The sequence below is a fragment of the Pectinophora gossypiella genome, chromosome 5 (genome assembly GCF_024362695.1).
Source record: "Pectinophora gossypiella chromosome 5, ilPecGoss1.1, whole genome shotgun sequence".
NCBI classification, from domain to species: Eukaryota; Metazoa; Arthropoda; class Insecta; order Lepidoptera; family Gelechiidae; genus Pectinophora; species Pectinophora gossypiella.
In genome coordinates, this window is record NC_065408.1 from 14,005,591 (window position 1) to 14,141,431 (window position 135,841).

General features: G+C 39.0%; 6 protein-coding genes across 6 annotated transcripts; 3 read left to right on the forward strand and 3 right to left on the reverse strand.

Annotated features, from left to right (window-relative positions):
* The first annotated feature begins 386 nt into the window (after positions 1-386).
* LOC126367023 (midnolin homolog) lies at positions 387-6,065 on the forward strand. The gene is made up of 5 exons (XM_050010385.1): positions 387-751; positions 874-961; positions 1,094-2,589; positions 2,846-2,933; positions 3,137-6,065. Exons 1-5 carry the CDS (start codon positions 549-551, stop codon positions 3,503-3,505), a joined length of 2,244 nt encoding a protein of 747 aa, XP_049866342.1. The 5' UTR covers positions 387-548; the 3' UTR covers positions 3,506-6,065.
* Positions 6,066-6,196: 131 nt separating this feature from the next.
* LOC126367048 (protein transport protein Sec61 subunit alpha) lies at positions 6,197-22,193 on the reverse strand. The gene is made up of 10 exons (XM_050010436.1): positions 22,034-22,193; positions 21,826-21,893; positions 21,510-21,575; positions 20,081-20,291; positions 16,802-16,963; positions 16,093-16,188; positions 15,546-15,712; positions 14,575-14,715; positions 7,322-7,570; positions 6,197-6,964 (listed from the first exon to the last, which is right to left on the reverse strand). The coding sequence occupies exons 1-10, from the start codon at positions 22,038-22,040 to the stop codon at positions 6,701-6,703; spliced, it is 1,431 nt and encodes a 476-aa protein (XP_049866393.1). The 5' UTR covers positions 22,041-22,193; the 3' UTR covers positions 6,197-6,700.
* Positions 22,194-24,312: 2,119 nt separating this feature from the next.
* LOC126367020 (pre-rRNA-processing protein TSR1 homolog) lies at positions 24,313-32,893 on the forward strand. Its single transcript, XM_050010380.1, has 12 exons — positions 24,313-24,607; positions 24,909-25,179; positions 25,339-26,077; positions 26,491-26,598; positions 27,598-27,722; positions 28,236-28,391; positions 29,107-29,230; positions 30,162-30,428; positions 30,678-30,767; positions 31,404-31,511; positions 31,974-32,094; positions 32,682-32,893. The coding sequence occupies exons 1-12, from the start codon at positions 24,511-24,513 to the stop codon at positions 32,831-32,833; spliced, it is 2,358 nt and encodes a 785-aa protein (XP_049866337.1). The 5' UTR covers positions 24,313-24,510; the 3' UTR covers positions 32,834-32,893.
* Positions 32,894-33,357: 464 nt separating this feature from the next.
* Positions 33,358-49,943, reverse strand: LOC126367016 (uncharacterized). The gene is made up of 9 exons (XM_050010376.1): positions 48,230-49,943; positions 45,858-46,024; positions 45,278-45,395; positions 44,121-44,274; positions 43,531-43,655; positions 40,659-40,761; positions 39,883-39,984; positions 38,786-38,892; positions 33,358-37,308 (listed from the first exon to the last, which is right to left on the reverse strand). Exons 1-9 carry the CDS (start codon positions 49,771-49,773, stop codon positions 37,179-37,181), a joined length of 2,550 nt encoding a protein of 849 aa, XP_049866333.1. The 5' UTR covers positions 49,774-49,943; the 3' UTR covers positions 33,358-37,178.
* Positions 49,944-52,418: 2,475 nt separating this feature from the next.
* LOC126366975 (catalase-like) lies at positions 52,419-56,616 on the forward strand. The gene is made up of 2 exons (XM_050010319.1): positions 52,419-52,520; positions 55,151-56,616. The coding sequence occupies exons 1-2, from the start codon at positions 52,419-52,421 to the stop codon at positions 56,612-56,614; spliced, it is 1,566 nt and encodes a 521-aa protein (XP_049866276.1). The 3' UTR covers positions 56,615-56,616.
* A 3,247-nt stretch (positions 56,617-59,863) lies between these two features.
* On the reverse strand, positions 59,864-61,890 carry LOC126366977 (catalase-like). Its single transcript, XM_050010320.1, has 2 exons — positions 61,789-61,890; positions 59,864-61,309 (listed from the first exon to the last, which is right to left on the reverse strand). Exons 1-2 carry the CDS (start codon positions 61,888-61,890, stop codon positions 59,864-59,866), a joined length of 1,548 nt encoding a protein of 515 aa, XP_049866277.1.
* Between the last annotated feature and the right edge of the window lie 73,951 nt (positions 61,891-135,841).

A 135,841-nucleotide genomic window follows, 5' to 3' on the forward strand; every position in this document is an offset into this window, starting at 1 on the left:
TAAACAAAACTATTTTAAGGAAGTAGCTCAGCGGACTTTCCCATATGCATCATACTTCGAATTTCCCGCATAAAGCCAAATGGGCGTCGTGTGACGTCATTATGACGTAACGCATAAATTGACATTAATTTTCCTCTACACGCATCATGTATTTCAACAGCGCATAGTTATTAATACTTTTTAATGTTTTATTTAAGCAAATACTAGTAAAGTTACAACTGACGTTAAGTAACTGTAAATTAGTAAAAAAAAATCGTAAATATCCAGTGGGTCACTATTTTGCCGAGTAAAATGAATATGGAACGCAACTCAAACATTGATCGGAACGTATAAGATCATCGCTTCGCATCAGCTGTTGTAGAAAAAAAATAACGGGATATCGCAAAAGAGACTGGTCACACCGTCCGACGGCCACATCAAAATCTGGGGGTCTGGCGTGTGACCCTGTTATTTCTATCCTGCAATAAAATAGCTGTGTAATCTAAAGATAAGTGGTGCGCAGTGAAACAGTGTTATCCGTAAATTCTAGTGTAATTCATGTGGAAAATATGGAGCGTGCGACTGGAACAGAGGTGTACGACGGGTGTGGCTCGCCCCAGAGCACAGACATAACGCTGAATATACAAACGACAACGGGTGGGAATTTCTCCATCAGCCTGAACGGTAAAAATACCGTAGAGCACCTCAAGAAACTAGTTTCTAAGAAGCTAAAGGTCTCCAAAGATCGAATATGCTTGCTGCATCGAGAAAGGTGAGTAGACGCCAAGCCTCTATTGTCAAACAGCGTACGGAAATGTTGCGTCGATACGATGACGCATCCGCGTCGTCGAGTAGCGTACTAGTGCGTGATGTTGTGCTTGTTGCGTGTTGCAGGCAGCTGCGCGACGGCACGCTCGACGACAACGGGCTGCTAGACGGCGCGCGCGTCATCCTGCTGCCCAGCGTCGAGACGGGCCTGCTGGTACGTACCTCCGCGGTCACTCGTCACGTGTTTCACAACAACGTGAAACCCGTCGATACATACATTTATCTCAATTCTAATGCTTTGTTAGCTAATTACATTTCATTAACCTCACAATGATATTGTCCACAGAGCCAAAGGCCTGAAAACTCTGTTATGCAAGCACTGGAAAGTCTCAATGACACCCAGGTCAATGATTTCTTGAGTGGGAAGTCTCCTTTGAACCTCACCATGCGTTTAGGTGACCACATGATGCTGATTCAATTGCAGCTGTCTACCCTCAATTCTAGTTCGTCTGGCAGTTCACGTTCCCTACGGACTTCTACTCCGACTAAGAGCTCCACATCATCAATACGCACCAAAAGTGATACCAGGGACTCGCCTACCCCTCAGACCACTCCACAGAAACCCTCAAACAGTAATGAAACATGTATAGATAGTGATAAACCTAAACAAGAGACACAGTCACCTGTTTTACAAAAAAAAGATATTGAAATGTTACAAAATGCCTTTGACTTGTATCGTTCCATGGCTGAAGAAAAATATGCAGATAAACCAGAGACTTCTGGGGATAAAGACGAATCCATGGACACAACCAACTGTACTCTGTCAGATATGTCGCATACCTCAACAGAAAATGACCAGTCCCCTATCAAATCTTTGTCTAATTTGGTGTCTAGTCCTATAGATGTGTCAGCCTCTGAGAGTAAGGAGTCTGCAGTTTCAAACACCACTAAAAGTAATTTGATTGAGTTATTATCAAATAATAAAGTAAGCAGTGATGTAATTCCTTCCACAAGTGCCATCAGTGATAAGCAGAGTCCGTCAACTTCCTCGTTGACGCCCGACAGTTCCCTCAGTGACGACAGCGACAACTTCACTGACCAAAGTTCATTCCTCGCAGAGAGTACCATAGATGAATATCCAATGGAAAACCTCTTTAATAGTGCTGTAGATAAAGGCTTATTTGAAAATCAAGATGAATCTATGATGGACAGAGAAATATCTAACTTGGCTACAACTAGCCACGGTCAAGAGTCCACCAGTGGACCACTGCCATCTTTCCAAAGTATAAATGAGCCTCTGAAAAATAAGCGCTTCCAATATCTTCTGCATAAAACGTCTAAATTCAAACATCCCATTGGGCAAAGTAAGCAGAAAGCTTTCATGCAGTCTGTTGTTAATAAACATAAAAAAAGAATGCAGCTACGGCAAGAAAGTAATCTAGCACAGCCTTCCACATCCAAGTCAGATCCTTGTAAGACGAGTACTGTTAGGAAAATTCAGAATCCAAAAAGTGTAGGAACCTCAACAGACGACTTGGCTACTCCGTCTACATCTAAGCAGGTTCAGTTCAAAGCACCTGATGCACCGAAAAAACCTCAGAGGGTGACAATTACGCCTGCTGTAGATACAAAAGCACTTATAGAAGCATCCAAAAATTTAACACAGAAGCTTAAAAAGCTTTCTAAGGAAGTGTTAACAAATAAAATTGATCTCAGAACTGCAGAGGAGACGGTGCGCTCGAAGATAGGTCCAGGGGCTGTGATAGAATCCATGAAGCACCATGGCAAAGGAATATATTCAGGGACCTTCTCCGGCACATTGAACCCAGCTCTGCAAGACAGGTAATACTTTTTCTAATACTAGTGTGAATGTACTCTATTTGATATTTGAAATTCAATTGGGCTTTGATCTTGAATCTGCCTTTTAAATTTTTAGAAACAAACATTTGTATCTGTTAAATAGTAGGAAATGGAGATTGCATAAATAAACACTTTGTTTGGATGTTTTATCAGTAACTTGAATAGGTAATTTTCTCGAGAATTTGAGATAATATCAGTTTGATGTTTTACGATGTGACTCACGCCACGTTTATTTCAGATATGGCCGACCAAAGAGAGACATTTCTACAATCATTCACATACTGAATGACTTATTGTGTGCGGCGCCTCCCATCACCTTGGCACAGGTAACATTCGTTTCTTTACATATATTTTTAAACGTATTCTATCGTATATATAATTTCGGTTGTAAAGTATTTATCTCGTTATCGTAAGTACACAAATATTTCATGTTGAAAGTTAATATTTTCACCCTCCGTAACGTACTATAACACGTACAGAAATTGGGTAACACAGGATTTGTTAAAGGGTATACTGTTTGGCATTTCAGAAGGAGACCGCGAAGCACTCGTGTTCGACGAGCACGGGCTCGGGCGAGGAGGCGCGCGCATGCGCAGCGGCGGGGCGGCGGGCGGGCGCGGCGTGCGCCGCGTGTGCCGCGTGCGCCGCCAGCGCGGCCAGTGCGGCCAGCGCCGCCAGCGCCGACATGTGCAGCAAGTGCGACACGGCCAAGACGCTCGCGCTCGACAACTCCAAGACCAAGTGCAAGCTGGAGCAACTCCGCCTCGTCATGCAGCAGAAGAAGCAGCGGCGCGAGGCTCGCAAGCTCAAGACCCTGCCCTACTCGTCCCCGCCGAAGACGCTCGCCTCCCCGGAGCAGGCGCCGCCCATGCAGGAGGAGATCGAGACGGTTGCCTAACACGTAGCCGCGGTCTAACTGCCCTCCAGACCCGCGCTGATCCGCGACGCCGCCGTATAGTCCAAATTAGCGGAGAGTGGTATTTTGACGAGTCGAAAGTTAGAGTATTCGAGTTCGAACTTTCCAGATATCCCCGACCTATTGTAATTATTTTTTTGCAAGTTTGAATGAGATGTCGACTTTCTACATAATTCCAGTAAATTTATGATGTATTGAATATTCTTTTCGCTGGACGCGTGACGTGAGGACGATGTGGCCACGCCGCGTGCGCTTACACGGGTGTTTCCCGAAAGGACTGCGATTGTCGTAATTTGAATAGTTTCGATCTAGTTTCGGTGCCCGGTTGGGAAACGTACATGCGTATCTAAAGTCGTTACGTCACGGCAGTTGCATGGAACCGGTGAAAATAAACGATGCCTTTGAAAATATGCAAAATGCGAATTTATGCAAACGTAACTTTTGTCCTTCGACTTCAAAGCGTGACGGAAGGCCTCAGGCTTTCTATTTTTCACTCACGAATCATCTGAAAGGTGATACTCGGGTGTTGGGTAACGCGTTGTGAGACTGCTAGCCTTTGCTATATGTGTAGTGTGAGACGAAAGAACGAACGCCGGGCGCGGCCCACTAATATTCTAAATTACCATTTTGACTAAGTTTGGATCGTAATATCTATAAGTGCTATTATACGCATGTACAAAGTAAAGATTGAATTAGCAAAATCACTAGTTTATAGATAAAGTAACCAGTTAGGTCCTCCGATGTAGTTGCCTGGTGCGACTCTAAATTGAATTTTTGTTGTTATTTTTTAGATTATATTTTTATTATTTTATTGGTTCATAATACTTTTGAACTCTGTGTCTAGTAACTAATTTAATTTTTGGATTAGCTGTTGATAGATTTTGGAAATTATCTCTTGGTTTGTGAGTGGACGGCATCTGCCCACCCTGGTGGACGCCGCAGGCGTGACTGCCATGGGGCTCCCGTGTACCACAAGTGACATTTTGTTTCTTCATTATTTTAGAACGAGCAACTTTATTCCACTTTTATTAGACATAATTGGCACTGTTATTCTTATAGTTATTTTTATTTGTTTTCTTTTTTCTCCTTTCACGGATATGTTGTTTAAAAGTAATAAATGTTTTCTTCATTACACATATTTCGTTTAGTTTATTTTACTGCACCAGTATGCACGAAGTAAGAACACCAAATTGTTAATGTATTAATAAACAACACGTGCGGTCCTATGAAATATTAACTCTACACTAGGATGAGCTTTGTACATAGTTCATACGCGAAATTTGCTAGCCGTAAAATGCTTGATTTGGATTTTATATAACAAAAAGTATTATGCGTTGAATTGCTTAAGAATTATTTAGACATTTATGGAATACTGTGAATAAATAATAGAACACTTATCTTACGACTAAAACAATTCGAAAGCACTTGCAAACAGGATAGTAAGAATAGCTGTTGGAGTTTATCTAATGAAATGTGTCTTCTCCGTATAATGTTATTGTTTATGTTAGTTGTATGGAACCAATACAGTTGAGTTGAAAAGTTTCCTTTACGTAACCATGTCTTCCGTTTTCCGAGTCATATTTTAGTTGCGTAGCGGCGATGTACCGCTCCGACGTGTCTACACGGCATGTTAATCTGAATAACGGGAACGCCAACCCGTTGTCAGCATGCATTGGAGCGACAAATATTTGAAAGACTTGTCCGACTCATTGCCAACGGAATGCGCTAAATATTTTTATACTACTTCAGCATATAACATCATTCCGATGATCAAACAATAATCCGAGAAAATGTCCAATAATCACATTGCGCCATACATAAGGAACTGTTTTATTCTACACAGCAATAACATTCGCTAAGTAGTTTAGCCAAAATGCTTAGCCACTTAGTCAATAACGGCATAGGAACTAGAATGCGGCCATTCCGTTTCGTTCGTGATATTTAGGGTGATGAATAACTCCTAATTTGTTGTGCAACTTACCCCGGTTGGTAAGGGGCCAACGCAGCCTTACCGTTACTGCCAAACAAGCAATATCGACCGAAATCAGACAAGTGCCTGTTGATGTGTTAGTGTCGTGTTCGATGTAACCCCTCTAGATCTCGGTTCAGCCATTCTCGGTTCATAAGATCTCAATAAGCTTTACGTGAAATAAAGTTTGGTTTGAAAAATATAACTAGTTTCAGTTTAGACTACGTGGTGCGAAGGAAGTCCCGCCGATTTCAATGAAAGTAACAACTAAGCATAGAATGATTATGCAGACAGTCCGTCGCCAACACCCGCGGGACTTCTTTCGTAGACCAGTTCCAACATTTCGATGTACAAATTGCTATGTTCCGTTTGCCCCGCTGATCCCCACTCATGTAACAGGCCTGTATTAAGTTTTCAAATAATCCAGTGTTTTGTACATAATAAACTTGTTACCATTCTTATACATATTTTAGTCGTGAATTTTGTTAAGATTTTGAAGGGAAATCGTGTTGTTTTTGTCTCTGTATTTTGCATGTTTAGTGAGGAGAATAAAGTTATAATATGACAAATTTATGTGAAGTTACATTATTCAAATCCCCGAACTCCTACTGTACCTAGTATATCATTCTATGAATAGCTATATTACTATTGCTATTATAAGGTATTGAAATAAAATAATGCATCGATAAAAATAATAGAAAGTGTTAATTTATAAATTTATTTACTGATTCTGTCATGTGGAAGAGAACTAATCTACACATATAGCACTCTGGAGAGCAGAACAGAATGTATGTGCATGATATGCAAACAACAATATTCACAACACAAAATATACACTATTTTATTACAATGTTACAAATCCAACACGAACTTAAAAGATAAATTAAGTTTTGTAAGGTAGGCTTAACAAAGTTGGATCGTTAACTTATCACTAGAAACAACAATATAAAAAGGAAACACTGTTTCTATACTGGAAGGATTTCAAAAATATACAGATTTAAATGCCGACGACGCGACTATCGATATTAAGTCGACTCTAGGATTCGATAATCGATAAAAACAACGTGTGTACTTGTCGTAAATTATTTTATTATAAAGTTTATCTCATATAAATAGCACATAACCCACACGCCACGCACACATGCATTCGGACACAACTTTATATCACTCGACATAGAGTTGTGTTCGTAAGCGTCTCTAAATTAAGTTTAGAAGAGAAGCGTGCTCATGCCGCCCATTTCGGCTTGTTCTTTGACGAAGATCTCGAAGTACTGGTAGATGATGGTGACGGCGAGGAGGATACCGGTCCCGGAGCCGATGGCGCCGAGGAAGTCTGCTAGCACGGACAGGGCGCCGATGCAGAGGCCGCCGAACGCCGCCGCCGTGGGGATGTAGCGGTTCAGCTCGTGGATCATGGAGTTGTCGCGGTGGCCGCGCATCACCATCTGCTGCTCCTTCAGCTGTTTCGCCACCTGAGGGGAATTCATGTTAGATAAAGACCCAGAGGCGTTGAGGTCGGCGCCCGATACGAATTGCTATGGCGCGGAGAGCTACCGGGCACAGAATAAAAATACTACGAATATAAATCTAATCTCTACTACGTATATAAACATAGTAAAAAAATTCATTATTACAAGTTCGTGTTTATTAAAACTACACATGTAAATTACGTTAAAAGTGTCAATATTTATTTCACAAGTAGGTATATTTTACAAACCCTCTACTTTTTTGATAAACTTAATTCACAAGTACTTGTAAGTTGTAGCTTGTGAACGTGTAGACTTGGAAGTTTTGATAAACAAACCACCCATAAACAAAATACAACTTACATCCTTAGCCGAGGAGCCTGATACATCGATCCAGGTCTTGGAGAAGAACGCACAGGAGCCCAGCATGAAGATGATGTAGAGCACGGCGTGCACGGGGTCGTGTGCGATGTGCGCCAGCGACTCCGGCGGGCTGAAGTAGTAGCACAGGCCGCCCACCGGGTAGGCGCGGGCCGGCCCGCCGCCGCCCACGTCCGCCCACACGCCCAGCAGGTTCACCAGGAAGTTGCCGCTGAACTTCACCGCCAACATCTGTACAGGGGGATTTGTTTGACCACACACTTTATAGAGCCGCGGGGACATAGCCAGTGCGACCGAAATATGCACAAAACGAAATCTTCAATTGAGACATAAAATTTAATATATTGCACCTCTTTCAGTTACTCTAATACTACCTCTGAGTTGGCTGAAAGAGATCTCTCTTAGAGATAAGTCCACCCTTGTAAACGTCCATTTCTTGTTTGTGATGTAACTAGTTGTTAAGTGCAATAAAGTATATTATTATAAAACATGACATAAACAGCCTATACACGTCCCACTGCTGGGCACAGGCCTCCCCTCAATCAACCGGAGAGGGTATGGATGACTGAGACACAAACATAAATTCACGTCTATATCCCAATTCGGTTAGTCAGAGGTACATCCATCGGAAGATGAACTAATCACCTACACCTCACCGAGCTTTCTGTTAGACCAATGTGAGTGGTGCTGAGAATTATCGCCATCTATGTGACTTTAATAAGAGTGAAGGAAGCGAAGCCAAGATTGTAGTACCTAAGTGGAATTCCGTGAAAAAGCTTAATATGCCATTTAATGCTGGAATTCTTTAATAATACATGAATCTTTAGTCTCCCAAGTAGCAAACAAGAATTGTGATTAAGTCATATATGTCTAAACTTTAGCTAAAGTGAGATTTATCCAAATCAAATAGGACTTAATAGGACTTCATTAAGGTGATTCGTTTTCCATACAAAAGTTGATGCAGTGCTACAGGAAAACGGTTAGAGGAATATTGTTATAAAACCGATAAATAGTAATATTTTGGTGTATTATTTTCGCAAACTAACAAAAATTTAAGGTCCGAATACGAGAAGTACCATATTTCAGACCCTCAATTTTGATCAATTCTACATTTGTAGTGGTGCAGATTACAGTGTATTTGCTGAGCGTGTAGAGGTGTCAATGTTAGTTTGTGTGCGTGATAGTTTTTTTTTTCTCTAAAGGCTTTGACTACTTGACAAGTGTAATAGAATGTCAGTGACAATTTATAAAGAGATTTTGTATGAAGAGAATAAATATAAATAAAAAACTAAAAATACTACAATCTGAGAAAAGGAATATTGGAAAAATATTTTTGTAATAACACATATTATTTAAACATTTTTAAATAATGGGTAAGTACCGTGTTTTAAAAGAGGACATATATTATAATAAAAAATCAATACATAAAATGAAATGGCTGTATGGGCATAGTTCCCTTTGCCTTACCCTTCGGGGAAAACCAAATCAAAAAAGAAGTTGTTGCATTTGCCGGCCTAAACATTTATAATTAATTGTTTTTCCATCCAACATACAGATTTATTTATATTCTCTTTGCCGCGGACTTTTTGGTGGGACCGGGAACGGGAAGGTTGCTTTCTTCATTGAATAATCTAAATAATCAATACGAAGTAGTGTTTTGTGGTTAATGATCACATTCAGTTAGTCGGAAAACATTCCCGATAGTATTATTAAATCGGAATATTCAATAAACAAAGTGTACCTATCTATTTTCGCTTTGCGCCAACAAGCCGCTTACTTCGTTTGGGGTTCGGAGTAGGAGTCTGCTCCGAGGGTGGGGGCTTAGGTTTCATCATTTCATTAATCATCATCAAGAAAAAAAAACACAAGACATGGCTGTATGGGCATAGTTCCCTTTGCCTTGCCCTTTGGGAAAATAAAATAAGATAAATTTTGAAATTCTTATGTATGATAAACAAACATCACAGACATCATGACAGATCTAAAACTAACGAAAATCTTTTTTCTATTTGACTTATTTATGAATTTTAATCAAGAAAACGTGATAATAAGTTCGACAGCAACCAGTTCAGGTCCCCGAAACAGCCCATTTCAGGCCGCGTATATATGGAAATACTACTTCAATACGTCCCAGCCTCGTCTTTTTTTAACGTCCTCGTTAAAAAAAGACGTCCTAACCTGAACTAACTAACCTAACAATGAACACCACGCGTAAATATATGTCCAGAAATGCGCTGCAAGTCGTCTGGACTGGGCGCGAAAACAACATAGAATTCGATTAGCTGCTAAGTGTCCCGCATGCTATCACCAGCTGTCACTGACATACGTATGAAGTCCCGCGGATTTTATTGGAACTAAATGACAAGTCATAATAATTATATGCGGATACTGCGACATCAGCGCCGTGCTTGCGGGACGTCCTGAAGCGCTATTACATCTTTCAAACGCGGTGCGACAAAGTTTGAACCGACGCAATTTAGGAAAAATCTACCTTATTATTACTGTACTGTGATCGTTATTTGTAAAATCATACAATACATATACACAATTCTTTATACACAATATAATTATTATGACATATTGTGGACTTTTCGGTAGACCTACAAAAAAGGAACAATTCAACCATACGTTGTTTTGTTATATCTCAATGGGATCAGGCAGCGTTTTCGCCGAAAGCTCCAAGTCGGCTATATTTGTAACGATAATTATGTTTGACATTCATCATCATTTTTGAACCATTTTATACAAAAAAAAATACTTGTATAAATTATATACCCTAAAGCACGCCCATGAATCACTACTCATTGGTGAAAACCGTATGAAAATCCGTTCAGTAGTTTTTTAGTTAGCCGCATGTTCACTGATGCGATTAATGCCTGTTAGAATTTTACAAAATAAAAAATACGGAAATTACGGAAGGTACTTAAGTGCAAAGTACATTATTGTATAATTATAATATTATTGGTAAAAGTGATACTTTTTGAAAATTCCGTAACAAATAGACGGGTTCGCCAAATTCAATTGTAAAAAAAAATACAAAAAGTATAAACAATTAAAACATGCACTTGGGTTTGAACCGTGAACCTTAAGAATGGCGGCGACTGCTTTACCAAATGCGCCATTTAGAAGTTAGAAGTAGACTTCAAATTATGCATCTCTTTTAATAGCTAACCTAGTTTGCATGTGTGTGTGACAGCTTCGTGTTTGTACACAAATTGAAATGACACCAACTTTTGATGCAATGTTTCAATATGATATCTTCAGTAAATACTTCAAAATTGTAGCTTAACTTAAAGATAATGTATATAAGATTTCGCCACCTAACATTTCACTGGGTCAGAACTCAACACTAAACGAATAAATGGAAAAAAATACGAAAACTGCAGAAGTAACGCCATCTACTGACGCAGCGTTACCTAGCTGACTGAAAGGCATCACCTTAAATCATTTCTTTCTTTAATACTATATAGTTTTCAAAAAATCCTACTTTAGATAATATAGAATACACAAAACCAAGTTAAGTATTCTCAAAACTGTTTAGTCTTAAGTCAGCCTTAGTCTTAAGTCTAAAAGTGTTTTTTTACTATACTCAGATTATTTGAAGGCTCACTTAACACTAAATTGATTTACTGAAGTATGAGTTTAGTCTTGTATAGTAAAAATTGATTCCCAAGATATACTTAAGGCAATTTTAATACTAAGCTTTGATTACTCTAGCTTTGGTTGCTCTTGAACAAGACTGTTTTATTCGTTTTTGACTAAAATAAGTAAAACATAAGAAAAGTCTATTAACTGGACGATAAAATCGAAATAGAAGCAAGCAGAAAATGGACAAACTCCAAAAAATAAAAAGATCCGGTGGTTTTCGAAGGCGTCTATCCAAATACCAAAAATTAACCTGTGTCAATGCACATTCTACTGCTTTTGTTAGCGATGCGATATCTTTTTCGATGCCATCAACATCAATATCAACAGGAAGTATCGTTCTAGAGGAAAAAGAAGAAGAAGAAAATTTGGAAATCAAATCGATGTACAGTGATTCCGACTCTAATGAATCGATACCTGAAAATGATTTTAATTTTAAAGACCAATTAAGAAATTGGTCTATTGATAACAATATACCCCACTCTGCAATCAATAGCCTTTTAGAGATAATAAATAAACACGATCCAGGTTTAGTGCCAAAAGACGCAAGAACACTCCTCAAAACACCAAAATCTATAGATATTAAGTCTTGTGGAAGTGGCGAGTACTGGAATCATGGATTTAAGACATATATTGTGGAATATTTCGGGAATTTGAGTAACGATATCAATTTACACATAAATGTAAATATCGATGGGCTACCCACATTCAAAAGTTCTAAAGTAGAGTTTTGGCCAATTCTATGCAACATCCATGAAATGACCGCGGTTCCCGTAATAATCGTTGGCATTTACTGTGGAGTTGGAAAACCACAATGTAATGAATTTTTAAGACCTTTTGTAACAGAAATGAAGGAAATTTTGCAGAACGGTATCAAAATTAACGACTATTTAATAACTATAAAATTGCGATCATTCATATGTGATTCACCAGCAAGAGCTTTCATAAAACGTAAGTACTTACTATTTTTTCTCTATTTCTTATTAAAGGTACATTTTCTATATACAGGGTGTTAGCGACATCGTAACGAACGCTTTGAGGGATGATTCAGACCATGATTTTGAGTTGTTATAAAGTGGAATTTTTGGTTGCAAAAATATGGAACTGATTAAAAGGTCTAAAATTTTCTCGACTTTTCAGACGGAAAATTCTACTTGATATTAACTCAGAATCATGAGCTGAATTATCCCCCTCAGTATTAGTTACGGTGTCTCTAACACGAATCATCCTCCTCGGTATTAATTACGATTTCACTAACACCCTGAATATTGAATGGGTCTGACTGCATTGAGTAGCGAGAAGCTGCAGTAGTTTTAAGCGGATGAGACATTCGTTATGTAAATATTTACGATTCAAAGTGTAACTATGTTACCTACTGAATAAAGATACTGAAGAAAGTGGAAGTCTTTGTGCCTGCCCATGGGACTGGAACTTCCTATCTACTTAAAACACATAATACCGGGTTCTAGTTTCTATCTATTTATTTGCCTTTTATCAGGCATGACCTCAACCCTGACTCTACGGTTGCTGGAGTTGGTCATTCACCTTAAAACCGTTAACTGTACGTAAAAGTACAACTTCCTTAATAATTAATCCTTTTTATTTTATTATTTCAGATATAGCTAATTTCAACAGTCAAAATGGATGTCCGAAGTGCACAGCTGTTGGAGAATACTCTTATGAATCTCATTGCAATATATATCCTAGGCGTGAGTTTCCTGAAAGAACAGATGAAGGATTTCGTAACAAAATATACGAGGATCATCACAAAGGTGATACTATTTTAACGGAGTTGCCGATATTTTTGGTGGGATTAGAAACCATGCACACGCACGACGTTAATAAATTGCAAAGGTTCCTTGTATATACAATATTCAACAGATACTTGTTAATTTTTACAAATAAAATAACATTATTTTCGTTGGCAGTTAGAAACGCGGTGATCGTACCTAATTTGCGTCAGCGAACCATGTGCTACCTATGAGAATGTAAGCGCGGTGGCTCGTTAGCAAATTGAGTTTATGTTTGTTAGTTCCATTTGTGATAAATATTAAACAAGTAAATCACATTCCTATCCAAGTAAGAACTCAGCATAACAATATTTTTTATCTTCCACGAGTCGAAAAAATTACCTCTTAACAAACGTACTTTCCATAGTTTTTAAAAGCATGTTCGATTTTAATTGTTACTTGTTACATAAATGATTCTGGCACAAAATAAACAAACATGATTTTACGACATTACTTCACTAAATCAAAATAGAGGATCACTTTAGATATAAGAGTTTTAAGTAGGAATTCACTAAATACTTTTTGTCTTAAGTTGGTATACTCCTAGACAATTGAAGTAAACTTTATCTTAACTAGTACTTGATGAAGTGCAACTTGACTTTACTTTTCTAAACTGATTCTTACTAAATCATTTGTTTCTAAAGTCTTACTTCATTTAGAAAAATATTACTTAACGCCATTTTGCACATACAGGAAGAAAACATGTAATTTTTTTTGACAATATTATCTTCAAAAACTGAAGTAAATTAATATATATTTCTATTGTAGTAACAATTACTGCGTTCAGCTGTCACATATTAATATAAAATGAATTTCTCTGTACCATATGTGACCATTTTTTTTATTTGCTGAATAATCAATCCAAATTTTATTATTATTTTTCTGATATAATCAAGGCCCTTCTGTTTTTTACCACTTTCTATCGATTTTACACGAGAAACAATCATGCGTTTATAATTTCCTGTATGTGAAACGGCGGAATAACCTTTTGTAAAAATAACTTAACAAGTATTTTAGTCGCCATTTTCTTACAGACCGTCATTTCTTGTGTTAATGTAAATGTTCGCCATTATATTCTAAAATAAAGACGCGTGAAGTAAAAATCGTTTTAAGTATGACCTGAAGTTTTACTTCGTTAAGTTACAATTGACTCAGTGCAATTCAATCCTATAGTCTTAACTAAGTATTGTAGATATCTTCAAGTGTACATTTTTGGTATTAAGTGATACTACAAGAATTCTAAGTTTAGAATACGCAAGAACATTGTCTAAAGTAGGGTTTAAGTCTGACTTAGCGTTGTCTTAAGTCTGTCTTGTATAAGAGTTAAAGTATGTGCCCACTTTTACTAAACTGTGTCTTCAAGATATCTTGAGGGATATCTTGGAGACATATAAGACTTATCCAAGACAAGGGCTTGATTTAGTCTATTTGCCTTCAAGATATCTACAATTCTCTTTTAAGACAATCGGTTGCTACTTGGGCTGGGTTTAATTTTGGTCGTTAAAAACGTTGTCTGAAAAACTGATGTCTAAGTAATACCATTACTAAAATAATAATAATAATAGTAATTTTCTTTGTATTCTAAAGCAATAAAGAGTATACAAACAAACAAACCATTACTAGAATATATCTATCTGAGGGCACGGTAGTGCCGCCGCCAAGACGAGCAAAGCGAAACGCAAGGGCAGGACACTACCTACCTTTTCTCGAAACGTTTCGTCGATTTTCTCATAACTCTGAGATTATTACTAATTTACCTTACTTCATATAGAATTAAACCGTATATTGCCAAGAACTCACCTGAGAAATGACGTAGAGATTAGAGACGAGAGCGGACTGCAGAATGATGGGGATGTTGGAGGTGTAGAACAGCTTGATGGGGTATGAGGAATACTGGCCGCGGTAGCGCGCCGACTTGATGGGGAGGTCCACGCGGAAGCCCTGGCGATTTAATATATTAGTATTTAATATTTGCCATCATCTCCCTAGCATTACCCCGTTTTCCACAGGGTCCGCTTACCTAACCTAAAGATTTGACAGGTCCGGTTTTTTACAGAAGCGACTGCCTGTCTGACCTTCCAACCCGCGAAGGAAAAACCACCCAATACAGGTCACATACCTCCGAAAATTCATTTCTCGGGAATGAGGGCTTCCTCACGATGTTTTCCTTCACCGCTGAGCACGTGATAATCATTTATGATCCACACATGAATTCGAAAACAAATTCGACGATTATTGGTTTAGGCCTGTACTGGATTCGAACCTGCGACTTCAAAGTAAGAGGTAAGCGTTCTAAACGTTCTCCCGGGTACTTAATATTTGCCGTGTAGCGCGCTATAATAAATGTATGTGTTGGAAAAAAATAATTACGTCCTGAAAATGTACTTAGTAAAACATATGCACATACAAATTCAATCTTTCCTTTTCGGTGGATAATAAAATGACAGAATTAATTTAAAATAAACTTATTTAAACTTGTACGTAAAATAAGTTAAGTTCTGTGCAATAAAGCATATTTGATTTGATTTAGCTCAAATAATTTAGAACTATTTTTATCATTTTTGAAACTGATGTATACTCATTTGCACCTTTAAGTTTGTTAATTTAAGTAAAATTTCGGATCAATAGTTAACGCTAAAGCGACATCCTGTTATTGCCTAAGATTCATTATGTAATTTAGATACCTAAACTTTACCTGTAAAACTGCTGTAGGATATTTTATAGAAATTAAATATTGGTCAAAATTGGAATTGATATGGTGACGTACGAACCTGGAAGTATATGACGATAGCAAAGACGAGGACTGTGGCGAGAAGGTTCATCAGGTTGGGCAGGTTCTGGCGGTAGAAGGCCTCGCGCAGCGCGCGCACCTTGTCTGGTCGCGTGGCCAGCAGGTGGAACAGCGCTATGACGGCGCCCTCGAACTCTGTGCCGCGACCTGCGAGGAGCGGGGGGTAAGTTTACTATATTTTTTTTTAGGGCTCCGAAGCTCAAGAGGAAAAACGGAACCCTTATAGAATCACTTTCCTGTCCGTCCGTCTGTCCCAGCCCAATATATATGACCAAACCTGAGTCACATACCTCAGAAAAGGCATTCCTCGTGAATGTAGGTTTTTTCACGATTTGAAATCCTCATTCCCGAAAACATTCGACAACAAATTCGACAATCATTAGTTTAGGAGTGTGCTGGATTCGAACCTGCGACCTCAAAGGGAGAGGCAAGCGTACTACCAACTGGGTCGCACGGGTCTATCTACAATAAACGATAAAATAGTGCATGGATACATATGATAAATAAATTACAGTAGTGTAGCTTACCAGTGTTGACGGTTGCTGGGGAGAATGCCTTCCAGACGATGGTCTCGCAGATGTTGGTGGCGATGAACAGAGAGATACCAGAGCCCAGACCGTAACCTGCGCAAAATATTTTATTCAGTAGGTAACATAGTTACACTTTAAATCGTCATTTTTTACATAAAGAACGTCTCATACGCCTAAAACTACTGCAGCTTCTCACAACCTGTATAGCCGGCGAAAAGCTGCAAGAAAAACCTCGGCACAGGGCCCTAGGCGTTCTTTTTTTTAAATAATACTGTTATACAATTTACTATTTTGGCTGCCTAACATCAGTTCCCAGACAGCTAATCCAATGCATTCATGTCTTCTTGATAATCACTAATCTTATAATAACGTTTTTTTACAAAGTTTTTGTTTAATTAATGTCTGAAAACTGTTCAAAGGTAAAATCTGAGAGGTAGATTCTGTTTTTTAATTAAACAACAAAAAAAAATGGATTTTATTTTTTTTCATTTTTTTTTAGTTACACTTTACCTTGATGTGTTGGGAGAATCATCGTTTCTGAACGATGCAGCTATCAAGTGGAATTTTCAGTCTCAAAATGCACATTTTTTTTAATTATTTTCAATTCCACACTTTTGCGATCCCATCTTATTTGGTCTCTTATTCGGTATGGTGTCCCTAACACCCTGTATGGTCCAACCATTGAAAATAAACACTATAAACTGACCTTTCTGCAGAAGTTCATCAAGCAGCAACACAATCAGACCAGCAACGAAGAGCTGGATGATGATGAGCAGGCACACACCGGCACCAATCTCACTGGGTTCTCCGTACATTCCGGTCATTACGTACACGATCGCTTGACCCACTGTGATGACCATACCAAACACTGCAAGAGAAGGGGATTGGATTAGGTTAGTAATAAAAAAAAATGTTTATAAAAAAATATTTTTTATAAAAAACGTTTTTTTAATCATCTATCATGATTTTCTTCTATTTGGGTTGTGAGGTGGATTACCAACCCCATCAACCCTGGTGTCAGGGTTACTACTGAGCCGCCAAAGGCCCCTGACATGGCTCATGAAACGACTACTTACTTACGGTCACGAGCATTAATATGTATACACTTTGGTACCATGTCACATTAACTTTTTTGACAAATTGAACTGTAACTCTCACTAAATGTCAAATATGTTAGTTAGTGCGACAGAGTACTAAAGTGGGTACATTATATTGCTCATGACTGTACACCAGTAAGTAGTAACCGGGACTAACAGCTTAACGTGCCTTCTGAAGCACGGATCATCTTACTTTCGGACAATCAGGATGGACAAGGAATAGAAAAGAAATAATTTATTTTAGATATAAATAAGTATTGGGACACAGTAGGAGTGAATATAATAATTAAACCTTGTCTCTAAAAAGGGACATCAGCTGAGTAAGGGCGATTGGCTGATCCCTCGTCACCATAAGGTGCATCAGATCCATCTTAGGACTTCGTATCAACAGTATTGCAAGTTGTATTCTGCTTACTTGTGGTTCTGCCCACTCCGTTACGGATTACGGGCGAGAATTTGTGTATGTATGTTGAATTTTAATAATATTTCTTTAAAGTATCTTCATGTTATTTTATCTCCAGAAGGATTTGATTGTAAGATTTATGAATGAGGTATTTTAGCACTCCATTTTTTGTTATCTTACGAAAGTAAACTCAATTTTTTTTTCAAGCTTTTTAACGAGACTTTGAACACCTTTGATCGTGCCAGCGTAATAGTTGCTTTCGCGTAACCTGGTTACGTGACTTGTAGATTTGCAGCAGATGGCATTAACTATTTGGCCGGACAAATGTGGAGCGCTAAGGGCTGTCATCCGGAACAAAAAAGACAACACGCCTGAGGGTGTTCAGTTGGATTTCGCGGAACCCTTAGGCAAGGGACTGTCAACTCCAACATTTTAAAACATGTTTGAATGTTGCACAAAGGAACAATGAGTTATTTCTAACACAAGGTCAGAGGGTCAAACCTGTACCATATAGGTATAGCGCATATTATCATAACAGCATAATTCAATATTAAACAAGATAACGGCCTCTGTGGTCCAGTGGTTGAGCGTTGGGCTCACGATCCGGAGGTCCCGGGTTCGAATCCCAGTGGGGACATATCTAAAAAATCACTTTGTGATCCCTAGTTTGGTTAGGACTTTACAGGCTGATCACCTGATTGTCCAAAAAGTAAGATGATCCGTGCTTCGGAAGGCATCGTCGTCTCGGTTACTACTTACTGATGTAAGTAAGTAGTTGTTACATGAGCCATGTCAGGGACGTTTGGCGGTTCAATGATATGCATAATAGTAGACGAGACGAGCATAATTCAAATCCAAAAATACCTTAATTCATCAGGGAAGGAAAAATACCTTAATCGGATCGGAAATAATAATCAATAGAAGAATAAAACAAAAATATTTTCTACCATAATATGAAAGAATAAATCTACCTTCGTAGGTATATGATAATTATTTATTAAGAGATTCCAATGAGAAGTTATTGGCCCCAAAATTCCTGCAGACACATCTTAATTTTATTTTAAGTTCTACGTGTCATTTTCTTATTCACCGAAAATGAAAGGGACGGATAATTGACAACTGTTATCTCTAATCTATTTTGGATTTTATTAAATTCTACTATTAATTTATTTTGTGGAACTCATTGTTTCTGATTACCCCAGTGGGAAATGGCGTGAGTTTTTGTATTGTATGTAAATTCTCCAACAACATACAATACAACTTTAAGACAGATGATCTTGTTATTATAATAATGAATGCTCTGGAGTCAATTACTAGTTTACTTTCACTTTTACTAAAGGTTAATTAATTTTCTCATTCTCAACTCCAATTTAAATACGCCAATGCAATGACCTAGTCGAACAAAGGACAGTCTCATAAAGCGATTTTGACAACATCCTCATTGGGACTCAAACCTGGACCTGCAGATTGTGAGCCTAATGCTCTAACCTACTAGACCATGGAGGCTGTTTATAGCATTAAGCTCATTAAAAACAATTTCAGAATTGAGAAGCTCATACATATATTGTAGTGTTTTTAGCATTATAGTGAATGGTGTAGTGTTTAGAAAGTCCTTAACTTCCAAATATAATATATGTTTGGCAGAATGCCTCTTTGCATGTGCTAAGAAAAACCTTGGCAGCTTGCCTCAATATCCATACTTTTGTATTTAATTCAAATAATAAATTATTTTATTACACCATTCTGAAACAGTTTAATGTTTACAAAACAAAAAGTGAACTGAAATCTTTCATAGCTGTTTGAATATTCTGTATAATCGACTTTAAAAAACGGAGGTCATAATGCCATTATAAATAAAATTAAGTTTATTTCTATGCATAGTATTTAGGTTACAAACTGCTGGTACAGTCATGAACAACATCATGTACCCACTTTAGATCCCTCTCGCACTATCATATTTGACATTTAATGAGACTTATGGTTTAATTTGTCAAAAAAGTTAATATGACATGGTTTCAAAGTGTGTACATATTAGTACTCATGACCGTACATAATTGAGTAACATGAAATACTACCTATGCAGACATACACATTTTTTTTTTAAACAAAGACTAATGAAGGCACGAATTCTACAGTCATGCAATAGCCTACATAATTGTATCAATCCTATTATTTATAATTTAAATATTAATTTACTTTAGCATCTTCATGCAAACCAAAGTTTAACCATTATGCAAAACTTATTAAATTAACAATTCTTTAGAATTATTAACAAGTCTTTAAAATTAATTTGAATGTGAATTATGAATTATAATCCTTTATAATTTGACTTGAATTTTGGTGAATGGATTCAACCTGTATTGAATCTTTTTGAAAATAGCCTATAGTGAGACATTATTAACAAATTGAACTTGATGATGATAAAACATTTTTTTTCTTTAAATAATTTTTATAGGAAATATTATAAACTTTAAAATAAACTTACATTTCTGTGCACCGTTGAACAAAGCCCTGTCTTTGGGAGTGTCACCAACTTCAATGATCTTGGCCCCGGCGAGGAGTTGCATGATGAGGCCGGATGTGACGATGGGAGAGATACCGAGTTCCATGAGCGTTCCTCTGTTCGAAGCCAGGATCACTCGGATCCAGTAGAAGGGGTCCGCACTGTCTGACGACATTATGCCGAATAGGGGAATCTAGAAATAAATGCGTCATTTTTAAGGTCATTTGATAATACTGTTTCTATTTTGTTCAGGGGTTGATGTTTACATGAATAAAGTACATAAACACATGGATATTTTGTGTTTGTCATTTAGAAAGAAATTATTCCACCAAAATCTACATGGAGGAGAGATTGGTTGCTTCTTGACAGATCCAGTATTCATAACAGCGAAACTTGTATATACATACTGTCTTAGGAATTACAATCCCTGAATGACATGGTGTAATGCTGTAATATTGATCTTTTGTAAGTGATGATTTGATTATCGTTAAACACTAGAAATTATGAAATTCAAAATTCAAAAATATTTATTTTTCAAAATTGGCTTACAAAGTTAGCGCTTTTTGAACGTCAAACATAATTAAATTACATATTATGTAACTAGCTGTAAAACTACTACCACATCGGAATCTGTAACGCTGAGGGAAAGACGTGGCCAGAAAACCTCCCAGCACAAGGCCCTAGTCCTACTGTAAATGAGGCTGGCATGACCACCAAGAGTCGCTCAAACTTGAATAAAAAATCCTATGTATAGAAAAGGCTTGTAATATAATAAATACAAAAGGTATTTTGAAGCCACTTTTGATGCTAGAGTATATGTAAATTCATTTAAATTATCTACTATATTTTCCAGCTGTATGCTATGTTATACCTACTTAGTGTTTTTTAAAAATACTGTTTAGTTTAATATGTATGGAAGTACCTATATCTATGTTTGTAATCACAGACATTATTGGCCTTTATTTCCATGACTAATTCGCCATGATGTATTTGGCAGTATGTTACACAAACAAAACTTTAATTTAATAGTCATATGGCTGAAACCGTATAAAACTCGAAAAATAGATTGAGTTTTAAATTAGATAGTAATTAGATGAAAATAATACCTACTTTAGAATGCCAACACATCATCTAATATATTTCCTATTGGTTATGGATTGCAATAATTATCCTAAAATGTTACGCGAATTTTATCATTGTCATAAATGTTATAATTATCAATTAGAGGGGGTTCATTGAATCACCCATTATGAAAGTACTTTCACCATATTATTACTATTAAAATAAATATATGGCTTACTTAGAGGCTAATTAGACAATGCTCCATATGGTTTATGAATTTTCTTTAGACTACCAAAATAATTATCAGATAAAGGTGATAATAGAAAGAAGGTATAAAATGAACACTTACCTGACAGCATACTAAGAAAATAAATAATGTAATCGCTGTCCATAGTACTTTCTCCCTGAATTGGATCTGGAAAAGAATACATTCAGTCAGAAATTTGCTAAAATTTGTCCCCAAAAGTGCCCTGTTGGAGGTTTACAGTTATCCAATCTAAATCTAAATGTGAGGTTAGGAATGTACTTTCACTTCATTTTTAACAAATATATCGGCTCTTTTAGGTTCTATTTAATTGGGAATCACTTTATAAACATTCTGAGGTGATTAAATACAAAATTGTAAGAGAATATGCTGAGAAATATGATGATATAGATGCACTTACCTTCCTTTCTGGTTTTGCTATTTCTGGCAATATGCTGCAAAACGGCTTTATAACTTCGAGGAATTTGACTGCAAACGCAATAAAACAACGTTAGACTCAACATTTAACACATAAATACATGATTTGAACACACGGTCTTATTAAAAAATTTCAATACGTGTACACTTATATTTCGGGATATATTTACAAAAATAACAAGGATACTCACTTCCCATTTTGATTTATTGAGATTTCACTATCCTAACTATAATATTAACTGATCAATTCGACCAAAACCATTCAACTTTTGTTCATTAGTAACACTCCACTAGGACTTTTTACGAAAATGAGCCTGCGCAACGCCGCCAACGAGCTGTCTGCGAATGACACGTCCACAACGTCATGTCACGTGACCCGTGATGTTGGCGTGTATAATGTTGCCTTTTTTAGAAACATTTTTTTATAATTTGGAACAGGATTATTATCTTTTAGTAATTTAGGCAAGAAGATAAATAATTGTTTTGTAATAATAAAACATAAATATAAATTAGGAAATTGTTTAATAGAACAATTTGGTTCTTTTCGACTTATTTGAAGAGAAGGCAGAAAAGGAGCACGTAGAAACTTGTACGATAAAGAACCTCAAAGTTACCTTAGTGTTACCTACATTAATAAACTTCCCAAAAGAACGGGTTCCCTAAAAAAGAAAATAATATAATAATGATGGTATAGATTTTTTATTTAATTTGTAGTACGACAACTAACGTAATAAATGTTATTATTAAGTAGCGTATACGATCACCCGGGAGTTGTGATCCAAAATAGTATATTTAGTTAGCTCCGCAGCTTTACAAGCTGACAGAAGCTGACGAGCAGTTTTGTAGTAGGTAGGTATAGTAATTTTAGTTCTTGCATTAAGAAGAGATGGCGCTGAAATCACTTTTACTTTTTATGCACATTATGGCATCGGAAATGTTACTTAAAAGTTGATTGTAGAAGTTGGGCAAGCGACTAAGGTCCGTGTCCGTAATCGTTCATTTTTTATTTTTCATTTTTATGACCATTCGAGTCCTTTCTCACATACAACACAATCGAGTACTTTCTCAGTTAATCGAACTGAGTAAGTACCACAGAGTTCAATGACAATACAACGATGCGAAGTAGCAATCCCCGACTCGAAGTACAACGTAGCAATGAAAAGACCAGCCTTTTTCACAAAAGCGAAGTAAACGAACGACAAGTTGTTTGTGTACGTCTTGGAGGAAGATACCCACAGACCAAGTAGAGATGCTATGCATAAGATACCCTTTCTCACTTCACTTCTTGTCTTTTATGATTGTATCGTCTGCCAATGTCAAAGTTATGAAGAAAAAACTTAAATTATCGGTTTTATGCTCACATAAATCATTTATTATCATTTATCTCAATAAATACGTAGTGGTGCTAATTCCTGTAAATACCATCTAATTTTATTTTAAGTTATATCTGTCCTTTTCTTATCCGCCGAAAAGGAAAGGGACGGGTAATCGACAAGCATATTTATGGAACACACGTCAATTTTAAGCACAAATCTAAACCAACCGTCTAAAAATTTTACGTCAGTCAATAACCCGACACATTAATTTACTCATTCTTCCTAAAATTAAGAGCTGTGAATCATCCGTCCCTTTCCTTTTCGACGGATACGAAAATGACGGATATAACCTAAAATAAAATTAGGCGGTGTCTGCAGGAATCGGGGCCATTATCTTCTTATTAGTCTGTTTGTTAATCTGTCTTGTGTCAATGTCAAAATCAAACCCATGGGTTTCCTTCGGGTAATGCCCCCCTGGTGTGGCAGCTTTCGCCGTCCGCAAATACGGGCGGGGCGCGGGGGCGGGCTACGGCGAGCGAAGATCGCCCCTCCGTATGCCCTGTGAGCCCCATGGGTTTCGTTAGTGGGGTTCCTTTTTATAGTTTGTATTTTTAATTTTTATGATATTACCAGTGTTGCCATAGAAAGATTTTAATTTACCCATTTATTCAAGCAAATAATGAAAGCAAGGACCACAAAAGGACCAAGTATTAGATTGAAAACGAAAGGAAATAATCCCATTTATTTGCATTATTCAAATTATTCGATATAATTTAAGATATTTATTAATGATGAGAAAAATATGCTACTTATATATAAATTAGTTGTTTAAAATTGTTACTATATTATCCGATAACTTTCTTTGAACGTTACAGGAACATTAAAATATATCATGGCAAATATACAAATAAAAAGTTTTCTCCTAAGGTTTCCTAAGTGGAAATGAAACAATTTTCTAAAGTGATGTGAACGCCCTCTCTGTATAATCCATGTAAGAGCAACATTTGACTCCACGGCTCTTTTTGGCCTAGCTTCAAAGTTTTTATGCCATGTCTTCATTCGATAATAAAGAAGTTTTTTTTTTATTATCATAATAACATTTTGTAATATTTCTTCAAAGTCATTCGATGTTTTTATTTTTGATGTATATATTGTTAGAAAAAGTCTTCCTTCGTTTCAATGGTTTCACAAGTATAAGTTAAATTTCTTATACTTGGTCCTTGGCCTTAGCTTCAGGTCTAAAAAAGAAAAATGCCTAATGTCATTTTGTGTAAATGCGGATTGCGGTGTCCATGCGGTGTTATTTTGATTATTTTAAGTTTCTAGCTTTCTCTAAATGAATTGAGAAGAAAATGCAGCAAGTTCATCGTGCAGGAACCTTGAAGCAGAGCAACAAGGCTCATAAGTCTCGTCATCGATCGAAGCGAGGCGTATCAGCTGCTGTAAAAGGTTAGGAACCAATAATATTTTATTTAATATCAATAACTATTATAGATATAATTCGTGTTATTGTGATAAATCATGTTATATACATTATTCTTAAAAAGCTTTCATAAAATACATTAATAATTTCATAAATTAAACAAAGAAATCAAAGTTTAAAAACAATTTATTCTTTTCTATTTTTATTACGTTCATAAGTATTTATAATTTTCATTTGATCTTATTCCCTTAATAACGCTTTTAAACTTCAGAACAATTAAAAAGAAAAAAATATGTTAAAATTGTTATATATCAATCTTAATTTTAGGGAAGGTAAATGTAAAAGAGTTTGTGCGTCGTAACCGTCATGTTCTGAAGAAGGAGGAACGTCGGCACCAAGCACTGCAACTCCGGAAGAACAAGAGAGAGGAGGTACTGTCCAAGAAACGTGCCCTCGGTGGTACGAGGAACCCTCCATTCCTAGTATGTGTGGTACCGTTGAATAGACAACTTGATGTACAATCAGCTCTGGCCATATTGAAGACTTGCTCTGAAGGTGCTGTTGTCAGTCAATCTGACTATGGAATTCTGCATATCAGGTGTGTAAATAAAATTTAAACATAAAAACATAGCATCACTCCTGTGTGAAAGGGGTAGGCAAATGTTTAAAGTATCAATAAAAATAAAATAAATTAAAAACCTTTTGTTGATTGAAAATGGTAAATAAATTGTGTTTCATAAAACATTTTAATTTTCAGTTTGCCCAACTTCAAGCAGCGATTCTCCTTCATATGCCCCGAAGTAGACAATGAATTCAGTCTCTTGGATGCTCTCAAGATCGCTGATACAGCACTTTTCATAAGCTCAGCATTGGATGAACCGGTTGACGAATGGGGGGAGAAAGTCCTTGCCTTAGCCATGGCCCAGGGTATGCCTACGCCGGTCGTAGTTGCCATGGACATCGAAGGAGTCCACCCTAAGAAACGGACAAGCGAAAAGCAAAATGTACAAAAGCTGATCTCAAAATGGCTGCCAGAAGAAAGAGTCATGCAGCTAGACAAAAGTTCTGATGGCTTGAACTTGCTACGTAGAATTGGTAATCAGAAACGTAATATAATTCATCATAGAGAAAAAAGACCGCATATGTTAGCTGAGGAAGTAGAATACATACCGGATGCAGAAGGCGATAGTGGTACTTTAAAAGTCAGTGGGTATTTACGTGGTATGCCGCTTAATGTAAACGGTTTAGTACATATAACTGGCCTTGGCGACTTCCAAATGTCTCAAATTGACGCTTTAGACGATCCCCATCCATTGAACTTGGGTAAAGAGAATGAGAAATCAGATGCGATGGACGCAGAAGTGATAAAAAGGACAGTGTTGCAAGTAGCCGACCCTGCCAAGCAAGAGAGCCTGCAGTCAGAGAACATACCGGATCCTATGGATGCTGAGCAGACTTGGCCTACCGAAGAGGAGATTGAACAGGCTAACTTAGAAGTAAGTAACACTTTGGTACAATACCACTAACTGATGATAAGTCAATGAAACATGGTGTTTATATTGAGCCATGTAAAAAATACTGTGAGACGTTCACAACATACTTACCTGTTTCTAAATAGTTCAACAATATGACAACATAATTATTTTTAACCAACTTCAAAAAAAGGAGGAGGTTCTCAATTTGTTGGTATCTTTTTTTTATGTATGTTTAAATACTAGACACTAGACATTTAAAAATTTATTTTAAGTCACTTAATTTGTACACAAAAATACAAAAGGATCACAGTTATAAATTTGGACACCTCTTCCATTTCATTAGTTTGAGGCATTTGTAAATTGGATTTAATCTTTCATCTGTTAAAATGCTAGATACAACAGATGTCCACACGTAAATATAAATTTGTTTACAGACACAAAAGAAAAAGGTGAAAAAGGTACCGAAGGGCTGGTCTGATTACCAGGCTGCGTGGATTGTGGAGTCTGATGCTGAAGGTGAAGGTTCTGAAGATGGCAGTGAGGTATATATACCTTTTTTGTTTGTTTCTCAATTGTCTTCAAAAGCAAAGTTTAAGCACCTCCTTGTAAAGACGCGACTGTTAGTCGACACCTGCGACAAAGATTCTGTACTTCAAATAAAGATTTAAAAAAATACTTCGTGTCAACCTCCCCTAACTTTCTACACTCCTGCCTTGAGCTTGATGAAGCATTTTTTTATATCTTACTAGCGACCCGCCCTGGCTTCGCTCGGGTGCAATGCTGAGGAAAAAAATAAATTATTTACGACATCACATTAAAGAGCTCAAAAATAGTAGTACTTCTGTACTATTTAATGGATGTTATTATACATATAAACCTTCCTCTTGGATCACTCTATCTATTAAAAAAAACCGCATCAAAATCCGTTGCGTAGTTTTAAAGATTTAAGCGTACATAGGGATATAGGGACAGAAAAGCGACTTTGTTTTATACTATTTTTTTATCTAGGCTTGAGCTTAGTTATGCTTTGTAGGGCCAGATATTTCAGTAATATCGTCATTCCAACGTTTATAAGAACATTGGCTCCGATTCCTGCTGACTCCTCCTAATTTTATTTTAAGTTATACCTGTCATTTTCTTATCCGCCAAAAAGGAAAGGGACGGATGTTTGACAACTATTAATTTTTAAACGAATGAATAACTCGGGCGAATAAAATAGGCATCTCGCTGATATACAACCCGTTTGACGCGGCTGTCAACTTAAATTGTCGTCTGTGCGTTGTCATTTATAAAGTTAGAATCATGACATGATAGCGTGCAATATAAAATGAAGGGTGGGTATTTTGAATTTCTGCCTATAATTGACGTGTGTTCCATAAATTTTACGTCTGTCGATTACCCATCCCTTTTCGGCGGATAAGAAAATGACAGGTATAACTAAAAATAAAATTAGATGATGTGTACAGGAATCAGCACCATTTTTATTATAATTTAATGTGGGCACATTATTTTCACATTAAGATCATATGAATTGTTCTCAGGACGATGATGATGACGAGAATGAAGAATTTATGTCGTGCGAAGACTCAGATTCCGAGCAAGAGAAAGAGGAAGACAACGACTTTGAGTCCGTCACTGAATCTGAAGCTGGGCCCACCGATGACAAGTAAGTGTAACCTAGAATCGCATAACGGCGCCTAGTAAGCGGTTATTATACGTATACTACCCAATCCACCCAGACTGATGCAAGGCTTAGAATAAAGAATAATACTACGTATAGAACAGCAACTCTGCTCCCCACCAGCGGCTGAGCTAGGTTTACCTCACCCCCTTCAGTCTTTTTAGTCTTCAATCATATGGGCGTCAGACGTCACACACACAGATGCGCGTGTACGGTAACGTCAATGTGTACTGTCTGAGGTGTATGAAGTATCCGGGGTGTGGTCAAGGTCACATTGAGATCGGGAAAATCGACGCTATTAGACTAGTTCGAGATCGTCGTTACCATGGTTACGCCACCAATTTTCTATCAGACCACACGATCCTGACCGCCGCGCCCGCTGTGACCTTGACTATTTATGCTTGTGCTATTTATTCTATGTGTCCCAATTGAACCATGTCACTTAACAACTTTTCACAGGATACAATATAAAAACCTTTCGTTTTGTATTCTCAACAGATACGACGCAACGATAGACGCGCATGAAGAACACGAGATGCTCCAGAAACTAGCAGCGGCCCGGGAAGACAGGCAGTTTCCGGACGAGGTGGACACTCCCCAGGATGTGCCGGCCAGGGAGCGCTTCATGCGGTACCGGGGACTCGAGTCTTTTAGGTAAGATTTTATTTACATACTGTCCGCCCGCGAACTCATCCGCGTCATGATTCTAACTTTAAAAATGACAAACTTTCAACCCGTTTTTTAGTCCCTTGGGGGTTACATTTCGTCAAAAGTCCAATGAGCATTTACATCCTAAAAGGAACCCCATGCAAAATTTGAGACGCCTAGCATTTGTAGTTCATGAATTTTCCGACAGGAAATTCCACTTGATATCAACTCAGAATAATGAGCTGTATCATCCCCCCGGGTATCAAAAGATCACATCATGTGTAGGCGTAATATCGAGGCCTAATATCGGCATATGTGAACCAATGGAAGTGGTTTATTTATTGAACATCGTCGCTTCCAGAAAAGCGCGTTTTTGAAAAATCACGTTCTGGAAAATACCACTTGATATTAACTCAGAAACATGAGTTCTGGCTGAATCATCCCCCTCAGTATTTGGTACGGTGTCACACCAGTACCCTGTATTATCATTATTATCATCACCATAAAAAAAGTAAGATGATTCGTGTTTCGGAAGGCACGTTAAGCCGTTGGTCCCGGTTACTACTTACTGACGTAAGTACGTTGTCGTTACATAATTCATGTCGGGGGGCCTTTCGCGGCTCAACAATCTTACACCAGGGTTGATGGGGTTGGTAATCCACCTCAAAGCCCACACGATAGAAGATCACCATAAATAGTGTTCTGTTCACCTTGTGCACAGGACATCACCCTGGGACCCCAAAGAGAACCTGCCAGCAGACTACGCTCGCATCTTCCAGTTCGAGAACTACGAGCGCACGCGCCGACGGGTGTTTAAGGAGAACGAGGACAGTCTTGTGAACATGGTAAGGAGTTGGGGAGGGGGGATATGTCACTTTAAAAAACATATGTATACTTTTTTTTGAACCATATTGCATTAACTTCTTTGAAAAATTGACACAGGTACCGATTCCAGTAGGTACACACTGGTGCTAATTCCTGTAAATAACATCTAATTTTATTTTAAGTTATATCTGTCATTTTCTTATCCGCCGAAAAGGAAAGGGACGGGTAATCGACAAGCATAAAATTTATGGAACACACGTCAATTTTAAGCACAAATCTAAACCAACCGTCTAAAAATTTTACATCCGTCAATAACCCGACACAGTTAAGTAGACAGCACGTCAAACGGATTGCATACCAGCGACGTACCTTTTGATTCGCCCGGGTTATTCATTAATTTACTCATTCTTCCTAAAATTAAGAGCTGTGAATCATCCGTCCCTTTCCTTTTCGACGGATATGAAAATGACGGATATAACTTAAAATAAAATTAGGCGGTGTCTGGAGGAATCGGGGCCACTGTCTAATTTTCAAGTTATGCCTGTCACACACCTGAGATAACTGTGACACCTCATTTGTTAAATTCCGACAAGTAGTGTGGAAGTTAGGTGTAACAGACGTGCATATACGTATACAGGGTGTTAGTGACATCGTAACGAAAACTTTGAGTGATGATTCAGACCATGATCCTGAGTTAATATCAAGTGGAATTTTCTATCGCAAAAGTATAAAATTGAAAATAATAAAAAAAAAATAAAAAAAAAAACATTAAAAAAAAAATTATCTTTGTGACGGAAAATTCAACTTGATATTAACTCAGAATCATGGTCTGAATCATCCCCCTCAGTATTCGTTACGATGTCACTAAGACCCTGTATACATAGCGGTCAAACACATTACCCTCCTTTTGCTACGTCGCAGTTGGGTATAAATAATCATATGTCCTTCCAGTACGGATTCTACATCACGATCCATGTGAAAGGCGTTCGCCAGGATCTGTGGAAGGCGTATCGTGCCGCCAACCCAACAGCTCCTCTGTCTGTATTCGGGTTACTGCCCCACGAGCACAAGATGTCCGTCATGAACGTGGTGCTGAAGCGCACCGGAGCGAGCGACGAGCCCATCAAGAGCAAGGAAAGGCTCATCCTCCAAGTCGGCTACCGGAGGATCATTGTCAACCCTGTCTTCAGTCACCACACCAACGGGACCAAGCACAAGGTGCGACGCTTTTTCTTTTTTCTTTTCATTTGTCCAGCTAAGTAACTAGCGAAGTAACTGCCATCCATGGTCCAGTGGTTGAGCGCTGGGCTCACGATCCGGAGGTCCCGGGTTCACAGAAATTACTTCGTGTTTAAATTTGTCGTGACGTGTCTAAAGTTTAAATTTATTTACGTCATAAACAGTTACTTTTCATAAAGAAATAGAGTAATCAAACATTACATACATTATATACATTTTGTTTTCCAGTACGAGCGGTTCTTCCAGCCAAGCTCCACTTGCGTCGCCACTTTCTACGCGCCCATTCAGTTTAGTCCGTCAACAGTGCTCTGTTTTAAGGTAAAATATGGTGCTGATTCCGGTATACACCATCTAAGAGTATTTTAAATTACACCTGTCGTTTTCTTATCCGCCGAAAAGGAAACGGACGGGTAATCGACAACATAATTTTTATAGAACACACGTCAATTTTAGGCACATATTTAAAAAAAACTCTTCCAGAATTTTATATTGGCCAATACCCGACCTAATTAAGTTGACAGCACACGTCAAACGGATTGCATATGAGCGAGATGTCTATTTTCCAAATTAATAGGAATCATCATCCGTCCCTTTCCTTCTCAGCAAATAAGAAAATGACGGGTATAACTTAAAATAAAATTAGGAGGTGTCTGCAGGAATCGGGGCTAATATTGGCGCTGACACCTCCTAATTTTATTTTAAGTTATACTTGTAATTTTTTTATCTATCGAATAGCAACATCATTCGTTGCTGTTAATGTATAATGAATGAGAGAATGAAACTAACCCGGACGAATCAAATAGGCATTTCGCTGGTACGCAACCCGTTTGACGTGTGCTGTCAACTGAATTCTGTCGGGTTAAAACGTTCTGAAACGGAAAATTTTCATATTAAAATTCATATTTTTTTAGATGAATGCCTCCGAAATAAAGATTTTACTTGTTTTTTTTACAGGAAAAAAAGAACACTAAACTCCAGTTTATCGCATCGGGCGTGCTGTTGTCTTGCAACCCGGACAGATTGATCGTAAAGCGAATTGTGCTATCTGGACATCCTTACAAGGTAACTTAGTAGTATATTAGTCACTCCATGATTTTACTGCTGGGCCTTCCCTATGGATGGATAGGGAGATCGGGCCTTAAACCATCACGCGGGCCCAGTGCGGATTGGTGGTTATTAACGACTGCTAATGCAGCCGGGACCATAATTGGATGATTGATGCTATTAACAACTTGGCTGGACAAACGGGGAGCGCCGAAGGCTCTCACACGGTATAAAATTTAAAACAACAGGCCTGAGGGCGCACAGCGTAGAATCTTGTCCTTAACAAGTCGACAATTTTTAATGCTATACTGAAAATCTATATTGAACCCGCAGCGGTGCAGCGTGGTGGAGTATGCTCCATACCCCCTCCGGTTGATTGAGGGGGGGGGGGGGCTGTGTCCAGCAGTGGGACGTATATAGGGATGTTTATGTTATGTTATACTGAAAATAAACGATTTTAATAATGTTTTTCTCTCGCAGGTGAACAAGAGGTCAGCGGTGATACGGTTTATGTTCTTCAATAGAGAGGACATCTTGTATTTCAAGCCATGCAAGCTCAGAACTAAATACGGACGCACGGGCCACATCAAGGAACCTTTAGGTAAATAGAAATGTTACCTACAACAGTAACAATCTTCTTCTTCTAATCCTTTTATCTTCTGTTGGGATATAGGGCTCGATTAACAGATTTCCACTCCTCGCGATCTTTTGCAGACTCTGTAGCCTCCTCCTATGACATTTTGAGAGTCAACAGTAACATTTTACAAAAAATATTATTATATTATTATGATCTGTATCAACGTCACCAGCCCATTAACGTCCCCACTGCTGGGGCACGGGCCTTCCCTATGGATAGGGAGATCGGGCCTTAAACCACCACGCGGGCCCAGTGCGGATTGATGGTTATTAAAGACTGCTAATGCAGCCGGGACCAACGGCTTAACGTGCCTTCCGAAACACGGAGAAGCTCGAGATGAAAACTTTTTTTGTGGTCACCCATCCTATGACCGGCCTATGCGAAAGTTGCTTAACTTCAACAATCGCAGACCGAGCGTGGTTACCGCTGCGCCACCGAGCTCCTCCGAGATCTGTATCACCCCTCAAAGTTTTCGTTACTATGTCACTAACATCCTGTATAAGCTGTTGGTGTACCTTTTATATATAAATAAGCAAGTGTTATGTTTGTAGGTACTCACGGGCACATGAAGTGCGTGTTCGACGGTCAACTCAGGTCTCAGGACACGGTGCTGCTCACCCTGTATAAGCGCATGTTCCCGAAGTGGACCTACGAGAACTGCATCGTCACAGACCACAGTACAGACGAGAAGATGGATTCTTGAATCATGTACTAGTTTTATACTGTATATAGATAGTACTTTAATAAATGTTAAGGAAAATGATTGTGTATCTTATTTTTATTATCCTGTTAGGTACAACTGTCACTACAGCCGTAAATAATAATGCTATGTGTAGAGCGGTAACTTTCCCCCCACCCCAATCCGTACCGGGCGCCAAACTCACCCCCTCTGGGTCTTACTTTAGTTTTAGTCTTAAATGGCCGCAAGCCGCTAAGGAGTAAAGGAGACAGCGCACGGACTGTCTCTCGCACTTACGGTTACGCGGCATAACATTACATAAGTAATAAGAAGTTTATGTGAATCTGTCATTTTGCGTTTTTGTCATTATGCGCCTAAACCCTCCCTAGGCTATGTTCACTGCTATTAGGGAACCCGGGCATAGGCTTAAAGCACGGTGCGACAAATACCGAGATTATCGACCAAGGCATATTATGACGTTTAACACCGCGATATATGTCCCGTCAGGTTTGACATACTGCTAATAATGGGTATATTAAAACAAGTAGTAACTTTTCCACATATTTATTGACACATGAAGCGCGCGACGGCGTGGCGGCCGAGACGGCGTCACCACCCAACACTAATATAATCTCCCAGGCAGTGAGACGAGTCTCGCATTATTGCGTCGTAAGTGCTGTAAGTTGACCCTCAAATTGATGAAGCCCTCGTCACATTTTTGGCGCGACTGGGCGCGCGTCACACTGCGCGCGTTTGCCCATATAACAATTACTTCGTGTTTACGCCCCGTCACGCCAAAAATGTGGCAAGAGTTTAATAGTGTAAATGTAAAAATATTGTTGACTATGGAGACTAGAATCATATTGTGAACATTCACCTATTCCTACATTCCATACGTATAATATTAATCAGCGTTATTTAATAATATAACGTTACTATTTATTCAGGTGTCCTATGACTATTATATCAGTAAAACTTCATGTCGCCTTACAGCACTTAGTTTACATTGGCGACCGTGTACAAAGAATTAAGATTATATTACTATCAGGATCATATATGTTATTGTGTTACATTCACATTTATTGAGAAAAATAATTATTTATAGAACGTAAAACATAAGTGACTTTTCTTATTGTTATAGAATACAAGTTCGTCACATCCTCTGTAACGCGCCAATGTCACACACAAACAAATCGATGTTTCATAACCATAATGAATGCAAACAAATTGTACTATTCGGTGTGGGAGTGGAGAAAGGATTATTACAAAAAACTAAAAAATAGTAAAAGAGTATTCATTCGCAATAATTAGCAGCCCGCTGCTCAATTGAAAGTAACAGATTGCTTTATTCGTTTCTTCCCCACAACTAGAAACAGTTTTAATAGCCAATAAGTTTTGTACTACATACGATAGTCACGAAGGCAAGCACACTATGTTATGCGAAAATTTTAAAAATCTACTGGATCTAAGAAGATACAAAACACAGTCTTACAAGACGTTCTGTCCAGCAGATCAATTTTAATGTTATTGAAAATTAGAAACAAACTTTAAAATTAAGCGTTAAGTCACGCACAGATTACAAATTATTTTAAAGACAAGACCTAGGTCTTGTGTCAAGTTTTAGTACTAGAGTGTCAAGTATAAGTTGGCCGTTTAATCTATCATACATTAATTTAAACTGTCAAGAAATATTTTCCAACTATTCATGGTAAATGTGCTAATTTCCACATGAAAGAAAGTTCTATTTTATACCAATAATTTTAAAGACCAACTCACATTTGTCAAACTATAAAGACTAACCTAATAGGTACGTCAGCGAAATTTCAATACACGTAACTCTAACTCTTAAACATTATTTCAATTCAAGTGTCATCTATTTAACCAGATATATTAGTTCTATAGCCTGTCTATTGTATAACATATTTATCTTTTTTTTATAATAAATAGTATCTTTTATCTTCTGCAAGGCATGATTTCACAGATATTTGTAGAGCGGATGACTGGCAAAGAAAAAAAATTTTTTTTTAAATAAACACGTTTGTCGACGCAACTCCTACACGTCTGTCGACAACATGTCGCCAGAGGAACTAGTGTTGACGCGCGTCACGTCACCACCCGACAACAATTGATGCTCAACTAGCGATGCTCTCTAAACAAACAACAATACGCGCGACATGTTGCGGTCCAGCTGGCAACGTCGCGCGCTGTTGTGCAACGTTGCCGTCCATGTTGATTTTTTTTTTGGTTTTCCCCGAAGGGTAAGGCAAAGGGAACTATGCCCATACAGCCATGTCTGACGTATTTTTTTTTCTTGATGATTAATGAAATGATGAAAGGTGATGATGATGAAACCTAAGCCCCCACCCTCGGAGTAGACTCCTACTCCGAACCCCAAACGAATTAACTCAAAAGTCCGCATAAACTTTTGAGTTATGAAGCGGCTTCCCGGCACGAAGCGAAAATAGGCAGATACACTTTGTTTATTGAATACTCCAATATAATAACACTCGCGAATGTCTTCCGACTAACTTAATGCAATCATTAACCACAAAACACCACTTCGTATTAATTATTTAGATTACTCAATGAAGAAAGCAACTGTCCCGTTCCCGTTTCCCGCCGAAAAGCCCCGTCCATGTTGAGCGTCACTTGTTGCGCGGTAATTGTTGTCTAGTGGATACGAGGCTTTACTGTATGCCATCTGAATGAATAAAAAAATCCAGACGATAAAAAAAATGTTGTCTTTGATTACTACACCCTATTAGGGATTACGGGCGTGAGTTTATGTACGTATAATACTGTCAAGCAGCGCCACATAAAACTATGTGCATAGTGGACAGAAGTTACTGGTTGCAGACCGCGAACTAAGCTAAGTTAGTTTAATCTTAGCTCGCATAGCTGTCATTCACGTTCCGTATTTGTGTGCGAGTGAGCTAAAGTAACTTAGCTTAACTCTTGGCCTGCAATCGACATTACCTAATATGTGTAAGGTCGTATGTAATAGGTGTAAGGCTTCGGTTTGCAAGTATGAATTGGGAACATTTTTTTTTTAAACTTATTGAAAAAGCAATAATTTGAAATGGGAACGCAATTTTTTTGAATTAAAACATTTTGAAAATAGAATAATTTACATTTAAAATCATTTGGAACATGTAATTTGTTTTCCTTGCCAGCCATTATGTTAGCATGGGGACATTTTACCTGACGAAATGCAATATTGAACATTAGACTATTATAACAGCTGGTGGTATCAGTAATACGGTATGAGATCTATCGAACTGCCTGCTTTAACTTTTCATCGTCTGTAGGTCGGCAAGGATCTTGGGGGTCAAAAAGGCTACATTGTGGATAAAAACTAGAAGTTCATATGTAGGCGGAAGCACTGTTGAGAGTTCCTAAATTTTGACAGTTCTCCATAATGCCTATTCTATTCGCGATAAATTGCTATAAAATGTAAAGCAACGTGTATCCCGTCTGAAGGATGAGTTACGAAAAAGAAAAGCCATCAGTTGGAATAAGGCAGTTTTGGTTGAAAATAAGCTTTTCTATGTTTTCTTCTTTCCGATCTTTAGGTAATAAATATAACACTATGATTTTGCAGTTAAACGCTGCACAAAGGGTCATAGTGTAAAAATATAACCAAAACAGTATGTTTGTTTACTCAAATAGTATGGGGAACTGTCAAAATGTAAGAACACTCAACAGTAGCGACACCTGATGGGAGAAATAGACAGTTTTTATCCTCATTCATATGAAAGCAATATTTCAGATGAATTGCTTCAATGTGGAATTTTTAGACCCCATTTTGGCACATAGATGTCATTGACATTAGGACGCTATCTCCATACATACTCCATTTAAAACAATTATCAAAAAATATGTTTTCATAGGATATAAGATGCGGTTAGTTAGTTCGGATCAAAGATAAACTTTAAAACGCCAATCTAGAAATAGAAGCCAGTTTAAAAATCAATATTTTTTTCTCTTTGACTCATTTTCGAATTTGAATTAAGAATTACAGGTGATTAAAAATCAATCTCATTTTCGTTTTTGGTTGGTTTTAAAATTTGTATTAAGAATTACATAACAAAGAGTTCGACGAGTGACCACGTTTACTGATGACGTCACACGTGTTTCGATACAAATTCCATAGAAATGTATCGTTTTGACGTTTCGTAAAAACTATTTCATTTGACTAGGTGGTCCTCTTGGCTGTTATGATCACGTACCGAAAGATCCTTGTCGCGACGTTTATCTATCTTAATACATGTCTCCTTTTTTTTTAAGAACTCAAATATGACAAATAAAAGATTACTTCTAGTATCGCGTTTCGTCAGGTGAACGTCGGCCAGGGTTTGAGGGCATGTGTTCAAGCTTTAGTCTTCTTGGCACGGCGCTTCTTCCCGTCGTCGGGGGCGGGCGGGCCGGCGGCGGCGGGCGGCGCGGCGCCCGACTTGCTGTACAGGTTGTTCAGGAACTCCTCCAGGTTCGGGTCGTGGCTGGAAGGGGGAGGTAAGTTACATTTTTACAATAAAATACCAGATAATATTTTAAATTTGTCAGAAATAAATTTAAAGCTTATTATAAGATTAATGACTACCTAAATGATAAAAATGTCTGGTATTGAGTGTGTTCCTCTAGTTATTAAATAACATGTAATGTATATCCTCATTGGTTTTTAAAAGATGTGTTGCTGTTGCAGTTTCTTGTCATTTCTTCTCCTCAGCCATAACACCTTGCGAAATGACGAAAATTCGAAATGGCGAATTCAAAAATGTTACATTGACCTTCAACAAGTTTATCCATGATAATTACGTTGAATAAATGATTCTGATTCTGTTACATTCACGCCAACTGGCATTCAGAATTCGCCTTTCAACTGTTTTAAGACAGTAGTTAAACAAAAACTTTACAAAAAAGGTTATTATGAAGTTAGTGATTATTTAGAAGATATGAATGCATGGGATTAACTGTCTGAGAACTGATATTAGGCAGCTAAATTACTCAATTGTATAACAATATTTTTTTTTTTTTTAAAGAACGTCTAGGGCCCTGTGCCGAGGTTTTTCTTGCAGCTTCTTTTCCCTCAGCTTCAATTAGGCGGATGAGACGTTCGTTATGTGAAAATTGACGATTCAAAGTGTAACTATGTTACCTACTGAATAAAGATATTTTTGAATTTTGCCTGGTTGAAATGTAGAGCGGATTCAAAAGCTACTTTATTTGAAAATTTATCAACGTTCTCGATGAATTGCCCGAAGGCATTGACGAGCCCCAAGATGGAGCTCGCCCAGAAGGTGCCTGTTTACTCTGACCTTGAAAGCACCCGTGTTATATGCATTCGGAAATACAGAAGACGGCAGAGAATTCCACTCCCTAGTAGTGCGCATAATGAAGGACGACGCGAAGCGCTTTGTGCGAATAGTTGGGATATCGAAATAGGGATGGAACCCGGCCGTACGTCTGGAAGTCCGAAGATAAAAGGGGGATGGTGGAATGAGCTCGTGTAGCGGGCACACTCCCCGAAGTGCAGTCTGTAGAATTGTTGATTTACCGCTAGAATTTACTACTTTTAAATGAAGGCCATTCAAGTTCACAAATATGGATGAAATCCACCAGTACTTCATCTCTACAGTACGAGAGGATATAACAGCGATGACCGTAACCTACAGGGACAGGATCGAACATCACCAAAACCAACTTGCCCAAGTGAGCCACTACAAACAAGACGTCTGAAGAGATCCTACACTTGATAACCTGTAGCAATCTACAGTAATCTACATACTGGCATCCCAACAATGGGCGGGCATGCCTTACACTCCAATACTGCTTAGCAAAAAACTGCTTATGGTTGGAAAACCGATCGCAAGTTAGAGAGGGGAAAAAAAATGAAGGCTATTGGAGCTCTGAGCAGGAGTCTTTTCCTCAGCTCAATACTTCCTACACGATAGAAGAAGAAGTGCTATGTTAGTTTACCCGGTGGAAGGTCTCGGCGGTGTGTCGGCGGCGGTGGCTTTATTGCCCAGCACGATGCGGTATTGCACCACGTGGCAGTCGGGCCGCAGCTGCTTCAGGTTTTTCTTCTGCAAATATTAAAAAATACATCACTAGTGGTTTTCTTAAGCAAAAGAAAGAATTCAATAATAGAAGACACCGCAGTTACAATACAAAATACAATAGGAAAAAACACTTACACGAAATATGTGATTTCTAAAAATAGTACATTGGCCAATAACCCGACAGAATCAAGTTGACAGTACACCGTCAAACGGTTTGTATACCAGCGTATACCAGCGAGATACCTGTTTGATTCCTTCATTTATTCCAATTAAAAAGCATAATAACGGGTTCCTACCGCGTTTAAAGTAGGGATATGAGACTCCCGATATTTCGACACTGTGTGTTTGTGTTCATTTATTCCTCCGGATAATTTTGTTCATTTTAAAATTAACAACTGTCAATCATCCCTCCCTTTCCTTTTCGGCGGATAAGAACATACATACATACATACATAAACTCACGCCCGTAATCCCTAATGGGGTGGACAGAGCCACAAGCAATCAAAGACAACTTGCAGCCACTGTTGATACGGTGTCGTAAGCTGGATATGATGAACCTTATGGTGATAAGGGATCAGCCTATCGCCCATAACATTAGTCCATCATGTTAGAGGACACAATCCCTCTGTCGGTTTTTACGACATGCCCGGGAAGACAAGCAGCTGAAGGTGTTCTATGTTTTTTCGGCGGATAAGAAAATGACAGATATAACTTAAAATTAGATGATTGTCCTCCCAGACGTATCCGTCGATGGCGATACCCTTAGCTAGTGTTAGCCTGGGCTCTTGCATAGACGCGGGCGTGACTAGCAAAACCAAATTTAGTTGTTAAAATTAGATGGTGTCTACAGGAATCGCAGTCAGTGTCCTTACTATGAGTTTTTCACTGGACCAATCAATATTTAGACAGTTCAAGATATGAAGCAATCGCTATTTTGACTGATTGCGTTTTAGACGACTTTTCAGTAACTAGGGCGATTGCGAATTTGACCATATGCGACGAAAGGCTATTCACCTGGCAGCTGGCCCACTGTGTGATCTGGTAGACGCCGCCGTCCATGCACGCGTAGTACATCACCAGGAGACCCATCATGCTGGACTCGGCCCAGATGTCGCCCTGCAAAGACATAGATAGATAAATAGATAAAATACTTTATTGAGCAAAATGGACACAAAATACAGAGATAATGACAACATATACAGAAAAGCACAATAGGCGGCCTTATTGCTCATGCAGCAATTTCTTCCAGGCAACCTTTGAGTACAGGAAAATTACCCTATAATTAATTAAAAGAACAACCTACATAAAATAAGTACATTTAACTACATATTTATATTATACATAAATATAATATAAAATGAATATATATATTATTATACAAAACATATATAACATATAAATTATGTTGTGTAAACATATATTCACGCCCGTATCCCCGAAAGGAGTACGAAGCGGTACCAAAGAATAAGGAATAACGTATAGTATATGTAGTAGTTTAAGTATTGATATTTATTTATTATAACAATTATTAGTGTATTATTATTATGTAGTTTATGTACTCGTAATTGTGTATTTATCTTTTATTTATTTTTATACATACAAGTATTCCCATGCTGTTAAAAATGGAAAAAAAAAACATCACATGGACACAACATCACATGGTAACAGTGTCGAAATATCGGGAGTCTCATATCCCCATTTAAACGCGGTAAGAACCCGTTATTATGTGCTTTAAACATCACATGATTAATGGACGGCCCCTAAGGAGCCTATGACGTAAGGTCCAGTACCTCTTTAGCGGAGTGTCGTATCTTGCACTGCACGCAGTACCTCGCCGCGTAGCAGGGCCGGTCCGTGAGCACGCGCTTGTGGCGTCGCCCGCAGTTGGTGCACCTGTACCACATAGACAATCGTTGTAAAACGTTAACTCATTGCCACACAACGACTGCCTGGAAGAAATCGCTGCACGGGCAATAAAATAATAATAATAATAATAATTCTTTATTAAAAGTCAATAGGACTCACACACATTACATAATACATAAATTGAATTAAAATGAACATACAATATAAATTAAAATAAAATAAAATACCTATTTCCTATTTGCGTCCCGGTGCAAAGACCACCAGTGTTTAAAAATAGGACTGGCGACCCCTTCGCACACTTTCTGCAAAATGATGTTGTTTGAAGCCCTAAGCCTGGTCCAAAATCCCGCCACACGTTTACGTACGACAGCAAAAAAGTCCGGCACACGCGCTTCGGCGAACATGCTCGACGCGCTGCACCAACGTGGCAAACGCATGAGGATACGAAACGCATCATTGTACTGTACCCTCATGTTGCTATAGGTCTTTTTTAAGTAGTTGGTCCATAGTTGACAGGTATAGAAACACTGACAGTACGCTTGGAAAAGCGTTAATTTGACAGCGCCACTACACCTGCCAAATCTGCGCGCGAGCATGTTGATCGACATGCCCTCCTCTCACGCTCGATATCTAAGTCGTCCTTTCTATTATCGGTCAGAATATGACCAAGGTATTTAAATTGCTTCACAACCTTAACCGCTGAACCTTTTAACAATACTTCAGGCACCCTCGCCGGACCTCTCCCAGCTGAAAACACCATCATCTCCGTTTTAGCCACGTTGTACTTCAGCCCGTGAGAGATTGCATATCCCTCACAGATCGCCAGCAGCTTTCTCAGTGCGCTGATAATGATGATGAATAATGTCATCATGCAGAAAGCAGCCATACTTAACACCTGTCGGATAGTACGCAAATTCCTATCCTCCGACATTGACATCATGACTGAACGCACAGATACATAATTATTATACCTTCCTTCCAGTGGCACTTGGTCTGTGACCCGTGTCTCTGGTAAATACCCTCCGAAAGAGGAGATAAACTATAGTTTAAAAAATAATAATAATGATAATGTCTAATGTGTATGATTATTAATAATAATGTCTGTTGTGAATTTTTTGCCCGGCCAAGTAGTAAATGCCATTTGCGACAAATCTACAAGTCACGTCAAAAAAAAAAATATGTGCATTTTTATGTTTTTTTCAATGGTATTGTTATTTGTATGATTGATTATTATTCGAAATAAATGAGGGCCGATCGTCGTGGAGATCCTTGGGGGAGGCCTATGCCCAGCAGTGGGCGTCGTGCGGCTGATAATGATGATGAAATAAATAAATTATTTTATTATGTTTTACTTGTTTTCTATACATTGTATTTTATGTACTAAAGGATTTTAGTTTTTATAGCACTCACTCCTGCTTAGGAAAACTCACAAAGAGAAAATTATATCGGAAAAATTCTGATTCGGACTGGAGTTGCAGAGCCGCAGCTCTCAAGCCGGGGCGAGCTTGTTAACCAACCAATTTCGTATGGACAGGAGGACCCGGTGGTGTAATGGTTAAAACGCGCGGCTTGACAAGAGTTGCGGGTTCAAGTCCCGTCCGGCTCGGAATTATTTCGATTTAATTTTCTCTTTGAAAGTGTATTGGTGCTAATTCCTGTAAACACCATCATTTTAAGTTATACCCGTCATTTTTTTATCCGCCGAAAAGGAAAGGGACGGATGATTGTCAACAAGTTAATTTTAAAACGAATGAATAACCCGGGCGAAGAAGTATGCAATCCGTTTGGCGTGCTGTCTACTTAATTCTGTCGGGTTATTGGCCGATGTAAATTTTTAGACGTTTGTTTTAGATTTCTGCTTAAAATTGACGTGTGTTCCACAAATTTTATGCCTGTCGATTACCCGTCCCTTTCTTTTTCAGTGGATAAGAAAATGACAGGTATAACTTAAAATAAAATTAGATGGTGTGTACAGGAATTAACACCATTATCTATATTATATTATAGATAGTTTATATCATAATTAAAGCACATATTAACGGGTTCTTACCGCGTTTAAATGGGGATATGAGACTCCCGATATTTCGACACTGTTGCAAGTGCCATGATCACGGGATGACTGATGAGATTGGAGTGGAGTAGGTAGATCCATAATTTTCTACGGGCAGACACCTAACCACTGGATCGAGTTTAACAATCCACAAATATTATCGACAGAACGTCATTACATCCCCAGACTCGTAAAAGAGGCTATTGAAATCAGAAAACATAAAAATTTCAACAGGGAAGACGGGTTCAAGTTGTCGAGTATGTGGAATCCAGTAGTAGGTGTTGTAAAAAGCTTGAAACGGCCTAATGTGGTGAAAAAACGTGAGGACACAGTGAGTGCGGTTTGTCGTAGTGAGTTTCGTGCGAGTTCAGATGGTTCCGAACATTCCGGTATCAAAAACATAAACAAGCGGCAGAGAAAGAGGGTAGAAAATTATGGATCTACCTACTCCACTCCAATCTCATCAGTCATCCCGTGATCATGGCACTTGCAACAGTGTCGAAATATCGGGAGTCTCATATCCCCATTTAAACGCGGTAAGAACCCGTTATTATGTGCTTTAATTATGATAATAACCGCGTAAACTTAAAACAATGTATAGTTTATATCAAGTGGAATTTTCCGTCGGAAAATTCATGTTTCGATTGTTTTTTAAATTATTTTCAGCTATACTTTTGCGAGGGAAAATTTTATCTACCTTGAGTATGCGATGCAATGTTACTAGCATCTTGTATAGATATACGTACCTGATGGTGTTGGCGGCGAACTCCATCTTATCGTGCAGTTGGGCCAGCAGCTGGCTGAGCTCGCTCCACGCCGCCTCCACGTGCCGCGACTCCAGCGCACGACGCTCGTACGCTTCGCGGCGCTCCTGTTACAACATACATACATAGCATCACGCCTACAGCCCCGAAAGGGTAGGTAGACGTGCATAGTATATAGGTTGGTTGACATCGTACTGAATACTGAGGATTCAGACAATGATTCTGAGTTGATATCAAGTGGACATCATAGAAAAAGGTGATAAAATGTCGGACTAATTATTACGTTTTTCTCGATTAAAATTCATAAATAAGTTAAAATAGAAAAAAGAAAATGTTTTCCGTTAGTTTTAGATCTGTCTTTATTTAGTAATTGGAAGTTCATAATTTATCTTGAACCTAGTATGGTCACGAGCATTAATAATCTACACTTTGGTACCATGTCACATTAACTTAAGTCTCACTAATGTCAAATATGTTAGTGCGACAGAGTCCTAAAGTGGGTATATTATATTGCTCATGACTGTACACGACTCAATTGGATTTTATGTGCGGATTTGTGATGGTATACGCACGGGCTCCCCGATGAGGTCGAACGCGTGCTGCAGTATCTTGAAGGCCTCCTCGGCGCCGGGCTGCTGGTTCTTGTCCGGGTGCACCAGGAACGCCTGCCGCCGGTAGTACCGCTTGATCTCCTCATCCGTGCAGGACACGCTCACGCCGAGTATGCTGACAATTCAAACACTCTGTTGTTACAAGTTGACGTACGTAGACAAAAGAGCGGATCTAGCCTGTTACGTAACCGGTACCTTCGCCCGCCTGCTCACACCCGTACGCCGTGACCAGCGTCGTTCCACGAGTTCAAGTCAGCATAATTAATGGAACAGCCAGCCTGCTGAGCCAGCGCCCGAACGCGATGCGCTGACGTCAATCACGCCACCAAATTGTGACCTCGATTTAGCCATAATGTAAAATAGTTAAGTAAAATTCAGTGTAGTCCTAACTTCGGACTCATTCGCACCTAGGTTAGTTAGGTTTAGCTGTAATTTCATTCTAAGTGATTCTAGTTTCTCTTCTTTACCCTCCGTCTGTCGCTCGCTTAATTAGCCTTTATGCCGGGGGGGTTAAAATTATCGCTCGATGCAACAGTTTGTTACAATCGATAAGTTTCATTTTTCCCTTACATGCGTGTCATGTGATTTTGTTCGTATTTTGAGAGAACGACATGACTTATTTGGGTTCACATATCGACAAAACGACATAACGAGGGATTTTCCAATCGACGTTCCCCAAACACACGATAGATGGCGTTGTTCAGTTTGAACGTAATAATTACTTATTTACCTCTACCTCATTGCTGGGGTAAGTCCGCCTATCTCCATAGACAATTAGATGAAATTGCAGTGGCCATCCATGACCCAACTTGTCATTTTGAGAACATACATACATAAACTCACGCCCGTAATCCCAAATGGGGTGGGCAAATCCACAAGTAATCAAAGACAACTTGCAGCCACTGTTGATACGAAGTCCTAAGATGTATATGATGAACCTTATGGTGATAAGGGATCAGCCTGTCGCCCATTTTGAGAAAAAGGGAAAAAAATATATACGACCGTTGGGACAAATCAAAAATCCTCAAATGTCTTTAAAACATCTGATTATTAAAAAATGCAGTTAAGTATCAACTGTCAACTCTGCGTCTTATAAATTAGGTACTTAAATAACCTACCTATAAGGATCCTTTCCTTTGCAAGCTAGTAGTCGCTTCATAGCTTCTTCGCCGGTCGCCGGCAAAGGTATGTTAGCGTTCAGTTTAGTTGAGTCATTGCCATTGTCTCCATCTGATTCTGGAAATAAAAAGGTTTTATTATTACCTACATTCATATCATTTATTTATTATGGTGCATCAACAGCAGTACGTATACAAATACGCATAGGAAAAGTTCCGGTATGCCTGCCAATTATAGACGCACACAACACTGTTAAAAGGTTAGGTTAGGATAGGTTAGTGATTATTTAGAAGATATGATTGCATGGGATTAACTGTCTGAGAACTGATATTAGGCAGCTAAATTACTCAATTGTGTAATAATATTTTATGTTTTTTTTTTAAAGAACATCTAGGGCCCTGTGCCGAGGTCTTGCAGCTTCTTTTCCCCGGCTTTACAGGTTGTGAGAAGCTGCAGTAGTTTTAGGCGGATGAGACGTTCGTTATGTAAAAATTGACGATTCAAAGTGTAACTATGTTACCTACTGAATAAAGATATTTTTGAATTTGAGTATAATACCTTGAGATTTGAGTATCTTACCTTTTTTAAACCATTTGAATTTCCTCCAGAATCCGAAGCGAGTGTGTCCGATCTTGCGGTCGATGTACTGTAGGAACCTGTTGTGGCCGACGCGAGCTATGTACTCCTTGCTGCTCCTCCACACTGCTTGCGAGCTCACGTATGTCTGTGTGAACATTGATGTACATCTGGAAACACCATCAATATTTATTTAATAGCTTAATAGTGTTTAATGAATTCAGTAAATAAACAAAGAAAGAAAAATATTTATTTCCCCACACAAAAACATTGTACATGACAATTTACTACTTTAAACTGACAGATTTTGTGAAAGGGCTGATGCCTAAACTAAGTTAAAAACTTGTAATATAGGTCATCAGGCCTTCCCCCGGAATAATACAGCAACATTGAACCTTATTCTATGTGCAGGCATGCAAACAAAAAGGTACTTATATAGTTTATATAATGTGAAAATTATTTATATAAAAATCTGACATTAAGGCTCTTTATCAACATGAACATAGCTCTTTATTAAGTTGGACAGAAAGGGTTACAAATGAGGAAGTGCTAGTAAGAGTAAAGGAAAAGAGACAAATACTGAGAATTATTGAGGACAGAAGAGGCAAGATGATTGGATACCTAATAAGACACGACGAATTTATTAAAAACATCATAGAAGGGAAGTTAGAAGGAAAGAGAGGAAAGGGAACACCAAGAAGAGCTTACATGGAACAGATTAAAGAAAAGGTTAACGTCGTGTTTTATAGGGAAGTCCAGGAATTGGCCTTTGATAGACTGGAATGGAAAATGCGACACCGACAAGAGCGTGGCTATTAAATTGATGATGATGATTAACATGAACATGAGAGACGTAACAAAAGTCGCAGATGTGACGAAAACAGTAAGGAGACTAAAATGGCGTTGGACAGGACACATGATAAAGTCTAGAATAAAAAAGTGGACTAAAGACATCACAGAAAGGTACCTCAGAGATTGCAAAGGGCGAAAAGGGAGACCAAACAAAAGGTGGGAAGATAATCTACCACAAGGTTGGAGAAAGTCAACAGGCGACAGACAGGTGTGTCTTAGATCTAGATATAGAGAATTAATTAACCCTTTCACTGACAGAGATCATGGGTTATTGATGGTTCATAATAGGTAATATGACACCTTGGGATCGGAACGTCATTAGACGTTCTGTCCTTGAACGTGTTAATAAAGTAAAACTATGTAATAATGTCCGTGAATAAAGGCTATTTTTATTTTATTTTTTAACATGAAAGTGTGGATGGATTGTGTAAAGGACTTGTGTCTGAAAGGTGTGAGTAGTAGATGATGACTGAGAGAAATGAATGGAAGAGGAATACAGGTTGTGCCGACCACACCTAGAGTGGGATAAGGGCAGGAGATGATGTCTGAAATTAAGGCTATTTACACATGAGAACTCAAATGCAATTTCTTAATAAGAAGAGATAAAAGGCACAAAGAAAGAGAGGAAGGGGCACACCAAGAAGAGCTTACATGGAACAGATTAAAGAAAAGGTAAACGTCGTGTTTTATAGGAAAGTCAAGGAATTGGCCTTTACACACAGGCCGGTACACAGGAGAACTCAATTACAATTTCTTAATAAGAAGAGATAAAAGGCACAAGTTATTTTTACCAGTTTCATTGCAATCATGTGATTTGATTTGATGATTTTATGTTTGAGAAGCAAAAGAAAGTGTGATGAGGTGCTGACAGATATGGTTCATTTAAATAGAGCCACCATTGGTGCAAACTGTAGGGATTATGAGTTAGTCACTAAAATGTAGAGCTCTGGCTAGAATACTCAGTAATAATATGTAATAGCCGCTAAGGAATTAGGGAGCGAGCACGGTCTGTCTTTCTCGTTCTGACTTACACATTAGGCAGCACATGGTAATATAGATTTTTATATGGATTATCAGGTATGTGGCTCTCATATGACTTCTCATGTTTTGATCTTGTATTTATAACCAAACTATTCTAATAGTATATGGTATTTGCATTACTTGAATCTGCTATTGAAACTATCTTTTTAACTTAAGATGAATATTTCAAATATTATTTACAGCATCATTAATGTTAATTTAGAAATTATAGTGGGCAAGTGTAGGAGTATGTAGCATACTCCAAAATCAGAATAAATAATAAATTAAATGAAAATATTTGAAAACAAAAATGTAATAAAAAATATTTAGCAAACAAAACATGGAATTTTAATATAAAAAATAATAATTTTGGTCAACCATTGATAAGACTGAGATTGCTCATGGGCCCTTTGGTTCAGTGCAGATTAATAGAACAATTTAAAAAAATGTTTTAGGAAAATGTTGTCTTATGAACAGCTGACCAAGTATCATCAAAAACTTACAGATCAAAGGACAGATGGGCGCTCATGCGACAGATATCAGAGAGCAGGTAGAGGAACCAAATGACAGCCTTCCAGGTCACCTCCACCCAGTGCTCCAAGTAATTCTGTGCCAGACCCAAGTAACCAGGTTTGTTCCGTCTCAGTTTAATCTGAGCGCCTTTCTTCTTATCCTGCGATGGCTTGGCCGCCTTATGGTAACTACGGTCCTTCTTTTTCCTAGACTTGGTCTCCGCCTGACCGTCCTGATACGCAAACTGATCACCGTCCTCGTCCAACTTGAAATCATCCTCAAATATAGAACCCTTGTCAAAATTCTTAGACTTATTATTATGATCAGATTTCTTCTCCTTTTTCAATGGCTTCTCTGATTGGTTTTCTATGAAGACAAACTGGCTCTCATTATCATTGTAGCCGGCGTCCTCTTCATTGGTTATGTCATCTAGAGAAGACCATTTGCGAGAAATGTTGCTCCGTTTGTTCTTTGACTTCTTATTTGGCTTGTGACGTTTGTCAATGTCATCAGTGGTAATATCACCGGACTCACTGCCAGAGGAAATTGTGCTTGTATGAGGTTTCTTTTCGTTCTTCTGTTTGTTATCATCATGCTTGGGGTTAGCAGGGGGCTTTTCAGGCTTGCTGGGTTTGTTTGCAGGCTTGCTCTCTATGTTTAGTGGCTTTGTTTTACGTGTAGCTTCTGTTTGAGCATTGTTTTTTGTATTTTTGGCAAGCACATCAGAGTATGTTGGACGCATGGGTTTCACTTCAGCTACAATGCGTTTCTTGTTGCTTGTGTCAGCTAGAGGACTATTCTCGTTCCTTTTAGGCGAGTTCTCTGGCTTTGCAGTTTGAGTGATTGGCTCCATCACTGGAGACTGATGCATGCTCAAAGTTGGTGCATCAGGGTGATTTAGAGGATAATTCTGACCAAATGGTGAATAGGTCCCTGATGAATTGGGCTCCCAGTTACCTAACACTTCTTTTAAGAAATTAGACGTCGGCACATTCTGGTTCTCTTGGGTAAATGTGTTGTTTTGTACAGTAGTAGGCTGCTGAACATGCACATTATTGTTCATGGAATATTCCTGGTTCAAAGTGAACATGTGAGGTGGCTGGGCCGTCTGTAGTGGCATTTCCCTAAGGCCTTGATTGGGATTAAAGAGTTCATACTGACCGTTCATTGGAAATATCAATTGTTGGTTATTCTCATCGTAAATCACTCTTACTAGCTGTCCATTGCCCAAGTTAAGCATGGCATTGCCGTAATTCTGCCGGTTCCCGCGGGGCATGTTGTTGAAGGCGACCTTTTCTTCATTGTTTGCAACCGCATCGCCCGCTTGCACGTTGAAGTGTTTGCTCAAGTAAACATCGTTAGGATAATTTGCGTTCGTGTAAACACTGTTATCATTCATCACACCGGCAGTAGATGAGATTGGGGGCTGTTTCCTCTCATTCAGGCCACCGGGTGCGCAGTTCTCGGCGGTCTCCGCACGGTAATTCCACTGCATGTCATTGTATATGGGATCATCCTTTGGCGACCTTGCCATGTTTGGTTACGTTTCTCCGGACACAACCGTTCGGTTAGCGACTACAAAAGAAGTACGTTCAACTCAGAGATTTAACATTTTACTGTTTAGTGAATTAAATACGAAAACAAGCTGATAATAACGTGGATTTTATCTTTATTGACGATTTGACGCTTTTCTTTTTCACTCATTTTTCGACCACAGACGAAAAATCTAGTTTATGTTTTCTGGCTTTGGATAAAGGGACGAATGAAACACAAAATTATTCCAAGTATTTAACAAACTGTGAAGTTTTAAAATAATTGTGAAAGTAACTTACCCAGTCTATAGTAGTTATTAACGACATAATAACAATTATTTAGTTTTGTCTTTAATTATCTGTAAATAGATAAATTATTGGTGAGCAAAGTTCTAGCAACCCCAGCCAAAAACTAACCGACAAAAGTTCATGCGGGTTGACAAAATGAGATCTAGTAACTAATGTATGGGTTTTGACATTAGAATAAAACGAAATGTTTGCTGCTAGCGCCACCATTTACTGCAAATTTAAGTTTGTCAACTTATATTTTTAACTTGTTCTTAACCTGCTTTATAAAAGAAAGAGGTTTTTTCATTTTATTTTTCATTTTTCATCCAGTACCCAATTCCAGTACCACGCTGTTGCTACCACAAACTTCAATACATATTTTTTTTAGGGATATAGACTGCGTGAAGTTGAATTTAGCATTTAATAGTTTTTACCCGACTGCCAAAGGAGAAGGGTAATGTATTTCAAGTGTATGTGTGTATGATATACCTATGTCTGTTTCTTTGTGGCTTCCTGTAACCACCAATCGGGGAACCCGGTTAATTGAGTATTGATGGAGCATACTCCACCACGCTGCTCAACATGGTGTTAATAAAAAAGTTTTAAGTGGTAGCTTAGGTAGGTAGCCACTTTTGATACTTAGGTAATGATGACAGTGCGGTAACAGCGCAACGTCCATACATTTTGTTGTTGGTTATGATTCTGACTGCGACGAACCTTCAAAAATCGAAGATCTACCCATCAGGTATTTGTATACTTATACAGACATCATAATGTTAGTAACATCGTAACGAATACTAAGGGGGATGATTTTCCGTAGCAAAAAACATGAGTTTTTTTTTTAATTCTATACTTTTGCGATGGAAAATTCCACTTCAACGGCCTCCATGGTCCAGTGGTTGAGCGTTGAGCTCACGATCCGGAGGTCCTGGGTTTGAATCCCGGTGGGGACATATCACAAAAATCGCTTTTTGATCCCTAGTTTGGTTAGGACATTACAGGCTGATCATATGATTGTCCGAAAGTAAGACGATCCTTGCTTCGGAAGGTACGTTAAGCCGTTGGTCCCGGTTACTACTCACAAATGTATGTACGTAGTCGTTACATGAGTCATGTCAGGGGCATGTCAGGGGCATTTGGCGGCTCAATAGTAACCCTGTCACCAGGGTTGTGAGGTAGCACAACCCACACGATAGAAGAAGACTAATATTAACTCAAAATAATGAGCTGAATCATCAGTGCAGCATTGTCCATACTACTTTTTAGAGAAAAATAGGGCAATGGTTTCCCTCTTGCCTTCCGCCCCGCAGTACTCTGTCTGACGCAAGTGGGATGGCGCCCAGAGTAGTAGTGGAACAAAGCCATACTAGGACTCCTGTCCTCCGCCTCCGCACTTACACACCGTATTTTAGTCTTTTTTAAAATTATTTTCAGATCAGAGAGTATACGGACACCGGTAGTCAATCTAATTACTTACATCAAATGATATTTGCCAAAAGACCTAATAAATAATAATTTTTATTTTCATTTATGTTATCTTATTTAATTTTAATTGTAATTTAAGTTATATTTTTTAGTTTATAATTTTTATATTAATAATTTATGTACCTACATATTTATTATTTTTCTATGGACCTTATTATGGTCCGAAAATAAAATTATTTGAATTTGATATTTTCATTTATATTTTTACGTTAACGGTAACGATATTGACTTCCGGTGCTCGAAGAACTAACTAGGTCTCTAGGTATCTACTATAATATAGAAAAAAATACTTCCTCTCAAGCAAATATAAAACAAAAGTAAGGAAAAAAGGAATGTCTACGAAGGTATTTCCTAAGTTGGGCGTGATTGCAGACAATTTTCCATTATAATGAGACCTTAATTGACATGATTAAGGCCTCTAATGATTAATTCAGATAATTTTAGAACAATGTTGTTGTTCTATTGTATTTATTCACTCCCCTTGATTGGATTACGTGATCACAATTAACTTGGTATTGCACCTTTCACTGTTACTTTAAATATACTGTCAACGGGTGGTTAATTTTATTTCAGTAGCGGCCTCTCTATCGGTCGCAGGTACTTCCTGGCAAAGACTGAAATACTTGATAAACTTTGTCACCACAATTTGTATGTCTGTAAAATTAGATAATAAGAAGGTTCAATAAAAAATTGACCATTATTGATCAATCTTTTTTGCGAGTGTAGAAATCCGTTGCGCCCCAAAGAACTGTCTGGGCCGCCGGATCAAGGTCACCGTCGTCAAATATTAAAATATAAAAGGTTGCGCGGGAAAATAGAACCGTTTGATCGGACGATGCAGTGAAGTGTGGTCACGGATTGGAATTGTGAAAAAATGGGTGTTCTGTGGTTTTTGGCGCTGGTAGCTGTTGTGGTCGCGAAAATTCAAAATGATCCAGCTGGACAACAGATCGTTGATTTTCAGAAAAGGACTGGGGTAAGTAAGTTTATTAAGTAAAAACTTTTTTACAATTGGCATCTGATTAGTTTAGAGAGGAAAGATACAATTTTATTTTATTAATAAAATTAATTGGGTCCTAAAAAAGTTGAAGCGTAAGATGTATGTGAGGATCCTAGTACTTGGAATTCCGTGGTCTTCTACCTGCCCCAAAGGGAACTGGGCGTGATTTTATGTATGTAGGTATGTTCCTACATTGCTACTTGCTTACTTATCAGAATTTGCATTTGAAATACTATAACCTGCCAATGTATTTACTAAGATGTAAGTAAGTACTTAATTCAAAAATATTCAGTAGGTAACATAATTACACTTTGAATCGTCGTTTTTTTACATAACGAACGCGTTATCCGCCTAAAACTACTGCAGCTTCTTATAACCTGTATAGCTGTATGTAAATATCGGTAGTAATTAATGTCTTGATAAAATTAATGACTAAGTTTTCCAGTAACGACAGAAAGTATTTTAATAAGTAGGTAGATTACTAAAATAAAAACTACTTTGTACAAATAGGTACTTACTTATAAGTACGTAAATTCCATTGTACCTCCTTGCACTTAACCAGTTGTTAAATGACCAAACTCGTGCCTATTATACTGATGATTTCAGCAAGGCATTTGATACGTTATGTCACGAATTGCCTATACAGAAGTAAAGATAGAATTAACGGGATTGAAGGAATTGCTCAGCCCGCTACGCTACCTATCGTACCTTTAGGATATGAATAACTTGCACACACACAGAAGATCACGTCTATGTCCCGCTGGGGTAGGCAGACCACGGAATCCCACTTATTACGCTTCTAACACACCACTTTCGCTTCCTCCGCACTCTTCAAATACTACATGCATACTATCTGGTTCAGATAATAACTACGTTAATAATTGCGGTGTCAACGACTTCCGTGGCCCAGTGGTTGAGCGTTGGGCTCAAGATCCGGAGGTCCTGGTTTTGAATCCTGGTGGGGCATATCACAGAAATCACTTTTTAGTTTGGTTAGGACATTGCAGGCGCATCACCCGATTAATCAAAAGTAAGATGATCCGTGCTTCGGAGGGAACGTTAAGCAGTCGGTCCTGGCTACTAATTACTTAAGTAAATACTTACATATGTAGTGGTTATTTGGACATGGGCATAAGTAATAACTCTGACTCCAAGGTTGATAATGTTAGTCATTGATCTCATAACCCTCACAAAAGAAGAAGACCAATGTATGCATCCTGCTAATGCTACCAATTACCGTGAATGTTTGCCGCTACAACAGGTTACAGAATAAAAATACCACGGGCTACTTTTTGATTAGGAATCATTGCGACTGGCTCATATAGACACTGTATTGCGCAAGAAATTGCGTGCTGTATTGGCAAAATTCTACATTATCTGGAACAAAATTCTTGCCGCAGCAAACCAAGCTACATGCATTGGAAAGTAATAGATTTAGCAACGTAGTAACTTCAATCGTACGTTTAAATCTTGTCCGGATATTCAGATTATACGCAATTAAGATACTTAGTAACGAATCGACCGTGTGCGAAACACTACACTGCGCTCCGGTATCACTGATGTAGGGAAAAAGTCCGCCAAACTGAAGTGGGACTGGGCCGGACACGTTTGTCGTATGCATCCGGAGCGATTTGCATGGGTCGTTACTCACTGGATACCTCAGGGCGGGCATAGAAGTCGAGGAAGACGGCGTAAAATATGGTGTGACGACCTCTCACTGAACATTAAGCTATGGAGAGCAAAAAAAGCACCTCCCACAGTATGTTTTTTAGTTTTTTCATGTTATTTATAGTCTTACTTTTCTTTTTGTTTCATTTTTCATTTATTGTTTATTTAGTATATTAGTGTTTACTTATATTGTTTTCTCGCCATACAGCGCATTGGTTAACACTGTAATGTTGTATGTACCTACCTTTAGAAATAAATAAATGTTGTAACTAAGTATCTAGCTAGCTAATATTAGGTAGGCACGTATTTTGTCACAATTGTACAGTGTCAGACTAATCACCTTCAAACAATAAGAGCAACAGAACTAAATCAAGGTGCATAACACAAGGTGTAATACCTATCTAATAAAAACTACGGTTCATCGAACCAACTGAATTTATCAAGTTAACTGACATCGTTTTTGGAGGCTGAACAAAGTGGTTATACAATTTAAGAAACAGGTATCGTTCCACTCTATTTTGCACTTTCTTAGTCTATACAGAGTTCTAGCATACAAAGCACTAGTATTTTTAGCAGGTTACATTACGTTATTACAACATTTTTAATGTCACGTTTCTTTATCATACTTACTCAAACTATAGTCAAGTTACATTACGAGACATTTACGTGAAAGTGTAAAAGAATATCTACAATGTTTTTGTGGCATTGACAACATCTGTGGCGTAACGGCTTTGACCATCAAACCAGAGGTCCAGGTTAAATGTCCGGTCGGGTCGGTTTCTTCACCAGCCTGTAGTGAAGCAGCGTGGTGAACAAATATTAGATGAACCTCAGGCCGGTCGTGGTATTTAAGCTGTACTTTCTGCTTTATGAAACGTAATGTAGAACCGACATTGGCATTGCCCAAAAAACTAAAACTCGTTATGTTTTTGTTTCAGGGTCCCATTGGAATCATGACGACCAGCGCTGGCGCTCCGATCGAATACAAAGACACAAACACTCTCAACAGTCGGCTTATTTTCAATGAGTTCTTCATGGACTCTATGACCCACTTAGTTCGGGAACGAATCCCTGAACGTTTAGTCCATGCTAAAGCAGGAGGAGCTTTTGGGTACTTCGAAGTGACCCACGACATATCACACCTCTGCAAAGCTAAAGTGTTCAGTCAAGTCGGTAAGAAGACCCCTGTAGCGGCCAGATTCTCCCCCGTAGTCGTTGAAAGAGGAGGTATCGATACTTCTAGAGACGCTAGAGGATATGCGGTAAAGTTTTACACTGAAGATGGCAATTTCGACATCGTAGGCTTCAACACACCCATGTACGTCTACAAAGACCCAATACTCTTCCCAACCTTCGTACGAGCACAGAAACGGAACCCAGCAACAAATCTCATCGACGGAAACATGCTGTGGGACTTTTTAACTCTACGTCCAGAAAGTCTTCACATGTTTTTACTAGTCTTCGGCGACCGTGGTGTTCCTGACGGCTATAGACACATGCCTGGATTCGGTATTCATACTTACGAAGTGTCTAATGCGCATGGTGATAAACATTTTGTCAGGTTCCACTTTTACCCTGATGCTGGAATCAAGAATCTGCGGTCAGAAGAGGCAAGACAGATAGCCGCAGTAGACCCTGATTACGCTACCAGAGATTTGTTCAACGCTATCGGCAAGGGAGATTTTCCATCATGGTCAGTCCAAATTCAAATACTAACCCTAGAAGACGTGAAAAATGCCGGATTTGATGTTTTCGATGTTACAAGAGTGTTGCCATTAGACAAGTATCCGCTGCATCCGTTGGGGAAAATGGTTTTAAACAAGAATCCTATCAATTACTTCGCTGAAATCGAACAGCTGGCGTATAGTCCTGCCAATTTGGTCCCTGGTATTCTAGGTGGGCCTGATAAAGTCTTTGAAGCGCGTCGTCTAGCTTACAGAGACGCTCAGTACTACAGGTTGGGAGCAAACTTCAATAAAATTCCTGTAAACTGTCCTTTGCAGACAAAGGTCTTAACTTACAATCGCGACGGAAGGCCACCACTGAAAGATAACGACAGAGACTCTCCCAATTTTTACCCTAACAGCTTTAATGGTCCAGTGCCTTACAAAGACGAGAAGAGAGCGGAGTTGATAGAGGTTTACCAGGACGATCCAAATAACTTTGCTCAAGCGAGAGAGTTGTACATTAATGAAATGACTCCAGAGGAAAGGAGTAGATTGGTGGAGAACATTCTTTATAGTATAGGGCCGGCGGCGAAGAAACTTCAAGAGAGAGCAGTGAAGGTCTTTAGTTTGATTCATCCGGACTTAGGAGGCAGAATAGAGCAAGGTCTGTTGGCAAATAGAACGAAGATTATGGACAGATATAGACCAGTTAGTTACGACGAGTATGATTACTAGGTGCTTATCAAGTGTTTCGTCTGACTGAGCATTAGGATCCGACATCCTTTTTTGTAATTAGTATTTGTAATAACCTATCTAAAATACAGATACCTATCTTTGTTGAAAACGATAAGAGAACATAATACGTGTTGTACCAATATGTAAACTTTGAAAGTAATATTGTCTTCATTATATTTCGAGCGAAGGTGGATACTGTTAATTATTTAATCTTTATTTACAAATGTACCTACGTACGTAAATATACCTATTTTTTATACCTACCAAGTTCTACATTTGTAAAAATAATACATTGGTGTTTGAAGACAAATGGATTTAAAAAAATAATTATATTTATATTTTTGTCTTTACGTAAGGCCACACAAAAAGGTTATTGACTTTGGTGTATTTGTCTAGATTGTCTAGGACCGACGAGTTAATTGGCCGTCGACAAAATAATTTCGAGTCTAATGAGGGACGGATGTTGGCATCTTAAGTGAAAAGTGGGAAATCCAGAACAAATTACGAGTTCTACAGGCCCGATGGGATGTCATAGATGAAGTTCATTGGCAAATAGACAACCTCCTCATCGGCTCTGATGTGGACTATGAACTTTTTTTTGACGTGACTTATTGTAGATTTGCCGCAGATGGCATTAACTACTTGGCCGGACAAATGGGAAGCGCTGAAGGCTCTCACCCGGTACAACGTTTAAGCCAACATGCCCAAGGGTGCCCAGTTGGGCGCGAACCTCGGCGTCGTCTGAGAGGAAAAGTATTTGAAAGAATTAATTGACCCTAGAGGGTCGATTAGTGATAAGCGCTGATTGAGGGAAATCGTCGACCACGCCGGCGGGGTCGGTATCGGGGTCCTGAAGTGTTTGGTGTCGCGAGCTGATTGGCATGGACTATGAACAAGAATTTACAAAATACAAGAAAGCCTTCGAATCTACTGAACGTCAGTTGAGCCACAAGTTAAATTCTACAATACACCAATTTCAAGCGGCCCCACTGTCTGATATTTTGGAGGTTTATGCCAAAATTTTATTGACCTATCCTGCTCCGTATTTATGCATAACCCAGCTGACAACTTCAATACCTACCTACATCAGCCTTCAGAAGCGGGTGAGAGCCCTCAGCGGGCCCCATTTACTACCTACCCCACCCTACTCTGCCAAGTAGTTATTTCGCCAAGTCTACAATAAGTCACGTCAAAACAAAAAGGTATCGGTGTACGTAGAAACAGAATGGCTAGAAATTAATTGTGAACTAAAACTAAGTTGCCTGACATTATTGACTAAGCAACATAGTTCTTATGTTTTTGCTAACGTATAACTTCAAGTGCTATACGGATAGCTGTATAGCATAGTCATAGGACTATGCATAAAGAAGCTAACACGCCACTTTTTTGACGTCACTTATTGTACATTTGCCGCAGACGGCCATAACTACTTGGCCGGACAAATGGGGAGCGCTGAGGGCTCTCAGCCGGTACAAAGTTTAAGACAACAGGCTTGAGGGTCATGTTGGGCGCGAACCTCGGCTCAGGGCGTCGTCTGAGAGGAAGAATACGAGTATTTGAAAGAATTAATCGACCCGCGAAGGGAAATCCAGTACAATACTCGTACATGTTATGTCATACAGCTGAAAGGTATTTCTCGGGAATGTGGATTTCCTGACGATCAGGTTTTCCTTCACCGCTGAGCACACAAATAGAAGAAATATTCCGAGATGCGAGTGAGAATTGAATTCACCACATCTCGTGTTAAAAGTTAAGGGCACCTACTGTGCTGTCATGGTTAATTGCAGTAAGCAATTTGAAATTCAAATGATAATTGTTGTAAAACCGGATGGTTTATAAATGTTATAATGATTGGGCCCATTAATTATACTAACTTTACGAAAATATTGATGCCTACCGTATTAAGCTGGTAATGAAGTTTAAACATTTTTAAACAATGCTAATTACATTATTCAAACATAATTGATGTTAATAGTTTCTGTTAACACGCTCCTATTTAGAATAAATCTTCTATCGTGTGGGCGGTGAGGTCGATGGCTGATCGCATCATCACTGATCATCGGGGATGCATTGAGTAACAGTGTTACTAATCGGTATTTTTGTACCAATGGGTAACAGTGTTACACAAAATGGTGTAACTCAACGGGATTAAAGGCCATCTCCCTTAGCATTATCCCGTTTTTGACAGGGTCCATATCTAACCTGAAGATTTGACAGGTCCGGTTTTTTACAGAAGCGACTGCCTGTCTGACCGTGCAACCCGCGAAGGGAAAACCTGACCAATACAGGTTAGGTCACATACCTCCGAAAAATGCATTTCTCGGCAATGTGTGTTTCCTCACGATGTTTTTATTCACCGCTGAGCACGTGATAATCGTTTATGATCCATAAATGAATTCGAAAACAAGTTCGACAATCATTGAATTAGGCCTGTGCTGGATTTGAACCTGCAACCTCAAAGTGAGATGTAAGCGTTTTACCAACTGGACTACTAAGGCTCCTCTCACCATCAATGATGTCAGGGTTATATTGTTATTGTGAGCCGGGAGAGGTTTAGGGTAGTTGTTACCCGGGACCGACCAAAAAAAAGTAATTTGTAACAAAAAAAAATATTATTTACATAAACGTCGTCTTATTGTAATAAACACGAAAGCGACTTGATGAAAAAACAATCACATTCTGATGTTATTTTCTGTTTCAAAACCTCCATTTCGATTCAATTAATTTATTGCGGGTAAAACATGAGAACACAATTTTTTACTTGAATATGAATACTATTGTGAGGTTTTGTGGACAAAAATCAAGTCCGATACGATAAAAGGTGCTTAAGTATTGAGTTGTTTTTTAAAACCTAGAGCAGGGACAGCAAAACCTGCACCCTATATGCACCTTATCCTTACACACATCAAAACAACCAATAAAAATATCTTAAAATCTTAAATATTTTTCGAATCAAAGCAGATACAATTTAAGTTATTTTTATAACAAGCGAGGTTAAAAAGGCCACATCGAAGCAATTTATCTAAACAAGCACTAACTATTGCTTTTTGACATTTGTTGGCATTGCGCACTTACTTTTATATGCGCAAATGTCAAATTGCAATATTGCTTCTTTAGGTGAATTGCTTCGATGTGACAATTTTAACCCCCATTTTTAAGTACGTTGATACGTAGGTTGACCTCTTCGCTAACCCACCTTGGAGCTGTGGATCGGATGCATAAATTGGTAGGTATTTATGCCATGTGGTACTACGGCTGGTTACACTCATAGTTGTCAGAAGGGTTGGTGTTATTTCGCAACAAATTCTCCTGGATTCTAGAACCAAGGTCTATATGGATGAGTTTGTACAACTTCACGGCGCGTTCTTGCAAAAAATGATCTGCTAATCTTAAGCTGGTCACAATATTGTCAACAAGTCGACATCTTTGTCCAACAGTCAATTCATTAACATAAAGATCTCTTGCATCATCAAAGTTGTTGGCTCTAGGATCGGTATACACGTTAATTCTTGGAGGATAATTCTTTTCCACGTAAGGTATGGGACCGTTGTACGAATTAGGAAAATAGTTCGGAGTTTCTCCATCATTATCGAGTACTGGCGGGAGACCATCTCGGACATACGTATGGGTAATAGTTGCAAGAGGACAGTTCACTTTGATGTTATTGAAATTCGCCCCTAAACGGTAGTTCTGGGCATCTCTATAAGCGAACACACGTGACTCAAAAAGAGTGTCCACTCCGCGAATACCAGGGACAAGGTTCCCAGGGTTAAACGCCGTTTGTTCCACATCAGCGAATTGATTCTCTGGATTCCTATTCAAAACCAATTTGCCAATAGGTCTAAGAGGAAACTTGCGAAGGGGCCATCGCCTTGTTATATCAAATATATCGAATTTGATTTTATCGACATCGCATTCTGGTATTACTTGTACATAGAGGGTCCAAACTGGGTAGTTGCCATTCTCAATGTTATTATATAAATCGCGTGTTGCATAATCAACATCGGTAATTCTCGCCGCTTGAGCAGTAGTTAAGTTTCTGACGCCAGCATCAGGCACCATTTGGAATCTGACAAAGGTTCTGTCTCCTGCATAGTTCAATAATTCGTAGGTATGGAGGGCAAATACTCGTATAAATCTGTAACCGTCCGGTATGCCAACATCTCCAAAGGTGTGCATGAATGCAGCTAGAGTTTCAGGCCGTAAAGTTAGGAAGTCCCAAATCATGTTATTGTCTATGACATTTGTCTTTGGATTTCTATGGAACACGTGGATGAAAGTAGGGAAAAAAACGGGATCTTTCATCAAGAACTGTTGTATAGTGAGTGCAAGGAGGTCAAAGTTGCCTTCGTCAGTGTAGAATTTGATGGCCATACCTCGAGCGTCCCTTGTGACGTCTGAAGATCCTCTTTCTTCATTTGTTGGTGAAAATCTAACGACTAATGGTGTAGTCTTTCCAACTGCGCTAAAGATCTTGGCTCTGCAAATATCAGACAGGTCGTGGGTCACCTTGAAATAGCCGAAAGCTCCAGTACCTTTAGTATGGACGAAGCGTTCAGGAATTCTTTCCCTGTTGAGTCGAGTCATGGTTTCCATGAAGAAGTCGTTGAGGATTATTCGAGGTTTGTTGATGACTTGTGTATCTTCAAGCAGTACAGGGAAGCCGGAAGTGGTCTTTATGACGCCAATAGGACCCTGAAATATAAAAAATCCTTAATATCGGTTAAATTCATATCTCACAAAAGCACACTGTTGGGTTACCTCGTCCATAAAAGCGAAATACCTTACTAATTTTAAAACGAAACATTGAACTTTGCTTGCTTCTACTTAAAGAGTTCACCGTAACGTCTGTCGAAAATCTAAGTTTTTGGACAGCCGATATAGGCTATATACGAACCATTCAAGTTATACAGTTGTACAACATAATATAGTATTACGCCTGCATCTACGCCAGTTCTCGCCAGTTATTTTTAAGTCCCGTATACAGAGGGCAAGCGTATTTCCCTTTACAGGGCAAAGATTCTGGAAACCACGTGATATAAAATATCTATGATACAAACATGAATTAAAACCTACAAAGTCCAAGACGGTTATTACGATGTAAGTTACGCGGTTTTGGAATAGGGCTATCACGCAATCAGGTTGTAGGTAATGATAATGTCAGGTACACGCACAGGCGTCTTCTTCTTGAACAGCATGAGTTGGTCAGCAGTGGTGACATTTCCAGGCACGGCAGTGACGACGGTGACAAACAAAGCAGCTACCACCACCAGCATGTTGGCCAAGTGGGGAGTCGCTCAGGGCTCTGACCCGGTACAAAATTTAAGGGCACTGGCCTGAGAGTACCCAGATTGGCACGAAACTCGCGGGCGTCGTCTGAGAGGATAAGACCGAGACAGCCCAGAGTGGGCTGATGAGCTGAAGGGGGAAAACGTCAACGCCGGCGGGGTCAGTGTCGGGTTTCTGAAGTGTTCGCTGCCGCGAGCTGATTGGCCGCGTCCAAGGTCAGAGCACGGCTCTTCAGGTTCCTATATTACGTCTGTCGGCCACTAGCACATCGTATGTAACTGGGACAGTGTATACGATATATTATTCACGATATTAAATCAGATTCGCGTGTTACACCTACGAAAGTTTACCTTGCTTTATACAATTGTGAGTAATTAGCTGTACAATCGATCAGAAAAGTGTTGAATTCTTTTTTGATTCAAAGAGTAGGCTAGCATTTTTTTATATTTGTTGTTGGTTTGTTGTCTTTAAAATCAACCGTTTGCCACGACCACACCGCGGACACTTCATACAAAACACCTCGCTTTACACAGACACTACACATGGACGTTATCGTACACGCGCCTCTGTGTGTCTGACTTCTGACGCCATACGATTGAAGACTAAAGTAAGACGGAGGGGGTGAGGTAAACCTAGCTCAGGAAGGGAGCGGAGAGTTGCCGTTCTATACGTAGTCATCATCATCTCCCTAGCATTATCCCGTTTTTCATAGGGTCCGCCTACCTAACCTGAAGATTTGACAGGTCCGGTTTTTTATAGAAGCGACTGCCTGTCTGACCTTCCAACCCGCGAAGGGAAAACCAGCCCAATACAGGTTAGGTCACATACTTCCGAAAATGCATATTTGCCGTTCTAGTATACGTAGTGTGGAGGTTAGCATCAGGGTTGCGAGGACCCGATCCTCAGATATGAGGGACCGACCCAAGAGAGAGATACGTAGTGTTATTTCTTATTCTATTGTGGCGTCTTCTAATACCTAATTCTTTCTTTTATTCCTTTTCTCTCTCTCTCTCTCCGTGGTCCAGTATTTGAGCGTTAGGCTCGTGGTGAGGAGGTCCGTAGTTTGGTTAAGACATTGCAGGCTGATTACCCGGTTGGCAAAATAAGACGGTCAGTTCTTCAGCAGGCACATTAAGCCATTGGTTCCGGTTATTACTTACTTACGTACGTAATCGTTACGTAAATCAGCGGTCTTTGGCAGCTCAATAATAACCCTGACACCAGGGTTGCTGAGGTTGGTAATCCACATCACAACCCACACGATAGAAGAAGCCTACATGTTCTACCGAGTGGGTTGTGAAGTGGCCCCTGATATGGCTCATGAAACGACTACGTAATTATATCAGTAAGAAACCGGGACCAACGATTTAACGTGCCTCCCGAAGCACGGATCAGCTTACTTTCGGACAATCAGGTGAGCAACCTGTAATGTCCTAACCATACTAGTGATCACAAGGTGATTTTTGTGATATGTCCCCACCAGGATTCGAACCGGGACCTTCGGTTCGTGAGCCCAACGATAACCACTGGACCACACAGGCCGTCGAACATAGAGGCCTACATATTTTATAATAGCAATGTATCTAGCGAGGTTATTTGCTCTTGTCGATTACTTGACTAGGGAAAATTGGGTCGTGTACTAGGTTCAAAATAAATTATGAAATTCTAATAAGTACTAAATAAAAACAGATCTAAAACTAACGAAAACCATTTACTTTTCTCTATTTAACTAATTTATGAATTTTAATCTGGAAAAACGTAAATAAGTCTTATATTTTATCATATTTTTTCTATGACGTCAGTGTGGTTTTTTAAACAAATTCCATAGTAATCTCGTGTTTTGACGTTTAGTAAAAAGTAACTGATTTGACTAATTGGAAACTAGCCTATTGGTATTACAACCACAATGTGACGTCTCACACCTTCCCGGCCCGCGAAAAGTGGCAGAAAATGTTGTGTTGGTAACTAACGCCATTACTACCCTCTGGTCCGCGGAGGTCCGTTTTGCTCTATGCTAGGTCTTCATACCCGAGATTGGACTTGTGGATGTAAGTTATTTTCAGATTGTTTGTGCTTCTGCCTACCTTATTAGGGATTACAGGAGTTTATGTATGTTGTATACAAAATATGTTAGGTAGCATAAAATTATGGCGCAATTGCGGTCTTTAGAACATGTTTACTTAGATAGAGAATGATTCATAAGTAGACGTCCTTACAAACAGTATCTTATGTCATGTCATGTACTTAATACGGTCACGAGTACTAATATGTATACACTTTGAAACCGTGTCACATTAACTTTTTTGACAAATTGAACCATAAGTCTCATTTAATGACAAATATGATAGTGCGAAAGGGTTCTAAAGTGGGTACATGATATTGCTCATGACTCTACATAAGGCACTTGGCGAACCTGGAGCGAGGAACCGATCAGTAGAGCTAACATGCCCAACGTGATAACAATTTGTCACGGTCATTTTATCGATTCCAACGACATAATTAGTAACGGCCTTCGTGGTCCAGTGGTTGAGGCTTGGGTTCGAATCCCGGTGGGGACATAATATCATAAAAATCACTTTGTGATCCCTATTTTGGTTAGGACATTACAGGCTGATCACCTGTTGTCCGAAAGTAAGATGATCCGTGCTTCGGAAGGCACGTTAAGCCGTTGGTCCCGGTTACTTACTTATTTGAGTAAGTAGTTACATGAGCCATGTCAGGGGCCTTTGGCGGCTCAATAGTAACCCTGACACCAGGGTTGATGAGGTTGGTAATTCACCTCACAACCCACCCGATAGAAGATTATATTTTGTCGATTGGTGCTAATATCTGAACCCAAATAAGTCGTGTCGTTCCGTCAATATACGAACAAAATCACATGCCACACATGTTAGGGGAAAAAACCCTGCATGTATCGACTATTTTCTCGTTCAAGAAACGACTAAAAGATATACGTATAAACTGCCTATATACGTCCCACTGCTGGGCACAGGCCTCCCCTCAATCAACCAGAGGGGGTATGGAGCATACTCCACCACGCAGCTCCAATGCGGGTTGGTGGAGGTGTTTTAACGGCTAATAGCCGGGATCAGCGGCTTAAAGTGCCCTCCGAAGCACGGAATCATCTTTACTTTTTTGGACAATCAGGTGATTCAAGCCTGAAAAGTCGTTACCAAACAAAGGACAGTCTCACAAAGTGATTTCGACAAAGTCCCCATCGGGAATCGAACCCGGACATCCAGATCGTGAGCCTAACGCTCTAACCACTAGACCACGGAGGCTGGTAAAAGATATACATCTCGTGCCATCAAAAAGAGACTTTAATAGTTTGTCACTAGCTGCCTCATTACAAAACAAAGTGAAAATTGTGGGAGGGGGCATGATGAAAACGATTATACAGGGTGTTAGTGATATATACTGAGGGGGATGAGTCCGACCATGATTCTGAGTTGATATCAAGTGGAATTTTTTGTTGCAAAAGTATGGAAATGAAAATAATTAAAGAAAACCTTAAATTTTCATGACTTTTCCGACAGGAAATTCCACTTGATATCAATTCAGAAACATGGCCTAAATAGTCCCCCCAAAGTTCTCTGTACAATCAGCAAGTAATGACACTTATTACTAATTTGGTCTAGAGAAGTAGGTATATTCGTCTTTAACGTATAAAAAACTAAAAATAAAACAAATTAAATGTGTAAGTCTAACTAACCTAACCCTTACATACCACCATTGAAAAATCCAGTCCCTAGAATGCTGTGTGCATTGAGGTTAATAGTCTGGAAATAGTAAAGAATGATTAAACAGTTTCAATTCTCATGTTGCGGCGTTGGTTGCGGGCTATTGTATTTTGACGTGTTTTGACGGGAGTAAAAATTACGAGCGAGCTTATGGGTCCTGCGTCCTTCCTTTTCTTTGCTAAAGTCCGGTTTATACATGCTATGGTGTCGGAGCATTTTTGAGGTTTCATCATAATATAAGCCCATGACGTTCAGATCCAAAAATTGCATAAGTAATGGGCGTATCCCAAAATATTCCTTGTCCATAATCTCACATTCCCATAATGTGTTCTGGTTTGGTTCTGGTTCCAAAATGTCCCATTATCAAAATGCCAATTCCCCAATATGTCGTTAAAAATTATGAGTGTACTACTAAAGCCAATGCTATATATTTTTTATAATTTAAGGTTTTATTCGCACCTTGAAACTTACGTACATACTTACCTACATTAATGCATTGTCGGAATAAAGAAGTGTCGGATTTCCATATTGCCGAAGTAAAATCTTGTCGGATAACAGTTCGTCGGACTTCAGTTTTTAATCCAAATTAATTTAATCCATTTACATGGAAAACACGTTAACTATTCATTTCACTAGGTATTCCGTTAAATCGATGGAACTGTTTAAAACACGATTGTTGTAACGATTCAATCAGTGTGGTATAGACCTTAAACAAACATACCAAGCCATAGAGTAGAGAGTAAAGTGATTCTTCTTTTTTAAGTTATATTCTCCATTCTGTTTCTAAAGTAGGTAGGTACGATCCCTTCTTTCCCGAGGTCCACCTATTTAGTTCACCTGGCGGACCACGGGAAAACATATTCTTCCGTGGTCCACCTGCTACTCACGCAAATTATTTTTATTAAAAAGATAACCTATTCAAAGGCCACTTCCTTGAATTCCCTATAAGACACGACGGTAACCTTTTCTTTAATCTGTTCCATGTAAGCTCTTCTTGGTCTTCCCCTTCCTCTCTTTCCATACCACGAGAGATATATATATATCTCTCTTCTTTATAAATTTAAACAGCGTGTATTATCATTAAGATAAATAATAATAAAAAAACAAATAATAATAAAATAGGTGTTTTATCAAAACCGGTTTAGTAGTTCATATAGTAGTTCATGGCGTAATGCTGAAATTATTAGGAATCTTGCGTTTTGACTATACTAATAGAGACTAAGAAGTCATTTTAATGTAATGAGGGTGACTATGCGCCGCCGCTTTGGATTGTGCTTAGTATTGTTTCAACCGTATTGTATGTGTAAGTGTAGGGTGTTAGTGACATCGTAACGAAAACTTTGAGGGATGAGTCAGTCAATGATAATGAGTTTATAATATCAAGTGGAATTTTCCGTCGCATAAGTAAGAAACTATGATTATTATTATGATAATGGCCTCCATACTCCCTGCACTTGATTATTGACGACAAAATTCACACAAGGCATGAGACTGCCCTCAAGACCATGCTCAAGTCCCTGTTTTTATATAAGAACTGTCACATTGACATGATCTTGAGGGCAGTCTCGAAGCTGAGATTACTTTATTAATATAACTCAAGTACGGCTTTGTAATAGACTACTCTGGGCGCCATCCCACTCGCGTCAGACAGAGTGCTGCGGGGCGGAAGGCAAGAGGGAAACCACTGCCCTATTTTTCCCTAAAACAGTAGCATGGAGAATGTTGCACCGACAAGAGCGTGGCTCTTAAATTAGTGATGAAGTAAGAAAATGAAAATAATAAAAAAAAACACTAATATTTTCATGAATTTTCCGAAAGGAAATGCAACTCAGAATCATGGTCTGATTCACCCCCTCAGTATTCGTTACGGTGTCACTAACACTCTGTATATGCTTCTGCCATAACATTGTATTTTGGAATACTTAATTATGAACCAGAGCAATGAAAAAAATAGGTAATTTTAATATTAAAACTGTACAACGCTATCTATAAATGTTTTTGAGAAACAAACCCTAAAAAGTCCCTCATTGTATAACTAACATTTTTTTTTACATAGTTGACATACTGCAGTGGTGACACTTTCCTACTCTGTGGTTGTTTTGGAACTTTTTAATCTGCGAAGAGGCAATATGAGCTGCAATAAAGCTTGCACCCAATTATGTAGCCGTGAGAAAGTGGTGCGTTCAATGAAATAGTTCGCAGTAGCTTTCAATGATTAACAGCTTTGCTTAAACATACTGTAACAATACACTAGTTTCCAACCAGTCAAATCAATTACTTTTTAATAAACGTCAAAACACGAAATTACTATGGAATTTGTATGAAAAAGCACATTGTGACGTCATAGGAAAACTTTTTTTTTTACTTCCTTGTAAGTGCCACATATTACTTTAACCGTTGCTAAGTTACCCGGGATCCAAGTGGAGCACCCGCCCTTAGAGCGTATCTGGTCGTTTCGTAGTGACCCATGTATGGGTCACGAACGTATGGAGTTAGTCCGTCATGAACCGTATATGGGTCACTGTACTGTCAACGTGTTAATCGTTTGTGGGGCGGAAGTTGTTAAAAAAATTTTTGTTTGATTTGATTTTTTTGTTGTTATGTCAGTTGTAGGTACGATAATGGACTTTTATTCTCTAAAGGAGTACCATGTAATCAATGGATCAACGGAATCAATGTAATAACTAAAGTAATTTTTAGTTAAGTTTATTTAAACAGTGTAACCGCTGCGTTTCCATGGCTACCAGATAACAACGCCGGGGGCCTATTCCGTTGTCAATCAGAGCGTTTAGATATTCGATACTGCATCCGATTCCATTGCTTTCACATAGCGTTAGATACCAACTTTCCGACGTAGACGAATGGTAGGAAAGGAGAAAATATACCTTACAAGCGTACTGTTTAATTAAAATTAATGTCAATTTATACATAATACAAGCTCACGATTATATCCTAATGGGGTAGTCAGAGGTACGTCCACCGTAAAATGAGAAGTACGGTCACGAGCATTAATATGTATACACTTTGGTACCATGTCACATTAACTTTTTTGACAAATTGAATTGTAAGTCTCACTAAATGTCAAATATGTTAGTGCGACAGAGTCCTAAAGTGTGTACATTATATTGCTCATGACTGTACCCAGCAACACCTCTATGTTAGACCAACGTGAGGTGGTAGCCGTATCGCCATCTATGTATAATGGTCGAGCCAACTTTATTAGTAAAAACTGCACTTAAGATATATAACTTCTACTTAAGAGGAAGTCTGAAAGTGGCGCCGGTCACTGAGAAATTGAGGAGCATCAGATTAGCATAGTATGGACATTTATTTATTTTATTTATTTACCTGGCGCCGGAGGGCTCACTTACATCCACCTTTACAGGTTTATCCCAATGCGATAGTGTAGTAATACAAAAACAAGGCTTGAATTTTTTTACAGTCTATAAGACATGTAATGAGGAGGGATGAAAGGCATATAACGAGGAAAGTTGTGAGTATGAATGTGGATGGATATAGGGGTAGGGGACGACCCAAGAGTGGATGGATTGCGTGGTACAGAGAGATGACGACTGTGTTAAATATGGCAACCCTTTACTATAATGTCAAACTAGGTGACGTTTTACTTTTTCCTATTATCTCTCTGCAATTATGTCTGCCGTTCATACATCGATAATTTATTATCTCTCAATGTAATCCAAGACCTCAGTACAATTCTTTTATATTTGTGACGTGTTAACAACAATAGTGTTTACAAAGACAATATAGTGTTCGTCTGTGAAGCCCTGCTGTTTTAATGCTTACACCCTCTGTCTCCATCAACCAGCTTTTATAGACTGAACCAAGAAGTCGGGTTGTTCCGACCCCAGCCAGGGTAGAATAAGGGCAAGGGGATGATATTTTTTTCCCTTAAGTTTAACTCCTCAATAATTTAAGCACCTTGAAATGACGCACATTCCCATAATACACTTACATGAGAAGGAAATAAAAGCTACACTCACAAGTTCCCACATACGTCGGAACTTGATAGACATATATATCGATGGATAAATAGATAAGGTAATGTGATATTTTAATTACCTAACACTTCATATGTAATGGAGACGCAGTTACACATTATGCGAAACAGAGGTTCCCAAACTTTTTCTCTTCGCGGTGCACTTGCGGGTTAAGTATAATTATCCTCTCAAGGATTCTCCTAAGATCAATGATACTAGGCAAGTAGGTAGTCAAAACAATTAGGCGGTTATAACGCGACGCGGAGTCGTCTTCAGGTTTCTTCACGTTGTTTTACGCCTTTACAAAAGCTTAAGTGACGGTGAGCATCAGAATGACTGCCCAAAATGACAGATCAGCTTTAAAATATTACTAACATCCAATACCTTTTAGCTACTATTTAATACCTTTGTATAGATATTTTCTACCTAATTAATAAATAAGAAAATTAATTTAAAAAATGGCCAGTCATTCTGATGTCTGAATGACCACCCACATTTAGAATCTCCACAAAAAGGCCCCGAAATGTAATTTCGCCTACACACAAATTTAGTACCTATTCAGTACCTAAACAAATATATATTTTTTTTAATTTTAAAACAACAAATAAAAAAATATGAGCAAAAAATGTTTTAACAAAAATGTTAATTGTTTGTTTACAACTCAATTATGCACATAATACAAATTATAAAAAAGGAACAAATGCAATAAAAGATTAATATGTCCCTTTTTTATAATTTGTATTATGTGCATAATTGAGTTGTAAACAATAAACATTTTCGTTAAAACATTTTTTGCTCATATTTTTTTATTTGTTGTTTTAAAATTAAAAAAAATATATATTTGTTTAGGTACTGAATAGGTACTAAATTTGTGTGTAGGCGAAATTACATTTCGGGGCCTTTTTGTGGAGATTCTAAATGTGGGTGGTCATTCAGACATCAGAATGACTGGCCATTTTTTAAATTAATTTTCTTATTTATTAATTAGGTAGAAAATATCTATACAAAGGTATTAAATAGTAGCTAAAAGGTATTGGATGTTAGTAATATTTTAAAGCTGATCTGTCATTTTGGGCAGTCATTCTGATGCTCACTAAGTGACGTACTCAGAAAGAGACCTAGTCAGAATGTGACCTATAAAGAGAGTGACATTCATTGCGGACCCACCATACCACTAGCCCTACCCCTGGTGGTAGGGTGGGTCCCAAACCATACCACCATAATGATGTGACAAAGTACTCGTATGGTTATTTATCTATGATTATTGTTTCCGCAACTATTATTATCTATTTGTTACTGAATGTATTACATAAGATTCATGATGCAAATATGGTACCTAAAAAACGGCGAATAAACCAAATTATCAACGACGATTTTATAATTGATGTACAAATGCAATTAGTCAACAAAGAAATTACCATTGGTCATGCATTGGACAAATTGCGTACATAATATTTTTTTTATTCTGTTCCTTTTTAATTTTTAATGTGTATTAATAGCGGTGTATCCATTTTAGTTTATTTGCTGTAAATAATAATAAGTGTATGTATATGTCAAAACTTTTGTTTTAATAATGTTTTAATTTTTAATAACAACACTATTACTTGATGGCATGATGGTGGTATGGTTTGGGACCCACCCTACTACCAGGGGTAGGGCTAGTGGTATGGTGGGTCCGCAATGGTGACATTCATAAAAAGTGACCTAGGTCGCCAAAAGGCAAAAATCGCCTAACCGCGACCGGACTTGACCATAGTCGTGAAATTTGTATGATCTTATCTAGCATAGTAGGCCACTGCCGAGCAAAGGCCTCCCCTTGATTTTCCCCCTTCGTAAACTTAAATGAGCTAATTCACCTAGGTGCATTAAACAAACTTTTAGTAATCTTTAATCACCTTTTTTACTTTTGAAAAACTTTATTCACCTTATTCACATGGGTGCATTATTTTTTTTAAGTTTACTTTATTCACCGAAGTATTGAACCTTTTGATCAGTAAAAATCCCTTCGTAAACTTAATTCACCTGAGCTAATTCACCCTCTTTAACCCAGATGCTCACCAGAAAACATACTTTCATGGTCGGATTTTGCAGAAAGACACCGAAGTAATAATTATGTGGAAAGTTTTCACACTACACTCAGTAGAATAATAAAAAAACATAATAGGTAGAAGCCTGCTTGATCTTTTTTTTTCGAATTATTAAGTCCATTATCGTACAACTGATAACAAAAATTCAATTTTTTTACTCCTCTCGAATTTACGCGATCTCTGGTCAATTCCTCCGATAAGCATTATAAGTCGTTATACTATACAATCAGGTGATTCGAGCCTGAAAAGTCCTTACCACACAAAGGACAGTCTCACAAAGTGATTTCGACAATGTCCCCATCGGGAATCGAACCCGGACCTCCAGATCGTGAGCCTAACGCTCTAACCACTAGACCACAGAGGCTGTTACGACTTAACAATAAAAAAATAAAAATAAAATGAAAGTTACTGTCACTGTCGACTGTCATAATTGTTGCTACATGGCTAACCCCTTAGATTGTCCGAAAAATATGATGATTCCGTGCTCCGGAAAGCACGTTAAGCCGTTGGTCCCGGCTACTATTTACTGTAGTACTTGGGATAGTACGAAGTCGTGGAAATCTGGTTATTCATAATTAAAGCACATAATAACGGGTTCTTACCGCGTTTACGGGTTGCGGTAAGAACCCGTTATTATGTGCTTTAATTATGATAATAACCGCGTAAATTTAAAACAATGTATAATCTGGTTATTCGAGCCTAACAGGGGATAAAAGAAATAGAAGAAGAGACTTGGGACAATAAGCAAGCTCCACGCAGCTCAGCCCGCCTGCAGATATTATCTTCACGTGATTGGAGTGTAAAGGACAATGCTCAAGAAACCCAGGAACCGAAAATAAACACTTATACATTTTGTTACATAACTCCTAAACCACTTACGATTGGCATAGGTGGCGTTGTAATCCGTGAAATTGATTTTGGGTTTTTCGAGCATGCATTTTGATGCCTTTCCTTCATATAATTCACTAAGACTTAGCTAGCTGCAAAGGACCTGCAAAATGCTTAATAGAATAGAATAGAAATTGTTTATTATAAAAGGACGCCACACACAAAGACAAGACAATAACATCACTTAATTTTTTTACAAAACAATTACAAAAAGCATCAAGCATCAATTACAGCAAGCAGGATGTTCATTACAATGATCATAAGGTGGTGGTGGACGTCCTGAGATAAAAGGGCCTCACTCAGCACAAGTCGCGGCGTGAACCACGACGCTGGTATTATGTGGACCCTGTTGGGTGAGGCTGCTTCATACCTGCATAAAGCCTTGTACACACACCACCGGAGCCATCACGATAAAATTAGCTTTCAAAAATCCTAAGCGGCTTTACGCAAATCGTTATATAACAAGTGGCAAACATGATTGCTCAAGTGGACTTATATGTTTCAGGAAGTTCACTCTTTGAGCAAAATCGATTTCGCAAATATCGATTACTTAGTTAATCGTATGGAAACATCGATGCATGTGACATGAGGTAGGTGTAATAAGCGTTTATGTGTTTCGAAATGAGACAAACTTGTTAAAATAAATTGTGTCAGAAAAGCGGTGAACATATATATATGCTTTCTACTACATAAATGCTTTCCTACTTATTCTGTTATGTGTCTATGTACTTATAGTTTATCATTTTCCCTACAGTATAGTTAAGTTTTACTAGGTTAATATGTATTATATTATATTGTGTATGTATTATATTAACAGCCTCCGTGGTCTAGTGGTAAGAGCGTTAGGCTCACGATCTGGATGTCCGGGTTCGATTCCCGATGGGGACATTGTCGAAATCACTTTGTGAGACTGTCCTTTGTTTGGTAAGGACTTTTCAGGCTTGAATCACCTGATTGTCCCAAAAAGTAAGATGATTCCGTGTTTCGGAGGGCATGTTAAGCCGTTGGTCCCGGCTATTAGCCGTAAAAACACCTCCACCAACCCGCAGTGGAGCAGCGTGGTGGAGTATGCTCCATACAGCCTCCGGTTGATTGAGGGGAGGCCTGTGCCCAGCAGTGGGATGTATATAGGCTGTTTATGTATGTATGTATGTGTATGTATTATTATGTAAAGTATATTTATATCCTTCAGTCTCAGTCGCGTAATGTACCTTTCGCAAAATGCACCCAAGGCAAAACACAAAACGTACCATTCTCACAATGCACCATTCACAAAAAGTACCCTTCTCGTAATGTACCTGTAGTTTTTTTATGAAGAGATTGCTTTAGAGCAATAAAGCTGCCCATTTGTACTGTTGGTAAATGTTGTACTGTTTTGTTTGTGTTCAACAAGGCATATTTGATTTGATTTGATTAATGTTGTATTATAGTTTCTGGATATGATTGGAGATGTCCTTAGAAAAGGTTTAGTACGATCTACTCTGAACCGGCGTGCGTGTATGAAGCGATCGATGAATGTGGACGAAGCAAGAGAAGTGTGTTAGGATCGAAGCAAATAGAATTCTATAGTCTCTGCTTACCCCCCGTGGGAAATAGGCGTGAGTTTATGTATATATATGTGTGTTGGGTATGACCCTTGTTATTACACCCAGGCACAACATATCTACAAATTATTATTCTAATCAAAATGAAAAGAAGCTTTAATGGTAGTCAAATTTGGATATGCCTCTGTAATCATTTTTATGTTTGTGTCATTTTACATAAAAATATAAATCTTTACTGGTAACATAAGCTACATGTCAATGGTACATACGATGGTAAATATATTAATTAGGTGGTACATTATTATTATAACAAAGAAATTCATTAAATTCATAGAATATGTTCTTAAATTACACTCTTTTATGAGCTTTTTACCTACCCGACTTGGGGTCAATTCTCAAACATAATGCTTCCAGACGACGCGACGCCCTGAGCCAAGGTTCGTCTCATCATAACAAAAAAAAAATATATAGAGAAGTTAATTAGGTAGTGAAAAAATAGATGTATTGACTTGTTTGAAACAATTGTGTTGGGTACGAATATAAATGTAAAGGTTAATTGATTAAAGTTTTATACTTACTATAAAATATTTATTTATTTTTATTGATTGTGCATACAATATTTATTATTTTACGCATGTAAAGAAACTAAACTAGTGTACTTCTATTGCTAATGACTGTACTTGATTAAGATGACGAGTAGCGTGTTTGGCAAATATCATAACTTGTCGAAAATAGGACTTGGCGAATTACCAATTTGACATGTGACAGACTTGACCATAGTCGCGAAATTCTAAATTTTGTATGGAGCCCTCAGCGCTCCTCATGTCCGGCTAAGTAGGTAACGCCTGAGGCAAATCTACAACGTCACGACCAAAAAAAACATAGGCAAACCACGAGTTCATACTTATTGGCGCAGTCGTCACCGAGGCGGAACAAATGCTAACAGGCATCATGCTAAATTACTACTGCCACAGATAGACATCATAACTAATTGAGCTAATTTCGGCAAAACATATCACGCCCGTCGAAAAGTGTTAACTGTTTAAAGCATTAATTTACCACTACTGTAGATGCAGCGCTTGATACAAAAATGCGTCGGAAACTTGACGCTAGTTTAGTTATACATTCGTACACAGCGGTATATATATCGTGGCCATATCATAGAATTGATCATTTCATGAAATTATCGACCATTTCATGAAATGGTCGTATTTCATGAAATAGAACAACATTCGTTGGCCACATCATGATGTAGTTTGGCCAGATCAATGAACACAAAACGTTTAACGATATGATCAACTAAATGCATGATTACTTCATGATATGGCCAAACGTTAGCGATCATATCGTAAAATAGTAACATTATCCACCGGTAGTGGCGCTGGTGTCGCTTTGTTTTTGTTTTGCATAATGGCGGCGGACAATAATTATTCTTTTGTGAACGCGAATAATACGAATAATAATGAGCAAATACAAAATAAAAGTGCAGTGAAGCAATGTTTTGACACTAAGGTGAAAAGAAAAACTCGTATTAACAGTAGACAGCAACTTTATTTTTATTTTTAGGTTATATGGCAAATAATGAAGGTCGAGTGACCACGCTACGTAAATCAATGGACTATTATTGGATTTCAAAATATGATATAATTAAAACTGCGAATGAAGCGATATTAATTTTAAAAAAGAAAAATATATAGACGATCCTACTACTGTCCGTAAAGTTTTTTTTTTTTGACGTGACTTATTGTAGATTTGCCGCAGATGACATTAACTACTTGAAACGGGATTCTATTAAAACGCATAAATGTTTTTGTCATAATTTAAATTATCATAATCCTTTTTTTATAATTTTTACAAGGCATAACAGTAGGTTAGGGTGCGGCGGGGGTGGCCCTTGGGCCACCCCTATGCCGCCAGTATGTTTATCTTACACACGAAAAGTATACTGAATGATGACCAATGGCATGAAATAGTGTCAAAAAATATGACAACGACTTCAAAGCGAGATGCAGTTACGGCATCAATCGACATTAATCGAAAATGACTTTTTAATTTTTATTGGAATTTTAAACATTTTTGTGCTTTGTACTAGAGTAATACATTATTTCCTACCTTATTTCGCGTTTTTATTACATCACTTATCATGGACACCCTACATTAATGATATGGCCAAACGTGGATGGAAATATAACGCTGACGTTTAAACGATATGGTCAGTTGAAGTTGGCCATTTCATGAAATGCGACCATTTCATGAAATGGTCGATCATTTCATGAAATGGTCAATTCTATGAACTGGCCACGACATATACATTCAATAAAATCGTGTCAAATTAAGAAAGTACGCATCGTTTTATTACGTATATTAGCGCGTGTTGCTTCGTAACGCGGTCGGGTTGTACTGCGACTGGGATTGACCGGGAGTACATTGTTTTAGTGTATTTTAAAATAAAATAATATTTTTGGTGGGTCTTATTGCGAAAAAATTAAAATATACAATGATAACATGCACAATATCATTACTTATTAGAAATATGATGTTCCAACCTTATTTTTTCCCTTTGAGCTTCTATTTTTGCAAATTTTACCACGCACTTCCCCGTGTTGCCAGTTCGGCGCCTTATCACGCACTGAGGTAAAATACTGTCAACGTCGCTATATTAACAGTAAGTAACTTTGAGTTCCATTTTTTAAGCGCTGATTTTCAATGGTCAACCGGACTCGTAACCAGACTTCTGCTACTAAAGGCAATATACGGTAGTAGTAAATCTATGGTCTAAAGTTATAAACATTACAACTAGATAAACTTTATAGATTATGCGGTTTGACTAGTGTTATATAGATTGCATTTGATTTAATTATAGTTATCAGAAAAACTAACTAGATAATACATGAATCTCGATGTAAAACTAACTGCTGACTATTATTGTTTGTTTGTATTACTTTAATTATATAAGTAATGTAAATGAATATGACATTGTATGTCTATAGGCAACAGCAACTGTCAGTACTATTCAGAGGCGGAGGGCAGCCTGGCACGCTTTGGAGGTGTACCAAGGGTCATAGAACTTTCAAAGTAGCAATAGACCACCTCTCGGGTGTACTACGGATAATAAAATTTATAGTTGTATCCTTAGTACACCTAAGAGGTGTACCATGGGTCAGTACAAGTGCCCGTAGTCTACCCAGGTGAACTTGCTAGGTGTACTACGGATCAGGAAGGGCTACGGATCAGGAAGGGAGGGCCAGGAGTCCTAGTACGGCTTTGAAATAGGCTACTCTGGGCGCCATCCCACTCGCGTCAGACAGAGTACTGCGGGAGGCTAGAGCCTTTCGGAGCAGTTTACCAGATTCGCTACTCACCAGAAGTACACTTAAAAGCAAAAACAAATTAAACTAAACAAAATTCATTTTCAAGCAACTAAAAATAGAGAAAAAAAATTTGTTAAAAATAGTTATTCGCTTGTGTAATTCATACAAGACAGTTAATGCAATCTATTACACTAATTTTATATTTAACGCAATCGGAAATAATATTATTTATTCTTTCATTTTTTTCTACACCACGGAAACCACTGATTTTCCCTAATTATTTTCCCTATGCTTACTAACAGGCATAGTCGATACACACCTGTTCATTATAAAACGAATAGTATCAAAACAAATAATATCACGCCGCCGCCGGCGGGGTCGGTAAACGTTGGGGTCGTTAAGGCGCAGAATGTCCAATTCGCAAAATGTGCAATTCGCAGCATGTCAAATTCGCAAAATGTCCAATTCGCAAAATGCGATCTCTCGTTTGAAGTGTTTGTTGCAGCGAGCTAATTGGCCTCCTCTATGGCTAGAGTAATCGGGTCGTCAGTATAGTCGTTGTGGTGCCGATATTTTTCTGTACCAAGCCTCATCATCACCAGCCCATTGCAGGGGCACGGGCCTTCCCTATGGATGGATACGAGTAGGGAGAACGGGCCTTAAACCATCACGCGGGCCCAGTGCGGATTGATGGTTATTAACGTCTGCTAATGCAGCCGGGACCAACGGCTTAACGTGCCTTCCGAAGCACGGAGGAGCTCGAGATGAAAACTTTTTTTGTGGTCACCCATCCTATGACCGGCCAATGCGAAAGTTGCTTAACTTCAACAATCGCAGACCGAGCGCGTTTACCGCTGCGCCACCGAGCTCCTCATGATAAAAATGTCTGGTATTGCATGTGTTCCTCTAGTTATTAAATAACTTGTAATGTGTACGTAAATAAAAGATGCAGCCGTTACAGTTTCTTGTCATTTCTTCTCCTCAGTCATAATAAAATCAAATCAAATCAATTTATTTGCGAAGTGACGTAATTTCAAAAATGTTACATTGACCTTCAACAAGTTTATCCATGATAATTACGTTGAATAAATGATTCTGATTTCTGAGCCGCAACTAACAGGGGACTTGGGTGAAATAAAAACCATACGACTGATTTGAGAGCTAAAAATATAGAAATAAGGCTAATTAAGACGAAATCTCGAAATGGTTTTAGAATTAAATGGCTTAACTTATTTTTCTTTACATATCGAATTTTAATCTCCCAGACTATGTTTTTCTTTTTAGATCCTTATTGCGAGTAAATTATTATGATTCTGATGACTCCTCATCAGGATCCTCGTAAGAATCATCATCAGTACGTGCAGTAGTCGTCGTCGACCACAACTTCTTCTTCATCTTTTTCACTGGCCTCGGGCAAAAACCGGTCTGCGATTCAGAACAAGGTAAAATTATTGAAGAATTTTTCGTAATTCTAGTAAAATGTGTATTATTTAGGTAGAAATCTGCTGAATCCCACAACGGATGGATAATCGATATACGCGATACCGAGAGAGAAGAGCGGTAGCTTTTGGAGTATCTAGTAGGGTAGCTCTCGGTGTCACTAGTAGATGTAGTCGTAATTGGAGCTTCTGTCGTCGTATGTTTATTTACAGGTGGTATATCTGTAAGAAACAACGGAAAAGTTGAGCTGGTAATTATAAAAAACAACAACAAATACTTCATCATCATTCAAGGGTATCATTTAAGGGTTGAACTTTTTTTTTTGACGTCACTTATTGTAGATTTGCCGCAGATGGCATTAACTACTTGGCCGGAAAAGGGTTGAACCGATTTTCATGATCCTCTACTATTTCACTACTATTTAACTATTTCTATTCTATCTTTGCATTGATACATTCGATGAGGGACTTTCCTGGCTACGTTTCCAAAAATAATAATAATATATATATATTTTTTTCTGTAGCCTATTCAATGTCCCACTGCTGGGCAAAGGCCTCCTAATAATATTATATTCATGTTTAATTAATTTATATTTGTACGCCGACTGGCAGATCACAGCGCTCTAACAGTAACTTATATTATGTATAACTACCTGTTTGACACAGGTAGAGTAGGTAACAAATAATTAATTTTGTACATTGTTTTAAGTTTACGCGGTTATTATCATAATTAAAACACATAATAACGGGTTCTTACCGTGATCATGGCACTTAAAACAGTGTCGAAATATCGGGGGTCTCATATCCCTACTTTAAACGCGGTAAGAACCCGTTATTATGTGTTTTAATTAAAAATATTTTTGTATTTGTATAGTATATAGATCACGCTGTCCAAATTTGCCTTCGTTTAACCTTCTAATTTATGATCAAAATAAAGAGAAGCAATATAGGTAGCAACATAATTCTATACATATTATTTGATCGAAATATTAAGCAACAATTATTTTTATATAATAACTAGATGTCGCGTGGTTCGCTCGCAGCAAGCTGCTCGCGTGTCTTGTTTTCCCGCCATTTTTTTACCGCGATAGAATTTGACCAAGACTTGAATAGGTCTCGTGAAATCAAAAAAGTTCTAGGTGCTATAGTTTTGCCAGGCCGTAGGGTGACCCCTGATGCGAAGCAGTTTTCCAAGATGACGTTCCGATCACACCCCAATACATCATTTTTACCTCTGAGACATTTTCTGGAAAAACAAAAATTTGTATGGCGGCCATCTTGTTTTTCGGCCATTTTGTTTTTTTTTCACTGGCGATAAAATTTGACCAAGACTTTAATAGGCTTCGTGAAAAAAATATTGCTCTAGGTTTTATAGTTTTGCGAGGCCGTAGGGTGTCTCCCTGATGCGGAGCAGCTTTCGAAGATCGAAAAGTATTTCCATACTCAACATGATGTTTCGATCACATTCTTCATACATCATTTCTACCCCCGAGGCATTTTCGGGAAAATCGAAAATTTTGTATGGCGGCCATCTTTTTTTCCCGCCATTTTGATTTTTTTTCAATTACGATAGAATTTGACCAAGAATTAAATAGGTTTTGTGAAAAAAGAATCGTTCCAGGTGCGATAGTTTTGCCAGGCCGTGGGGTGTCTCCCTGATGCGGAGCAGTTTTCGAAGATCCAGCAGTATTTTCATACTCGACATGACGTTCCGATCACACGTCCTATACTTCATTTTTATCCCCGAGGCATTTTCTGGAAAAACGAAAATTTTGTATGGCGGCCATCTTGTTTTTCCGCCATTTTGTTTTTTTTTCACCGGCACATAAATTTGACCAATATTTAAATAGGTATCGTGAAAACTAAAAAGTTCCACGTGCGATAGTTTCACCAGGCCGTAGGGTGTCTCCCTGATGCGGAGCAGTTTTTCAAGATCGAGAAGTATTTCCATAGTCAACAAGACGTTCCGATTACAACCCCATTCACAGTTTTTACCCCCGAGGCATTTTCTGGAAAAACATTTTTTTGTATGGCGGCCATCTTGTTTTTCCGCCATTTTGATTTTTTTTCACCGGCCATAGGATTTGACTAAGAATTAAATAGGTTTTGTGAAAAAAGAATCGATCCAGGTGCGATAGTTTTGCCAGGCCGTAGGGTGTCTCCCTGATGCGGAGCAGTTTTCCAAGATCTGGAAGTTTTCCCATACTCACCGGGAGGTCCAGATCACACGCCCCATACATCATTTTCACCCCCCGACGCTCCTTCTGGGAGAACAACTCTGTCAGTGAGTGAGTCAGTCACTACATGGGTTTGTAGCTATACAGGGTGTTAGTGACATCGTAACGAAAAAAAAAATGGAACGCCTATTTTATTGTACTAAAAATGATGGTGGGTGTTTTTCTTGTCGCAAATGTTTAATTAAGATTTTGAATTTTTACTGTGCCGCAATGTAAGTCGAACAACGCGCCACACAGACGCTAAACTTACGCGCGGCTACGTTACGCGTGCGTGATACGATGTTGATATCTAGGTAGGAGTTTTCATTCTCTTGTATTTAGATGCTTAGTGGTTCAACGTTTAAAAATGTTGTTTGTTGAAGTAGAACACCTACTGCCACGATTTTTCACGCACGGTACCTACCTACCAGTTATTAAAACGTTCCTAACTTATTAACAATAAAAACCCTACTCTTGCCTTACCTTAATTGTTATTCCTTCGGATGAAGTACCTAGGTAGGTACCCTAGAACATGTCACGTCACGTAGGTATGCAACATCGCGTTTCCTCCGCGGTAGGTAGGTATCACACGCACTCACAAACACAACACCTTGCTCTTTAATAAACATCAACAATCTTCCATACTTTTGCGCAGTAAATGGTCTATGATCTATCATCATAGTCGACACTACTCATTTACAGAATGAAACAAACACTCACAAACACGAAAAAAATATCCTCGAAAAACATCACGCGATTCGGGTCAAGCTTAGTATTCGACTGAGCGGAAGCGCGCGGCGGCGTTAGCGCAAAGCATCAAAGGCGCCGACGACGCACCGGCCGCGGCCGAGTCGAGCCGACGACTAGAGAGAGAGAGAGAAGTATGTTTATGGTGCAAGTGACAGAGAAAGAAATAGTATCTGTTCGTATGCCTACTTTATTGGCGAGCGTTGCCCTTGACCCGTGCGCCGGCTATTCACCTGCGCATAGCTGAAGTTGTAGATACGTTATTATTATTATTGATGACATTGATAAAATTTAATAATTAGTAATTTTTATTTGTTTATTTTAAATGTGCGTTCTATGCAGCTTAAAACACAATATGGGACTGAAAAAAATCTAATTTTTTTATGAATTTGGCGACAGGAAACTTCACTTGATACCTATCAACTCAAAGAAATACCTAGTATCTGTTCGTAATGCCTACTTTATTGGCGCGCGTTGCCCTTGATCCGTGAGGCTATTCACGTCCGAGTATCCATCAAGACAGATCAAACAAGCCCTAACTCGGAGGTCTTGCGTCCCAGGATCCTTTAATTATGTCTTAGAACCTTCTTGGCCTATGTGGTCCAGTGGTTGAGCGATGGGATGCGGAGGGTCCGGGTTCGTATTCCGGTGGGGACATATCACAAAAATCTGTTTATAAGGCCTTTGGTTGGGACGTTACAGGCTGATCACCTGATTGTCCGAAAGTAAAATGATCCGTGCTTCGGAAGGTACGTTAAGTCGTTGCTCCCGTCTACTAGGTACTTATGTAAGCACGTAGCCGTTACATTACATTATTTACGTTACATGAATATTGTACACAGAACAGGATAGGTTTAATTAGTTCTTTACTGATGATTTAACAATGAGATTTAAAACCACGAATAACTTAGTACTTAGTACCTCGGTACCAACATGTAACAAGAAAAATAAGATCACTCCTCTCGGACAATTTTTTTCTTTGAACATGCCGACATTGCCTACGCGGCGGAGTTGCCGAACTATCGATAGGTAGATTATCAATTGTTGAACTTGAAAATTGTCTAAACTATTGAAAGTAGTGATAGTACATTTAGATCGATACTAGCGATAGTACCGATAGGTCTTGCTTTGTAATAATAATGGGTATTGATCTAAAAGATCTATCGATAGGTACCTACTATTGGTTTTTTTTAACTAGGTATCGATAGAATATCGATAGGCAACACTCTGGCGGAGTGTCCGCCCAATTCTAGACGCGATATCGCTCGATTTTTGTGTAGCGAGGTTTTGCGTAGGTACTTACATACTAAGTTGGTGGATGGTTGACATAGTAGGTAACTAATTACCTAATCTGTGGTGGTTGTGTTAGTTGGTTGTTAGTTATTCTAATGACAACAAAGAATACAATTATTTACTGTTTCAACTGTTTTAGGTAGATAATGGCCCCGATTCCTATGAGTAAATGAATGAATAACCCGGTCGAATCAAAAAGGTATCTCGCTGGTATGCAAACCGTTTGACGTGTGCTGTCAACTTAATTCTGTCGGTTGTTTTAGATTTCTGCTTAAAATTGACGTGTATTCCATAAATTTTATGCCTGTTGATTATCCGTCCATTTAAGAATAAGAATAAAATAAATTTATAAATTTACGATAGACAGAGAAAGAAATAGGATCGGTTCGTAGTGCCTACTTTGTAGGCCGCGCCGCCGCGCGCCGCCGCGCCGCCGCCGGCGTGCGGCGCGGGGCGCGCGGAGCGGGGCGTGCGGAGCGGGGCGCGCGGCTCGGTGCGTGTGGCCGTTGACCCGTTCGAGCAGCTGTTGTCTCCATTACATCGAAAATTTTCGATAATTTGTCATTATTGTTTTTTTTATTGAAATTTGGGTTCTATGCAGCTAAAAACACAATATGGAATTGAAAATAATTAAAAACAAAACTCAAAATTTCATGAATTTTGCGACGGAAAATTCCACTAGATATTAACTCAGAATCATGGTCTGAATCATCCCTCTCAGTATTCGTTACGATGTCACTAACACCCGGTATATAGTATAACTAGATGTCGCGTGGTTCGCTCGCAGCAAGCTGCTCGCGTGTTTTGTTTTCCCGCCATTTTTTTACCGCGATAGAATTTGACCAAGACTTGAATAGGTCTCGTGAAATCAAAAAAGTTCTAGGTGCTATAGTTTTGCCAGGCCGTAGGGTGTCTCCCTAATGCGGAGCAGTTTTTGAAGATGACGTTCCGATCACACCCCAATACATCATTTTTACCTCTGAGACATTTTCTGGAAAAACAAAAATTTGTGTGGCGGCCATCTTGTTTTTCGGCCATTTTGTTTTTTTTTCACTGGCGATAAAATTTGACCAAGACTTTAATAGGCTTCGTGAAAACAAAAAAGTTCCAGGTGCGATAGTTTCGCCAGGCTGTAGGGTGTCTCCCTGATGCGGAGCAGTTTTTCAAGATCGAGCAGTCATGAAATACTCAACATGACGATCCGATCACATCCCTATACATCATTTTTACCCTCGAGGCATTTTCAGGAAAAACGAAAATTTTGTATGGCGGCCATGTTGATTTTCCGCCATTTTGGTTTTTTTTCACCAGGGATTGGATTTGACCAAGATTTAAATATGTTTCGCGAAAGAAAACTTGCTCTAGGTTTTATAGTTTTGCCAGGCCGTAGGGAGTCTCCCTGATGCGGAGCAGTTTTTCAAGATCAAGAAAAATTTCCATAGTCAACGGGATGTTCCGATTACAACCCCATACACAGTTTTTACCCCTGAGACATTTTCCGGAAAAACAAAATTTTGTATGGCGGCCATCTTGTTTTTCGGCCATTTTGATTTTTTTTCACTCACGATAGAATTTGACCAAGATTTAAATAGGTTTTGCGAAAAAAAATTTGATCCAGGTATAATAGTTGCGCCAGGCCGTAGGGTGTCTCCCTGATGCGGAGCAGTTTTCCAAGATCTGGAAGTTTTCCCATACTCACCGGAACATTTGGATCACATCCCTCATACATCATTTTCACCCCCCGACGCTCCTTCTGGGAGAACAACCCTGTCAGTGAGTCAGTCAGTCAGTCAGTCAGTCAGTACATGGGTTTGTAGCTATATATAATATAACTAGATGTCGCGTGGTTCGCTCGCAGCAAGCTGCTCGCGTGTCTTGTTTTCCCGCCATTTTATTACCGCGATAGAATTTGACCAAGACTAAAATAGGTCTCGTGAAATCAAAAAAGTTCTAGGTGCTATAGTTTTGACAGGCCGTAAGGTGCCCCCTGATGCGGAGCAGTTTTCCAAGATGACGTTCCGATCACATCCCTATACATATTTTTTACCCCCGAGGCATTTTCAGGAAAAACGAAAAATTTGTATGGCGGCCATCTTGTTTTTCCGCCATTTTGATTTTTTTTCACTGGCAATTAAATTTGACCAAGATTTAAATAGGTATCGTGAAAACTAAAAAGTTCCACGTGCGATAGTTTCACCAGGCCGTAGGGTGTCTCCCTGATGCGGAGCAGTTTTTCAAGATCGAACAGTTTTTCCATACTCAGCTTGACGTTGCGATCACACCTCCCATACATCATTTTTACCTCCGAGACATTTTCTGGAAAAACGAAATTTTGTATGGCGGCCATCTTGTTTTTCCGCCATTTTGTTTTTTTTTCACCGGTGATTGGATTTGACCAAGATTTAAATAGGTTTCCTGAAAAAAATATTGCTCCAGGTTTTATAGTTTTGCCAGGCCGTAGGGTGTCTCCCTGATGCGGAGCAGATTTTCAAGATCGAGCAGTATTGAAAAACTCAACATGAAGATCCGATCACATCCCTATACATCATTTTTACCCACGAGACATTTTCTGGAAAAATAAAATTTTGTATGGCGGCCATCTTGTTTTTCCGCCATTTTGTTTTTTTTTCACTCACGATAGAATTTGACCAAGATTTAAATAGGTTTTGCGAAAAAAAAATTGATCCAGGTGTAATAGTTGCGCCAGACTGTAGGGTGTCTCCCTGATGCGGAGCAGTTTTCCAAGATCTGGAAGTTTTCCCATACTCACCGGGAGGTCCTAATCACACCCCCCATACATCATTTTCACCCCCCGAGGCTCCTTCTGGGAGAACAACCCTGTCAGTGAGTCAGTGAGTCAGTCAGTCAGTCAGTACATGGGTTTGTAGCTTTTGTAGCTATATATAGTATAAAACTAGATGTCGCGTGGTTCGCTCGCAGCAAGCTGCTCGCGTGTCTTGTTTTCCCACCATTTTTTTACCGCGATAGAATTTGACCAAGACTTAAATAGGTCTCGTGAAATCAAAAAAGTTCTAGGTGCTATAGTTTTGCCAGGCCGTAGAGTGACCCCTGATGCGGAGCAGTTTTCCAAGATGACGTTCCGATCACACCCCAATACATCATTTTTACCTCGTGAGACATTTTCTGGAAACACAAAAATTTGTATGGCGGCCATCTTGTTTTTCGGCCATTTTGTTTTTTTTTTCACTGGCGATAAAATTTGACCAAGACTTTAATAGGCTTCGTGAAAACAAAAAAGTTCCAGGTGCGATAGTTTCGCCAGGCTGTAGGGTGTCTCCCTGATGCGGAGCAGCTTTCGAAGATCGAAAAGTATTTCCATACTCAACATGATGTTTCGATCATATTCCTCATACATCATTTTTACCCCCGAGGCATTTTCGGGAAAAACGAAAATTTCGTATGGCGGCCATCTTGTTTTTCCGCCATTTTGGTTTTTTTTCACCGGGGATTGAATTTGACCAAGATTTAAATAGGTTTCGTGAAAAAAATATTGCTCTAGGTTTTATAGTTTTGCCAGGCCGTAGGGTGTCTCCCTGATGCGGAGCAGTTTTTCAAGATCGAGCAGTACTGAAATACTCAACATGACGATCCGATCACATCCCTATACATCATTTTTACCCTCGAGGCATTTTCAGGAAAAACGAAAATTTTGTATGGCGGCCATCTTGTTTTTCCGCCATTTTGGTTTTTTTTCACCAGGGATTGGATTTGACCAAGATTTAAATATGTTTCGCGAAAGAAAAATTGCTCCAGGTTTTATAGTTTTGCCAGGCCGTAGGGTGTCTCCCTGATGCGGAGCAGTTTTTCAAGATCAAGAAAAATTTCCATATAAAACGGGATGTTCCGATTACAACCCCATACACAGTTTTTACCAACGAGACATTTTCTGGAAAAACAATTTTTTGTATGGCGGCCATTGACCAAGATTTAAGTAGGTTTTGTGCAAAAAGAATCGACGTTCCGATCACACCCCTATACATCATTTTTACACCCGAGATATTTTCTGGAAAAACAAAAATTTATAAGGTGGCCATCTTGTTTTTCGGCCATTTTGTTTTTTTTTCACCGGTGATAAAATTTGACCAAGATTTAAATAGGACTCGTGAAATCAAAAAAGTTCTAGGTGCTATAGTTTTGCCAGGCCGTAGGGTGTCTCCGTGATGCGGAGCAGTTTTCCAAGATGACGTTCCGATCACACATCAATCCCTATACATCAATTTTACCTCTGAGACATTTTCTAGAAAAACAAAACTTTGTATGGCGGCCATCTTGTTTTTCGGCCATTTTGTTTTTTTTTTCTCTAGCGATAAGACTTGACCAAGATTTAAATAGGTCTCGTGAAAAAAGAATCGTTCCAGGTGCGATAGTTTCGGCAGGCCGTAGGGTGTCTCCCTGATGCGGAGCAGTTTTCGAAGATCGAGCAGTATTTAAATACTCAACATGACGATCCCATCAAATCCCCTACACATAAATTTCACCCCCGAGGCATTTTCGGGAAAAACGAAAATTTTGTATGGCGGCCATCTTGTTTTTCCACCATTTTGATTTTTTTTCAACGGCGGTAAAATTTGACCAAGATTTAAATACATTGTGCGAAAAAAAAATTGATCCAGATGTGATAGTTTTGCCAGGCCGTAGGGTGCCGCCCTGATGCGGAGCAGTTTTCCAAGATCGAGAAATATTTCCATAATCAACAAGACGTTCCCATTACACCCCCATACATTGTATTTACTTCTAAGACATTTTTCTGAAAAAAACAAAATTTGTATGGCGGCCATCTTGATTTTCCGCCATTTTGGTTGTTTTTCAGCGGGGATTGGATTTGACCAAGATTTAAATATGTTTCGCGAAAGAAAAATTGCTCCAAGTTTTATAGTCTTGCCAGGCCGTGGGGTGTCTCCCTGATGCGGAGCAGATTTCAAGGATCGAGAAGTACTTCCATACTCAACATGACATTCCGATTACACCCCAATACATCATTTTTACCTCCGAGACATTTTCTGGAAAAACGAAATTTTGTATGGCGGCCATCTTGTTTTTCCGCCATTTTGATTTTTTTTCACCGACTATAGAATTTGACCAAGATTTAAATAGGTTTCGTGAAAAAAAATTCGTTCCAGGTGCGATAGTTTCGCCAGACTGTAGGGTGTCTCCCTGATGCGGAGCAGTTTTCCAAGATCTGGAAGTTTTCCCATACTCATCGGTAGATCTCGATCACACCCCCCATACATCATTTTTACCCCCCGGCGCTCCTTCTGGGAGAACAACCCTGTCAGTGAGTCAGTGAGTCAGTCAGTCAGTCAGTCAGTCAGTCAGTGGGTTTGTAGCTTTATATAATATAATAATATGCTTCTACTTTTTTATTTTATTTCTACTATTAACAGCCTCCGTGGTCTAGTGGTAAGAGCGTTAGGCTCACGATCTGGAGGTCCGGGTTCGATTCCCGATGGGGACATTGTCGAAATCACTTTGTGAGACTGTCCTTTGTTTGGTAAGGACTTTTCAGGCTTGAATCACCTGATTGTCCGAAAAAGTAAGTTGATTCCGTGCTTCGGAGGGCACGTTAAGCCGTTGGTCCCGGCTATTAGCCGTAAAAACACCTCCACCAACCCGCAGTGGAGCAGCGTGGTGGAGTATGCTCCATACCCTCTCCGGTTGATTGAGAGGCGGCCTGTGCCCAGCAGTGGGACGTATATAGGCAGTTTATGTGCTATTTTATTATTAAATAAGTATTATGTTTTTGAATATTTTTCAAGTTTTTTTTGACATGATTTATTGTAGATTTGCCGCAGATGGCATTAACTACTTGGCCGGACAAATGGGGAGCGCTCAAGGCTCTCACCCGGTAATTATGAAAGTAGGTACCCGAGATGAATGAGAAAATAGGTGATTATCACGTTAAATCTGTACAGCGCATTCCATTTCTTTTTTGGGGAAAGTTGCCAGGAAAGTCACTTATTAGCAGTGAGCGCAGACAGGTTTACCTCACCCCCCCTCGAACATAGTTTAGACTTGCATCGCATGGCGTCAGAAGTCACACACAAAGATGCGCGTGTACGATAACATTACGGTGTGGTGTCTGTGTAGAGGTTGTTTCTATGAAGTGTCCGGGGTGTGACTAAACTTATAGACAGTGCGGGGAAGCGTGGGGGTGGATACTCGGCCTAGCAAATAGAACTGGGGTCGAGTAGCTATCTCGCAAAATAACTCGAACGAGCGCTCGGCCGTGCACTCGTCGTAAAGCCTAGGTTACACAGTGCGAGCTAACGTGCGAGCTGACCGAGTCAGTTATTGAGGTGCAGCTACTAAGCACGTGTGGCCGCATCAAACGAGTTACTGTCATGTGCGAGTGGGACAGTTGCTCGCGTTCGAGTTACTTCAACATTTTTTGTTTTTACTCGCTACTTGCCTTCCCCCACCACATCACTCGCACGCAGCTCAGTCGTCAACTCGCACGATTTTGCGAAATGACAGTAGCTCGTACGCTCGGGCCCACGCCGGGTATTTCTTTTCTTCTTCTTTTTTTGTACGTATAGCTCTTTCAATTCTCAGTATTTCAACACAAAGTATTTTCGTAACCGCTTTTATTGTGGTATGTCCTGTATTAAACGTGTATTTTGCGACAACATTGCACGAGACATGATACAAACGAATTATACCAGTACACTGGTATAGTAGCTGTCTTCTGCGACGTCAGCAGTTTGCATAGTGTGACCGTGCGAGGCGAGTCGAGCTACTGTCATACGAGTACACAGGCACAGTAGCTGTCTATTGTCACATCAGCTGCTCGCACTGTGTAACCTAGGCTTAATGTTAATACACACCGAGTACTCGGCCGAGCGCACTGTCTCGCCCGTCCACTCGGTAGGTGTGATCAAGGCATTAGTCCGAGGAGTTTAAACCTACCTCAGACGCAAGTGGGGAGCGGAGAGTTACCGATCTACTCGTAGTGTTATTCCGTATTCTATGCCTGAACTAAAGTATGGAATGAAAAAACATTTGAAAATATTTTACATCATGACTGACTAAAAATTCAAAAATTCAAAAAAAAAAATTCAAAATTCAAAAGTATTTATTTTTCAAAATTGGCTTACAAAGTTAGCGCTTTTTGAATGTCAAAAAATTAAATTACATATTATGTAACTAGCTGTAAAACTACTACCACATCGAATCTGTAACGCTGAGGGAAAGACGTGGCCAGAAAACCTTTCTTTTTTTTTTAAATCCAGTTTGTATTACATAATTTATAGACTTAAATACAATGGTATTCCAATTACAGTCGGTGGAAGGAAAGTGAAAAATAAAGAGTTCTAGTTACTCACCTAAATAATGAAGAACAGGATCTAGGTGGTCCGTATATATCAATTCGTACTTGATAAAAAAATACATGGAGAAGCACCCGCAAAAGCTGAGCATAAAACTAAAAACAGCAAGCAACAATAAAGAAATTAATAAAAAAACCTACTTCAAAATCTGTTAAATAAAAAGTAAGAAATTATATTTTGTTCAATATAATCTAAATTATGAAGTCGGCGGTCTGAAACCAGTCGATCTCCGTGGTCCAGTGGTTGGGGAGGTCCCGGGATCGAATCCCGATGAGGGACTTATCACAATTCACCTCACAACCTAGACGATAGAAGAAGACTCTAAGTACTTCAGAATTTAGGTTCTAAGTAACATTGTATTTAACTAAATACGTTTTGAAGTAGGTTAATTTTTGAAATGACTTTTTTTAGTCTACGTTTTTCCCTAAGCTGGACGATACTTAATCCCATTGTTCTTATCGTGTGGGTTGTGAGGTGGATTACCAACCTCATCAACCCTGGTGTCAGGGTTAATTATTAATCCCATAAATAATATTTGCAATACGATTTGTAGTTTATGAGAAATGCGTGCACAAACATACATAGATACACCTATTATAAGTATATGGCCCACATGTAGCCCACATACTGTACTGTGACGTCATCAATAAAAGCGGTCAAACGTCGTATTTATTAATTGTCACTTAATTCGAAAATATGTCGAAATGTACAATGAGATGGATTTTTGATCATCTTAGACTGGCTCCTATTTCTAGATTGGCATTTTATAATTTATCTTTGACCCGGTTAGATACCCAATATACAGGGTGTTAGTGACATCGTAACGAAAACTTTGAGGGGTGGTTCAGGCCATGAATCTGAGTTGATATCAAGTAGAATTTCCGTCGCAAAAGTATCGATTGGAAAATAATTAAAAAGAAAAGAAAAATTTTCATGAATTTTTTGACACGAAATTCCACTTGATATCAACTCAGAATCATGGTCTGAACCATCCCCCTCAGTATTCGTTACGGAGTCACTAACACCCATACCTACTTATATGGCTACCGTATGTACTTGTACGGGGTGTAAGTGTCATCGTAACGAATACTGAGAGGGATGATTCATCTGATTATTCTGAGTTAATATCAAGTGGAATTTTCCATCGCAAAAGTATAGAATTGAAAATATTTAAAAAAAAACTAAAAAAAAATCATGAATTTTGCGACGGAAAATTCCACTTGATTTTAACTCAGAATCATGGTCTGAATCAACCCCCTCAGTATTCGTTACGATGTCACTAACACCCAGTATACCGGGTGTTAGTGACATCGTAACGAATACTGAAAGGGATGATTCAGACCATGATTCTGAGTTAATATCTAGTGGAATTTTCCGTCGCAAAATTCATGAAATTTTGAGTTTTGTTTTTAATTATTTTCAATTCCATATTGTGCTTTTAGCTGCATAGAACCCAAATTTCAATAAAAAAAACAATAATGACAAATTATCGAAAATTTTCGATGTAATGGAGACAACAGCTGCTCGAACGGGTCAACGGCCACACGCACCGCGCCGCGCGCCCCGCTCCGGTCAACGGCCACACGCACCGCGCCGCGCGCCCCGCTCCGCGCGCCCCGCTCCGCGCGCCCCGCTCCGCGCGCCCCGCTCCGCGCGCCCCGCTCCGCGCGCCCCGCTCCGCACGCCCCGCTCCGCGCGCCCCGCGCCGCGCGCCGGCGGCGCGGCGGCGGCGCGGCGGCGGCGCGGCCTACAAAGTAGGCACTACGAACCGATCCTATTTCTTTCTCTGTCTATCGTAAATTGTAAATTTATTTTATTCTTATTCTTAAATGGACGGATAATCAACAGGCATAAAATTTATGGAATACACGTCAATTTTAAGCAGAAATCTAAAACAACCGACAGAATTAAGTTACCAGCGAGATACCTTTTTGATTCGACCGGGTTATTCATTCATTTACTCATAGGAATCAGGGCCATTATCTACCTAAAACAGTTGAAACAGTAAATAATTGTATTCTTTGTTGTCATTAGAATAACTAACAACCAACTAACACAACCACCACAGATTAGGTAATTAGTTACCTACTATGTCAACCATCCACCAACTTAGTATGTAAGTACCTACGCAAAACCTCGCTACACAAAAATCGAAAATAAATAAATCTTTTAGATCAATACCCATTATTGTTACAAAGCAAGACCTATCGGTACTATCGCTAGTATCGATCTAAATGTACTATCACTACTTTCGATAGTTTAGACAATTTTCAAGTTCAACAATTGATAATCTACCTATCGATAGTTCGGCAACTCCGCCGCGTAGGCAATGTCGGCATGTTCAAAGAAAAAAATTGTCCGAGTGGAGTGATCTTATTTTTCTTGTTACATGTTGGTACCGTACCGAGGTACTAAGTACTAAGTTATTCGTAGTTTTAAATCTCATTGTTAAATCATCAGTAAAGAACTAATTAAACCTATCCTGTTCTGTGTACAATATTCATGTAACGGCTACGTGCTTACATAAGTACCTAGTAGACGGGAGCAACGACTTAACGTACCTTCCGAAGCACGGATCATTTTACTTTCGGACAATCAGGTGATCAGCCTGTAACGTCCCAACCAAAGGCCTTATAAACAGATTTTTGTGATATGTCCCCACCGGAATACGAACCCGGACCCTCCGCATCCCATCGCTCAACCACTGGACCACATAGGCCAAGAAGGTTCTAAGACATAATTAAAGGATCCTGGGACGCAAGACCTCCGAGTTAGGGCTTGTTTGATCTGTCTTGATGGATACTCGGACGTGAATAGCCTCACGGATCAAGGGCAACGCGCGCCAATAAAGTAGCCATTACGAACAGATACTAGGTATTTCTTTGAGTTGATAGGTATCAAGTGAAGTTTCCTGTCGCCAAATTCATAAAAATAATAGATTTTTTTCAGTCCCATATTGTGTTTTAAGCTGCATAGAACGCACATTTAAAATAAACAAATAAAAATTACTAATTATTAAATTTTATCAATGTCATCAATAATAATAATAACGTATCTACAACTTCAGCTATGCGCAGGTGAATAGCCGGCGCACGGGTCAAGGGCAACGCTCGCCAATAAAGTAGGCATACGAACAGATACTATTTCTTTCTCTGTCACTTGCACCATAAACATACTTCTCTCTCTCTCTCTAGTCGTCGGCTCGACGCGGCCGCGGCCGGTGCGTCGTCGGCGCCCTTAGTCGGCGCCTTTGATGCTTTGCGCTAACGCCGCGCGCGCGCTTCCGCTCAGTCGAATACTAAGCTTGACCCGAATCGCGTGATGTTTTTCGAGGATATTTTTTTCGTGTTTGTGAGTGTTTGTTTCATTCTGTAAATGAGTAGTGTCGACTATGATGATAGATCATAGACCATTTACTGCGCAAAAGTATGGAAGATTGTTGATGTTTATTAAAGAGCAAGGTGTTGTGTTTGTGAGTGCGTGTGATACCTACCTACCGCGGAGGAAACGCGATGTTGCATACCTACGTGACGTGACATGTTCTAGGGTACCTACCTAGGTACTTCATCCGAAGGAATAACAATTAAGGTAAGGCAAGAGTAGGGTTTTTATTGTTAATAAGTTAGGAACGTTTTAATAACTGGTAGGTAGGTACCGTGCGTGAAAAATCGTGGCAGTAGGTGTTCTACTTCAACAAACAACATTTTTAAACGTTGAACCAATACTAAGCATCTAAATACAAGAGAATGAAAACTCCTACCTAGATATCAACATCGTATCTCACACGCGTAACGTAGCCGCGCGTAAGTTTAGCGTCTGTGTGGCGCGTTGTTCGACTTACATTGCGGCACAGTAAAAATTGAAAATCTTAATTAAACATTTGCGACAAGAAAAACACCCACCATCGTTTTTAGTACAATAAAATAGGCGTTCCATTTTTTTTTCGTTACGATGTCACTAACACCCTGTATACACTAATATATATGCCGATCTACTCTGAACCGTGCGTGTATGCATCGATTGATGAATGTGGAGGAAGCAAGAGAAGTGTGTCAGGATCGAAGCAAATTGAATTCCAGTCTCTGCTTACCCCGGTAGGAAATACGCGTATATATGTAATAATAATGAAAAAAATAAATAAATTCAAAGGTTCAAAATTATAAAGAAATACTTGTAATAAGACTTACCAATAAAATACCATGACACTACTGTTTGTTAATGTTAAGTATCTTTACAACTTCTGCAAGAGCAAACTTCGGTGGAGGACCAGGGATACCAACACAACTTTTGGCGTGTTGTGCACTAGATACGCCAAGTTCTTCGACCAATTATGAAAGGGAACTAAGGAGCAGGTACAGAATTTTGAATTTGAAATGGATTTGAGATCGAAAATTTGAATTTCCACTTGATCATTATTGAAGACGAGAACACTCGGAGAATCTACTATAGGCCAGTGAGCGAATGACAACTGGTGATGACCAAAATCGGTGTCTTATGTCACATCTGTCATAAACAAAATTATTTGAAAATGATTAATACGTTCAAACCTAAGGAGTTCGCAAGCTTTGGCCTAATAAGAATATTAAATGAAAGAGATTGAAAACTGAAGTCAAGGCACTCGCCTAAATTGGATATTGAAAACTGAAGACAAGGCTTAGGCCTATTTCTATAGTGAATTTCGAATATTAAATTACTAAAGTCAAGGCTGTATGGTACGGCGAATTTAAACAAAAAAAAAACAACAAGAAATTCTCGCAAGGTGAATGTTCCGGAAAATTAAATAGTTTAACGAGTGTAACTAAGTAAAACCACCAACCGGCAGTGGAGCAGCGTGGTGGAGTATGCTCCATACCCCCTTCGGTTGATTGAGGGGGAGGCTTGTGCCCAGCAGCGGGACGTACATAGGCTGTTTATGATTTGTGAACTAAGTAAAAAGGTCGGAATGAGGAATTTTCCAGGCGACGTTCCCCGATAAAAAAACAGATGGCGCTGTTCAGATTTTACGTGATAATCACCTATTATATCATTGCTCGGAGTACATAATTATTAAAAAATATAATGGCATACATAAATATAATTGTAGCTTGATATTTGGATCAGATACGTATGGGCCAATGTTGCTACTTGCTGCAATCGGGTGATCAGCCTTCAATATCCTAACCAAACTACGGATCACAAAGTGATTTTTGTGATAATAATTATAATTATGTCCCCTCTGGGATTCGAACCTGGGACCTCCGGATCGTGAGGTCAGCGCTCAACCACTGAACCACGGAGGTCGTTGAGGCTTATTAATAGATACAAGTTAATATATAACGCTCTAAGGCGTAAGTAAAGTAACTTAAGAAGAGGTTTCGCCAAGAGATAGATTTCCCGTGTAGTGTTACAGATAGCTTTCTAGTGAAACTGCGCATACGACTGTCTGCGGTGCGTTGTGTAAGCAGAACGGAATACTATCCGTTGCAGGTTGGCAACCTCTGACCGCTAGCGGGACATTGTTTTATATACGGTCACGAGCTATGTCTACTCATTGGTACCATGTCACATTAACTTCTTTGACAAATTGAACTGTATAGCTCACTAAATATCAAATCTGTTAATACGACTGGGTTCTAAATTGTGTGATTGTGGGTAAGTACGTGATATTGCTTGTTTTGTACATAATATGGTAGAGCCATAATTCTAATCAAAAAGTGAGACTTATTTTTTTATCTCTTATGCGGGTCTGGACAGATTCGGGATTGGACAGATTTTTTTTTAACAACTTTGCTTCTGTCGTACCTATACCTAATCCGTCGAATCCAAGAATCTGCCCAATCCACTAATCCTGCCAATCCACTAATCTGTCGAATTTAGAATCTGCCGAATCCAGAATCCGTCCAATCCACTAATCTGTCGAATTAAGAATCTGCCGAATCCAAAATCTATCCAATCTACTAATATGTCGAATTCAGAATCTGCCGAATCCAGAATCTGTCCAATCCGATGTCGGAATCAGAGTCTGCCGAATCCAGAATCTGTCCAATCCACTAATCTGTCGAATTCAGAATCTGCCGTATCCAGAATCTGTCCAATCCCGAATCTGACCAGTCCTGCACAAAGGGGTTGAAACAGCATGTCTATTGCGAGGATTTGGTAATAAAAAACATGTGCGAATGTGATATTTCAATAAGGAGCTTAAGTACGAGGTTTTCGCTCTAAGGCAACGATAAGTACTTTGTCAATCGTTTGCAGCCGTGAGTTCGGCGGGAACGGCCTCACAGCTCAACGTTAGGCTCGCGATCCGAAAGTCCCGAGTTCGAATTCTGGCGGAGACATCACAAAATTCACCTTGTGATCCTAGTTTAACTAGGACATTACAAGCTGATCACCTGATCGTCCTAAAGTAAGATGACCCGTGCTTTTAAAGACACGTGCCGTTGGTCAATAATAATAACCCTGGGTTGATGGGGTTGGTAATCCACCTCGTAACCCACACGGTAGAAGATTCGTGAGCTAGGTGATATGTTTCTAAGCCTACGGGCGAGTTTTTTCTTTTTTTTTGACGTGACTTATTGTAGATTTAGCATTTAGAATAGGGGGAATAGGAATTTATGAGCTCGGTGACGCAGCGGTTAACGCGCTCGGTCTGCGATTGTTGAAGTTAAGCAAGTTTCGCAAAGGCCGGTCAAAGGATGGGTGACCACAAAAAAAAGTTATCATCTCGAACTCCTCCGTACTTCGGAAGGCACGTTAAGCCGTTGGTCCCGGCTGCATTCGCACTGGGCCCGCGTGGTGGTTTAAGGCCCGATCTCCCTATCCATCCATAGGGAAGGCCCGTGCCCCAGCAGTGGGGACGTTAATGGGCTGGTGATGATGATTGTAGATTAGGCGCAGATGGCATTAACTACTTGGCCGGACTACGGGCGAGTTGACATACATACACAATACCTCGACTTTCGAGGCTTGTTTCACTCACGCCGCTACACTCGCAACCGATTTATCAAACTATAACAGCCGGCAGTTTTCTCCGGACCACGAGACATCCATTGTTTTTGACGACAAAATTTATGTTCAACCATCACGCCCAAAGATAACATTTATTGTTACGACTGTTACGTTGCATACAACTAACTGTTATATATACGTAATTAAAACTGTAACACATTTCCATTCACGGCGCGACTTTTTTCTACCTTTTTGTCGGACGACTTAGTTAATTGGGTTGGTTGGCGATTTAATAAGTGATAATGAGATGGTATTAAGATATTCTATTTTTAGCAATGAAATTGAATGTATGAATAGGCGGATTTATGAATGTAGTGTACTAGAAAATGTAACAGACAGTGCCGTAACTTTTAAATATAGACTTGCAATAAGAATCTCTCTAGAATAATCTTCTTGGGTTGTGAGGTGGAATACCAACCTCATCAACCCTGGTGTCAGGGTTATTATTGAGCCGCCAAAGGCCCCTGACATGGCTTATGTAACGATTACTTATTTACATCAGTCAGCAGTAACCCGGACCAACGTCTTAACGTGCCTTCCGAAGCACGGATCATCTTACTTTCGGACAATCAGGTAATCAGCCTGCAATGTCCTAACGAAAATAGGGATCACAAGAGATTTTTGTGATATGTCCCCACCGGGTTTCGGTCCCGGGGTCTCTGGATCGTGACCCCAACGCTCAACCACTGGACCACTGTGGCCGTTTCTAGAATAATATTTCTGTTAGAAATAAGTTGTGCCTTTTGTCTCTCCTCATGTTGTCATATTGTGTTTCTGTGTTATCTTGTATACAATAAATTATTAAATAAGTACATTAAATAAATAAATAAGAATATTTATATTTTTTCATGTGTTATCTAACATATTAGATAATTATTATATAAAAAATATCATCATCATCACCAGCCCATTAACGTCCCCACTGCTGGGGCACGGGCCTTCCCTATGGATGGATAGGGACATCGGGCCTTAAACCACCACGCGGGCCCAGTGCGGATTGGTGGTTATTAACGACTGCTAATGCAGCCGGGACCAACTGCTTAACGTGCCTTCCGAAGCACGGAGGAGCTCGAGATAACTTTTTTTTGTGGTCACCCATCCTATGACCGGCCTATGCGAAAGTTGCTTAACTTCAACAATCGCAGACCGAGCGCGTTCAAAAAATATCATAATAGACTATAATAGAAGGAAAATTGAGTCTTCAAGGCAGTGAATAGGCATTTGCTAGGTAAGCGTGACCCACCCTAGACCCTGGTCATTTACCATTAATCCATCATCAGCCGGAAATCGTCCACTGCTGGATAGGCCTCCCTCAAGCCTCGCCACAATGATCGATCCTGTGCTGCCCGCATCCAGCGTTCACTAATGGCCGGAATTAACCACTTGACCGGAGTTTTATAGTCGTCACTGTGTAGCAGTCTTTATATCCACCAGTATTCTGTTAGGGGCGTGTCTCGTAACGACACGCGTAAATCTCCGATGAATGGACAAAGAAAGTGCATGTTCCTATTATCTGAGATATTAGAGTAACACGGGTCTCGCTATGTGACGTACCTACTTGTTGGACGAACGCAGGTAAGAGATTGTATTGATTAACTTGGGAACTTTGGTACCATGGGATGAGGAGCTCGGTGGCGCAGCGGTAAACGCGCTCGGTCTGCGATTGTTGAAGTTAAGCGACTTTCGCAAAGGCCGGTCATAGGATGGGTGACCACAAAAAGAAAGTTTTCATCTCTCGAAGGCACGCTAAGCCGTTTTTCTCGGCTGCATTATCAGTCGTTAATAACCATCAATCCGCACTGGGCCCACGTGATGGTTTAAGGCCCGTTCTCCCTATCCATCCATAGGGAAGGCCCGTGCCCCAGCAGTGGGGACGTTAATGGGCTGATGATGATGATGATGATGGTACCATGGGAACGTGGGGCGGAAGGGGCAAGTCACAGGGACTGTAACCTGACAGAGGGCAGCAGTAACTGTCAGTACTACTCAGAGGCGGAAGACAGGAGTCCTAGTACGGCTTTTGAAATAGACAACTCTGGGCAACTAGGTAAGTCGTTGTCTCTAGATTTTCATCACAAAATAATCATACCTTTGGTATTTAGTTTTGGTATATACCACAAACGTTACCATTTACCCAAGTTTCCGGACTTATGAGATACGCGATGATCTGCGAAGAATGAGGTGTGCGTGATCATTGAATTAAGGGGAGTGCCGTTACGGGGCACACCCCGGACACGTCATACTTCAAATACCTCGTTTTACACAGACACTACACATTGGCATTATCGTACACGCGCATCTGTGTGTGTGACGTCTAACGCCCATACGATTGAAGACTAATGTAAGACCGAGGGGGTGAGGTAAACCTAGTTCAGAAGAGTTACCGTTCTATACGTATTATTCCTTATTCTATGACTTCATACAAATCTCTTCCAGTGGTATGCCGTGTAAACCCGTGCTTGCGAGCGAGACAGGCAGTCCGCGCGCTCTCTTACTCCTTCACTCCTTTTTAACGATTTACTACAGTGACCCCTATCGAGGGGTGAGATAAATTAAGCTCGCTCCAAGCTTGCATTAGTGCGGGGTGGAGGGCGTCCCTTCTAAAATACATACACATACATACATACATAAACTCACGCCCGTAATCCCTAATGGGGTGGGCAGAGCCACAAGTAATCAAAGACAACTTGCAGCCACTGTTGATACTGTTGTTGTCTAAAATACATAGTATTTTTGTTTACTCTATGACGCGGTGAAAGGGGCAGTGCTTGACCTCTTGTTAGAGGGACATTCTGCACACATACACGCATATAAACTGTTAACACAAATTCCAGCCAGAATCAATAATGAAAAAAGAATAAATGATTCTGAAAAAAAAATATTTTGGTCTAACAGAAAGCTCGGTGTGGTGTGTGAATGTACCTCTGACCACCTCAATTGGGATATAGCCGTGGGATTATGATCCCACACAACCAAACCTCGTCAGCTATGTTTAAGTCCCATGTAACAGGGGGCGATCCTATTGCCATTCATCATCATCATCACCAGCCCATTAACGTTCCCACTGCAGGGGCACGGGCCTTCCCTATGGATGGATACGTGTAGGGAGAACGGGCCTTAAACCATCACGCGAGCCCAGTGCGGATTGATGGTTATTAACGTTTGCTAATGCAGCCGGGACCAACGGCTTAACGTGCCTTCCAAAGCACGGAGGAGCTCGAGATGAAAACTTTTTTTTTGTGGTCACCCATCCTATGACCGGCCTTTGCGAAAATTGCTTAACTTCAACAATCGCAGACCGAGCGCGTTTATCGCAGCGCCACCGAGCTCCTCTATTGCCATTAACCAAGCACAAATCCTGGAAACCTGTAGAGTTGCAAACGATTATGACAATCAATTGAGCCATGTCAGGGGCCTCTGGCGGCTCAATAGTAACCCTGACACCAGGGTTGATGAGGTTGGTACTCCACCTCACAACCCACACGATAGAAGAAGATGACAATCAATAGTGACAGTAACAAAAATGTATGGGTTTGACATAAGGTGACATGTCACTGTCAATTGTCATAATCGTTTGCAACTTGGCTAAGGCTTGGTAGAACGTCAAAGTCATAATATATTACAGAATGCGCCTAAGTCACAGAAAAAATATAAGCCTACCTAAGTGGAAGTAGCAGCAGTACGTGCTTTTCGCCGCGCTAAGTTTATACGAGGTGCGCAAGCGCAAACCAGATCGCAAAACCATAGAATAAACAATAATATTACGTATAGAGGGGACACTTTTCGTTCCGCATCAATGCGAGCTTGGAGCGTGCATGATTAACCTCATCCCCGATGGGGTTACTTCAGTCGATTTAAGGAGGGAGCGTGCGCAGTCTGTCTGTCTCGCTCACACGCACGGAGTAAGGCGATATACGGTAAGAACGATATTTTTGTATAGTGTCCGAGTTGTGGTCAGGTCTCACAACTGCGTAAACGTCACCAGTAGGAATAGAATAAGGAATAATACTACGTATACAACGGCAACTCTCCGCTCCCCACCGGCTACTGAGCTAGGTTTACCTCACCCCCGCTTGGTCTTACTTTAGTCTTCAATTGTATGAGCGTCAGACGTCACACACACACAGATGCGCGTGTGCGATAACGTCAATGTGTAGTCTGTGTAAAACGAGGTGTTTTGTATGAAGTGTCCGGGGTGTGGCCATGGGAAACTGTGCGCAATTCCAAGCTTTCAATCACCTATGAAATTGGACAGGATTAAACGAAATAGCCGTGAGAAATGGGAATTGTATTGTTTGGGAATAGGGAATGTGTTTCTTCGGATAGATTTATTTTATTACATACAAGGCAAGAGTGAATAGGCACTATTATATTTGCGTGCTCCACCTACACCACATCGCTGCTTTAGACCTGGCAGGATAATGATCGAACTCACGCCTATTTCCCACTGGGGTAAGCAGAGACTATGGAATTCCATTTGCTTCGATTCCAAATCAAATCAAATATACCTACTTTATTGCACAGAACTGAAATTTCAACAATCAGACACAACACATGGATACAGTACAATTTGAGCGGCCTTATTGCTCTAGAGTAATTTCTTCCAGGCAACCAACAAAAGGAAACAAACATTTACAACTTGGATGCGGGATGGTGCAACAAAAAATAAATACCTAAAAGCAAAACTAAAGTTAATATAATAAATACTCTATACTATACGTACATTATATTAATAAATACTCAATATAATATAATCCATATATACTAAAAATATACCTAACCATAATCTGAGAAAACTATAATAATAAATAATAGACTATACACACACAAACAAAACAAGTATTGAAATAAATAAAATACATCATACATAATAGTAATATCCTAAGAATATCCGCATAAGGATTCAAAATGAGCTCGCAACTGGTTTTTGATTCCAATTGCTTTACACTACTAAGTATTTTGATGTTAGATTTTATTCAAAATAATTTACTGAGCAAGACACTATATAACACGTTGATAGGCCAGTGACCCATATACGGGCCATGACGGACCAGCTCATTATTTCTCATTATTTTTGTTGCTTATTATTAGGTGTTTAGTGTGTACTAATTATATAGATAAGTATGTTATTTTTTTACCGCTGAGCGCGTGATAACAAAAGGATCAATCATGAATTCGAAAACAAATTCGACAATCATTGGTTTAGGCCTGTGTGTGTGTTGGCTGTGTAAAGTTTGTATTGTATTTTATTCTCTTTTGAGCTAATCAGCAATCATAACAGGAAGTGGGATGGGAACAATCACAAATCAAGTAGTGGCAATATGGCGTTATCACTCCACCCAGGAGGTCTGATACCGCGACTTGACACTGCGACCTGCGCAGACGTACGCTCGTCGTCGGTATAAGTTACATACTTTTTTGACGTTCATTTTAGATTTGCCGCAGATGGCATTAACTAGTTGGCCGTAACAATACATACTGATCACAGGGAAAGAATGTTGGTAACACACAAAATTAAGTTTCTTATACAGGGTGTTCGTTATATCGTAATGAATACTGAAGGCGATGTTTCAAACCATGATTCTGAGTTGATATCAAGTGGAATGCCTTCTTTCTTTTTGTGTTATTTCTGACAATAAACACATTTTTGATTTGATTTGATTCATGTAACAAATTGATAATCCCATCTTTTCACCAGCACCGCTAAATCACAACCACTTGTACCAAAACATCTCAATCGCCTACGGTGAAGAAAACCTGATGGAAACCACCCACTTATCATTTCAAACCGTACCTTAACTCTTCACGTTAAAGTTTGGAACTGTTCTATCAACTTCACGGCTTGAGCGGAGATAACAAAGAAAGCTTGATCGTCTAATGGCAGCCTTTGTGCGGCTTGTTTATGCTTCTCAGTGATGGACGGGACAAGTTATACATTGTGCCTCAAGTGCAATTTTCTATATGTCACTCTCTCATGATGGAATTGATGCAAGTTCATTTTGGTAGATCTTCTTATCGTGTTGGTTGTGAAGTGGATTACCAACCTCATCAACCCTGGTGTTAGGGTTATTAGGCCGAAGGCTTGAAAGATATGTTGTCTGGGTGTGTTATCAAGGGTCATCATTTTATACTCAAAAAAAGATAAAATTTTATGGACCATTCTAACAGGATAGGCTTCCTTGAAGAGACCACCGAAGTAGTTATGCGAGTTATTTGGATAAGGTTTGTATTATACGTGCTCAACTGGGCACCCTAAGGCCTGTTGTCTTAAATTTTATACTGGCTGTGAGCTCCAGCGCTTCTATTTGTCCGGTGAAGTAGTTAATGCCATCTAAGACGAACCTAGAATTAGTCACGTCAACCAACAAAAATTCTCCTACCCACTCCGATTTAACCCCCTTAGGTCGAGATTTCCAGACACATAGTTACAACAGACCTTAGGGTGCCCAGTTGGGTAAGTATAATACAAACCTTATCCAAATAACTAGCATAACCACTTCGGTGGTCTCTTCAAGGAAGCCTATCCTGTTAGAATGGTCCATAAAATTATGCAAACTCCATCCATTGAGCTTTATAAGTTTAATCCCTGGGTGTTTGTTTCAAATCACCTTATTGTCTGGCTGCAGATACGGATTGTATGAAGGCGGGAATATGGAATCAATAAAATAAGCTAGTACGGTCACGAGCATTTAATATGTATAGACTTTGGTACCATGTCACATTAACTTTTTTGACAAATTGTACTGTAAGTCTCACTAAATGTCAAATATGTTAGTGCGACAGAGTCCTAAAGTGGGTATATTATATTGCTCATGACTGTACCTATATTACTTCTTTCCAGATGTTAACACGTTGACAGTCCCCATACAAAACGTTATGACTTCCTTGTAAGTTCCGCATATTACTTCAATCTTTGCTAAGTTACCCGGGATCCAAGTGTATGGGTCATGTATTGTATGGGTCACGGACGTATGAAGCTAGTCCGTCATGACCCGTATATGGATCACTGGACTGTCAACGTGTTCAGTGCGTTCTCGTACAAAGATCGCATACTTTCAACATAAGTTTTAAGCAAGTTTTGACTACAAAAAACCCCATGTTGTGATGAGTATTACTTTGATCTTGTAAACTTTGAGAGGCGAGTTACTTTAGCCTAGTAAAGTGTATAAGTAACATAGTGATTAAGTGTGGCTTATATAAAATACCCACAATATGTAATATTAATTTAAATAAAGAATATCCAAAAACAAAAACCTCTTGAGAGAAATGGAAGAGTTATAAAGAGTTTTTCGTTCAATAATATTAGTTATATTATTCTTCTTATTATCATGTGGGTTGTGAGCTGGAATACCAACCTCATCAACCCTAGTGTCAGGGTTATGATTGAGCCGCCAAAGCCCCTGACATGGCTCATGTAACGATTACTCACTTACTTACTCACTCTTTACTCATTTACTCACTCCGGAGACCCCGGCTTCGAATCCCGGTGGGGAGATATCACAAAAATCACATTGTGATCCCTAGTTTGGTTAGGACATTACATGCTGATCACCTGATTGTCCGAAAGCAAGATTATCCGTGCCTCGGAAGGCACGTTAACCCGTTGGTCCCGGTTACATTTTACTGATGTAAGTACGTAGTCGTTACATGAGTCGTGTCAGGGGCCTTTGGCGGCTCAATAGTAACCCTAACACCAGGGTTGATGAGGTTGGTAGTCCACCTCACAACCCACTCGATAGAAGAATAACAATACAAATCTCTAGCATGATCCCGTTTTTCACGGGGTCCACTTCCTAACTTGAAGATTTGAAAGGTCCAGTTTTTTTACAGAAGCGACTACCTGTCTGACCGTCTAATCCGCGAAGGGAAAACCAGCCCAATACAGGTTAGGTCTCATACCTCCGAAAATGAATTTCTCGGGAATGTGGATATGTAAAACGCCCTTTCAGACCGCGATTAGATAATTCGACGCCGCACCGGACATCCAAAAGACCATTTGACCTGACATGACCATAACCATCATCCGATTCACATAATGAATCGCTGCGGAATTACAACCTAAATTCATTATACCAGGGGTTCTCAAACTGCGTCTTACAACGCAGTTTTCTCATCTTCGAATACTTAATTTGTGTATTCGCAGGTATTCATGTTAAGACCTAATGGCTAATACCAATACGTACAATAAACCTTTAATTGTTATGATTTTTCTGAAATAGTATTCTATATTTTTTGGTTTCTTTTTATGAACGTCTAGGGCATCGTGAGGAAACCCACATTCCCGAGAAATGCAATTTCGGAGGTATGTGACCTAACCTGTATTGGGCTGGTTTTCCCTTCGCGGGTTAGAAGGTCAGACAGTCGCTTCTGTAAAAAACCGGACCTGTAAAATCGTCACGTTAGGTAAGCGGACCCTGTGGAAACGGGATAATGCTAGGGGAGGGCCCTGTGCCAAGGTATTTCTTCCAGCTACCTTTCCTCGGCTATACAGGTTGTGAGAAGCTGCAGTAAGTTTAGGGGGATGAGTCGGCAAAAATATATTTAAATACTTATGCAAAAAAGACTTAATAAAGATATTATATAATAATATGTTTATCTAAATAAAGAAAAAAAAACTATATTAGTTTCCTATTAGTCAAATAAGTAACTCTTTCTACTAAACGTCAAAACACAAAATTACTATGGATTTTGTATGAAAAAGCACACTGACGTCATAGAAAGGACTTATTATTGCGTTTTCTTTATTATAATTCGTAAATAAGTTAAATAGAAAAAAAGAAAACGTTTTTCATTAGTTTCAGATCTAGACTATTATAACTATTTAAGATGATGGATGTGAGGTTCTGATAGAAGGAATATGGAATGGAAGGAATATGGAATAAGGACACTTACCCCATACGGGTTGATGATTAAATATCCTGAAGCACGGTTAACGGAGAAATACGAATATACACCTCACTTGAACTGAATTCGGATGCCGATATTTTGATGTGTCAACAAATGATCCAATACATCGGGAGGTTATTAGAGAAGTGACGGGGAAACATAAAATTCGAAGAGTATTCGAATTTTGAACGTGTGTAGTAAGCAGGCAACCAGCCAGGAAGTTAATGCCAAAAGCGATGCCAACCACAGAGGTTGACATTGTTATCTGAGGCAAATCTACAATAAATTTTAAAAAAGCTACCTAGTATCATTGTGTTCTATTTCGACCTGCTAGAGCGCTCGCGCTGAGTTAAAATACTAAACCTTGTTGTTCGCCGCGAGCTGATAAAGTTTGGGAACCCCCGCGTTATACTATTAACACACATTGCTTGCATCTATCATAGCGAGATGACCGTTCGCGCATGCTCCGTGTCGCTGTTACCATTTCTGGAGCATAGATTAATTACAAGATAGCGTGTACGTACTTGTCTTTATAACAATACTGTCTTATATAATACGTGTCACGCAATGGGGTTGTGATGTACCGAGATCATAGAATACACACTTTTCTTGTACTTATTGTAAGTGCAGGACGGCACTCATTTGAGAGCTGTCGAACTAAAATTGGGTTAAGTTTGTGTGCACCCGAATGGGCACCAATGTATTTTATTTCATGTATTTTATTTCATTTTTATTAATAAGATTATTTTTATTTGATTTTATATAATTTAATTTAATTTTAATTTACCTAATCTAATCTGATGTACTTATAATTATGGATATTAATCTGAAATTAAAAATTATTTGAATTTGAATATAAGAATAATACTGCAGAATGGTAAGTCTCCGCGCAGCACCATTTCGTATTGGGCGCTGAGTTAGACCACCTCACCCCCACCTCTCCTCACATCACCCCGGAGTCCCCCCGTGAGTTGCTTGATATTTGGGTGGTTCACCTCACCCTCTGGCCCTTACTTTAGTCTTAATTAAAACACATAATAACGGGTTCTTACCGCGTTTAAATCAGGGATATGAGACTCCCGATATTTCGACACTGTTGCAAGTGCCATGATCACGGGATGACTGATGAGATTGGAGTGGAGTAGGTAGATCCATAATTTTCTACGGGCAGACATATCTGTCTACCCTGTTTCTTTGCCGCTTGTTTATGTATTTGATATCGGAATGTTCGGAACCATCTGAACTTACTTTAGTCTGTCTTGCACGCATTTACGCGTTAAGGTTGTATGTGTGTGCGTGTTTGACATGTGTGTGCTGAAATGTTTTGTGTGCCGTGGTAGCCCAGTTGGTAGAATTTGCTTCTCACTTTGAGGTCGCAAATTCGAATCCAGCACAGGATTTGTTTTCGAATTCATGTTTGGATCATAAATGATTATCATGTGCTCAGCGCCAGGAAAACCTCGTGAGGAAACCCATATTCCCGATATTCATGCATTTTCGGAGGTATGTGACCAAACCTGTCTTCCCTTCGCAGATTGGAAGATCAGACAGGCAGTGGCTTCTGTAAAAAACTGGACCTGTCAAATCTTCAGGTTAGGTAAGCGCCCTGTGAGAAACGGGATAATGCTAGGGAGATTATGTAAGGTTTTGTATGCATTTGAATTAGGACTAATAAGTATTGAGTATTATCTCCGTTATTGAGTAGCCACAACACACCAAGAAAGCGTCGGTAAGGACACAACCAGTGATGTGCCGTTCCTGGGAATGTTCCCACAGTGGGAACAACCCAATGTTCCCAATAAAAAGGCAGTAAAAACACGCAAAACTTATGTAAAAACAGCTTTAATGCCTAAACTTTAGGCTGTTAAGACGATAGTACAAGAAACAACAATTTGAACAATATTGTCCTTCAAGTTGGTAGTGCGACTAGGGAGGGATCGACGATACAACAGTGTTATGTTGGAAGTTGTATATATGCGTCTTGCTGTGTAAACTTCGATATCGCGTTTCACGACTGCTTCAAGACTGCATTATTGAATGTGGCGCCATCTGTTGCATGTGGGCGGAACTTGCTGGCTAACTAGTTGGGTCCGCTAAAGAGTTTTTACTACGGCAACATTTCCTGGAGAGGCATATCACGGGACATAACTTGCTCTCAGTGTATCAAAAGCCTAACATACGATTATGAAACTTCCTCACGACCTCAGATCGATATGTCTCCACCTCATCAATACATCGGAACTTGGAACACATCGGCTTGCAAACTATTCAGGTTAATACAAATATCTTTATTGTGTCGACTACACGGCCCCCTTGGTCCAGTGGTTGAGCGTTGGGCTCACGATCTGGAGGTCCGGGTTCGATTCCCGATGCAGACATTGTCGAAATCACTTTGTGAGACTGTCCTTTGTTTGCTAAGAACGATTCTGGATTGAATCACCCGATTTTCTGCAAAAGTAAGATTCCGTGCTTCAGAGGATACGTTAAGCCATTGATCCCGACTATTAGCTGTAAAAACACCTCCATTAACCCGCAGTGGAGCAGCGTGGTGGAGTATGCTGCGTATCCCCTCCGGTTGATTGAGGAGAGGCCTGTGTCCAGCAGTAGGACGCGTATAGGCTGTTTATATGTACAATTTATTAGTTTATTTACAGGTTGACTATCCCTGAGCTAAATTGACTGTGCCGTATACACTCGCGAGAAGATCACGTTACGTCATACTTTAACGAGTATAGCATGGTCTGTTGGGTTAGTTACGCTATAGATATTTAGATGACGAGTGTATGCAGCATTTGGGACTAACATAACACAGCTTACCACGGAATAGAAGAATTTTTCATTTGCAGCATTTGAAGGATTTTGTATTAGAATCGCTGTCGCCGGTTCAACCCCTTCTTTTAACACTACTCCTGCAAACAGATAACTACGATAGCACTACTGCTTCTCAAATTACATAGGCACTTTAGCGGCAATGTATACAGAATGTTAGTGTTAGTGACATCGTAACGAAAACTTTGAAGGATGATTCAGGCCATTATTCTGAGTTGATATCAAGTGGAATTTTCCGTCGCAAAATTATGGAACGGAAAATGATTAAAAAATACCCTAAAATCTTCATGAATTTTCCGACGGAAAATTCAATTTGATATTAACTCAGAATCATGGTCTGAGTTATCCGCCTCAGTATTCGTTACGATATCTCTAACACACTGTATGTTATGATCATACTAAGGTTTTTGGCTTTCAAATCAAATCAAATATCCTTTATTATTAGCACACAAACAAAACGTAATGATATTCGACATTAAATTTTATCCCCTACAGGTTAAATGCACACGACAACTTTCGCGGAGCTCCGTGTGTCGTAAACTTTGCGGAGGAGTGAAGTGCAAAGTTGTAGTAACTATCTGCTACATTTGTATGGCGCGCGTTACGCGCTCATTCGGCCCTTCCAACCTGTTTCTTCTATTCTGTGGTATATACACCAACCGCTATGTTTAAATCACATTTTTTTTTTGGTTTTCCCCGAAGGGTAAGGCAAAGGGAACTATGCCCATACAGCCATGTCTTACGTATTTTTTTTTCTTGATGATTGATGAAATGATGAAAGATGATGATGATGAAACCTAAGCCCCCACCCTCGGAGTAGACTCCTACTCCGAACCCCAAACGAATTAACTCAAAAGTCCGCATAAACTTTCGAGTTATGAAGCGGCTTCCTGGCACGAAGCGAAAATAGGCAGATACACTTTGTTTATTGAATACTCCGATATAATAACACTCGCGAATGTCTTCCGACTAACTTAATGCGATCATTAACCACAAAACACCACTTCGTATTAATTATTTAGATTATTCAATGAAGAAAGCAACTGTCCCGTTCCCGTTTCCCGCCAAAAAGCCGTTTAAATCACAAAAGGGCGAGCCTATTGCCATTACAGGGCACAAATTCTGGAAACCACGTGTTAACAATAAGGGACTTTCCAAGCTACGTTCTCCAAAAACAACATAGATGGCGTTGTACAGAGTTGCCTTCGTTTAACCTTCTAATTTCATCAATAACAGATGCATCTTTGTTTTTGGATATAAATGATGACCCTTATTACGCCCAGGCAAAACTCATCTTTCACCCATTATTGTGCTATCAGCCATTTTTGAAGGTGGTTAGGCTAGTTTAAAAGTGCGATGCTGGTTATCCCAGTTAATAAGTTTTTATAATTTTGTACTTAATACGTCAAATGAAAAGGTAATAATTATACGTGAAAGAGGTCTGCGTACAAATACAAAAAAAAAAATGCTCTATGTTATACGTACTTATTTTATAAATACTGTCGCTTAGTAACTACTTATTGAATATTCTCTTATTTTATTTGTATTGTATTTAAATAAAACTCCTTTGTAATATTTGGAAAATTTCATAATCACTAGCCACTTTCAATTGAAAAAAAAAGTCATGCGAAAACCATTAATCCAAAATAAAAACGATAAACATTTATTTTTAAAATTAAATGTCTTCTCTGACATATTTTCGCGCCATTCGGCCTGTACATTGTAAACACCGTTCACTTCTAAAATTGTTTTCTTTGTCGTTTTTTGCGAAAACAATTTAGCTTACCTATTTATTTAGCAAACAAAGCATTACGAGGTGCGAATAAAAACGCAGATATCTAATTAGATCTGCAACGGGGGCTTCCGCAGCTGTCCATTCACTGACAATAAGGCTGTATGGGAATGTTGTCGTTGCGTCACAGAGGAAGTGTGAAGGAAACCTAATCCGCCGTATACGTGTGATGCGATGTTATCTTACGTTGTATTGTATTCGTATTATATCACCCTCTACCGGATTTGTCTGTGAAACAATTATGTCTTCAATAAATTCAACTATCTAGGTTAAAAAGAACAAAAGGTTATGGTTTGTTTTGGACTTAGTTTCGTTGGATAGATCTGTAAAATTGTAACATATTTTTTTAATTCTTTTTAGGGTTCTTAACCTCAAAATGAAAAACGGAACCATTACAGGATCACTTTGTTGTCCGTCCGTCTGTCCATCTGTCTGTCAAGACTCTTTTTCTCGGGAACGCGTGGAGGTATCAAGTTGAAATTAATATATACTTAATACTTATGTCTACGGTCCCTTGAAGCTGTAAAAAAATCAAGCTTCTAAATAAATGCGATCCAAAGATATGGCCATTTTTAGCATTATTTTCATACTTTTCGTAGGGGAACTAAAACTTTTCTGCCGACATAGTCTGGCTACAGGATGAACATTTAGCTGATGATGATGATGATGATGATCTCTCCGACCGATTTCGGCCATGGCGACCATTTAGCTATAAGTTGATCGAAGGCTATAAGTACCGAAAACCTGTTCAAACCAAATAAAACTTCTGCATAGCAGGCCATGGAGTCCTATGGTACACAACACACCCTTGCGCGGCAGGTTCGACCCCGGTGGGTACTTAGTTCATCTTGCGATGGATGTACCTCTGACTACCCCAATTGGGATATAGTCGTGAGCTTATGTTATATGTATTACGTTATGCACAGCAGGCAAACACATTAACTAACTGAGCTAATCAGCATTTAATATCTATAACTGCTGTTAGCTTATAACCAGCTCATTCGTTTGAAATAATTGCTTCATTTTTTTCTTTTATTTCAAATATAACTCAAACAAGTTTTCAATACTAAACGAAAAGTAAAAGTGAAACAATTATAGACTCATCTATTTCATAATTATTATTTTTTCACTAAATTGACCTATCAAATGGGCCATAAATTATTATGATAGATTGGATCACTTGTTTTGAATAGGTATGTATCATGATTTGTTATATGATTGCTCCGATCTTTGTATGATGGGGTATTATAAATGATTTGAACGTCTCTATTTGACCCACTGCTAGCTAAAGTTATGTATATAGTTGCTTATACTGTAATACAATGCCCTTTGACCTTATTACATATATAAACGTAGGGCTATTATTTAAAAATGGGAAAAATAAAGCGGTTTTCTTTTTTCAAATGTGCCGCTATTTCATAAAAAAACGTTATACAAAAAATATCAATAAATAAATATCTCAATACATAAATTCATCAAATATCTTATCTTATAAATCCGTTCGAATTTGATTTTGAATTTGGAAATAATACAATAAATACTCCATCCTACATTGAAATGAAAATAATTAAAATCTTTTAGAATTTTGATTGCTTATAATAATTGCTGGGTTTTGATTTGATTTATTTTTATTTATTTATTTATTTATTATTTATTTATTTATTTATTAACACAAATTACATAGACATTACAGGCAGTCCCAATTCGACTATGTAATGCAATTATAACATTAGTACCTAACTAAAGAATTTAATGACTAACTCCGTGAATTCCGTCAACGAACACGTAAATAGGTCGATGTCAGTACACTGCTGAGAAATATCGTTGATGGTCCTAAGTGCGTGCGCTACTGGAGCATATCTGCCGATGTTGGTGCGCGCGGTGGGCAACACGAACATGCGCGGGGGCCGCCTGGTTTTGCGACCGTCTACCGGCACTAACAACCCTAACGTGGACAGGATCTCTGGATTGTGGATTTTCCCTCTGAACACCTTGTATATGTACAATACTAAAGCCGTTAAGCCGGTAAGCCGTATTGTTAAGAGAAAACGTTGAAAACACCTTAAAAATTACTCATTTTAATTGACGATAGACGTCAATCCGAAATTAGTTTACATTTTCATTTGCCATAAAACAAAATGAATGTTTATTAAATTATAGAATTGTTGTTTACTTCGCTTACATTAATTAATAAGATACCTTCCATCTGCGCATTTCATAATAATGTAATAATAATAAATAATGGGAGTTGTAGATTCTAATAAATAATTATTGAAATTGGTTTGCTACATCAACTACTGGGTCTCGCCGAATTATTTTGAAAGTGTAGTTATGTGCGGAATAACTATAATTTATATTTGCGCACATATTTTGATCCAAATGATTGACTTTCGACAAGTTGCGAACAAGTTTCCGATCGTTTCGCAAATTCAATTAAAATGATGAAAGTTTGTTCTGTGGTGGGCTGGGTTCTGTAGGTTATGGCTGATTTGATTACGTACAGAAAAAGTTTTGAATAGCAAGGTATTTTTTCATGTAAGTATTATGTACTTAATGAAAATAAAAACACAATAATTTGTACTATAAAAGACCTAAGACCATTTTTTCTTTTCAGGAAGATTTTAATTCTTTTTTCAAAATGATGTCACAGATTAAAAAATGTGTGCGTGTAAGAACAGCTTTGTATCAGAGTTTATATACATAAATAGAATCATAATAGTGCTAGGATAAGCATTGAACTCCAAACATCGGCACCCGACAGAGCAATCTCGACAATTACCGGCCATTATCAAATTATGTACCTCTATGTAATCACTTATAGAAAAAGTTGGCGCCATAGAATAAAGAAAGTATAGAATAGTAAGAGACAGAACGAATGACTTCCTGGGTATGAAACACGTTATAAGCATTCTGGACGCAGAAAAAAAGATTTCGTGGTGTTCAATCTTAGGTGAAAAATAAGGTACTACCACCGTATAATAAGGACAATGAGAGAAATCTCACACTTCCCATTTTCAAAACTGCATCAAATTTCCCTCGCAATATCCTAAACCACCCATAGCCAAAATGCTGTCGCGGTATCTTAGTTGAGCACCGCCAATTTGACAATAGCTTTGGGTTTGTGTCAAGCAGCTGATTGAAGGACCGTTCTAGAAAATTGATGCGCCTTCTTTTGTTTATATTGGTGAAAATATTAAAATATTTGCCAACTTTCCCAAAAAACAGAGAAAGTTGGTTAGGTTATTAGTTCCCCCTGTCTGCCTGCTTCTTTGGGAATGCAGGCGTGATGTATTATGTGTTGTTATGGTAATTGATATGCTTAAAATTAGGCCAAGGCGACTTAATTATGTAAAAGTGACTTTACAACGAAGAATATAAGTACCTATTGAGTTTTCGTAGAATTAGTTGAAATGAAAAACTTGTTGAACGTCGAATTTGCTATGAAAAAATCAAGCTTAAATTATTAACGCTTAAAAAAGTAATAATAAGTGAATATGTATATTATTTAAATCGTTATATAAAAATATTAAAATACTATTAATATTATTATTATGTAGACCTTCAGTCTAACCACTTTAAGCCGAAGAGCCGTTGGAGCCGTGGCAGCCCAGTTGGTAGAACTCTTGCCTCTCACTTTCAGGTCGAAGGTTCGAATCCAGCACAGATCTAAACCGAAAAAAAAAGAAAAAGAGATTTTACCTACTTCTCGTTCTAGCATTGAGATCAAACAAGTGACGTGTCTGGGCTGTTATTCTTTGATACACGGTTCCCGATGAGTTGACGAGGCGAATTGATTTCTTGTTTGAAGACAGGCGATTGTTTATTGAATCACTGCGGCGAAAGTACGGAGAAAGAGATGTTGTTCACTTACTACCAACATTATATTTAATTGTACTTCACAAAAAAGGATACTTAATCTTTTTATGGTTACCGGAACCCTATAAAACAACCGCCACAGGCTTATAAACCGCGTTCGTGGAGCTTTGGTCAGCTCACGATTTTGATGTCCAGGTTCGATTCCCGGTGGGTACATTGTCGAAATTACTTTGTGAGACTGTCCTTTGTTTAGCAAGGATATTGCAGGTTGAATCATGTGATTGTCCTAAAAAGTAAGATGACTTCGTGCTTGGGAAGGCACGTAAGGCCGTTGTCCTCGCGCTGATACAAGACACCTCCACTAACCCGCAGCGGAGCAGCGTGGTGAAGTATGCTCCATACCCCCTCTGGTTGTCCGGGGAGGCCCGTGTCCAGCAGGGGGACGTATATAGGTTGTTTTTGTTATGTGAAGATATGGTTTACGAATGGTTATTGCGTTGTGGTGTCTTGAGTCGAAGAACGTAATATACGATCCCGACGACCCGATTACTGTAGCCATAGAAGCAGCCAATCAGCTCGCAACACCAAACGCTTCAGGACCCCGATACCGATACCGCTGCCGTGGTTGACGATTTCCCTCAATCAGCGCTTATCGCTATCTACCCACTAGAGTCGATTAATACTTTCAAGTATTTTTTCTCTCAAACGACGCCCTGAGCCGAGGTTCGCGACCAACTAGGCACCCTCAGGCCTGTTGTCTTAAACGTTGTACCGGGTGAGAGCCTGCAGCGCTCCACATTTGTCCGGCAAATCTACAATAAGTCACGTACACAAATAAAGGTGTCTTGCGTGTTATTTAAAATATTTAGGAAGTTACAACTTGTGTTTCCAGCAGCAATTTTGACTATTAATCGACAGATTAAGTCATTAGCTACATGTCAGCTGTGTTACCTAGCTGTGTGGTAAATCGTGGATGGTGAAACTGAATCTAATCGCTAATATTGATTGGTAAAGAAACCCCGCTACTTTTATTATCAAACCTTGTGAACAAAATATTTTTTGTTTAATGTCTTAGGTAAGCAGTAGAACGGCCTATGTGGTCCAGTAATAGAGCGTTGAGCTCACGATCTTGATGCCCCCGGTTCGAATCTCAGTGGGAACATTGGTTAGGACATTACAGGCTGATCACCTGGTTGTAAGTAAGACGATCCGATCCGTGCTTCGGAAGGCACGTTAAGCCGTTGGTCGGGGGCCTTGCCCCGGGTGCCCTGAACCCTGCACGCGGGAGATTTTTTTGATGAGCGATTCCGCTCGCCAAGGCCTTGAAGAATGGCAAGAACAAGGGGAGGCAAAGGCCTCCCTTAAGGTTTTTCTGCTGGGCAAAGGCCCAGCAGTAGGATCTTGATGGTTAGATTAGATTATGTGACAGTCTTGATTTTGTAAGAACACTGATAGTGTTCTTCTTTTTAGACTTTCGGAAGTAATTGAATTCTTCTGAAACGGTAACGCACAACTTCATACATACTACTTCTTTTTTTTCTTCTTTTTTTTTCGTTGCATTTAGGACACTTTCTTTTATTATTATTATGATTTTGGTTTGTTTTTCTTTTTTTGTTGATGATTTTTGATCTCGGTTTTCTTTTTGTTTTTTTTTTTGTTTTTTCTGTGTATTGATTTCCGTATGGTTTCTGTCCTGTGTTGAATGTAATGTACCTGTCTGTCTGTGCCTGTGGTGTCCGGAAGTAATAAATGTTTCTTTCTTTCTTTCTTTAGCTTGTTAATTTGTTCTCCTATTAATAGTACAACACAAATTAATGAACAACTTAGAAATCGCAAGTAGGAAACCGATAGTATCTTTACATTCGTAAGTAGGTGGGTCAAAAATCTAGGCTTTAGGCCTCAGGCAAGTTCCTTTTCTGGCAATTTTACAAGCTATTAAAATCTGCGATACATTGGAGATAACCAGCCCGGCTTTATTACTATTGATATGACGTCTGATTTCACAACCATTGTTTTAAACGCTTCGGTCTTTATACACACTGTTGAGAAGTTCGGATCACCTATCACGTTGGTCTAAAAGAAAGCTCGGTGAGTTGTGGGTACTTACTGCATCTTGCGATGGATGTACTTGTAATTCTGACTCCCCATTCATATAGCCGTGAGCTTATGTTATGTTTGAGAAGTTCGGCGAACTATGAAATTTTGAGCATCTAAATGTATTCTGTGCCTTGTGATGTGATATTATAACATCATCATCATCACCAATTTAAGAGCCACGCTCTTGTCGGTGCAGCATTTTCCATGCTACTTTTTAGGGAAAAATAGGGCAGTGGTTTCCCTCTTGCCTTCCGCCCCGCAGTACTCTGTCTGACGCAAGTGGGATGGCGCTCAGAGTAGTCTATTGCAAAGCGATACTAGGGCTCCTGTCCTCCGCCTCTGAATAGTACTGACAGTTACTGCTGCCCTCTGTCAGGTTCCAGGATATTATAACACGTGACTTTATTACCTTAAAACAAATATCTTAATTTTCCTCATTCCGGTCATTAGGGGCAATTAAAACTATCAAATATAAAAAAATGCAAAAAAAAAACTCGTTCGGAGTTGGTTATGGCCGTATGTCGCGAATGAGCATGTAATTCGCAATTGTCGGCAGTTTATATTATGATCTTTGTCTAACATATATACGTACATAAAACAGTACCTAAAGATTATTGTATAAGTAAGCCAATATATATTCAAAAGTATTGACCAGCTAAATTAAAGTGAATGCCAAATCTGCAATAAAGAAGAAAAAGTCTAGAGAATCTAATTTCTTTCTAAGTTTGAATTCATATTTGCATCATAGGTAATTGATATCACTTGGTTTTCAGGATTTGTGCCCGGTTAATGGTAATAGGCTCGTCCCTATCACATGTGAAAATCGGAATATTATAATAACATTTATTAACAGCATAAGACTCAGGCTAGTCGATAATAATAATTAATCACTGCAGATTCTTTCATAGAGTCACTTTAGGTACCTAATATTTTTTTAGTTTTAAGTATTTATTGAACATTTATTGAGGATGTTCTTATGAAGGTAATATACGATTTACTCTGAATCAGCGAGCGTGTATGAACGATAGATGAAATTGGAGAATCTTGCTTTCTCCAAGTAAGAAGTATGTCAGGATCGAAGCAAATGTATTTCCATAGTTTCTGCTTACCCCGGTGGGAAATAGGCGTGAATTTATGAATGGATGAAATAGGAACTATTAATTAAAATTATGTATTTCCGCTTCGTTCATGTACCTACATAAAATTAATTATAAATTACATAACAATTGTACATTTCAGTTGATTTACCCAATAGTGTATCTATTACATATAATTAAAATACGCATTGTACATACAAGTAACTGTGAATGTTATAACTGTTATAAAATACGCGACGTAACTTAGATACCTACGTATTTATTGGGTAACTAGTACATGCGTTACGTTTAGTGTGATGTGTAATAAAAAATAACCGTTATTTTTAATGTTTCTAGGGGTCCGTAGGTTAGAGATAGATATTTGAATATCGAATAAGATAACTTTAAATAAAAATACATATTAGGATACATATAACGTAGTTAGCTTTATTACGACGTCATTATTAATCAAGTATATATACAATAAATACAGAAAAATGGTACATAGAAATAAAATACATAAGTATATGATAACTACCTATATCCATTTTTTTAAGTAGTCAGAAGTGTCAGAACTCCGAGCTGTTAGACGACAGACATATTGTTATAAAGAATGATTAACTATAGAAACTGTATTATTAATTATAAAGAAAGAAATAAGTTGTTTGTTGGGTTGATGAGGTTGGTATTCTACCTCACATCCCACACGATAAGAAGAAGAAGAAGTTGTTTATTATAAATAAAAGGACGCCACACACAACAATCATTACAAAGCCATAGACTGAATACTTACACGTTTTGACAATTAAAAAAGAAAATAAAATGCTTCTTTTTTTAATTTATTGCGGCTTTGGTTACAAGACCATTGGGCGAAAAAGTGGAACTTAAATAACATGAAAATAACAAAATTGAGTATCCTAAACTAAAAAAAAAAATATAAAATGCTTTTAACAATTAAAAAAAATAAAACAATAATGCTTGTCGGAATGATCACCATGGAGACGGTATAACTGATAAGTAGTTTAAAACCTGCTTCACGATAACCATGCTTTATAAAACCCCGTTTATCCATCATCGGTATGTAACATACAGAACCCACATAATCAATTACGACTCGTGCTTGTCCGGTTTTTGTTTCTATTGTTCGTAAGCACTGTCAATAGTTATCAGTGATTGACTGAACGGCTTGTAAAAAGATGGACACTTCCGATTTGAACAGTAAAAGGGAAAAACAATTTAATGTTATAACACATTGATGAATAATATCTTACTTGTTATAACCTATGACTTATTTTTTATATCATAAACGTGCGCAAGTGAGTTTATTCATTAAAGGCACTAAAAGCTATTTGATTTAAGGGTTACGCTCGAAGACTTAATTTTTTCGCCTGTCCCATCCCCGAAAGGGGAGGTAGAGTTGGATAGTATCGACACACCCCGGACATTTCATACAAAAAAGTACATTTTACACAGACACTATACATTGACGTTATCGTACACGCGCATCCGTGTGTGTGACGTCTGACGCCTTACGATACGATACTATTGAAGACTGAAAGGGGGCGGTGAGGTAAACCTAGCTCAGCCACTGGTGGGGTGCGGAGAATTGGAAATCTATACATAGTTATTTCCTTATTCCATGGTATAGGTCCCGGCAAACTTCTTGAGCATCGACCTTGACTGCGCACAACCGAATTTTAGATCTCTTTGGTGGTGCGGTACGGGGCGCGGGGGTGGGTGAGTCCCGCATTGACCGGCTATTGGTAGATCAGTCGATACTTCCCCCGCGCACTGTGTCTTCGTTCCTTTGACTCCCGAATACACTTGCGTGCAGTGAAACTGTCACGTTTTTGTGATTGCTCTTTTGTTGGATTTTTTTGTTATTGCTCATTTTTTTAAGTTTAAGAATTAGTTACTAGCACGAGGTCTGTGTCTACAGATCCAAAACCTAGCACTAGCTCTGGTATTGCTGGTTTCGACCTCATGGAAGGAATATTATACTTACCTGACGATTAGTTTTTTATTAAATATAATAATATAATATAAGTTTTAATAAACTATAATAATATAAGTGTAGTTTTATTTACATAATTAAATAATATAATAATTAGTTTTTTTTAATGAAGTTAAGAAAATAATCAAAAGTTTATTTTTTTTGCACGGAAGTGTACGTGCGCGAACTTTCCCCCACTACGACACTCGATGCTCAAGAAGTTTGCCGGGAGTTATATCGTTACTTTTTACTGTACCAAAAAGTCGAGTAAAAAATCTTATAGAAAGAATACTTACCTATATTTAAACAATTCTTTTTTGACGTGATTTATTGTCGATGTCTTTGGCGTTCACTTTTTCCACCCTCCATTAAACCGCAGTGGAGTAGCGTAGTGGAGTATGCTCCATACCCCCACCGGATGATTAACGGGAGGCCTGTGCCCAGCAATGGGACGTATATAGGTTGTTTATGTTATGTGTTATGTATTATACAGCCTGTATGCATATCCGTCATGGTAACCATCTCGTAATTACTTAAAGAACTTATACAACATATTATGAGGATGAAGATGTATTTTTTACGGCTAATAGCAGGGAACAACGGCTTAACGTGCCATTTGAAGTACGGAATCATCTTACTTTTTCGGAAAAACAGTTGATTTAAAACTGCAACTTCCTCACCAATGGACAGTCTCACAAAGTGATTTCGACAACGAACCCATCGGGAATTGAACCCGGACCTGCAGATCGTGAGTCTAACGCTCTAACTATTGGACCACGGCAGCTATATGACATTTATATACTACTAAATAAATACTTATTGCAGAGAAATAGCGCTAAGAAAGAAAGCTCTAAACTCTATAAACCTTTACAACCGTCTTTATTTAAAATATATTTAACTAGTCTTCAAATATAGTTATAATAATAAAACAGTTAAGGCAAACGCGCAGCCGTAACTAGAGCCAATCGTTTTATAGTTTCAATCAAAAACCTATTAGAATTTTTGCAAAGTTTCACTTTCGGAGGAGTTGAGAAAGTATGACCTCATTACACATAATATACAATAATCGTTGAAGATTGCCCGATAGATAATAACATTATCGTATGTGACATTCAATTCGGTTAAGGCGACGCCATTTTTTATGAACACAATATTTTTCAAGCTGCTTCTTCTTCTATGAGTTGTGAGGCTGATTACCAACCTCCGCAACCACTTAGGGCTAACATGAGCAATGTCGATATAATTATGTCGTTTTGTCGATTGGTGCTAATATGTGAACTCAAATAAGTCATGTCGGTCTGTCAAAATACGAATAAAATCACGTGGCACGCATGTTAGGGAAAAAAATAAGCTTATCGATTTCGACAAAATTTATTGATACGATCGATAATTAGCCCAGCTGGTGCCAGAGTTATTATTGAGCCGCGAAAAGCCATTATAACATGGCTCATATTGTAACGACTACGTAATTACATTAGTTAGTAACCGGGACCAATGATTTGACGTTTGACTTACCTTCTGAAACACAGGTCTTCTTACTTTCGGACACTCGGGTGAGCAGCCTGTAATGTCCAACCAAACCAGCCGCCACGCGGTCCAGTCAACAATTAGCACAAATTGGGTCGTATCCTAGGTTCAAGATAAATTATGAAATTCCGATTACTAAATAAAAACACATTTAAAACTAACGAAACACATTTTCTTTTTTCTATTTAACTTATTTATTAATTTTAATCAAGAAAAACGTAATAATAAGTCTGGCATTTTAACACGTTTTTCCATGACGTCACAGTGTATTTTTTATACAAATTCCATAAAAAATTCGTGTTTTGACGTATAGGAAAAAGTAACTGATTTGACTAATTGGAAACTGGGGGGTTAAAATGGTCACATCGAAGCAATTCATCTAAAAAAGCAATATTGCTATTTGACATTTGTTTGTATTGCGCATTTGCTTTCTTAGATGAATTGCTCATTAATTGGAACAGATTAAAGAAAAAGTTAACGTCGTGTCTTAAAGGGAGGTTAAGGAATTGGCCTTTGATAGACTGGAATGGAAAATGCTACACCGACAAGAGCGTGGCTCTTAAATTGATGATGATGAGATGAATTGCTTCGATATGGCCACTTTAACCCCCCTGGTCTATTGAACTGTAAATCTAAATAAATGTCAGGGTTCTAATGTGGGCCCATGTCTGTACGTAAACCAAAACTAGCCCTATGATGGCCGTTTTGACGTTTGTCCTGCTCATCAAGTTTCGTATTAAATTATAACTACGTTAATAGAGCAAATAGCGGTACTTTATTGTGTTCATCAAGTTTCGTATTTATTTGTGACTATATTGACGGAGCGAATTGCTGTACTTTATTATGTCAAAGCGGCCATCATAGCGGGCCGTTAGATTAGGTACTTACCTAAAGTAGCACATCACAAAGTAAATTTACTCATTTGTTTATAGTGAAATTAGGTTTACGATGTATTCGCCATCATTGTCCATCTTTACCATTGTTTTGTGGGAAATTAATCCCACTAGTGGGAAAACTGGTACCACTAGGGCACTGTACCAAATTTTAAGAGAAATGTTAATTGAATCGTGTAAGAAGATAACTCTGTAGTGCATAATTAGTCACTTAGATAATTGTGGGAAGTTGTTAAACGTGCTATAATTTTGTAAGTAAGTAGGTAAGTAACATCTTTATTTTCTTTAAAAGAATACATGGTTATATTTGTTGCTGGAACCTAAACTAGGACAGGTGTTTTAAGACTGGAGGCCTCTAAAATAACAAAATAGAAGAAAAATAAGGTATTTACCTACTTAATAATAAAATTAAACGTAGTCTAAAAATTAAGTTACTCAACTGAATTACTCAGTTGTATACCAATATTTTATGTTTTTTTTTTATTTATTTTTTAAAGAACGTCTAGTGCCCTGTGCCGAGATTTTTCTTGCAGCTTCTTTTCCCCGGCTATAAAGGTTGTGTTAAGCTGCAGTAGTTTTAGGCGGATGAGACGTTCATTATGTAAAATTGACGATTCCAAGTGTAACTGTGTTACCTACTGAATAAAGATATTTTTGAATTTTAATTTGAAGTAACGGAAAAAACTTTTTAAAAGCAACTAATGGATAAGTGTGTGTATGTGTACTGTTTATCACCCACGGGGTGGACACAGCCATTAGCCATTGGTATGGTGTTGCTATACTAATATTACTAATCTAAAAACTATTGTAACTAACTTAAGAAATATGGATGCACGCCATTGCTTACAAGATGTAGGTAGGCATTTTGATGACATACCTACTAATTTATTGACATACTTGTGGCTCTGCCTACCCTATTTGGGATTACGGGCGTGAGTTTATATATGTATACTTTAAAGAAAGAAAGTATTTATTATTAAGAAGACGCCATAGTAACTTTTATCGCTATCGACCCACTAGGGTCGATTAATCCTTTCAAATATTCTTCCTCTCAGACGACGCCCTGAGCCGAGGTTCGCGCCCAACTGGGCACCCTCAGGCCTGTAGTCTTAAATGTTGTACCGGGTGAGAGCCTTCAGCGCTCCCCATTTGTCCGGCCAAGTAGTTAATGCCATCTGCGGCAAATCTACAATAAGTCACGTCAAAAAAAAAAACGCCATAGTAACTATACAAAAAAATGACATACTTAATAACAAAACGTAAAAAGAACAAGAAAAATGTAAAGCGTATCTCTCACGAACCAACTCTCCACATAGCGTTACAACGACCAAAATAGAGTCATTAACTCCATTGCGTAACTGATCATTTTCAAGAGATCTTCTCCTTAATGTTAAGGTACCTATCAATCACGATGTATGCAGATTATTGTCATCAGCGAAATGCTTTCTACGACCTTCTTATGCCCAAATAGTCAATTATCATTATCAGTTACGTTGCTTTGGCATTTTAACAACATACATTGTAAAAGGTTTAGTACGGTTTACTCTGAACCGTCGTGCGTGTACAAACGATTGATGAATGAGGAGGAAGCAAGAGAAGTATGTCAGGAAGGAAGAATATGGAGGCATAGTCTTTTGATTACCCCGGCGGCAGGCAGCGCGCCATATAAAGACAATTCCGTATTCCTGCCTACATCATCATCTCCCTAGCGTTATCCCGTTTTCACAAGATATACTTACGTAACCGGAAGATTTGACAGGTCCAGTTTTTACAGAAGCGACTGCCTGTCTGACCTTCCCACCCGCGAAGGGAAACCCAGCCCAATACAGGTTAGGTCATATACTTTTTGCATTTCTCGGATACGTGAGTTTCCTCACGATGTTTTCCTTCACCTTGTAACCTTGACACCAGGTTTGATGGTCAGTCATTGATCATAAAACTAGAAGATAACATAACATAAGCTCACGGCTATATCCCAATAGGGGTCGTCAGAGGTACATTCATAGCAAGATTAACTAAGTACTTACCCACATCTTACCGAGCTTTCTGTTACACCAGCGTAATATGTTGTGACGTATCGCTGTCTATAACGGTCGAGGCAGCTGTGTTAGTGAAAACAGCACTGAAATGTACTATAATACCTACTAAAAATATTGTAGATATAATGACCCCAATTCCTGTAGACACCTCCTAATTTTAATTCTTTTTACTCACCGAAAAGTATTTATAGGAAACTATTGTCATATCTACATGTAATGTCATATTTAATTATAATATATACGTCTGATATAAATGGGTATATGTATGTATGTATTTATATTTATATATTTCTATTTTTTTTTATTTATTCTACTTTTATTTGTTTTTTATTTATAGTATTTATTATTTTATACTAGATGTTGCACTGTCCCGCACCAAATTGTAATAATGTTTCCTATACACTGGTTGCCTGGAAGAAATTGCTGCTTAGCAATAAGGCCGCCAGATTGTACTGTATCTATCTTCATCTGTGTGAATTTGTTTTGTATGTTGTGTGCAATAAAGTATATTTGATTTGATTTGATTTGAAAAGGAAAGGGATGGGAGATTGACAACTGTTAATTTTAAAATGAATGAATAACCCGGGCGAATTATATAGACATCTCATATGCAACCTGTTTCACGTGTGCTGTCAGCTTAGGTTCAAAGATTATTTATTCTCATTATCACATAAAATAAGTCATTTACATGAGAACAGATTTTAATAATTACACACATACATACATAAACTCACGCCCGTAATCCCTAATGGGGTGGGCAGAGCCACAAGTAATCAAAGACAACTTGCAGCCACTGTTGATACGAATTCCAAAGATGGATATGATGAACCTTATGGTGATAAGGGATCAGCCTATCGCCCATAACATTAGTCCATCATGTTAGAGGACACAATCCCTCTGTCGGTTTAATAATTAATAATTCAATTTAATTTATATTTTAATAATTCTGTCGGGTTAATGGCCAATATAAAATTTTGGGAGGGGTTCTTAAATTTACGTGTGTTGCATAAATGTTACCTGTCGATTACCCGTCTCTTTCCTTTTCGGCGGATAAGAAAATGACAGGTATAATTTAAAATAAAATTAAATAGTGTGTACTGGAATCAGCACCAATAGGTAGGTTATTAGACATAGATAAGTTACAGATGAAAATGTTCCTTCCATCACAGTGATTCAAGCCTGAGATGTCTAATAGGGTTTTCCTTATTTCCCGTCCTCTTGTTATGGTAATAAGCTTTTATCTTTGACGATGGGCGGCGCCGACAATCTACCCTCATATGAATCATCTGCTAATACTTGGAGGGGAATTCGCAAAGGCCGGTCATAGGATGGGTGACCACAAAAAAAAAGTTTTCATCTCGAGCTCCTCCGTGCTTCGGAAGGCACGTTAAGCCGTTGGTCCCGGCTGCACTAGCAGTCGTTAATAACCACCAATCCGCAATGGGCCCACGTGGTGGTTTAAGGCCCGATCTTCCTGTCCATCCATAGGGCAGGCCCGTGCCCCAGCAGTGGGGACGTTAATGGGCTGGTGATGATGATGATGAGTTAATACCATCTGAAGGAAATGTACAATAAGTTACGTCAAAAAAGAAACTGATTGGTGAAGTATGAATTTGTATTTTTTTTACGTGACTATATTATTAGGGATTGGGCCGGACATATTTGTCGCATGGACCCTGAGCGGTGGGCGCGGATCGTCACGCATTGGGTGCCTCATGAGGGGTACAGGCGTCGTGGCAGACCTCGAAAGAGATGGCGTGATGACTTGGACGCATGCCAGAGGGACTGGCCGGAAAAATGGACAGAGGAAGGGGAGGCCTTTGCCCAGCAGTGGGATCTTGTAGGCTAGATTAGATTAGACATTATTAGAGTCCTAGGTTCCGGGGTAGGTTCCGGGTTTGAATCCGGTAGGGAAATATTACAAAAATCATTTTGTGGCACTTTGTGTTATCACACAATACAGATTAGGTCACATACCTCTGAAAATACATTTCTCGAGAATGTGGGTTTCCTCAGGATGCTTTCCTTCACCGCTGAGCACGTGATAATCATTTACCAAACATGAATTTGAAAACAAATTCGACAATCATTGGTTTAGGCGTGTGCTGGATTCGAACCTGCGACCTCAAAGTAAGAGGCAAGGGCCCCACCAACTAGGCTACCATTGCTCCCAAATGATCGTATACCTATAATAACATTTATAAAAGATTTATATCACTCGAAGGCCATTTACATTACTAACTTTTAAATAACATTTGTCAAATAAATCATGTATTAACGATTAGTAATAAAATTTTATTGTTGTGACGGCAATGTAATGTTGAGATCGTTGCAAATCATAATGGGTTTGGAATGTTATGCAATGTGCTTGTGTGGGTGGGATGAAGATGGATTTGAGTATCAGGTGTGGTCAGGCATTGGATGGGTAATCTGTACATATCCACATGTAGGGAGATGGAGTTAAAATCTTCTTCTATCGTGTGGATTGCGAGGTGAATTACCAACCCCATCAACCCTGGTGTCAGGGTTATTACTGAGCCGCCAAACGCCCCTGACATGACTCATGTGACGACTACGTACTTACATCAGTAAGTAATAACCGGGACCAACGGCTTAACGTGCCTTCCGAAGCACGGATCTTTTTACTCTTTGGACAATCAGGTGATCAGCCTGTAATGTCCTAACCAAACTAGGGTCACAAAGTGATTTTTGTGATTTGTCCCCACCGGGATTCCAATCCGGGACCTCCGGATCGTGAGCCAACGCTCAACCACTGGACCACGGAGGCAGAAAAAGAGGAGGAGGAGGAGTTAAAATTAAAATGTCTCATACATACATACATACATACATAAACTCACGCCCGTAATCCCTAATGGGGTGGGCAGAGCCACAAGTAATCAAAGACAACTTGCAGCCACTGTTGATACGAAGTCCAAAGATGGATATGATGAACCTTATGGTGATAAGGGATCAGTCTATCGCCCATAACATTAGTCCATCATGTTAGAGGACACAATCCCTCTGTCGGTTTTTACGACATGCCCGGGAAGAGAAGCAGCTGAACGTGTTCTATGTTTTTATATGCTCCCAGAACAGCATAGAAGCAATTTAGCAAATTAAAATGTCTCGTAGTAATATTTAACGTCTTTTTATGCCGGGTGTTAGTGACGTCGTAACGAATACTGATGGGGATGATTCAGCTCATTCTGAATTAATATCATGTGAAATTTTCGTCATGAATTTTTTTGTGTTTTTTTTTAATTCTATACTTTTGCAATGGAAAATTCCACTTAATATCAACTCAAAATCATTGTCTGAATCATCCTTCAAAGTTTTCCTTACACGATGTCACTAACACCCTGTATTTTTCACTCAAAAAATATAATGCAGAGCACATCCTCGCTTCTCATATAATCTAACTGCTGTAGTAGTATTCCTTATTCTATGCCGCCGCCATCTCTTTTTCCCCTTTCTCTCTCTCTCTCTCTCTCTCTCTCACACACCCCCTCAGGCCACGTTCATAAACTTCACCTCATACATATCACGTTCATAATAATCTTTCATTCCCACATACATACTAGAGATGTGATAACTACTTTCATTGTATTGTTCGGAGCTAATGCTTTGTAAGAAAATACTACCTTCCGAAGCACGGATTCATCTTACTTTTTCGGACAACCAGGTGATTCAGTCTGCAATGTCCTAGCCAAACAAAGGACGGTTTCACAAAGTGATTTTCGTGTGAACCTGGACCTCTAGATTGCTAGCCCAATGCTCTATTTTAATTACTCAATTGTATAACATTATTTTATGTTTTTTTTTTTTAAAAAAAGAACTTCTAGGGCCCTGCGCCGAGGATTTTCTTGCAGCTTCTTTTCCCCGGCTACACAGGTTGTGAGAAACTTAGTGTTAGGCGGATGAAACGTTCGTTATGTTGAAATTGATGATTTAAAGTGTAACTATGTTACTTACTGAATAACGATATTTTTGAATTTGAATTTGAATAACCTAACCTAACCACTAGACCATGGAACCTGTCCACACATCATCACGTTAATATCATTTGAGGCTTTCTCCAGTGACATTATTAAACCACCTTTCTTGGTATAAAATCCTCGTTTCGACACCATTTCCTACATTTCGGCCGAGATCGTACTTTCGCTTCACATAATCTGAATCCAATTTGAGCTAAGTATACTTATGATTGATGAGCGCATGCGTTGCAGTATGCTAATAATTAAATTTACCTTTGCGAGGTTGTGATGGCTGCGGCTGACTGTCACACCGACGCGAGCGTTGCGGAAGTGGGTTAATGAATCTGTGGATGAATTTGTTTGTTCGTCAAATTGAATACACAAATTATACTCTAACAACTTCCCTAATCGTTTACTTAAGAGACCACTTCTTCCATCATCATCTCCATGGCATTATCCCGTTTTTCACAGGGTCCGCTTATCTAACCTGAAGATTTGACAGGTCTGTTTTTTTCCAGAAGCGACTGCCAGTCTGACCTTCCAACCCGCGAAGGGAAAACCAGCCCAATACAGGTTAGGTCACATACCTCCAAAAATGCATTCCTTCACCGCTGAGGACGTGATAATCATTTACGATCCAAACATGAATTCGACAATCATTGGTTTAGGCCTGTGCTTGGGACCTATTGGGGTTCTGAAGTGTTTGTTGTCACGAGCTGATGACCGCTTCTACGGCTAAGTTTCGCTACCGAACATGGCCACTTACAATCGCAAAACTGTCTAACTAGTTACACTTCTATGTAATACGCACGACACACTATAAAATTAATAGATTAATGATCAATTGATAGTTGAACGTGGTGAGGCAATGTGGCGGAAGAGTGGTCTCTTAACTAAACGATTAGGGAAGACAGCCGTTACAGCACAATTTGTATGGAGTTGTATTGAATTTGACGGATGACGGAGTGTTTTGTATGGTCGATGAGATTAGCTCGTGCTAACGTGTCAGATGTTATAAGGTTCATGTCAATTGCGTAATATTTTTGAAGTTTAGTTTTGTGGGCGATACGGCTCACCTATCGCGTTGGTCTAACAGAAAGCTCGGTGAAACGTAGGTTTAGCTCATGTTACCGTCAGAGTAGATTGTTGGAGGAAGCATAGACAGGGAGAGGCAAAAGGCCGGCGACGAAGCCGTGCGTGGTGTACCGCCCCAGAAAGGGGAGAAGGGAAGTCCAGAGGACAGGACAAGAATTTGTAGGGTGTCAAGAAGTGCGGGTGGGAAAGAGCCCCGAGCAAGTACCACTCACATAACCCAAAGGTTGGTAGGACCAAGAGAAGTTGGGAAGGCGGTGGGTTACCCAAATTGGGATATAGCCGTGAGTTTATTTGTGTGTGTGTTTGTGTGCAATTTGACTTTTATGTCTGGTATATATGTGGGTTTTGTGGCAGTGGGCAGGACACATAGCGAGGAGAACCGATGGCCGCTGGGGCGGAAAGGTTCTCGGACGACGCTCAGTGGGTAGGCCCGCTACAAGGTGGACCGACGATCTGGTGAAGGTAGCGGGAAGCCGCTGGATGCGGGCAACGCAGGACCGATCGTTGTGGAGATCCTTGGGGGAGGCCTATGCCCAGCAATGGGCGTCGTACGGCTTATAATGATGATATAATATGTGGGTAGTATATAAGTGATATCATAAGGCCGCTGCGATGGTAGTTCCTCTTTCTCTAATAAAACAGTGTGCAACTAACCCGTGAGTTTGCTTGTCGTCTCCGCTTCTCGCTCCCGATATTCACATACTTAACAATGTCAAATATAATGTTCACCTCACTGGTGAGACAGGGCCGTAACAGCAGGCCTATCACGCCAGCGCCACGCGACGCGGCGCGATATAAAATAAGGTACTTGGTACATGCGACTACAGAGACATCCGATTTTTCCAAGATGTCGCACTCCAAAGGATATTATTGCTTATAGAAGAGCCATGAAATAGAAAAAACAGATACCTCTCTTCATAAAAAATGAGAAAATTTTTAATTTTTAACATCATTTGCGTGACACACTTTTCATATTCAAGTCGCGAGCAACTCGATGCTTGAACGATGAAAAGTACGAAAGAAAATATGTATTTAGTTATAGAAAATATTTGTAGTTAGTATGCTAGGCCTGCAGGTGACATAGTAATGTTAAGTATACATTCACCTTAAGGTCGAAATCAGCCAGTTGAATACGTTTCATTTCTATAAGTACTCATCGTTTTAAACGAAGTTTCTTGAACCATTTCGAATGTAATCTTTCGTACTAATGACCTAACTTGGGCTGGTTTTCCCTTCGCGAGTTGGAAGGTCAGACAGGCAGTCGCTTCTGTAAAAAACCGGACCTGTCTAATCTTCAGGTTAGGTAAAGGGACCCCGAGAAACACGGGATAACGTTAGGGAGATGATGATGATGATGATGATTGGACTGTGCGTTTAATCCTTTATATGACGTGACGTATTGCAGATTTGTTTCAAATGGCAACTATTACTTGGCCGAATTTGTAGGTGCTCATTCACCGTGGCCGTAGGTATAAATTAGGTACTGATTTTGTTGAGTCACCAAGCATGAACAGCTAAATCCTATTAAATGGTTATGTAGCGTAACTTACATCATTATGATAATCTTCTTCTCATATGTGGGTTGTGAAATTAATGACCGATCTTATCAACCCTGCTGTCAGGGTTACTATTGAGCCGCCAAAGGCCCCTGACATGGTTCATGTAACCAATATATATTTACTTAAGTAAATAAATAGTAACCGGGATCGATTGCTTAACGTGCCCTCCGAAGCACGGATCATCTTATTTTCGATTTCCGAAGGATCAGCCTGCAATGCCCTAACCAAGCTAGGGATTACAAATTCATTTTTGTGTAATGTCCGCACCGGGATTTGAACCCGTGACCTCCCGAATTGTAGAAAAAAATTGTAAATAAAATGTCACGATTTAAAAAAAAACTGGTGTCATAATGGAGCTAGCCTATTTCATTTTAGAAAAGTTCGGATCCTCAACTCACGCCTATTTCCCACAGGGGTAAGCAGAGACTGAAACGACTATATACTACGGAATATGTATTTAGTAATCCTCTCCTTTCACATTTATATTCCTCATGCGCTCCCCATTTGTCCGGCCAAGTAGTTAATGCCATCTGCGGCAAATCTACAATAAGTTACGTCAAAAAAATGGATTTACAAATATGTTTACAAAATGTTCTAATAATTAAATATAGTACAAACCATAGACCTTGATTTCGCGAATTTGCAAAAACTATCTTCTTCACTCAAAACGATGACCACAAACGACCGTTCTACTTTTCTTTTTTTCAGCTGCACCAACACATCTTCAATGACGTAACGTTGCGAATAATTCGCGAGTACCCTCTCATTTCGCTCTTCGTTATGTACCATAATAACATGGGCCCCAACTGGCCGAGCGGTGAAAAATGTCCTATGATTAAAGATAGTTTCCTTATGCTCTAGGCGATAGAATTTAGATTATAATTGTGCTTTCGTTGCCAGTAATCCTGTGTCGAGGAGTCGTGAAGAGGAAGTAGGGTTTGGATGCGGCTTTTTGGGTCTTATACTAGAATCACAGGAAGACAACTTTGCAGAGCTATAAGTTTTTTTTTAAAGATAATTTCGCAGCCGTGAAATGTCAGGCCATTTCGGCGTACCGTTTGAGCAGATAGGGTTTGCTTTGGTGGCCTCGGATATGTTGTCATTTTGTTAGTGCAGAAGCTTCTAACGAAACTCATCTCTCCAGCAAAATAGATAAATAAACCTATTATTCATCTTTCTTAATCTTCACGGAAATAAACGTGATGTGGTTTCCAGCAGGAATAGAATGCGCAACGTGATAAAATTATCGATCGATTAACTAAATAAATGTCGGAATCAATAAGTTTGTTTTTCCCTTAACATGTGTGCCACGTGTTTTGTTCGTATTTTGACAGAAAGACATAACTTATTAGGGTTCACATATTAGCACCAATCGACAAGAAGAAGATGATCCGTGCTTCGGAAGGTACGTTAAGCCGTTGGTCCCGGTTACTACTTACTGATGTAAGTATGTAGTCGTTACATGAGCCATGTCAGGCGCCTTTGGTGGCTCATTAATAACCCTGACACCAGGGTTGATGAGGTTGGTAATTCACCTCATAACCCACACGATATATCTATATCGTTATCGATAAAATGACCGTGACTAAATTTTATCACGTTGCGCGTGTCAGGCCTATTGGAACGGTGTCCGGTTAATGGCAATATGCCTCGTTTACATAGGACTTAAACATAGCTGGCGTGGATTGCGTGTATACATTATACTATACAGGGTGTTAGTGACGTCGTAACGAAAACTTTGAGGGATGATTCAGACCATGATTCTGAGTTGATATCAAGTGGAATTTTCCGTCGCAAAATTATGGAACGGAAAATAATTTAAAAAAATCATGAATTTTCCGACAGAATTCCACTTGATATTAACTCAGAATCATGGTCTGAATCATCCCTCAAAGTATTCGGTACGATGTCACTAACACACTGTATAAACCCTTTCCCTTTGGGGATACAGGGGTGATGTTTGATGCATAGACATAGCATTTAAGATTGCAGTCAGTAAAGCTGTACTTACTAGTTCGTCAACAATTTACTTCCAACTTTCATGTTTCTACAAAATTTAAAAGATTTGATTAAGGTTCAGGTCACATGGACAATCCCTGAGGCGATCTTACGCAATTTTAAACTAACTTACATTTACCATCAAGGCATTAAACTTACCATACATTTACTGAACAAACATTAGTTTGACAACGCTAAATTTAAAGTTGTTGAAATGCAATTGAAAACATGTTTACATTTGCGGTGGATTTGTGGATAGCTCCTTATATTTTCTAAGCGTTAATCTCTTCGACAGATGAAAGTATAAAGTTGTAAGTATGAAATGATAGGTTTGTGTTGGTTTAAGCGCACGCGCGGCTATAAATCATACTAATGTTTGGTCATTTGCCGTTATGTCATTGTTCTCAGATGTTTTGGCAAATATTTTTGATGGAAGACAAATTGTTGGGCTATTAATGAGGTTATTGCGACATGTGAGCTTTTATGAACAACTAAGCTGGATTAAATAGTTAAGTAGTTTCAAATATTTTTCCTCTCAGACGACGCCCTGAGCCGAGGTTCGCGCCGAACTGGGCACCCTCAGGCCTGTTGTCTTAAACGTTGTACCGGGTGAGAGCCTTCAGCGCTCCCCATTTGTCCGGCCAAGTAGTTAATGCCATCTGCGGCAAATCTACAATAAGTCAAAAAAAAAAGCATTTGAAAGAATCAATCGACACTAGTGACTAGCAGTGATGTGATAATTACGCAGACAGAAATAGTAGGCACCTTACACCTTCCACTACTAGGCCAGGCAAACTCGTTCCACGTGGAGTCTGCACCAGCGACGTGACGTTCAAGGGAATTTTCCCCATTTGGGAATGTATCCTGCAGTAAAAGGCAAAAAAGTTATATAAAAAGAGCTTTAATACCTAACCTTGAGGCAGATAAGACTAGAGTACAAGAAAGAACAATTTGAAAAAGAAAAGCAGCCAGTGTCCTTAATATTGAAGAGTTTTTACAACGGGAACAATCCCACTTTGGTAACTTCTCGCTGGCTGAATAACGACCTCCATGGTCCAGTGGTTGAGCGTTGGGCTCACGATCCGGAGGTCCTGGGTTCGATTTCCAGTAGGGACATAGCACAAAAATCACTTTTTGGTCCCTAGTTTGGTTAGGACATTACTGCCTGATCACCAGATTGTCCAAAAGTAAGATGATCCGTGCTTCGGAAGGCACGTTAAACCGTTGGTCTCGGTTACTACTTACTGACAGAGCAGAAAGTAAGTAAGTAGTCGTTACGTGAGCCATGTCAGAGGCTTTTGGCTGCTCAATAGTAACCCTGACACCAGGGTTGATGCGGTTGGTACTCCACCTCACAACCGACACGATAGAAGAAGACTGGCTGAGGGAAAACGTCGACCACGCAGGCGGAGTCGGTATCGGGGTTCTGAACATGGATTGAGGAAGATTTTAGTACTGGTTCTCTCATAGACAATACTCGGACTGTTTTTAGAACGGAAATAGCCGTTTGTAAAGCACGTATTGGTTTGTTTACATAGTTTTTAACACAGTGGGTATGAATAGGGCAGTGTGTCAGAGGAACCAGTTTCGAATCCCGTCCGTTTGTTCATTTCATACTAATTGTCTTATGGTACTGTTATTTCTTGTTGTGCATCTGCGCAATATGATATCCCTTAAGATTTGACACGGATATTCATATATATCGTGTAGGTTGTGTGGTGGCCAACCTTACTAACACTGTTATCAGGGTTATTATTGAGCCCCCATAGGCCCCTGACGTAGCTCATGTCATGGTATAAGACCGGGTATGCTCAAAAGTGACAGCTAACATTTCAAGATTAGCCCAGCTGACGTCATCCCACCCTGCGTTGCCATTTCGAAAAAATAAATTACCCACGACCAATGTTTTTATATAGAATTTGCAAAGAAATTTTGAACTTTTAGTAAAAGATTTACTTACAATTTTAATGATTTTTATTTATGTGACAAGTAATAGTAATTAAATACATTATTCAGTAATCCACTTAATTTTCAATAATAAAATTTACGTCCTTGGAATGTTGGATACCAATTTAATGATAATGGTAACACAGTCGTAACACTTACGTCATCAAAGGGCTAGCAATGGCGGCTTGTCAGAGGATTGAGCATACCTGGTCTTCTTATATCATGGCTCATGTAACGACTGCAGATATTGATTTTATTAGTATTTTATATTTGGATACTAACATCAAATCAAATGTAGAAAAAAGCGGCAAAGAAGGAGGTAAGACAGATATGTTTGTCCTTAGAAAATTATGGATCTACCTACTCCAATCTAATTATCAGTCCCGTGATCATGGCACTGGCATCAGTGTTGATATAGCAGGAGTCTCATATCCTTGATAATAACGCAATAAGAAACCGGCACTATGTGTTTTAATTTGGATACCAAATTTTCAAACATGTTAGAAAGGACACATCCTCTGTCGGATCTTACGACATGCCCGGGAAGACAAGCTGCTGAACGTGTTAAATGTTTTTATTCGCAAATAGAAGCTTCTAATTAGACATGTTTACGATTAGACCTGTACGTATATAGGCCGCAATTATATCGCATTCTAAGACACGCAGTAGACAGCGATAGCCTCTCACTACCAAGCAGAAGTATTCACTTTTCTTAGGCGGTTATCACAAGACGCGGTCGCAGTGGGTAAATTTTATTAGCGATTCATTTTGAGGCGAGGCGAAGCGACCGCGCGGTCGCTGGGTTGGCTCCTGTGTTAAAA

What these genes read in the sequence shown, in the direction of transcription:
- LOC126367023 (XM_050010385.1), top strand. Translation starts at nt 549, where the DNA reads ATGGAGCGTGCGACTGGAACAGAGGTGTACGACGGGTGTGGCTCGCCC. An exon ending in AACCCAGCTCTGCAAGACAG is followed by an intron (nt 2,590 to 2,845) that starts GTAATACTTTTT and finishes CGTTTATTTCAG; the next exon opens with ATATGGCCGACCAAAGAGAG. An exon ending in CTCCCATCACCTTGGCACAG is followed by an intron (nt 2,934 to 3,136) that starts GTAACATTCGTT and finishes TTGGCATTTCAG; the next exon opens with AAGGAGACCGCGAAGCACTC.
- LOC126367048 (XM_050010436.1), bottom strand. An exon ending in TAGCAAAACCAGAAAGGAAG is followed by an intron (nt 21,576 to 21,825) that starts GTAAGTGCATCT and finishes ATTCTTTTCCAG; the next exon opens with ATCCAATTCAGGGAGAAAGT. An exon ending in ATCTCTACGTCATTTCTCAG is followed by an intron (nt 7,571 to 14,574) that starts GTGAGTTCTTGG and finishes CCCCCTGTACAG; the next exon opens with ATGTTGGCGGTGAAGTTCAG.
- LOC126367020 (XM_050010380.1), top strand. Translation starts at nt 24,511, where the DNA reads ATGCAGCAAGTTCATCGTGCAGGAACCTTGAAGCAGAGCAACAAGGCT. An exon ending in CGGGGACTCGAGTCTTTTAG is followed by an intron (nt 28,392 to 29,106) that starts GTAAGATTTTAT and finishes CCTTGTGCACAG; the next exon opens with GACATCACCCTGGGACCCCA. An exon ending in CCAACGGGACCAAGCACAAG is followed by an intron (nt 30,429 to 30,677) that starts GTGCGACGCTTT and finishes TTTGTTTTCCAG; the next exon opens with TACGAGCGGTTCTTCCAGCC.
- LOC126367016 (XM_050010376.1), bottom strand. Translation starts at nt 49,773, where the DNA reads ATGGCAAGGTCGCCAAAGGATGATCCCATATACAATGACATGCAGTGG. An exon ending in TACGACACTCCGCTAAAGAG is followed by an intron (nt 39,985 to 40,658) that starts GTACTGGACCTT and finishes ATGTCTTTGCAG; the next exon opens with GGCGACATCTGGGCCGAGTC. An exon ending in CCGCCGAGACCTTCCACCGG is followed by an intron (nt 37,309 to 38,785) that starts GTAAACTAACAT and finishes TCCCCCTTCCAG; the next exon opens with CCACGACCCGAACCTGGAGG.
- LOC126366975 (XM_050010319.1), top strand. Translation starts at nt 52,419, where the DNA reads ATGGGTGTTCTGTGGTTTTTGGCGCTGGTAGCTGTTGTGGTCGCGAAA. An exon ending in ATTTTCAGAAAAGGACTGGG is followed by an intron (nt 52,521 to 55,150) that starts GTAAGTAAGTTT and finishes TTTTTGTTTCAG; the next exon opens with GGTCCCATTGGAATCATGAC.
- LOC126366977 (XM_050010320.1), bottom strand. Translation starts at nt 61,890, where the DNA reads ATGCTGGTGGTGGTAGCTGCTTTGTTTGTCACCGTCGTCACTGCCGTG. An exon ending in TGTTCAAGAAGAAGACGCCT is followed by an intron (nt 61,310 to 61,788) that starts GTGCGTGTACCT and finishes TTTATATTTCAG; the next exon opens with GGTCCTATTGGCGTCATAAA.